At 40.9% G+C, this 105581-nt stretch overlaps 2 protein-coding genes across 2 annotated transcripts; one reads left to right on the top strand and one right to left on the bottom strand.

Annotated features, from left to right (window-relative positions):
* Window positions 1–30690: 30690 nt before the first annotated feature.
* On the top strand, window positions 30691–37261 carry MIEN1 (migration and invasion enhancer 1). Its single transcript, XM_063300648.1, has 4 exons — window positions 30691–30890; window positions 32989–33086; window positions 34627–34703; window positions 35870–37261. The coding sequence occupies exons 1-4, from the start codon at window positions 30811–30813 to the stop codon at window positions 35951–35953; spliced, it is 339 nt and encodes a 112-aa protein (XP_063156718.1). The 5' UTR covers window positions 30691–30810; the 3' UTR covers window positions 35954–37261.
* A 3309-nt stretch (window positions 37262–40570) lies between these two features.
* ERBB2 (erb-b2 receptor tyrosine kinase 2) lies at window positions 40571–104886 on the bottom strand. The gene is made up of 27 exons (XM_063300647.1): window positions 104594–104886; window positions 78490–78641; window positions 77170–77356; window positions 73873–74007; window positions 72328–72399; window positions 71244–71359; window positions 70263–70404; window positions 69883–69999; window positions 69248–69374; window positions 64005–64078; window positions 63700–63790; window positions 62992–63191; window positions 60422–60554; window positions 59379–59469; window positions 58540–58700; window positions 56136–56183; window positions 54628–54766; window positions 54107–54229; window positions 52264–52362; window positions 51901–52086; window positions 50332–50487; window positions 48728–48803; window positions 48488–48634; window positions 47263–47360; window positions 45443–45616; window positions 43150–43426; window positions 40571–42698 (listed from the first exon to the last, which is right to left on the bottom strand). Exons 1-27 carry the CDS (start codon window positions 104673–104675, stop codon window positions 42310–42312), a joined length of 3792 nt encoding a protein of 1263 aa, XP_063156717.1. The 5' UTR covers window positions 104676–104886; the 3' UTR covers window positions 40571–42309.
* Window positions 104887–105581: the final 695 nt, after the last annotated feature.

Genomic DNA, 105581 nt, shown 5'->3' with positions numbered 1-105581 from the left:
ATTAGCCTACAGTATCCCAAATTCCCAGCCAGCTGAAAGAAAATTTTTGCAAAGAGTGATATCATCTGCACCTAAGCCCAGTCTTTGGAAAACATATCACTGCACATCACCCACCTTCTGAGGTGAGAGAAACATACAGCTATCCAGCTGTTCATTTGTTAGGTCTTAGCCTCACTGCCTGAGGTTATACACACTAAAAGCTGTACTCACAAAGAATTTCTTTCTCAAGAATTACTAAGCAGGGAATGATTCTGTGGGGTCATCTTGACCATCTCTCAAACCTATTACAATAATATTCTTGCATAGTCAGACAAAATGTTCTAAATAGCACTTTTACATGGCCATTTGCACAAAGCACCAATTTTATAGTTATATTATTGAATTCTGTACCACAAAGTGGACTGATGGCCATTACCTTGTTTTGTTGTTGTTTATTCATTCAGTCACTTCCGACTCTTCGTGACTTCATCGACCAGCCCACGCCAGAGCTTCCTGTTGGTCGTCAACACCCCCAGCTCCCCCAGGGACGAGTCCATCACCTCTAGAATATCATCCATCCATCTTGGCCTTGGTTGGCCCCTCTTCCTTTTGCCCTCCACTCTCCCTAGCATCAGCATCTTCTCCAGGGTGTCCTGTTTTCTCATTATGTGGCCAAAGTATTTCAGTTTTGCCTTTAATATCATTCCCTCAAGCGAGCAGTCTGGCTTTATTTCCTGGAGGATGGACTGGTTTGATCTTCTTGCAGTCCAAGGCACTCTCAGAATTTTCCTCCAACACCACATCTCAAAAGCATTGATCTTCCTTCTCTCAGCCTTCCTTATGGTCCAGCTCCCGCAGCCATATGTTACTACTGGGAACACCATTGCTTTAACTATGCGGGCCTTTGTTGTCAGCGTGATGTCTCTGCTCTTAACTATTTTATCAAGATTGGTCATTGCTCTTCTCCCAAGGATTAAACGTCTTCTGATTTCCTGACTGCAGTCAGCATCTGCAGTAATCTTCGCACCTAGAAATACAAAGTCTTTCACTGCTTCTACATTTTCTCCCTCTATTTGCCAGTTATCAATCAAGCTGGTTGCCATAATCTTGGTTTTTTTGAGGTTTAGCTGCAAGCCAGCTTTTGCACTTTCTTCTTTCACCTTCATCACAAGGCTCCTCAGTTCCTCTTCGCTTTCAGCCATCAAAGTGGTACCATCTGCATATCTGAGATTGTTAATGTTTCTTCCAGTGATTTTAACTCCAGCCTTGGATTCCTCAAGCCCAGCATGTTGCATGAGGTGTTCTGCGTAGAAGTTGAATAGGTAGGGTGAGAGTATACAGCCCTGCCGTACTCCTTTCCCAATCTTAAACCAGTCTGTTGTTCCGTGGTCTGTTCTTACTGTTGCTATTTGGTCGTTATACAGATTCTTCAGGAGGCAGACAAGATGACTTGGTATCCCCATACTGCTAAGAACCTACCACAATTTGTTATGGTCCACACAGTCAAAGGGTTTAGAATAGTCAATAAAACAGAAATAGATGTTTTTCTGAAACTCCCTGGCTTTTTCCATTATCCAGCGGATATTGGCAATTTGGTCCCTAGTTCCTCTGCCTTTTCTAAACCCAGCTTGTACATCTGGCAATTCTCACTCCATGAATTGCTGAAGTCTACCTTGCAGGATCTTGAGCATTACCTTACTGGCATGTGAAATGAGTGCCACTGTTCGATAGTTTGAACATTCTTTAGTGTTTCCCTTTTTTGGTATGGGGATATAAGTTGATTTTTTCCAATCTGATGGCCATTCTTGTGTTTTCCAAATTTGCTGGCATATAGCATGCATTACCTTGACAGCATCATCTTGCAAGATCTTGAACAGTTCAACTGGGATGCCGTCATCTCCTGCTGCCTTGTTATTAGCAATGCTTCTCAAGGCCCATTCAACCTCACTCTTTAGGATGTCTGGCTCTAGCTCACTGACCACACCGTCAAGCTATCCCCGATATTGTTATCCTTCCTATACAGGTCTTCCGTATATTCTTGCCACCTTTTCTTGACCTCTTCTTCTTCTGTTAGGTCCTTGCCATCTTTGTTTTTGATCATGTCCATTTTGGCCTGGAATTTACCTCCAATGTTTCTAATTTTCTGGAAGAGGTCTCTTGTCCTTCCTATTCTATTGTCTTCTTCCACTTCCGCGCATTGCTTGTTTAAAAATAATTCCTTATCTCTTCTGGCTAACCTCTGGAATTTTGCATTTAATTGGGCATATCTCCCCCTATCACCATTGCCTTTGGCTTTCCTTCTTTCTTGGGCTACTTCTAGTGTCTCAGCAGACAGCCACTTTGCCTTCTTGGTTTTCTCTTTCTTTGGGATGTATTTTGTTGCCGCCTCCTGAACAATGTTGCGAACTTCTGTCCAGAGTTCTTCCGGGACCCTATCTACTAAGTCCAGTCCCTTAAATCTATTCTTCACCTCCACTGCATATTCCTTAGGAATATTAGTGAGCTCATATCTAGCTGATCTGTGGGTCTTCCCTAATCTCTTTAGTCTGATCCTAAATTGTGCAAGAAGAAGTTCGTGATCAGAACTACAGCCAGCTCCAGGTCTTGTTTTTACCGACTGTACAGATGTCCGCCACCTTTGGCTGCAAAGGATGTAGTCAATCTGATTTCGGTGTTGTCCATCTGGTGAAGTCCATATATAAAGCTGTCTCTTAGGTTGTTGGAAGAGAGTGTTTGTTATGCAGAGCGAGTTGTCTTGGCAAAATTCTATCAGCCTATGTCCTGCTTCGTTTTGTTCTCTCAGGCCATGCTTACCTGTAATTCCAGGTGTCATTTGACTGCCCACCTTAGCATTCCAGTCTCCTGTGATGAAAATAACATCTCTTTTAGGCGTGTTGTCCAGTAGGTGCTGCAGATCCTCATAGAACTGCTCTACTTCAGCTTCTTCAGCATCTGTGGTTGGGGCGTATATTTGGATCACTGTGATGTTAGATGGCTTGCCCTGAATTCGAATTGAGTTCATTCTATTGTTTTTTGGATTGTATCCAAGCACTGCTTTAGCCACTTTACTATTAATTATGAAGGCTACTCCATTTCTTCTGTGGTCCTCTTGTCCACAGTAGTAGATCTGGTGGTCATTTGATGTGAAGTGGCCCATTCCAGTCCATTTCAGTTCACTGACGCCCAAAATGTCTATCTTTAATCTTGACATCTCCCCAATAACCACATCCAATTTGCCCTGGCTCATAGATCTTACATTCCAGGTTCCAATGGTGTGTTGGCCATTATCTTACATGGCTTTTAAAAGAGGTTTGCAGAAGGGACTGTTTTGGGACTATTCTACATTGGGACCATTTTGATTTAATATTCATAAAGCTGTAAATAAGGTGTTTGGAATAGAAATAAGAGTCAAAGATGTGTGATGTTAAATTACATTCCAAAAATTTAGAACATATCAAAGCATGAAGAACTATGGATTTATCGGCATTGACAACAGCCAAGAAGATTGTTTTATTTAGTGGAAAGGTTCTAGTGTACCTGACCTAAAACCCTGGAGGAAACACAAGTCTACACTTTCTATATACAAATTGAATTCCTACTGACATTATGTAATTGCCTATATAATTGCTATATATAATTGCTCTATATAATTGCCCTAATAAGTTTTAGTTTTTTCAGGGTTTTTTGTTTATTTTTCTTTGCTTGTATTATCATTTACTATTCTGTTTGGATATTATTTTTTTTTTGTTACAGATTAAAAAGTAATTAAAAAATAGAAGTGATTTGAAATGAAACATACTGTACACTGAGGATAAGCCTATCAATGACTACTAACCATTGAAATTATAAACTATGTCCAGACAATATGGTTCTGAATGCAGTTGCTGGAGACAGTAACAAGAGAATTCTAAAAATTTGATAAGGAACTTGAATTTATTGAGAGTGTTAATGTTGTGAATCTCTCATCTTATGCTCAGCTATGTGTAAGTATAAATAAAGATTGTATCACAGAATTTCCAGAAGCCTCCTGAGATCTACCTAACCTTTTCCAAGGAAACTCATCCCTTGGTATATAGTAGCACCCATGAAGCTTCTCACAGTGCAGAAACGTTGTCCATGCATCCATCACTGTTGAATAAAAGTTTTCCAGAAAGGAATCTCTCCCTTTGTTACTGCAGCTCTTGTCAAATCACTGTAGAGTGTGTGGCCCAACATTACAGCCACTCCTTACAATGCCCAAACAAGTAACCTCTCATTAGTCCATAATAGGAAATGGCACACTTTTCAAAATCAGGGCACCATTTTGCAATTTCATACAATAGCCTGGGCCTCCCTATTAATAATATGAAATTTCATGAGATTTCAGCAAGATCTCATAAAAGAATACTGAGATTTTATGATATATCATGAGTTTTGACATATTTGCCTTCTTAAAAAAAAGGTAAATTTCAGGAAATAATAACCACTGTTAAGTTTAATTAAATAATTATTTACAAACATCCAATAACGTTACTTTCCCTCCTGCTACTGGATTTCATGGAATACAGAAGGACTCAGTTCATGCACTAGCAATGCTTTTGAAACTATTATTACAAAACTATTCATTTATTACAGGATCCAGTTCTCCATTTCTACACTACACAAACTGAAACAAGTTAGCCCTTGAAATGACTACTTCTTAGAATTTTGCAACGCATTTTTCTCTCTCTCTCTCTGTGTATGTGTGTGTGTGTGTGTGTGTGTGTGTGTGTGTATATGCATACATACATACTGCATATGGTTTATTAGGGGAAAGTTTGCATAAAAATAATTGTTGTTTATTCATTCAGTTGCTTCTGATCAGACTGTCTCCATACGGGATTTGCCCTGCTCCTGTTAGCTACTTGAGGCTGCTGTAGGCAGGCCCCCAACCTTTGAGTCCCTGGCCATTGTTCGAAACTGGTTCCCTGTTGAACTGGGCCATTTGACTTTTGACAGCGGGAAAGTCAGGGCTCTCCTACTTCCTTAAAGAACCATCACTCCTCCTTTTGCTGTCAGTTCTGCCAGTCTTTGCCTGGAGGGATGGCAAGAGAAGTGAGGGGGTGGGAAACAGCTTTTTAGCTTCCAGCCACTCCCATGGTAAAGCCGGGCACCCACCCTGTGTAGATTATACAAATTGCAGGCAAAAATGTACATGTTCGGAGAAACGTGTACAAAAATGCATATGAATCTTAATACAATCTTTAAAATATATTCTCAAATGCATATGGAAATAGGATGGACTGTACTTAAGTCTAAAAAAAGTTAGAAACACAGAGAAACTCTAACCCCCTTGTTTACAGATGAGATTACAGTATTTCTATTCCCAATACTCTTGTTTCTAATCCTTTCAAGATACAATCTTACGTAAATTTTGAAAATAAAAACTACTAAAATTGATGAGATCTATGTGTGATGCAGACATATGGTGGATGGCTGCTAGTCTTTGTATTCCTTCCTCCTCCTCCTAATCCCAACCTTGTTTTTTTTCCCATTCTTTTCAACCCAAAGGAATGTTGGAAAGAAGTTATGTCAAGGGAGTCAGGTCTTTGTCTGTCTGCTGTCTCTACTTCCAACAGCAGGATAACTCTGAAAATCAAAATGAATGGGACCAAATTTGATATGAAGGAAGAAGCCAGCAAAGCAAAGGTCAGGTTTCAAAATGGGCCAGATCAGGCTGAGGATTGTGGAGAAAATCATTTTGGGAAAAAAATATCCCTATTCCTATTCCTATAGCAGTAGGGCCCATGGCTTGGAAGGTTGCTGGTTGTTCCATTCTAAGCCCCCATTCCTTCTTTTCCCAGTCAGGTGACCCAGAACAGAGCATATGCAGCCTGTGCTATTCTTCCTAACACATACATATGAACAAAAATACAAGTAGTCCTTGCTTACTGACCATTCAAAGTCATGATGGTGCTGAACAAGGAGACTTACAACTGGTCCTTGAAGCTGCAGCCATTGCAGCATCTCCACAGTCTCATGAACGTGATTCGGGCACTTGGCAACCAGCACACATTTAAGATGGTTGCAGCATCCCACAGTCACGGGATCGCCCTTTGCGACCTTCGCAGCTGGCTTCCAACGAGCAAAGTCAATGGGGAAACTGGCAAGAAGTCACAATTTGCGGTCACATGACATTGCACTTAACGACCTGCAGTGATTCACTTAACAACCACAGACAGAACTGACAAGCTGCTGTTGTAAGTCGGGTGTGGTCACGTGATTTTTCACTTTACAACTGTGTCGCTTAGTGACGGAGTTGCCAGTCCCAATTGCAGTCAGTAAGTGCGGACTACCTGTACACAGAAGCAATATGAGGGAACAGCAGAAACCTACATGCAGAGACATGCAATTATGTTATTTCATTACTTAGAAGAAAATTTAGATGCCTCTGATGTCCATTGCTTATAAAGGTCTGGAAAGAATTCCTGAAGCGACACTTTTCCTGCTTTCTCTATCTCGTTATTATTCTTTCCAACACAAGAGAATTTGGGGGAAAAACATGTACTGCAGGTGCCTGGACTCAGTGTGTTTCTCAGCAGGATAACTTTCCAAAATTGAACAGGACCAAATTTGGTATGGCAGGAGAAGAAATAAAAAGAAAGGTCAAGTTAAAAAAAAATGAACTAGATCTGGCCCAGGGCAGTACAGGAAACGTTTTCCCCAAAGTCCTCTCGTGTGACCCTAGGGGAGAGGTGGTAAGCCAGTGGCTTGGAATGTTGGTGACTATTCCATTCCAAGTTCCCTCCCTCTGCTATCCCAGCCATGTGACCCAGAGTGGAGAATATGCAGCGCATCCATCCTTCCCGGTGCGCACACAGACACAAACCTATGGCTGCTGCTGGTAAAGGGACTGGAGAGAATTCTAGAAGTCATGTTCCCTATGCATTCCCTACATTTTTTTTAACTACATGTGATCACAAGAATCTATCTGTCATACCCACAATGGAGGATTGGACTGTGAAGATGACAGAATTAGCAGAAATAGCAAAACTGACATGCTTGATCAGGGATAAAACAATACATACTTTTATAAAAGACTGGAAATCCTTTATGGACTTTTTGCTGAAAATGGATAAAAATGATGATGATTTCCAGATTTGTTGATTGAAAAGGGTTGAACGCGGGAAGAACTGAACTCTACAATGTGATGTAGCCTTGATGGGGGAGGAGTGGGAATAAGTTTGTTTGTAACTGCTGTAATGAAGATTGGAAGTAGTTTCTTTAAATATTACTTTTCTTTTTCTTTTCTTATTTACTGCACTTTATCTTTTCTCTCCTTCTTCACTTTCTATATTTTTCATGTTTATCTTTTATCTGTTTAAAACACTTCTAATAAAAATTATATTAAAAGCAAAGAATGTTTCAGTTATGTCTAAATAAGGCCTGAAGGCTTTCCAATCTCTTTTGTTGTAATGAAGTAAACAGTCTCACAATGAAGTGAACAATACCCTTCTAGCTCACAGAAGTTACTTTAAAGTGCAACACGTCAGAATCCCAGTTGCTTCAGGTGATATATCATTTGAGAGAAAACCTCTCAGAAGTGCCATTTTCCCTATTTGATTTGTTTCCTCAAGAAACTTGGGCATCAGTGCCTGATCCTTTTCATCTTTCAGTTAGTTCCACTCTGAGTTCAGTGAACCTTACACTCCCAAGTGACTTTTTGTGAGATGTAGCCTGAACTCTGTCTTTGGCTTGCAGTCCTGACTGCATGGTCAAAAGCTGTGGAGCAAGGGGCAGAATAGCAGCCACACCTAAGAGAAAAAGGCTTTTGGTGACCTGATGAAGTAAGTTCATTGAATTTCTTCCTTGAACAGATTATATAGTCACTACTCCTCTTTGGTATCCATAAAACATATGGGGTTATCTATGACAACGGTCCACAACCAGGTGCCCTCCAGCTGTGTGGGACTGGAACACCTGGGATTTTCATGCAGCATGCTCAAATGAAGGGATAGCTCTGGATGGAGAAAAAGCATGCTCTGGAAGACTGAACTATGCTTCTGGATCAGAGTTTCCCAAACTTGCCAATATTCAGGTGCGTGGCCTTCAATTCCCAAAATTCCCTATCCACCATGCCCTTTGTTGATAATTCTGGGTGCTGAACTCCACAAATCTAAAGCTTACCAAAGGCTGGGAAACATTGTTTTAGAATATTGTTTGATGCCATGTAAAAGAAGACCCATAGGGGCAAACTGTGGCTATATTCACAAGAAATGGTGAACAAGAGACTAGCAGTCTAGGATGCAGTGCAAATCCAGTCTGTGTTGTTACTTTGTGGTTCACTGTGTGGTGCAAACCCAGAAATTAGTTTAATTTAGTGAACCATGGTTTAGTTATTTATGGGTAAGCATGTCATGCAAACACAGCTTATGATTTTTCAGCTGTAGTTCATGAGAAAATATCTCTTATTTCATATATTTTAATTTCAAAAGCATTTTGGAAGGAGTAGAAAAGCCATACACATCACAAGAAGCTAAGTAAGGAATCAAGGCATCTTTCCCTACTGTCACTATCATTTCTGGTTTATCAAATTGACCATTCATTGTGGAAATCATATATCTTTACCCTATCCTTTCAAAAAAGGGCTCTGAATCTGCTCATTTCAGATCTATATTCCATTGGAAGGCCAGGAGTGCACACTGAAGAGGTACTAACCTGACAAAGATGAAGAGAGAGAACACAAGCTGTTGTACTACAGGGCAACATCTCATTTGGCCTCTAGTATAGATTAAGTGGAAATGATAATGGCAGTTGTGAAGAACGTCCTAGGCAAGAACCACTCTACACTGTTTTCATCATGGTTGCCCTCTATTGGTATTGTAAACAATCACAACAAAGGATTGATCCATCCATCCATCCACCCATCCACCCCTCCATCCATCCATCCATCCATCCATCTTACTACATATTCTTTCATACATCACTGTAGAAATCTCCCCAACTCTTTAATGGATTGAAACAGTGCTATCTTTCTTTGCAGTTCTGCACTCCTTTATGGAGACCCACTTCTAATTTCAGCCTTTCTTTCCTTGTAGGTTCAGTTTCAATACAGATAAAAATGGTAACAGCAGTGATTCAACAATAGGTCTTCTGAGAAGCAGGAAGTTCATCCTACTTTTGGATTGTACCATTTCTGACTAACCTGATTGAATGGTCATATACACAAACAAAAATTAAGTACCAGGAAAACCAAGCGGAGACCCTATTAAAACTGAATGGTACAATCTGGACCCAGACCAATTACTTCATTAAGAATGCAGCCTCAGGCAGATCTGACAAGTCCTTCTTCCACTGCAACTTGTAAGGCAGCTTAAGGAATATTCCTCCATGTACTTTAACTTGACAACATAAGCTTAAATAGTTGACCAAACCGGAGCCAAGGAGGATTAATTTTTCCACTGAATCCAAATAAGCTTTTGCTTGCTTTGTGCTGCCTTTCCCTGAGGCTTTGGCACCTTGGCATGTTACTCAAGAAAAATGAAGATACTGAGCCCATGGGAATACCTTTTTTATATATAATAAAACATAAAATCCACCAACTTGAGCTTGGAACAAAAGATGCATGCTTTAGGCCTATGCAAGTATTCATTCTGCATATGTGAAGCCTTAATGATTGGTGGGGTACCCTAGATTCATTACCTCTCCCAACAAGTGTCACCTGCCAGTGGGAAAACATCCACCAATTGCTGACCCTAACATGGGGTGAAGCTGGAGTGGAGACCTGTTCTGACATCTGTCAAAACTCATTCTGATTTTGCACAAATGTTTTGAGTGGACAAGAAGCTTCTTTTGGACATTCTTTAGCATTCTAAGTAGCACAATACTGAAAGAGCTCTATTCTGGAAGAGCAATAAGCCCATGTTCAGATGCCTGAAAAACAACTGAACAGCCCTGAGGGGTTACCCAGTGAAGTGGGAAAGAGCTCTCCACTGCACCAAGCAATGCCCCAGCTCACATGGTAAATCAAAGGTAAAAATGACATTTTGAAAAGGGGAGCTTTTTTTGCTACAGAAAGGGTGGCTTCAGAAGAGAATTTTGTTGGGTAGAACAGGGTAAAATGTCAGTCACTACTGAGCCCCTTTGATTAAACAATGTCACCTATTGGGAGCCCAGAAGCACATCTTCTCTGTAGCAGTGCCTGCTCTCTAGAACGAAGTTCTCCCTAAGATCAGATGGGCCCCATGAAGACCTGGCTCTTCACCCAGGCCTTTGGCGAGGGACAGTGAGATGCCTCACTAGATCACACTTGCCATCTTTTATCTTTATCTTTTATGTTTAATTGATTTTTATTGTAACTTCTGTTTGATTGTTGTGAGCCACCCAGAGTCGTTGAGAGTTGGGTGGCATACAAATTTTAATAACAACAACAACAACAACAATAAGTGTGTATGCCTGTGCCTGCACCTCTTTCCACTTGTTTATTACAGCTGTCCTGATGCCATATAGGTAGTCCTCGAGTTACAACGGCAATTGAGATCGGAATTTTCATCGCTAAGCAATGCAGTCATAAAGCGTGATGTCACATGACCACATTGCTTAGCTACAGCAATCCCTACAGGCTGTGTTGCCATCTTAAGTGAGGATTGTGGGTTGTTAAGTGAGCACCTCCTGCAACTTCCTTCCAGCTTCCAACAACCAAAATCAGTGGGGAAGCTGGCAGGGAGTTTCAAGTCCCAGGTGGCTTGCAAGCAGGCAGGTAAGTGGCTGCTGCCAGTTGGGAGAGGGAGCAAGGGTGCGCAAGTGGCGGGGGAGGCATGGTGCAAGTGTCGTGGGGCTTGGGGTGGCTGCTGCCAGGTGGGAGGAGGGTGTGCAAATGGCTGGGGAGGGTGTTTGAGTGGCCAGGGAGGTGCGGTGCGAGTGCAGCAAGGCTCAGGGAGGGTGCGCAGGTGGGGGAGACTTACCTGAACAACTTGTGACCTTCCCTGCCAGCTTCCCCTTTGACTTTGCTTGTGGGAAGCCAGCAGGGAAGGTCACAAATCACGATCATGTGACCATGGGATGCTGCAACAGTCATAAGTGCAAGCCAGTTGCCAAGCACCCGGATCACGATCACATGACTGCAGGGGTGCTGGGATGGCCAGAACTTCGAGGACCGGTCGTAACCACCACTTGTTCAGCACTGTTGTAACTTCAAACAGTCGTTGAACAAGTGGTCATTAACCAAGGACTACCTGTACTGGAAATTTAAAATAGAGCTATCCTTAAACCTAACAACACTGCTGCATTTAAAGGCATCGCCTGTAATTCTAAAATAAATTTCAAAATAATGTTGGGGGAGAGAGGCTGTATGAGTGTTGTGAATAGCAATATGCAGCATCCCTGCCAGTCTAAATCTGAGATTTTCAATCATTATTCACAGAGATAATATTACACCAAAGGCAGATTCTGCCACCCCTCCCTCTTTGCTGGATTTAAGAGATTTGAATTCTTTGAAGAAAAAAGCAGAACTCTGGAGACATAGAGCAAGAAGTTGCTATTCCTCAGCTAGGTTGTACAATTTTCCCAACAGCTCTGATAAATGGCTAAAAGCAACCCCAGAGACCTGGGGAGGTTCAATATAAAAAAGCAGAGGACTTTGCTTTGAGAGTCATGTTATCTCTAAGGAATATATAACTACTCTAGTTAGACTTTTGTTTTATTACGTTTTTCTGTGTTAAAAACTTATTTTCCCTTATTTCTTTTTCTCTGCATATGGAGGACATTCTGTGTAATTCTGGAGTCACACAGTAAAGCTGAGTTAAAGATTTACTTTTTTCTGTATTAATTTCTTGACAACTTGAAACCTGACTCTCTCCAGAGATTACTAATTATAATGGACGAGCACCACCTTGTGGTTTGCCAAAAGCAGTGCATGTGTTTTTGTAAACCAGGCATCATAAATCATATTTTCAATTAAAATTTTTGATTTTGTTTATCTCCTGTGAGATTGATTTATACCAACCACCACCACCCAAAAAAGAGGTGAGGGACATGCTTCTATACTTCAAGGCCAGGAGAGTCCATTGTAGAATTTCTTTTTCTTTCTTTCTTTCTTTCTTTCTTTCTTTCTTTCTTTCTTTGTTACCTTTTTCAGCCTTTTTTTAAACCTTTACCTTTTACTTTTTGTTTGCCAGAAGGGCAATATCAACTGTGAAAGCCCTATCTCTTTCACAGACCAGAATTAGGGAGAGGATGCCAGATGAAACACCTGCTGAAAATTAGGTATTGGAAGCTGTAACAACCAAAGAGCTACGTACACCAGGTGAAAGAGTAGTGGGAGGGTGTGTAGACCCAGTGGACTTCTTGGGTAAGAGTTCTGAAACCTCCAGTCTTTCAGCCCATGGGCTCAACTGTGCTGCTATGAAGATTTATAAGCCTTAAGGAAATTGAATGTATTCTGTGGTTCAAACAGCTTTGAAACCAGCTTCCTGTTCAACGGTTATTAATTGGCTTACAACAAGAAGGCAGCCCCCCCGCCCCCCAATAATATTATTATTAATTCAACATGGAACTAATCAGTTTTTCTCTCTCTGGTCACTTTCACCCTTTCACCAGGGCTATTTCCAATCCTGGATGAAGTGCTTGGGGGAGAGGCAACTCTTGAAAAAATATAAAATGTTATCTACAGCCCTTCCCAGCCAGCCTGCAAATAGAGAGGGAGAAGGAGTCAACAGCACCCACATATGCAAGTTTACACAAGCATAATTGTTTTTTTAAAGACAGATTTAACACCCTTTCAAAAGAGTAGTAAATCTTTATAAGGAGCACATATAACACCCAGATGGTACTTTGGAAAGCTGCAAAAGCTGGGCTTCCGGCTCTCCAGCAGCCCAAGCCAAAATGGCCATGAAGGGAATTGATTGGAGGGAAGGAGACATGCCTGTAGCTTCTGAAGTAACTAATGGGAGCTAGGCAGATCCTAGCTCATGACTGCATCAGCTACGTCATCACCAGTGAAGCATCGCAGATGGTTTGTAAAGCAAGACTTCTGTCAGGAAAAGAGAAAGAAACACTACTGTAAAACTGGACTTGCTAAGAATGAATCAAGCTACCTCTGCAGCAGGCTTGGGATGAGATGAAGGTAACCTCATAAGGATACGTCCTGTTAAAATGTTTAGCAAGGCATCTTCATGCCATAGCTGGTGGAACATGAGGATGTGTTCTCTGATAACAAACAAAGCACATGCTTAGGCATATTTGTAAGTCCCACTGACTTCAGTTGGATTTATCCCTTTATAAAAATATATGGGATTATAGTTTAAGAGAATCTCCTCAAAACACTGGTAGTGGTATTTAGCAACTCTAACAATATCATCCTAGGACATGGAAATACCTACTGAACTTACTGGGATTTACTGTAAGTTTGAGTGAGCTTGGTGACTAAGTTTGAGTTAAGTTTGTGGATGTAGTGTCAAACGAAGAATTAATTGCCAATATCTTTCAACAATATTTTGTTTAAAATAAGGCACTGGGAGTATTTTTCTTCTTGAAAAGCAAGGTAGATTTCCTGGTGTCTTCTAGATATTTTGAATTTCAACTTCTATGCCCCTGCCCTTGTTAGTTCTGGCTGCTGGGAGCTGAAATCCAAAAGACTAGTTCTGCTTCAGGTTCTTCCACAGGGCTCTCTAACTCTACAAGATGCCTTGTTAGCCTTTTCAGGAAGATATAAACGGATAGCTTTCTCTTCCACTTATCCCAACAAACTGTGAAGGCATCCTGGACTCATCTTTTTGTGTTCCAGTTTTAAAGTGTTGTTTTCCACCTACTGCTGTTGTTAACTCTTGCCGATCAGACTGTCTCCATACGGAGGTAAGATGAGAGGTAGGGATTTGCCCTGCTCCTGTTAGCTACTTGAGGCTGCTGTAGGCAGGCCCCCAACCTTTGGGTCCCTGGCCATTGTTCGAAACTGGTTCCCTATTGAACTGGGCCATTTGACTTTTGACAGCGGGAAAGTCAGGGCTCTCCTACTTCCTTAAAGAACCATCACTCCCCCTTTTGCTGTCAATTCTGCCAGTCTTTACCTGGAGGGATGGCAAGAGAAGTGAGGGGGTGGGAAACAGCTTTTTAGCTTCCAGCCACTCCCATGGTAAAGCCGGGCACCCAGCCCCAGCAGAGCAGGCACAGCAGTACCTAGTCTGTGGGGCTGGGTGGGTGCTCTTGTTGACATGTGTTAAAAACAACCCACACTCATAGATCATGTCCTGCAGCACTTAATCTATGAGACAGGTTGCAACTTTAGTAGGTGAAGAAAGGGGGAAGTATCCTCCATAGGATTAGAGAACTGGCACCAAAGGAGCCATTCCTACCACATCACTCCACCCCTTCTCTTGCTAAAAGAAGAGGGGTCTAAAGAAGGGGGAACAGGTATTTTTATGCCAGCTGTCCCAAAGAATTGTCATCAAATGCTACTTCTTCCCTTGTTTTGCCACAGGAAGGTTGGAATGAAAGTGTCCCTTCAGCCCCACCCCTCCTTCAGTAAACCTCTGCCCCCGCAGATCAGCTATTGCAATTAATCTGGGGAGGCAGTTTTTACATGTGTGGACACGTTTCAATACATGTCCAGCAGCCTTCTGTAGACATTGTTTATGATTAATCTATGTGTGTGGGAATGAGCAACTGTAAGTGCCCTTTTCCCGTGAGACCAAACGTGGGAAGAAGGGACTCTTCAGCTGCCCTCTGCTGCAATAAAGAGTGGGAGGGAACTGCATCCAAAAGATCCAGTCCCACTTTTCTCTACCTCCAGAGAAGAGGCAAAGGGGGGAGAAGCCGGAGGAATGGTTCATTTGTTGACAGTCCTTTGATTCCCTCAGAGCGATTGCTCTCTTGGTCTGGAAGAGTGACACACGGGTCTTCTTCTCCCAGGAGCTGACACCAAGGGAGGCATTTCCCATCCTGTCTCTGTCCTACCTTACCCCTGCTTCTATTGCAGAGAGAATCCTTATTCTATCTTGCTGCTGAGGCAAAATAGGAGTGGGAATGCAGCTAGGCATTTAAGCCAGCACATTTTCCAGCTGGTTCACCAGCTGCAGAAAAGCATTTAATACTGCATTCTCAATGTGCTCTCTTACTTTCCTTGCAGGTTCAACTTCAAGACCACTAAAGGGGACACATTTATTATATAACCTACTAATATTGTATTTCCTATTAAATATAATTATACTTAAGCAATACTATTATTTTGGGAAAGGAACTAATTATTCAGTTTAAATGAATGAGATTATGTAATTAAATACTAATACAGTACAGACAGATTTTGGGTTTTGCTTACAATTTCTATCATGCATTTCATTAATTTCAGACAGATCACATGGTTTAATTTTTTCCCTCATACAATCATGTTTGAAATAATACTTATTACTGAAATGGGGAAATTGTTTAAGAAAAACTATTTAATGATTAGCACAATCATGGACATGAAGTTTTAGTTTCCAATCTGGTTTCCATCATTCATTTCAGATTATTCAGTAAAGTAATGCATAGATATATGTACAGCAGGAAAGACCTCCAACTTTTTTTAAAATCCCAGAACACTGCAGGCTCAAAAGAGTTTTGCTACTCAAATTGTCACACTGAATCCGAAGTGTGTTGACCTTGGCCATCAGGTTTTCCCTGCCAAGCTCCTGAGCCTTTTTAAGGCTGCCTAACTATAATCTCTTATACCGCCTGGGTTATTTCATGAAAATCTAAATAGTGACAGGATTACAATCGAAATGTATTCCTCCCCAAACCCAGGTTCTAAATGCATCCCCTCCAACCCAAATTAAAAAACAGTAAGCCATTTGTGCCTAAAGCCTATTGGGATGAATTAGGATGTGTAGGTCAGAAACCGATCCTGTTGAGTTTGTGGAGATGTACTAAGAACATCTGTAGTAAATTGATTTTAGTTATCCTAATCAACCCAGAGCTCTCACTTGAGGTACAACTGACCAAACTCAAATTATCCTACTTCAGACACATTATGCAAAGACCCAGCTCTCTGGAGAAGGCTCTAATGCTGGGAAAGGTGAAAGGACAGAGAAGAGGATAACCAGCAGCAAGGTGCATGGACCCAGTTGCAGTAGTGATGGGTGCATGTTGGAAGACCTGATTGTCATGGAGAAAATCTATGTGGTTGCTAAGAGATGGCACCAACTTGATGACATAATCAATTTTTTAAAATCCTCCTACCAATTTCAGTGAAAGATTTATTTGTTGGAAGTTTTGGCAAATCCAGCATGCCTCATTAACATGTAAATTAAGTTGCCCAAAATGCAACTCTGAGGAAGCTGTTTGTTGCCACTCCCCTTCCCCCCTTCTCCACCCAGGGAGAGGCAGCATCATGCTGCTCTCTTCATTAGGGTCATGTGCTCAGGCCTTGATGAGGGATTCTGCCCCTTTCTTTCACACACCTCTTGGCAGCTGTAGGGGTGAGAGTTTAGGGCAAACTATGTAATTAGAAAGAAAAGAAGAACAAAGGAACTTCATCTTTTTCCACCAAGATGGATGTAGCAGAAGCAACAACAAATAAAATCAGTAAGCTTCTTTTTACTTCTTAACCTAATGCGTCTAAGTGTGTGATTCTTTATGCTTGGGAGGGCTGAATGTGTAAGAGCAATAACCTGTGTTTCTCTGGCATGCTCACTGAAGCTATCTAAGATAATTTTCTTTTTCTGTGCCAGCTTCTAAGCGGTGTTACAAGCTCTGCTCCATTTCAGTGGTTCTAGCAGGCCGCTGAATTGGCTTCATTATTATGTGCAGTTTTTCTAGAAATCCAGTTTAAAGTTTTGTGGCACCTTAAAAAACCAAACAGATTCAGTACACTGTATGGTATTTATGGTGCCACAAGACTCTTCATTGTTTTGCTTCAACATACACAGTTGCCTCTCTGGAAACTATCTTATTTTTCTGATTTACTGAATGTAAGGTGTCAGTAATGTTTTATTTAAATCTGCATTAGTGTTACACAACCATTTTCTGGGCCAAAAAAGGAGTAAATGAGGTCAGGACTAAATTTAATTTACATTGATGTTTAACTAATTAAATATATTTAATATGGTTACTCTGCACACATATTATTCAATATTTAATAACTTCCCATCTTATTTAATTAAAAATTAAAATTATATGGAAACTTTCTGTTTGGGTGGCTTTTTGTAACAAGGTTTTTAGGAGACCACATCCTGCCCTAGAACCCCAGGTTTTGCTGCTCTTATCTAAACCATAAAGTCTAAACCATAAAGAACTATACAGTTCTTAAGTAAATATCTTGAGGACAATGACCAGCGCCTCTGGGAGTGGCTATTATCATTACTGATTTATGATGAAATACGGTCATTTTGAGAGCCAGTTTGGTGTAGCGGTTGAGGCATCGGGCTAGAAACTGGGAGATGGTGAGTTTTAGTCCTGCCTTAGGCAGGAAACCAGCTGGGTGACCCTGGGCCAGTCACTCTCTCTCAGCCCTAGGACGGAGGCAATGGCAAATCACTTCTGAAAAACCTTACCAAGAAAACTGCAGGGACTAGTCCAGGCAGTAGCCAGGAGTCAAAAACTGATTTGAAAGCACACATCCCCCCCAGCAAAAAGTGGTCATGCATCCCCACAAAAGCTTTATCTCATCAAATCCATAAAGTTTAGATACCATTGTAAAGCAGCCCATGAAGATGAGATACATCCAAGAATCATAGTACATTTATGTTGACTTGATTGGAAAATTTCCATCTATATACAGGTAAAGAAAGAAAGAAAGCAATGGTGCATGACTGCTTCTTGCTACTGGGAACATAAAGATTATGGATACAATCTGGGGCTTTTTTTTCAAAGGGCCCTCCAACCTCTTTTGTACTGTAGAATCACTGGGTTAAAGTGGCATATTTGTTCTCCTGCTCATATTTCTAAATTTATAGGGAAAAGGAAGTGAGGTAGTTGGCTATAAATTCTTTGGGGTAAATTCAATCCTGACCCAAGCTCTCACACTCAGAGATTTTCCCTTCTTGCACCTAGCCAAAGCTGAAACATGCCACAACCCTTTCAGAATGAGGATTCATTTATCAGATGCCTGATTGGGCATTATGTATGGTAGCGTAGCATAACTAGGGGGTTGTTAGAGTTGTCCACTCATTAGTCTACAGTTCTTAAACTCTGGATTGGGACACATCCTTGGAGGTGGTTGGGTCATGAGCAACATGGAGGGACATGGGACTACAGCTTGGATTTTGGAGTACTGCTAAGTTTGAAAATTGGTTTTCCACCTACACTATTTCCTTTTCTTAACAGAGGCACAAGGATTCTATGAACCACTGTACTGAATTATTTGAATTATTATTTATGCTGTAGAATGTTTTTGAAATCATTTTTATACATGCATATCTATTGATATTACAAAATGTTTAAACATATCCATTGAAATCTGTGGTTATGTCAAAGATGGATAAAGTTTTGTAAGTCTTTTTATTCAAACAATATATTTCATGGATTTGGATTTTAACACAAGTGAAAAACTTAAAACTTCATTTCTGCAGAGTGTACCAAGTGACATTATTAATAATGTAGCAAACTATTATCATATATTGATGATCCATCAACAATGACCACAGATTGTTGGACTCAGCTTCTTTCAGAAACATTAGGCTTTCCAGTATCTCCGCTGTTCACTGTTTGATAGTATCTCCATAGTCTGTAGAAGTGTACATGTTAGCAAAACTCAGTATTTTTATCCATCATTTTAAAGTTCTAGCTTTTCAGAATGGAAAAGTTGGTATTGAATGATAAGTGAAAATCTTTGATCATTCTACAAACAGAGCCTATGTCTATATCTAAGCCTATGTCAAGAAAATATGATGAAATTTATGTATCTTTTGGTTTAAAGCATTTTGTTATTGGGGAAGAACAGCCTCATTTGTTATTTGTCAGAAGAATCCTGTCCACTGGAAGTATGAAGCCAAGGAATCTAGAACAACATCCAGAAACAAGATCTGCAAACAGAGTACTAACATTTTTTTACCTGCTATATAGATTAAAATTTAGTTATTCAAAGTATGTGATCTATTTATTTCTTGCCTAGTCCTAACCTCAATTAAATCATTAGTCTCATTTATGGGGGTCAGTCACACATTTATCATTTGGGGGTGATGGTATCATAGAGTTTGGGAACCTCTGCCCTGGTTATTTCCCAACCTCTTCCTAATCCTTCTAGGCAGATTTAATCCCTTCTAATCAATTTCACAGTGCTTACAGTATAGAAAACTTGCTTCCTCTTGATTTACAAGCAATGCACACCTTCCCAAGCAATGTCCTACAACTAAAACTAACAGCACTGCATTTTTGAAATCCACTGTATTTGGCAACACATGGAAACCATAACTGGCTGAAAACCCCCCACAAAAGTAGATAGAGGAAAAAAATTCTGGGGGAAAATATTGTCAGGAGAATAGAATAAGAATAATATATTCCAAGGCTGAGGAAGGATATAACACTTTTCTACATTTGATGTTTCTGTGGAAGAATATTCAAAAGGAAAATAAAAATAATGCATTGAGGAATTCTTTAAATTGACATCCAAATGGGATATATCCTCAGACAGTTAAGGATCTTGAACTGAAACACCAAGTGTCGTACCCCGCTAATTAATTCAATCCTAGAATTTTGTACTGGAGAGAAACTAGTAGTGAAAGGGGAGGATACTGGTGGGGGAGTGGAAGGAAAGAAATTAAATGGCAGACAAAAACCATTTAGGGGAGTTCTCAATTAAGCATCAGCTAGTAGTTTATATTTGTGCTGTGTTAGAATTTGAGAACAGAACTTCCTAATTAAGCAGAATTGGATTAATATGTATTGAAGAAAATGAAACAATACCACTTTAATAAGTCAGTCAAATCTGGAATCTAAAGTTACCCAAACCACATAAATACTAAAGGAAACCAAAGATAATAAAAAGCAACAAAATTTTACATAGTTAAACCGACTAAGGATTTCTCTTTATCCATATAAGTAACCTGCTGCTTTCTAGGGTTGCAGGTATAAACTCCTACTAGCTTCCTAATTTATGCCAGAGATTAAGACACATCTTCCTTTATTTCACTGAGTCTAGTTTCCATAATTCATTATTACTATATATCTCAAATATCACTCCCTTTATTTTTCCCTGTCTTCAAAAGAATCTTTCCTTCTCTGGAAACAAGGGAATGTATATTTTTGCAATTCCCTTTTGATCATACAGATCAGAGATTTTATTCAAGCAGAAGCAAAGTCTCTGATCTCATTAAATAGTATAGTACTGACGTATTTACATACTTCTTTTAGGCCAAAGCATATCTACTCTTAGAATGTTAATACTTAAAACCACAAATATTTCAACTTCCCATTGAATTGCTTACAAATTTTCTTGGGTTTAAAACTCTTAAAAATCTACTAATCATATTTTACCACTTTAGCATTCGCTTGGAGCCTGACTTATCTCACAATGTTGTGTTTTGGAGAGCTGCGCATTTAATTCTGACTCTGGTTTATTAAAAATTGCAATAAAGCTTTTTTTAACTGATGCAGTTCTGTCAAACTTGTGGGCAGTCCATTTCCCCACTGACAATAATCTTTACTTCACCCTCCAAAAATTACTTTTATGTACAAGATTGTTTCTAGAGTCCCCTTAGATCTCACAGGGATTCTTAGAAAATAGGAATGGTGAGTGACTGCAGTCCAGTGTTTTCTTTGAAAATGTACCCACCTGACAGAAATAAAACTCAAATGTTAAACAGGTATGGTATTAAGCATCAGGATGGGGGAGAGGTAAAATGGGCAGTAAAAGGCAATCCTAGTAGTTTGCTTCTTAAAATGGATGCTTTATGACTGGCCACGCTTTCCATTGCTACCATTTTGTAAAGAGACAAGCTTTTCATAGCAATCATTTTCTGAGAGTGCCCACAACATGCTTCTAAAATTCCAAAAGTGCCCATTGGTCCAGAACAGACTGTCTAGCCCTGATCTAATCCTCAGCTATGTACCAAATCTGAGAAATATTACATAATTACATGTCAGCTTAAAGGAACAGGATAGTGTGATCTTGGTTTTGGGTCTGGGAAAAGAATTGTAAGTGTCTCTTACTTTTCACTGGCCTCTGGGCATCAAAGCAACTTGATCCCTTGTGGATCCATCCCATAAACAGGAGTCCTGATGCCGCTTGCTCCATATTCTCCTGAAGAAGGAACAAGCAGGGACAATGAGGTTTAAGACAACCGCTGAACCTTTAGAGGCCAATCTTCTCAAAATAAAACTGGTAGACCAATGTTTCAACAATTAATTTTTTTTTTACGAAGAATAGAAAACATAGGGCCATATTTTCACACTGACATTTGCTTCACAAGACATATCTAGAGATGGAACATTAGCTCAGACAGCAAAAACATACATAGAACACTTCCCAAAGCAGCTGTTCCTCTCTGAAGATCCCTGAAGAAAGACATGTTGTGCCAGCCAAAATTTCTTGGCAATTTCTGCCAGCTAGCTTTAGGCTCAGATGATTTCTTTCTTTTGTCCATATTCTTACTGGAGAGAGAGAAATTTCATTGCATTCAGGCACATGGAGTATGACATGAATCGTAGGGTCTCTGAGTAATCACTGATCTCAAAGTCTATTAATCAGGACTGTAATGCCATCTATGAAGCACTGAGCCATATAAAAACAGAAAAATAAAGGAGAGGGATGGATCTAATCCTAGAACACAATTATAAATATGTTACAATATTCGGAAAATAAAATGCTTGAGGGGTAGCTAAAGAACTTTGAACATTTTCTGAAATTAAATAAATACATTCTGGTCATTTATAACAGTCTGAAATGAAAAATCTCTTCATCTGCACAATATGGAGCAAGTAATAAATGGGACACGGGAAAAGCAAATGTATGACATTTTGCCAAATACCTCCTTCCCATCAACTAATTAACCTGAGCAGTGACCCCGGAGACAGCTTCATAGTGCCTTGCACCATATGGGCCTGATCTGTCTTTCTTCCTTTCCACTTTCCTTAATAACATCCAAAATCAACCTTTTGGACTGTGAATTTCCTTATAATAAGGCCTTCTTTGTAAGACTGTTGCAATTGTATGACTTAATTAGAGCTGGAGGTTAAAAATGTTTTTGATCCAGACTTTGTTCTTTATTACAGGGATAACCAAAGGGTCCTTCTTTCACTCCAGTGCAGCCAGGCTTTTTTCATGCACCGGGCTTCTTTCAGAAAGAAGGTCCTGGACAGGGCACGGAGACCCTGGCTGGAGTTCGAGCAGAGGCCCTGGGCAGGACACAAGAGAAGCCCCAGCTGTGTTGGCACGAAAGAATGTGCAGCAAAAGAAGGTCCCAGCCAGTACAGTAGTGGCATGCAGTGCAGCAGGCACGGTGGCAGTGGGCAGGGCCAGGCACTGGGGACAGCTGGTAGGCAGGCAGCCAAAAGGCGGTTGTAAATGCAGGTGGGCCGAGTGGGCCCGAATTTTGTTCACGTGGCCACAGGGGTGCTGCAATGGCTGGAACTTCGAGGACTGGTCGTAAGTCCATTCAGTGCCATCATAACTTCAAACAGTTGCTGAACAAATGGATGTTAAGCAAGGACTAACTGTATAGACCTCTTTTTTTTAAAAAAAAACACCATTATCCACTCTTTGAAATTTCATCAACAATTAACTTATGATGTGTTAAATATTTATCCCTTGGTCATGATGAAGTTGTGCACAGATGCCACAAGTTTACTACAACCAAACCAGAAGTCCTGAATCGGAGGAGGGAGCTTATGGCCCTTCATACAATGCCAAAATACAACAGCCTCAGCAACCTCAGCTGCAGCTAACATGACCATTGATCAAGGATACAAGAAGTTGTAACAATACTTGGACAGCTGTAAGTTCTCAGTCCTGCATTCTCCTTCAGTTGACTCCACTTTTTCACAGTGGAGGTGGCCCATTCAATTTTCTTCCTCCCCATTCCCATGCAATTTTTATTTCTCTGATACAAATGGTGATACATTCGTACAGAACGGTATCTAAAACTGAACACACAAACCATAGGGAGCATCTCCTCCCCTCTGTGACATCAGTGAACAGCTGGTCTTCCACAGGTCCAGCACAATTGTTTGTAGTGGGAGATTTTATACACACATGAAGCCTTCCATATGAACCAGAATATGCTGTACCCATCTGTGACGGGTGGTTCATTAACATACCCAGCAGGCCTTGAAGAGGGCAAGAAATGGCTTACCGCCCCTGGCGTACTGAGCCTACAGATGAACTTATCGCCTGAACAGGGATAACTAGTAGAAAAACTAGTAGCAAACTATTCCAGATGGGGATGGGTGGGGAGACGTTTGACAGGTATTTACTAATAAATAAAACATCACCATAGCAAAAATCAGTTCATATAAAACAGTGTTTTTCAGCCTTGGCAATTTTAAAATGTGGACCTCAACTCCCAAAATTCCCCAGCTAGCATGCTGGCTGGAGAATTCTGGGAGTTGAGGTCCACACTTCTTAAAGTTGCCAAGGTTGAAAATACTGATACAAAACTACCTTTTAAAGAGCCAAACCTTTAGTCCTTCCAACCCAGAGCTACTGCTAGGTAGCTTGCTAGGTAGCCCATCTCCAGAATCTCTGGCAGTAGCCAATCCCTGCCTTATTTCCTGAGATTCTTTTAACCAGAGAGGCTAAGGACTGAACAGTCTCCTGCCTCAAAGATTTGCTCAGCTTCTAATCCAATACTCTATCTATTGCCAGAAGCGTGCACTTTTAATGTTATAATAGTACTTTCTGCCATTAGCTTTTAGAGCAAAAACCTCCCTAGATATACAGGAAGGGAATAATACTTTTACATCTTTAATACTAGACCTGGAAACATCCATAGCTAGCTGGCAGGCTGGTATGGATTTGTGAATGCTGAGCTGATTCTTCAGACCGTCTACGCTGGACTGAGGTTGCTTCAGCCAGCTTTCCCCAGCCTGGGTCCTCCAGATGTGTTAGGAATATAGTTCCCAAAATGCCCAGCAATGAAGGAGTAAAGTGATGAGTTATCCCTTTGCTTGATGCTGTCTTGCGTGGTCCCTGTTTCCTTGATCAACAGCTTGCTTTAAAATTGTATCACAGCTTGTTCTCCTAAATCCTTGTTCTCCCAAATTCCAATCTAAGAGAAGCAGAATTGATTTTTTTAAAATGCTTTTCAAAGCTCTTTGGAAACAGGAATCAAGCAAGACAGCATCAAGCAAAGGGATAATTCATCACTTTACTCCTTTTGCGCTCGCTCTCTCACAGAAATTAACCATTTTAAACTCTGCTTTGGCTATTATGTTACAAAGAGTGGGGGGTTGAGGTTACATGACATTTCCAGGAATAGGGAACCTCTCTTCCAGGAACTCTGTCCAAGCAGCAGAAGCAAAGGCCAGGAGAATATGCAATGTTCCCAAAATGGCTTAAGGGGGGGAACAATGCACTGCTGGGATGAGTGACGGGGAGTGTGATTTTGCCTAGAATGTGGTTTTTATCCTCACTTTCCTGAGAGTAAACACTTCAAAATCAGTGAGTAGAGAGAGGCACTTAGTAGTATGACAGATGACCCATAAAATCTGATTATAGTTACAAGGCCCAAACAGCTGAAAAGACCTCTGGCATGCTGAATTGCTGCGTCATTGCAATTCCCATGTCTGACATCGAAATTTTCAATTAGTAGTAATCTGGGAACCTCAATCAGAAAACCTGCTGAGGAATAGCCTACCTCCTTCTGCACTGCCAGAGCCAAGGCTTAATTTTTCTGTAATACACAAAAGAACCCAGAGGTCCACCGTGTATTATTTAATATCATTACAACTTCAACTTTTAAGGCACAGCACTAGAAGTACTTAGAGGAAAAGTGGTAAAGAACAATAACAAATAAAAAAATAATTAAAATATATCACTAAACTCTATCCTAGTAGAGTGTTCTGGTTCTTTCTTTCTGAAGCCACTTTTGCTCACCGATCCTTTCTGGTCAGGCAAAGAGCCTCTTTTCTCTCCCCCTCCTCCATCTGTATGTGTGTGTGTGTATGTGTGTGTGTGTCCCACCTGCTTCCCCTACTTTAAAATTTCCCAGCATGCCCCCAGACATGTGTATAACATCCCCGCATACCAACAGCAAGATTCCTGGTGGCCAGTTCTATTGATCTCCCAAGAGTTCACTGTTCCAGGGCAAAGACAGAGCAAGTGTCTCAGCCAAAATGGCCATGGAGGCACTGTGCCCGGAGGCTGGAGTGGGAGGGTTGTTTCTGCAGCAGACATGCCAGGCCAGTCAGAGCTGAGTAGGTCACTGTCCTGGTACCATCCCCACAGGTTCACCCCCAAGGCACCCTAGATTGTCTGCCTGGGAAGGGTTATGCCTGCCGGCCCTTCGAGGTAGACTGGATCATGAAACACTCTCCACAGGAAAACCAGAACTAAGCTTTATTGAGATAGACCATAGTTGAAGTATGGACTTCAACTCCCAGAATTCTGGGAGCTGAAGTCCACACATCTTAAAGTTGCCAAGGTTGAGAAACACTGATATAGACCATACAGTAATAACAGAATAATTACAAGCTTGACTGTGCTTCTCCTCCCCTCCCTCTTATACCCCTGTGGGTATTATACCCTGGGAGGAGTCAGCCTGAGTCTCTTCTTAATACTACAGTATCTCCTTTCCCAGGACTTAAGAAATGCTTCTCTCCTCTTTGCGTACAAGACTTAAAAGAGACTTTAGCTTTATCATTATTAGAACATTAATTGAGTCTGGAAATAAAAATCTACATAGCTGATCTAAAACTGCTAGTGATATTATCAAACCCCCTAAAACCCCCATGCATTTGGGGAGTAGAATTTCCCACCAGCTGATTTTTCTGGATTGTCTTTAAAGGTAGTCACCTACCTAGGGAAGAATATGTATTAAAGTAGCTAGCATAGGCATAGTGGAGAGCAAACCTTCCTATTGTTGTTGTTATTATCTTTTTGGTTGTATGTGGTGCTGCTTTATCTACTTATGCTAGATCCGCTTAGTTTTTTTCTGATAGAATGCTCCTACAGTATACTACTCCAAGCCAGGCAGAAATTAAAAATGAAAAAGAGGAAAATTCTGCCTGTTGCTGTTTTGCAACATTTTCATTTTGCAATCCTCATAGCTTTTACTGAAACAGAAATGGCAACCAACCTGGTTCTCCTGGCACAGATGCTGATCAGATGTTATATCAGCCAGCTTCAAAAATACACAGTTGAAATGTTCAGGTAAGGTGGCTTTAATACAGGAATGGGTAATTTTTGGTGTGTCCAGAGGCTACATTTAACATTTTTCGAGAAGCCAACGGCTGTTGTAGTCAGGGAGATGACACTGTGAATGGGACTGTGTTATATCAGAAAAAGAGGTTCTCTTTTCTTGTTTTGTTTGGGAGGGTATATTGGTATTGTTTTAAAATCCAAACTTATTTTATGGCATTCATAAGTTTTCCTCTCAAAATAGTAAAACTGTTCTGCTAATTTTCAACTGTTGCAATAGGAGTTGACTTTAGCAGCCATTGAAAAGAGCCTTGGGGTCGTGTGTAGTCCAGCGTCCTCAACTTCCCCATATAAGCTTTAACAAGTACACACACACATCCACATATCATAACTGAGCAGGTATTTATGTTATTTTTCCTATCACTAAATAGACATCTTGGAAGCATAATAAATGATGACTAATAAATTCAGGAGCCTACATTTTGATGGATTTGGAGAAAGGGACATGGAAGAAAGCCAAACTCTTCTTAAATGACTCTCATGTATATTATACCTATTACTTCTCTCCAGCTAGGAAATAGTGAAGTTATAGCGATGTGCACAAATATGAAGAAACAGGTTCAGTCAGCATCACCTTAATCATTTACACATGCATTCATTTGCACAAATACATCTAGCCATTCTCCAACCTGCACTACAATCGCTAAATACTTATATAAGCAGGTGTTTGTTCATACACTTTAATAAATACACCTGAATAGGCACATAAATATCAGGCCAGTATAACTTACCCTGTCAGTGTCTCTGCATGGTCTCAGGAAGAGATCTTTCCTTACTTTACTTAACAGCTGAGTGCAAGATTTCTCAATGTTAAAATAGAAACTAATGCCTATAGAGAACATTATAGCTGGGGGCGGGGGAGGAAGTATAAACGTTAGTAATCACAGACAACAACGTTTTATTACTATCACCACACACACAGAGACAGTACAGACCAGAAGATAAGGCATCTGGGTGGGAAGGCATAAACTTCCAGGCCTAGTTCTGTATGGTACTGTATGCTTTAAGACATTAGCCAGTAGCCCCCAGAGAGTACCTTGTAGCAGGGTGCAAAGCTTCGGCTTTTCTTTTGCTCAGGGCACAGGGATGTCTTGCCTGGAGAGGCACGCTTTTGCAGACATGTGCAGAAGACCACTCCCATAACTCTTCTCCGATGCAAACTGTGGGTTTCTTGCATGCTGTAGTCCAAAACCAAAAGCCCCCAGATTGCCTTCTTTTACTAACTGTACCCATTGGCCGGATCAAAATCACCATCGCCGGTTTTCACCTTATTCAGTGACTCAGCCCACTGCTGCATAGAAAGCTATTTCCAGGCCTCCCCTTCACCTTTTCACCTCCCCCTTTTCCTGGTCTGCTTATATCCCATATGCTGCACACTCAGCTAAGATGACAGAACTAGATGTTTGAAATGGTGACAACTAGAGGATTCATCCATCACAATCACTCTGTACCACTCATCTTTCGACTTGCATGTGTCCTCCAGATCTGCTCCTTGTTACGCAAACTTGACCTGAAGGACCATCAAGAAGAGATTGATGGTTGCAGTACTTTGTGCAGTGGAAACTGTCTGGATCTCCTTATGGAGCTGCAGAAGTCATCTGGAGATACTGAGTGACTCAAATGCCACATAGTGTCAAGCTATTTCTGGCTTTCTGGAAACAAAGGCAGGCCAGGCCAAGTCTAGCTGATAACAGATTAAAGGGGGGGGGGCAGGGAAGGAAGAAAGGACTTCCTTGCAAACTCAGACTTTAAGCTGTTCAAAAATTTAATTTACATGTTAATGAGGCATGCTGCATTTGCCAGGACTTCCAACAGAAATAAAATTCAGACACAGAAACCACATTTACGCAATGTATTCGCTTTGTTAATTTTAACCTTGGTTAGTTTTTGGCAGTTTAGCATGTTGTCCAAACCCAACATTTGGTTAGTTGTATTGTACAAATGAAGAAAATGGTACAGAAAACAATAGTAATGTATTTAATTGTGTTGTGGAAACTAAGAGATTTATTTAGAAATGAACCATACTGCATTCAGTGAAGATTATGCTTAAGTAATTACATGAACACTAAAAGAAAAATCCTATGTGCAGTATATGCTACTCAAAGTAAGTCAATTGGACTTACTCCAATCAAATTTGTGTATTGGCTTTCCCCAATCTGGTAATCTAAAAATACCTTTAATTTCAGCATAACAGGGGGATAACAGGAGCTGAAAATCCAAAATACTTTGAGAATTGTAAAAGGCCTCTGCATAGTAGGTGCCTCAAGATTGCATAGATGAATGGATGCAGGTTATGGATTTGGCACTTGGTTTTTCTTGATTTTTTAATTTTTTTATTGTTTGCATTTTTATCCCTTTTGTTAGCTACCCAGAATTGTGTGCCACAAGATGGGTGGCCATATAAAACTTAAATAAAATAATGAAATAAAAAGTATTGAAAGCTTAGCAGCACAACAGCAGATACTGTCTAAGCATTACAGTAGAGGAAAGAAGTCTTGGTGTCTGCCTGTGGTAGTAAAACTGAAATGAAATGAAAGTGTGCATATTTCCAGAACAGAAAGAATATTCAGTTGAGATCCAAGCAGAGAGGAGGTGGCAAGAATTAGGACTTCATAGAAAGTTTCTGATGTATTCCACTGTCCTGAGAAATGGCCAAGTGGGGTTGGTTCTGGTGACGAAGTAAAAGAAACTAAAGTTGATGTGGGGAAGAGACCTTGGAGAGGAAGATGGGGTATTTGGGCTTTTGGTGGAAAAAGCCATTATCTGGCCTTACCCAATCTGGCATCCTCCAGTTAAACTGGATTAGTGTAGCTAGGGGCACATGGCAGGAATCTGCTACTTCATATTTGTCTCCATAGGTCTTCTGTGAGTAAGTCTATGCAGTTACTGGGCATTGCTACCTGTAACCATTTTGTCTTTGGCTGCAAGAAAAACTGGAAACCTGGCCTGGATAGCCTTTATGTTTCTTTTTGACAGGGGAACACTGATGTCCTTGAATATCAATGCTTTCAAAATTAGGGACAATTGTTCAAGGATGGGAAGAGTACATGTTAACATGGCTATGGGGAAGTGTGCTACAAAAGTTGACATTTGTAGGTTGGTGATAATTGCATTATATGCTCCAATGGATAGTAATGAAAGAACAAGAAATGTATTTTGTTTGTGCAATCTTCTAAATGAATGGGACTGGAGCGAAAAACTTGGATGAAATGGAAAGATGGGAGGGAACAAGATGAGAATACAAAAAATGTGACTGGGCTATTCAGAGACCCAGGAATGAATGGGAATGATTTTCAAAGTATATAGATTTTATGGAAGAGTTAGGAGCACGGATACAACCTTAGTTAATTTATTTTGTCCATTGCCCCTCACTCTTCTGCTGAACTTTGCCTATCATTGTTTACCCCAAAAGGGATAGCATAATGGCTATGTAAATGTCTATACTAACTAGCAGTGTTTCTTAAAATGTGGTCCTAGGACCCCTGAGGCTCCCTCAGGGATCCACGAAATCAACATTTGCCAGCCTATGTTGAAAAATAATACAATATTAAAATCCCATCAAACAATTGTGAGAAGCGGTCACAGCAGCAAATGTGTCCATTTTAATTTTTAATATGGTAAAAAAAATAAATATAACCCATACAAACAAAAGCTTTTTTGTGGTCCTCCATAATTTCTAAAATGGGAAGGGGCCTTGAGAGAAAAAAGTTTCAGAAACACTGGTCTAACATAACTGGAGGGCACTATGTCTGAAAAAGCTGCTTGGGGGAGGGGTCTCCTGAAAGTCAGTTTCTGCAGTACAAACTGAAATGTTTATCATTTTGTGGACACACCCACGTAATGGTCTGCTATTGCCTCCTTCCTGGGTACTTTTCCTTCCTCCCAATCCAACTGCTACGTCTGGGATTCTCTAGAGGTCTCCCATCCAAGTAGAAACAGATCCGACCCTTGTCGAGAATAGCCACGTCATTAAAGATGCCTTCTTGGCTTATGCATTTTCCCACGGCAAGGCACGTTAGCTTGTGGGCAGACAGTGCCTGAGGGGTATTTGAGAGGAAGGGCTCTTTGGCAGCAAACATTCAGCACGTCCACAATAGAGAGAATGGCCGGCTTGCCACAAGACTCTAAGCCTGAATCGAAGCAACCGCACGAGGGAAACCATCAGAAAGGAAGCGAACTGCTCCCTTCCGGCATTTTCATGGTAGCGACCTGGAGAATTGGAGGGCGGGACTACAGCTGACTACAGGGTCTGCACTTGATGCTAACGATCAGCAGAGGTCGCCCAAACCCTCGGCGGTGAGGTCGAAATACTGGAATCCGAGATTGGAGGAAACGAAAGAACGGTTAGCGGCCTGCTTCACGTGACCCGACAAGGTCGCTAAAAGCCAGCATAGTTCTCTGTTCCCGCCAAGGGCTGAAGCCGGAAGTAACTTTTCTCGCCTGTGATGAGGTAGCAACCACAGGAAGTCAGCTCTGGTTTTTGAAGCTGCGGCCCGGCTGAGACAAGAAGGCTCAAGGAGGGGTCCGCGAACTCACTGGGAGTTGGTACGATGAGCGACGGGTCAGGGGAGCCGGCTGCGGAGGCCCCGCCCGCTACCGGAAGAGGGGTCCACATCGTCGTGGAATACTGGTGAGGGAAAGAGGCTGGAGGGAGGTGCCTGTGCGGGGTGGCCACGCCTCCGCAGAAGGTAGTCCCGCCCATCCATAGAGGCCGAGATTGAGCGCTGTTTTTCTCATCCTTTTTCTTAGCCCGTCCGATTCCGTTTTAGCTACTTGATGCAGCCAATTGTGTTTTCTTTCCCCCGTGTCTGTATTTTCATTTTCTGAGTTTGCTCTTGGACCAGCACTGTTAGTTTATGGCAGCATTTATCAACCTCAGCAACTTTAAGACGTGTGGACTTCAACTCCCAGAATTCCAAGTCCGCGCATCTTAAAGTTATTAAGGTTGAGAAACACTGGTTTATGGTACCATATGTTGTATTTTACAGAGTATCACGAACAGAATACCATCCCTCCCCATGCAGCTCACAAACCAAATCTCACTTTAAGGGCAAATAACAGATTTACTTTGCCCCCCTCCCCGGGACCTTGAAGTTGAGAAAATATTTGCTCACGCCGGATTTACTTGGTCTAAATTTTATCAAGCTCAGAAGCTAGAGCTGCAAGTAGCTTGAGGAGTCTGGCATGGGTCAGAGTTTAATGACAGAAGCTCACACAGCCCTGTGAGGTGCCGCAGGACTCTGTATTCTATCTGCTCCTTTTTAACATCTACATGAAACCACAGGGTGAGATCATCCATCACCAAGGGATGAGGTATCATCAGAATGCTGATGATACTCAAGTATACATCTCCATCCTGGGTGAAGTAAGTGATGCCATGACCACCCTCTCCAGGTGCCTGGGGGCTGTGGGGGCCTGGATGGGGAACAACAGGCTTCAGCTGAACCCTGGTAAGACAGAGTGGCTGTGGGTTAATGGCTCCTCGGTATCTGGGAAATTGTCATCTTTGGTCTTGGATGGGGTTACACTGCCCCAGACAGACCCGGTGCGTAATCTGGGGGTGGTCTTGGACTCACGATTCCTGCGCAAAGAGCAGGTGGCAGTCGTGGCCAGGAGGGCCTTTGCTCAACTTCTGGTTGTGCGCCAGTTACACCCTTTCCTGGACTGAGAGGCTCTTCGGTCACTCATGCCCTGGTCATCTCTCATATAGACTACTGTAATGTGCTCTACATGGGGCTACCCTTGAAGAATATACGGAAGCTACAACTGGTCCAGAACGCAGCCGCGCAGGCAGTTTTAGGTACCCCAAGGTCGGCACATGTAACACCTTTGCTATGTGAGCTGCACTGGCTCCCAGTTTGCTTCCAGGTCCAATTTAAGGTGTTGGCCATCACCTTTAAAGCCCTACATGGCATGGGGCCAGGTTACTTGAGGGACTGTCTCATCCCCATCACATTGGCCCGTCCCGCCCAGTCATGCAGAGAGGGCATGTTATGGACCCCATCTGTAAAAGAGTTCCATCTGGTGGGGTCTAGGAAGCGAGCCTTCTCTACAGTAGCTCCCGCCCTTTGGAACATCCTTCCCCCAGAGGTGAGACAAGCCCCCTCGCTCCTGAACTTTCGTAAGGAACTAAAAACCTGGTTTTCTCATCAGGCATGGAGCGGGAAGGGGAACAGACATTCATGGGGATGGTTAGCGCCCTAGAAGGGCCTTTTACACTCACGGACTGAGATACAATCTTAGCCATCAGGATTCTATTACATATTATATTTTATTGTCTATTTATATTTATATATTTATATTCATTGTATTTATATGGACATTGAATTTTAAATTTTGTTTTGTTGTAAACTGCCCAGAGTCCCTCCTTGTGGGGGGAGATGGGCGGTGATAAAAATTTGATAGATAAATAAATAAATAAAACAAAACAATAGCTTGACCTTATATTTTATGTAGTGATTTTTTTAAATATTTGCTGTTTGAATGCAGTCCCTCATTCCATAGAAAGGTGATGCACAAATGATACACATAAACTTTGTGAATTATTTAGAGGTCAATCTCATGTGAACCACGGCATTCTTTTAGTGCTGTCTTCAAAGTAATAAGCAGATGGTCACATATAAAAATTAAATGTTTTATTGCCTCCATCCAGCAGTCACTTTACTCAGTTCTTAGATTATTCTATCTTCAACTTAACTTTGACACTGTCACCGAATTTTACTTCTCAGCAAGCCCTGTGGCTTTGAATCTGCCTACCTGGAGCTGGCAAGTGCTGTGAAAGAAGAATACCCTGATGTGGAGATTGAATCCCGTCTTGGGGGCACAGGTATAATTTAACTTTCATGCCAATATGCAGCAGCAACTAGCAAGATCTCATTTGTGGTATGATGGAATGAACATACTTACTACATCTATGAAGTTAACATTTACATTATAAACATGCACATTAGAGAACCACCAGTCTATGGGCTGGCTGCACCCCTTGGAATTTTGGAGTTAGTCTATGATTATCCCTAGGAGTTTAGGGGGAAAAAGTTCATGTAAATTAAAGTAGGAAGAGGAAGAAAGAATTGAAGGTAGCAGGGAAAGGAAGAATAACTGTCTTGTCCCTGTGTGCTAGGTCACCCATGAAATCTCTAATGTACTGTATATACTCATGGATAAGCTGAGAATTTTAGGTGCCAAAATACATCCCCAAAATTGGGTTCAGCTCATCCATGGGTGGGCTTATCCACAAGTATATATGGTAGGTTTTCCCCCCATCTTTTTTTCAAGTACCCATATATATTTACCTCTTGTGAATAAGCCAATTGTGAAAATTAAAATATACCAAAATTTCGAGGGTTGGCTTATCCATGGCCGGTGCATTTTTCATGGTATTTTGCTTAAAAAATTGAGGGTCTGCTTATCTGTGGATGGGCTTATATGCAAGTATATGCAATAATAATTAAGGATAAGGAAAAATTCCAGTTTGCAGAAGGGGATGAGAAAAAGAAACTGGGAGGTCCCCTACAGCTTTGGCCAACCACCCATTAGTGTATTCCTGTTGTCCCCAAATGATCTCTCTTAAGGAAATGTGGCCCTTGGCATTAAAAGAAAAAAAACTACATTGATGGCAAAAGTATCAAACATGCTAATGCCATAGAAACATTTTTTTCTATTAGTACTGTTGGGATTCTATTATTGGAAGCAATAGGTTGCATTTTGATTAAATTTGTCATTTGTCTATAACGGTCAAAATTTCTATTTTGAGGAAGACTTTTCTACCCAGGCTTGCCTATCCCAGAGCCCTTGTGTATCTCTGGATCCTCTGTTCGTTATAGATGATTAGGAGGTATGGAAGAAGTGTTCTTGGATGTAATTAAGTTCATATAAAATTTTGGCAAGATGTTATTCAGTTTCACTAATCAACCTGTATCTGGACATGTCCCTCTCATTTAGCACTTGTCTGAGTGCTCAGTGGTAGTGACCAATCTGCTGTTCAAATAACTTTCCGCTCTTCCTGTCATTGCTAATCTTACTAAGAAATACCTGGTGAATGACTAAAGAACTCCATATTCTAAGAAACCACCTCCAGCTTTCTCTCCAGCTGCTGATGGAATGTTGAGCTTTATTCTCAACATTCCCTCCAGCAAAGAATCATGCTGCAAGGAAGTGAGTTGTCTTCTCATGTGTGGACTTTCACATGGACTGCCCACATCTGAGTAGGGATGTGCACATAGTTTGAAGGTTGAAACAGCTGCTTTGTGAAATCTTGCTGTCCCTGCTGGTGTTGATGTTGAGAAAGGTGACACAAAGAGTGGTAGTGAGTCTGTGTGGGAATAATATGAACAGAACTCATCATGATGCATCATCTTTTTTTATAGGTGCCTTTGAAATAGAAATAAATGGACAACTGATCTTCTCCAAACTTGAGAATGGAGGATTCCCTTATGAGAAAGACGTGAGTTCTTATTTTTCCCTGCTGTTCCTTGAATCAGTTGTTTTGGAAGAAAGCTTAAATGTCTAAGGTAACAGTTGGATTTTGATGTTCACATGCAAGGTTTCAGACCTACTATATTGCAGGTATTTAACTAGTTTTAGTTAAAAAAAATAGGCGAATGCTTCGATGCTGAAAATGGTGCTGACCTTTGCTTTAGAAGCTACAGGTAGTCCTCAGCTTATGAGCACAATTGGGACCTGAATTTCTGTCGTAAATTGGTGAGGTCGTAAGTTGACTCACCGCATGACCAGACCCAATTTTACGACCATTTTTATGATGGCTGTTAAGCAAATCACTGCAGTCATTAAGCAAATCCAGGTTCTCCAATGGACTTTTTTTGCTGGAAACCAGCAAAAAAGGTCACAAATCGCAGTCATGTGATTGGACACTGCAACCAGTCATAAATGTGAGCTGGTGGCCAAGCACCCAAATTGCAATCATGTGACCGCAGGGGGATGGTACGATAGTCATAAGTGCAAATACTGTCGTTAAACGAATGGTTGTAAGTTGAGGACTACCTATACAGTCATCCTTGATATTATCTTAAAAATATTGTGCAGGCATGCCAGGAGTAAAATTGTATTTTAAAAATGTGTTCTTAATTCATGGTCTCACCCAGGTAAAGTGGGACCACCATTTTAATAGTGTAGCTCACCTCCTCCTAAAGCATACTGTTGTAGGGTTAGATCTAGTTATCCTCTCCCATGGATGGAATAGCTGTTGTGGATGTGATAGAAAAAATTATGCCCTCTCTCCTCCATTTCCTTCAAACCTGTTCCAAAGAGATGGGAATCCTGTAGAGCAGATGGGAGGGGGGCACTTCAGGGAGGAGGGAAGTCCCATTATAAGAGTGAAAATGTATTCAGACATTTTCAGACGTGCTTCATTTTCAAGGTCCATGGAGAAAGAAACTGTACAGGAGAATTTTTTTCCCTCCTTGATTTTGCTATTTATATAGTAAAACACTTTGATATACTCCTGGCATTTCTTGAAGAAAAGATTATTTTGCCCAATATCTTCAGAGAGTGTTTTGATAGTTAAGCCTCATTCACTCAGGAACAAAGATAAGTCTTCCAGAATTGGGAAAAAAAATAACAGAGCTTGTTTTTTCCTTTTTGTCCCTCTAGCTCATTGAAGCCATTCGGAGGGCAAGCAATGGAGAGCCACTTGAGAAAATCACCAAGAGCCGGCCACCTTGTGTCATTCTTTAGTGTGCCTTTCTCCATTTATTCTGTATTCTCTACTTGCCCAACCTCCCTGAATCCTTGCCACCTTTGCTTCCAACTTGTGATTCTGATTTTAATTCCATTGCTAGGTAAATGTCAGGACAGGACAGACATTAAAGTAATTTGGGTTGTTTGCAAACTAGTAAAATAAGCAAGAACTTAAGCCATATTGGGGAGGTTGGGTTAACAGGGCTTGTTAAATAAAGCAACCTTTCTCTTGAGGAGAATTTACCTTGGAATTCCTTTTTCTTATTTTGAGACACCAGTGTGGATTTTGTCTTAACCTGTTGTATTTCTTTTGACTTCATCTGAATGGGCAGGAGTGAAATGTCATATTTCACCCGTGCTCTTTTCAGAGTTAAGATCTTTTGGCTTCTCTGCCTTCAGAGCCTCAGCTTTGAATTTTAGCCATTCCCCTGCTCCTTTTCCCACATACTTCTTCACCAGCAGTCAGAATGAGCTGGTGTCACAACCTGACTTCACTATGAGGTCTGCAGGACTAGAGTAAAGCTTAACAAGAACTCTACCCAGCGCTCCTGTCTAGATCCAATTGATGCTGCAGAGCAAGTTTTCAAGGACCAGTTATTTCAAGAAACATCCTGGGGATCAGTGTTCCTAAAGGAAGGCTTCAGAATGAAAAACCTCTTGCAGGTCACACTACAGGAATGAGAATTAATCACAACAGTGCTGCTGCCGTTCCACTCCATTGCCAGAAGCAGAGATTTGCCTTAGTTTAAGTGTTCCCTAATTTTATTGTTAAATTCTGTCTAGATAACCAGGACAGTGTTACTACACGCAGGAGGGGAACACTTGGAGGCTCATCTGTTTTCTATCCTACTATGGACTTTTGCAATGTAGGGCTTGAGCCAAATAGTGGCTGGACCTTTCAAATGATCATCCTACTAAGGTATCCCCAAACTAGACATGATTTGCTGGCAAAGAAAATAATTCTTCCATACTTCCATACTGGACTAGTTTTACTTTTTCTGAGACCAAGTATGAAATCTAAAGTGACTCAGAGTAGGCCACTTCAAAGTTATTTTATGGGTGACTTATATTTGCAGCTCAATTGCATTTTTAATAACTAAACTTTCTGAATTTTTCAGCCCCAAAATAAGCATTTTCATGGTCCAGTTATTTCAAGAGTAAGCTACAAGTGTAATTCTCCCATTGCAATCAGTGAGACTTTAAGGATACTATTTGGATCAGAGTGTGTATATGTCCAATTTGAAGTTTTCTTGCAAATTACCTTCTGTTGATTAAATAGCAGATCTACATCTGTCATACTAGTAATACAGATTTCATGACTTGGCCTTATTGTGGTACTAAGTATTCTCATCAGTACATGTGGCAAACATTGAAATTAGGAGTGAGAAAAGCTATCAACTCAGTAACTGCATGTTGTACCACTTATTTTGTAGAAATGGAGTAACATACAGTTGCATTTAGTTTTAACTTTCCTGACATCTTCACTCTATTATGATGTATCTGTTTTGTCTCAAGACTTCTGATTTTTATCATCCAGTTTTTATCTTGGATCTGTCAGTAATTCTAAGAAGTAATTGAGAGGGCTGCTGCTTATTGGTATCTTTTGCTGGGGCAGGAGGGTGAAAAGACCAGGAACATTCATGCAATTTATGTGCTGAAATTGTTGATAAGCCTCTGTTTAATGCAATTTATAATAAAGGGGAACTTGCTAAAAAGCTTGCAATAAGTTGTCTGTGTGGTGCTGATGATGATCAATCAACTAGGGAAGCTCTTCACATTTGGGAAACAGTATGAAACAAGGTGAGTAAGACTGCTGTTTCCAAAGCATGACATGGGGCAAGATTCTCAGCTACATTTACAATTTTGAAGCTTAGAATGCAGAAAATGTGAATATTAAGATGGTTTGGTTTTCTTCAGTTTTTTCCTATCAAAGGTGGCCAGTCTCAATTGCAGGGGTTTAGTTGCAGCATGCAACTTAAATCACACAATTACCTGTATTTGCTTCTCTTTGAGGACCTCACTGGGTCAGCCCAGTTGAGAGTTTCCTCCACTGATACTGTGAAGATGGATGGAGAGGGGAAGCCAGTGAGTTGCTCCAAAGAAAGGGGCTTGGTGCTGCATCGAAGCCAGACAGATGCGCCACAATTGATCAAGGAAGAGAAGTGAACACAAGTTCATTGTGCTCACAATCTCACCCTAAAAAAAGTACTTTGCTTATGTTCAAAAGTCCTGCTGCCATTTTGCACATGCATGAAGTGAAAAAACCAAGGCCAAAACACTTTTAATGTCTGGCCTCTAATGATCAATACATTGGATTGATTTATGCCTGTAGCATCCATGCCTTGTTCCTATAGGCCATTTTTAATTACTAAAATGCTGAACCAGTGCACTAGAACCAGTGCACTGGTTAAATGAAGAGAGGTCAATTGCCCCATAACCTCATTTTTCCTGAAAGATACAAAATCTCATTTTTGCTGTTTCTCGCTGTCACTGTCCCTTCGTCATTTATTCGTGTTTTTCCCTTCCCTTTCTTTAGAAACCTGCTGCCACTTTACAATATCTGTGCCTGGGGAAAAGGTGTAAGATCTTGGGAAAACCATTCAGAATATATAGTAGGGAAAAACAATTAGGTTACCTACTGACCTGCCATTTTCACTAAGGTCTAGTTACTAATTCAAGAGTATGCCACAACCCCCACTGTTATATTAGTTCAACCAATTGTCTTGCTCTTTTCATCCTAAAATGGCAAATTTGTATATTCTAGGTCGAGGAAGCTGTTTCTTAAAACAAAGCATACAAATCTCAATGAAATGGGTAAAAGGAATCATCCTCCCATCTTGCTGCCCTCAAAAGTATCTGAATTCTGGCCAAAAGGGCAACCATCTGATATAGACTTAGTGAAGGAGTTTCTTCATAGATTTTTTTTTCCCTATATGTGGGATTTAGCTATTACAGAAATTTTAGTTTAAGGGACAATAACAATAAAAAAGCTTCAAGACAAATAGTACAGAAAATGAAAACTATATTACACATTTCTCAGATATACAAATACTTATAACACATTTTTTTAAAAAGCCACTGACAGCTGATACCTTTCACTGATCTAAAGTAGCACCAGCTGGAAAACACAGGTTTCAATGGAAAACAGGATAGTATGCAAATGGAGTGAACTTCAGAAATAGTAAACAGATCATTCCTTACAACAACTACATACACATTCTATTGTATTCATTGTTTGTTGTTGCTTTCCATAAATTTTGTAAACACTATTTACAATTCCAAGACATTTTGTATATACAGGGAACAAGCCACACCAATCACACTATATATCCCTCTGCTCTTCTAATGCCCGTCTGCAACTTTTAGAATTCCTGACATACACAGCCATTTTGGATACTCAAACATTAGAACAAAAGGCATTTCTCCAGATCAGTATTTCGCAACCTTAGCAACTTTAAGATGTGTAGACTTCAACTCCCAGAATTCACCAGCATGGCTGGCTGGGCAATTCTGGGAGTTGAAGTCCACACATCTTAAAGTTGCTAAGGTTGAGAAACGCTGCTCCAGATCCTCAGACTTGTCCTCTGTATGTACATATTGGAAGTGGTTACTTTTTTTATCAGTGTTGGGAAGACCTGGTAAACCCTTAATCTCTCTTGTTCTATTTCCTATAAAGAAATTAGAAAGCAGTGCACTAATGTTAGCATCTCCATTTCATTACCCCAGTTTCCTTTCAGATTTGATTCAGTGAGGAAGAAATGGGATTAGTTATAGTCACAGTACTTATTCAGAATGATTTTAGATAAAATAGACCTACAATCATGACAAATGGAATGGAAGACATTGACTTACAGCAACTTTCCCCCATCTACTGCTTTTCAGACATTGCTCCTCCATTCCAGCAAACCACAGAAATACAGCCTAGGGACTTTGAGAGTTCCAACTTAGAGACAAACCAGTATTTAATATACAGCATTTTAGACATAACACTAACAGTTAAAAGTTAATTCAGTGGGAAACACTTCAATTAGAACAGAGCATGTACAATTTGGAAGGTAACAAACCAGCTTCAAGAGGACCACTGCTGGCATAAATGTACACTGATTAATTCTTTGAGGGAAAAAATTTAAGCACTTTTAACCAGTGCTTAATGAAAAGTTCCTTTATGTAACTTCATAAATTACACCGGGTAATTCTATACTCTATTTTGCACATTTTTGCTGCAGCCTTGACTGCATGAGAAAGAATAAGAGGCTATGAAGAATACCAAAACTTCACCCACAATTTCTGACAATCATGTTCAGCTACCTCTCTGACTCCTGAGATTTTAGAAGGCATGCCCATGCACTTCAAGCATACATGTGCCTCCATCAATGCTGCAGCAAGGTTCTTAGAAAGCTACATTTGGCACCCACTATCAGTCTATGGTTTGCTGCCCTCTCGTACATTGGAGGCATACATGTAGCTTTCTGTTTCTTAAAAACAACAAATATTTCAAAAAACACTGTTAAAGAAGGCATATTGCTTCTCTGAAGAAACTTAGCTTCTACTATTCTCTCTAGCTGAAGCAATATGTTAGCTGCTTTTCATCTGGAAGCCAAGTGGCACTTCAAAGATACTATTTTTAAAAAATTCCCTTCTCACCCATATGGGTGGTATGTATCTTCCTCAACCTCCGGTCCTCTACCAGAGGCCTGGGAGTTTGAGGGTTCTGCGCAGTATCTTAGCTGTTCCTAGCACTGCACTCTTCTGGTCAGAGAGTTCTGATATTCCTGGGATCTGTTGGAGCCACTCTCCCAGCTTGGGGGTCACGGCCCTAAGTGCCCCTACCACCACTGGGACCACTTTGGCCTTCACTTTCCACATCCTCTCTAGTTCCTCCTTCAGGCCCAGGTACTTCCCCAGCTTCTCATACTCCTTCTTCCTGATGTTGCTGTCACTTGGCAACAGTACATCTATCACCACTGCTGTCTTCTGGTCCTTGTCTATTACCACAGTGTCCAGTTGATTGGCCAGTACCTGCCTGTCTCTCTGGATCTGGAAGTCCCACAGGATCTTAACCCTATCATTCTCCACAACCTTCTGTGGAATCTCCCATCTGGATTTGAGAGGGTCTAGCCCATACACTGTGCAGAAGTTCCTGTACACAATGCCAGCTGCTTGGTTGTGCCATTCAGTGTATGCTGTTCCTGTCTGCATCTTACACTCTGCCACTATGTTTTGGGGAGATATATATATATATATATATATATATTCATTCATTCATTCATTCATTCATTCATTCATTCATTGGATATCTAGATCTAGATCTATCCAACTACGTCCCAGTCCAAACTTATTCTCTGTTTGAATTAGGATGTATAATCACTCAACTACCACGAATAAACTTGTTTTGGTTCCTCAACTGCTTCTTCGAGAAACTTCTTGCGATTTCAAAGACCACAGCAGAATTAGTTTGTCACTAAGCAAAACTGTTCCTTTTTCTAAGATACTTTGTTGAAACATAATAAAGTATTTTGTTCTACTCTGCTGTAAGGACATACTATTCCCATCCTAAGGTTGAAGAATATTCTGTTTAAGCAATAACACCAGTTTCCAAAAACCATCACATGTTTTGCCCTTATTTTAACACAATCTCTTTTCCAAACTCCAGTAAGAATGTTCACATTTTTCTTAATGTATTGTAATTCCAATTTTTAATTTTGCAGTCCCTTCTAATGGTCTAACCCTCTTATTTTGAAGCCAAAGGAATTAAAATGCAGGGACAAGAGGTGTGGTGAGAAGTAAAAGAGCACTCCATTCTGCTCAAGTTCCCAAATGACAGCCAGGCTGCTTGAATCGAGGAATGTCACAGATGTAGTGCCGTAGAGCCCAGAAATGGGCAGACTTCAAGTTTGCAGGATTTTAAACTTTTTTCTTATTTAAAACCAAAGTCCATGATCTGATGCTTGGGTTTATGGATATATACTTAATGTTGCAGAATTTTGAGCCGAGTAATATGTTTGAGTACCAGTACTGAACAAAGCTTGCAATCCTTCCAAACAGAAATCCATACTTGGACCCCAAAAATTTCAATAGCACAACTTAAGGTAGTGGCAGAGGGAAAATCTTGTTACTGCTAATATTAAATAAGAGGGAGTAAAAAAGTCATTCTGCTCTATGGCAGAAAATCCAAATCTGCCCACCATCTCCTTTCCTCAAGAGGTAGGAGGTGAGAGAGAAACAACCCCACTGGGCCTCAAAAGGACCATTAAGGCCTTAATCATGTTCATCATGCATGGGTAGTTCACTGGTTTGTATCCTGAGTTGCTTTGATTGCAAAAGTCAATTTGACTGGTGATGAGGAATAATTTTTATGCAAAGTCCTTGGAACAAGTGACTGATTCTGACAGCCCTAGGTACTCCAGGTTCTCTGCTGTTGGAGTTGGAGGGAAGCCATTGGTAGCAGGAGGAGGAACAATGGACGTGGCAAAGAATTCTGCAGGATTGCACTTGGGATTCTCTTGGTTCCAATAATAAAGGTTGTCAAAGGCTTGTGGTAAAGGGCTGGACACAGGGACACTGCATGGAGTCAGGTACTCTGGATTTTCCACTGCATTGGTGAAGCTAATGTAGAATGCATTCTTTGGTTCCTTAATAAGCCCATTCTTGCCCATATGCCTTTTCTGCTTTTCCAGTGTAGAACCTGGTAGTCGTAGGTTTTTGTTGGGTGGAAGGCTGTTTTCTGGCTGATTTACATACTCTACAGGAAAAGAAGAGAATATGAATGGCAAAATTCAGGTTGTAGAAACTTGCATGCCTATCAGCAAACACTACTGACTGCACTCATGGCTCATTTTTAAAATCCAAAATTATTAAAGGCTAGAAACATATTTCAAGAACAGCCAAATCCACAACAAAAGCTCCCAAATATTCAAATGTGCCATCATATAGAGTAGGGCTATGCAGTGCTTTAGATTTGCAAGCAAAAAAAAAAAAAAAAGCTTCAGAATACCTTGGATGCACCTATCTGTGGCTGCTTAAACTAAATGTATTTTTCTGAGATCATGCTGCAGCTGCAGAGGGCAACTGCTTGTTCCCAAGAAAAGATGTGTTAGTTTAAGGAGCTGCAGACTGCATGAACATCCCCAGCACTGTTCTGCCTTCAAACCCAAATTGCTGTGCAGTCTTACAGCGTAGAGAATAGCACATACCTGGTATGATAGCCAAGGGTGATGGTGTAGTGTAGCTCTTAGTATCTAGATTCTCCTTTTCATTAACTGAAGCACTTGTGGGATCTTCACTGTAGCGCTGAAGAGAATCAGGTGCCTGCAATGGTGCTGGATTCTGCCCTGCTTTGCTTGCTGTATAATCCTCCTCACGCAGGTCAGAGGTGATACTTTCAGACTCTTCTGAGAGGGATGGCCCCAAATATGGATACTGAGGAGATTCCTCAGTCTCTTCTGCATCTATTTGAGTCTCTATAGCATTCTAGAAGAAAACAGTTCACAAGATCTAAACAATGAATGCTATAATAAGTTCAAGCTGAGGATCTAGAGCTGGATTCTTATAGGACATTTTGCAATCTGGAATGAATTTTATATATTTCCCCCATCTAGCATGTAAATGCATTTAATCAATAGTGCAGGCGGTTTACAAATTTAGGTTTAAAAAATGTACAGTTCTTTAACTAACATGTTCAAGTCTTCTATCATAGAACAGAAAATTAGCAAAATAGAGTAACTTGCAAGAATTTTGCCAAAGGTATGTTCATCCCTCCCACCCTTGCAAATATCTGTTATCTGCTTGGTTTTTCAGTTCATATGCATAACCTTTACAAGAAGATCTCCAGCCTCTTTGGACCGGTGGGCACACTTGTCCCAGATCTCTTCAGATTAACTGTTGAGGGAACAGGGCCAATCCTCCTCCTACTCACTGTGTGTAGGTTTGGTGTATATGCTTCTCCTACTACCTCTAGCTCCTCCTTCTCATCTAAATCCTAGTCTAGCTCTCTCTGGAAAGGTTTTATTCCCCTTTCTTGCTGATTTTTTTTCCTCCTCTTGCCTCAAAGGGCAATTCTGCACCACAGCCTTCAACTGCTTGCTGACACTGGCCCTTGATTGGCAGATTCCCATTTCCCCTTCCCACCCATGCTCAGAAAGCAAGTGCCAGTCTTCTCCATCATGCAGGCAGGTCTTTGAAGGTATGCGGTTTTGTTGGAAGGACAATAGAGATCACCTAAGTCCAGTTTTTCAAACTTGGCAACTTTAAGATGTGTGGACCAACTCCCAGAATTCCCCCAGCTTCTTGGAGTTGAATTCCACATACCTTAAAGTTGCCAAGTTTGAAAAACACTGATCTCGTCCAATCCCCCAGAGTTGGAGTTGCTTGTTCATGATGAGCATTTCACCATTTCACCAGTCCATTCAGGGAAGAAAACCACACACACTATCATTTTTGCTTAAATCAGAGGTAGAAATTGACACACTGTTGTTAATTTCACCCCAACTTGTGTTCCCTCCAAGGAAATGCCTTCTCTGGCACTTGGCTCTGCAAGGCCACTTGGGAGAGCTTCAACATATCCAAAATATTCCTGGATTCACATCCAGAACTGAGAGGTGCATCCATGCTGAGAGAGAAGAGGGTTGTGGGTTTTTTCTCCTCTTCTTTATGATTGTCAGGAAGGAGTTTGGGATTTGCTTCCTTCCTTCTACTCACCTACAGATCCCCCCCCCCCAGGATCCCTTCCTCCCCTTCCTCTTTCTGGCAACCGCCCCCCCCAATCCCCAGTTTCATGTCCATTTGCTATTTCCATGCTTTTAGATAATTTCCATGAGACCAATCTTAAAGAAGAGAAAGATCCTGCAGTTCACCAATGGACTGGCTAAAAAAAAAAAACACCTACAAAACTCACAAAAGCTTCACAATTTCAGCAAGCCAGGATTAAATGGTTGTGGAGGGCACTGTGCAGAGGCGAGGGGCAAGCCTTTCCCACCACACACTAGCCAGTTGGAGCAGAGGCTTGACATGGAGCCAGAGAAGGCAGGGAAGCTTGATTTTGTGGCAGGCTGGGTAAATGGAGGGTGCTGTCTGTCCATATCTTCCAGAATCAGTAAGTGGCCCATCCTCTCATCAGGGCAGCAAGATGTCCTCCTTCCCTTTCCCCTTCCAGTCCCCTAAGCAGCAGCTTTTCTTTATGTTCTTATAGTGCTGGCTGGGCAGCATGTAGGAGTACTCCAGCCAACAGCTTTTTAAAATCTCAATTCTTTCCTTTCCCCATTTGGGCAAGGGAAAAGAAAACGGCAGGTAGCTGGAAACTAGGACTCTTATTATTGAGCCCTTCAAAGAAGGCTTTTAATATTTTGCTTGCCTAAAGTAAGGCCGTTCTTGAACTGAAAAATATTCCCTATTTCTACTCTGTAGGAGAAACATAGTGTAGCATGACCGAGATGCAAACTGGTTTTGTCTACTTTGGCTACAGTATTATAAACTGAACCATACGCTTACTCTTGCCGAGGCAATTCTAGATCGATAGTCAGCTGATGTTTCACCACTGAAAAAGCCCTGATGGGGGACGAGGTATTCTTCTGCATCCACCAAGTCTTGCATGTCTTCCTCCTCCAGCAAAGTGCGATAGAATGTGCTGTCGATGGGGCTGGCGAGGCCCATCTTTTCATCATTCTATCAAGGAAAACGAACAGTAAGTACTACTTGCAGCTCCCAAAATTCTCGTGCTTTTACTGAAAGTATGGGGTAGCCTTATAACACCCTGGATGGTCAGAATTAATATCCTCGTAATGCAGTTGTGTCAGCTAAGGCTGCGAGGGTGACTTATCTAAGGTCATCTAAAGATTTCATGGCAAAAGTGGGAGCTGAAGTGGGGATTTCATGGTTCACAACTTATGGCTTTACAACTATAGGGCACTAAGCCAATTTCCATATATTTGGCATAGTATCTTCTGCAATCTTATCCAAGATTAAAAATAAAAGGCCACTCTGGCAATAGAGGAGCACAAACAGGAAGCAATGCAGCAAAAGATTGCTGTTGCTAATTACTACCGTATTTTATTCAGTGCCACCCCAGAACATAAATCAGAGTTAAAAATCTAGAGATCTTAAGTCTCTCACTGGCCCCTGAAAGCATCGGACGTGGCCCCTAGAGTGTCCACCATTATTATTTTTTAATGTGATAAGGAAAGGAAATCATGAAGTACGTGAAGAGTATTCCTATTCATTATATGTAACTAATTTCATTACAATTAAATGCCAAAAAAAAAAAAAGCAAATTTATTTTCTATCTTGAATGTTCTTTACCTTGGCCTCATGTACTTTATGAAATGTCACCCCCAGCAAGTCACTTAAAAGAAAAGTGGGACTTTCACTTGTCTGCCCAATACAGGTTCTCATGTGTTGGCTTAATAGTGAGTTTCTGATGCAGATAAAAGTAACGGGAAGACATAATTGATGGGAATACTGTAAACTCAGATGAAACATAAAACACACACCAGCTTGTAACACTGTCATATGATATTTACTTACCTAATCCCTGCACTTCATTGCATGAAAATATCCATATACTCTGCTCCTTCAGAGTCAATTAGAAATAGGACCTTCTATAAATTTGGAAGCAAGTTAGGTGACAATCCTTGGTGAAATGGTTGCTTATATTATAAAAGCTACAATGCTCTTCCAATTTCATTGCCTATTTGCTTTGAAGGCCACAGTGTTAAGGGCAGACACATACTGTTGCCTGGAAAGCCAATGGATCCAGAGGATCCAAGCGTGCAACCATACACTACTGAGGAATAGATGGATACTTGGTCATTATTAATTAACTTGCCTTTGGCGTAAAATATTTCCCTACGACCAAAGCACAGAGAGAAATCTAGACCACTGAGGTCCAGATTAAAGAGCAGGCTATGAATTTGGCCTGCAAACATTCAGAAGACTTCATATAATTACAGAAGCAGCTATAATAATTCCAGACACTTTCATGCATTGTCACTAGTAGTGATATCCATTTTTTTTCTAGCAGTAAATTAACCTGGATGCCAGTTTTAGAAGGCTATAGTAGGCTTAGTTAACAAAGAATATCAACAACAGGGGAGAGTTATCTCTATTGTGACCTGAGAGGACACCTCTGGATATATCTAGTTGGCCACATTTTGAGAAGCAATGCTACTCTAGCTTGGCTTGGTCTGGTGCAGCAGGAAGCTCTTCTAATTTTTCTTCCCCTTTTTCCCCCACCATCCAAACTGTTATACAATAAAAGACTAATTTTCTTAGGAGGCAGCACAAGCCCCTTGACAGTAAAGCATCTTCCTTACCTGAATAACCACAAACCTCTGAGGATCTCTGGCCATGCGTGTGAACTCAGTGACCAATTCTCGGAACTTGGGCCGGCATTCTGAGTCAATCATCCAGCCTATGGAGCAAAGAGAGCATACGTGCACCTGACCAAATTAAATCCTCCTTATGACAAGAACAACTAGTTTCGCTGGTTGTGGGAAGATGAAGAATGGACAGCAAAAAATGACCCTTGCAAAGATCAGCTAGCTAGCGTGAACAAGAAAAAAATGCTGGAAATATCATCATGACTTCTGGAAATTCAAAGTATTTATTTATCTTAGAACCCACATACTACTTCTAATCTCCTGCAGTATTTTTCATATTGTAAAGCTCTCTGTATGCGTGTGTGTAAAAGGCAGTTCATATTTGGGGTCCAGAAAATCTAAATTTGCGAACTTTATACAAAATGAGAAAAACTGCCTAATTTCTGCATAATTTATTCTGCAAATTTTACCTTTGTTTCTCACCGGAAGGACTAAAAATCTGCAGAGACACTAAAAATGCCTATCCCCAGTTTGGCTGAAAACCCAGTTAGAAGACAGGAGCAGGTAGACATTGCTCACTTTTAACTATCTCTATTTAGAATATATGTTGCTTTTGATTTTAGAATGGAAACAGGCTTTCCAAAAACTGAATGCTATGCCAAACATCATAATCTATGCTTTTAAAAATAATTATGTAGAATATAGTATATAGTATATCTGAATAAATAACAGCAAAGTTAGTAGTTGACAAAAATTTAAGGAATTTACAAAAATTAAACCAATGATTTATTACAATGCTTATAACTACCAGAAGTTGAAAGACTTATTGCCAAAAGGAAGACAGCCACCTCACCAGCCAAAACGTCAATTTCAACTATGCTGTTCAAAGGGACAGCCAAAATACTGTCATGTCTCAGAATCATAGACTTGGAAGTGACCTATGAGGTCATCAAATCCAAACATACAGTTCAACTTGCTCTCATTCTCTTCCTGCTTCCTTTTACAGAACAGCTGAAGGCCAAACCTAGGCAGATTACAGCAATCAACCGAACAACATCCTTTATACTTCATTGCGTTCTTGGCCACAGACTTGCTCAATCTGATGCTCCTCAGATGTACTGGAGCTACAACTTCCATTCTGGGGTTAGTAGCCACAACATATCAGAAAATTGGCTTTCACCTTCCACGCAAGACCTATTAACCATCCCTGATCTCTTACATTTAACCATAATCATATAGACATCAATGGTGCAAATAGGAGGTTGGGGCAATCTCTCTCCTTTTTCCAGCAGGTCAGGAATCTCCCTGGCTGGGATACCATCATAAGGCTTTGCACCAAAAGTCATCAGCTCCCAAACAGTAACACCTGGAGAAAGGGGGAGAGAGAGAGAAAAGGAAGTATGAAGCAACAGTCAAGTTTTCACAATGGGAGTTAACTGGAAGAATAGACTCCACGTACCATAGCTCCACACATCACTTTGGTGGGTAAATCGTCTACGCAAGATGGACTCCAAGGCCATCCACTTGATAGGCACCTGGACAAAGGAACCAGTAATGTACAGATGACCACAAGCCTCGTCTCTGCTGGTTGGTTTCAAGCAGTACATGAATGCGTGGATGTTTTTAGCTGGTGCTAAGAAATGGTTGTGTGTGTGATCAAAGCTTAGTTCTTAGTGCAGAGGTAAAGCAGTGCTGGAACTGTACCATTTCAGACTCAAAGCAGGTGGGGAGAAGATCCAACAATGCCAGAAAATTTTGCTTGGAGAAATACTTCATCACATGTGCCAATTCCTTATATGCAATGAACTATGGAAGAGTCTAAACACAGCTTACCAATCCTGCTTCCAAACTATGAAAAATGCCACCAAATCATTTTTTTCAGCTCTATTTCAGTCATTTTGAGATTTGGGTTTTTAAAAAAGGTTTGCTATGGGAGTGGTTTGCTTTCCAGAGACCTCCTGCTAAAGGTCTTCCTTAATTTTGGAAAAAACTAATGGTACTGCTGACATTTTCCTCAGTGAATTTCAGCAGTGGGATCTTGATGTACTAGGGGGATGCAATCCGCATACCTCAAGTTGGTCATCCCTACTTCAAAAAAAAAAGTGTAAAGTAGGATGGGGTTTAGACAGCTCATTCCTAATGTTAGCTCCACTCCTCGCAGAGCTTCAATACCTGTGGTCTCACGCTGCTCTATACTGTATACACCCTATGTGCAGCTCTATCCCTCTTGCCCTTCCTTTTTTTTAAAACTAGCTTGATTTTAGCATATTTACAATTTCAGTTTGTTAAGTTGCTTTGCACAGAAGGAGAAAGTGGGGGAAACCAGGATAATATGCTTTCAGAGCCTTTAATTTAAGCAACAAAGGAATCGGTTCATGAGCTAGAAAAAGAAGCAGACCAAGTAGAAAGGATGACATCAGCGGGAAGTAGAAGAGGGACTGAGCATGAATGTCTTCCAGAGTTATTCACAAATCTTCCTTAAGCATAAATATTAATTGTGAAATGTAATCTGAAATGTATAGAAGTTGTCATTCTTGCTGTGTGTGTGGGTGTGTGTTTTAATACCACATAAGAACTGTACAAGACAAAAATTATTGTCAAAACACCAGCAAGCCTTTGATCAAAAGAGGTTGCGCTCTTAACTCACAAAATTAGAGCATCAGCCAAATATTACTTGCAAATGCTTTGGGTTACAGCAAGAGAAACTTTTCTGCTCAACTAAGACGTCTTAAATCTGGCATTTCTCCAGATATGATGGATTACAACTTCCATAATCTCTAAACCTGTGTTTTTCAACCTTGGCAACTTTAAGGTGTGCGGACTTCAACTCCCAGAATTTCCCCAGCCGGCCATGCTGCTCTAGACCATACAGCCTTGCTAACTAAAGATGGGAATTCTAATCCAATGTAGCTGGTGGATATCAAGCTGGGGGAGGCAGGTTATTATGTGCTAGGAGGGAGCAAAGTGCACCTACTGTTATGTACTGTACTGTTAATTGTAGCATTTCCCAACAGAACTTATCTGCATTTGACTCATTAATTATCTAACATTCCCATGTCCCACCTTCCCTCCATCAGCATGATATTCTGTTTCATCAATGTCCAGTAGTCGGGCCAACCCAAAATCTGTAATCTTCACATGATTTGGGCTCTTCACCAGGACATTCCGGGCAGCCAAGTCCCGGTGAACCAAACGGACATCCTCCAGATAGCTCATGCCCTGAAAGAGAAGCAAATGCCTGTTGGTTTCCCTGGCCAAGGAGAAGTACTGATGGATCTCCTTAAGAGAATGCATTCTCACCTACATGAAGGTTTTAACGTTGTAACTAATGTTATAATTAAAATCAACTTTTTTTATGTCACCAGGAAGTTGCTCAAGTTTAATTTGTAAGCAAAAGAGAAGTAAAAAGAGTTGGGGGTTTCCTAGGATGCCTTTGATTGTCAATGGGTTAGTCCCTTTCACACAAATGTTTCAATATATGAAACTAATATCTACTGAACTAGGCAATTATTCTTTTTCATCTAATATTACCTACTCTGGGAACGGATCTACAATATACTGGGCGTAACTTTCTAAGCCCTCCTATTGTCACTCCTCTGACTGGTGATAGAAAAGATGGAAAGTTAAGTTTTGTTTTGTTTTTGCAAAGAAAGCACGACTCACACATCACATTTGTTCAAATTCCAATGCTTGAGAAAGAGAGGTCTACAGGTAAGAAGGCTGTAGAAAAATGTTCTAGTAAGAATAGAAACAGAGAACTGTCTATGTTCATAAGGAGTAGTAAAGATAAAGGTTTCCCTTGACATTAAGTCCAGTCATGTCCGACTCTAGGGGGCAGTGCTCATCTCCGTTTCAAAGCTGAAGAGCCGGCGTTTGTCCGTAGACACTTCTGCAGTCGTGTGGCCAGCATGACTACACGGAACGCCGTTACCTGCCCGCCGAAGCGGTACCTATTAATCTACTCACATGTGCATGTTTTCGAACTGCTAGGTTGGCAGAAGCTGGGACTAGCAACGGGAGCTCACCCCGTCACGCGGATTCGAACCGCCGACCTTCTGATCGGCAAGCTCAACATCTCAGCGGTTTAACCCGCAGCGCCACCGCATCATAAAGACTAGCAACTGGCTATAAGAGAGATGTGGGGGGAAAAGAACATTGAAATTAAAATTGAGCAATTCCTTCAAAGTCTCTTTTGTGGAATCCCAGCAGTTACTTTGAATATACTCCTGCCTTTCTTCATAAAAGGAATTTTGGCAAATATCTTCTCCAATTACAGAAGAGTAAAATATAGATGCTAGATAGTTCCGATCCAGGCATCATATTAAAAAATTCAAGAACCCTATTCTATAATGAATCCATCAGTGTAACTTGCCCTTCTTAACATTTTCTTCAGACCTGTCCAACTGGTGGCCTGTAAATAGGTTGTGTTGACATAAGAGGGTATCTCAGGAACATTTCTTGCTTTTGGTCAGAGCAGATGAAAAATGGAAGAGCAGAAACCAAATCTGACAGGAGAATGGTTATATACGGGAAAGGGGGCTTCAAGACCTAAAAAAGACTGGGTAGTGCTGCCCTGTGAATGAGAAGACTCAGCACCACAAAAACCTCTCTCTGTCTTAAAGTTCCACCTACCTTGGCTATCTGCACACACCAGTTGAGGAGGTCCTGGGATCCAATGCGGTCCTTATTCTCCCGCACGTAGTCCAGAAGGCAGCCATACGGCATGAGCTGAGTCACAAGCTGCACTGTAGAGGTGAGGCAGATTCCCAGCAGCCGAGAGACATAAGGGCTGCCTACACCTGCCATAACATATGCCTCCTGTGGGGATGAAAGTTAGGGATACTTTGTAGGAACAGACCTATCTGAGAGACCAACAGGCACAAACAACAGGAGCCAAGCAATTAATTGGGTGGGGGTGGGGAGGTACAATATACATCTGCCGCCCTTTGCTGGAAGGAACACACCTGGCTGGGAGGGTCATCAGGGTTTACTTACATCCAAAATCTCCTTGTTGGCTTTAGGTGAAGTGTTTTCCCGCAAGACTTTGATGGCTACTGGGATCTTCACACTCTCTCCATCTGGAATCCATACGCCCTGCATTGATAATTAAAAAATGATAATATGATGATGGATACAATCAGGTTATTCTTTAATCAAGAAAGTGTGTGTGTGTGTATGTATGCACAAAATGCATGGGGAATTCTGCACCAAAATTCCCCAAGGAGTCACTGAGATCCCACCCACACACCCAGTCTACATAGCAAATTAACCTTGGTAATTTTTAAGTGGCATTATTTAGCTGTAATCACAATTAGCAGTGCCTAATTATTATCTGCTAAATAATCAGAAACTTAGTCAAACAAAATGAACACACAGATTTTCAGCTATATGAGTAAGAAACGCAGCAGCAGCAGCAGAAATATATTTAAAAAGTACACATTTTTCAGTATTTTGCAACAAAGGCTTCAATTTAAGGATATATATTTAGGGAATCCTAAAGCACAAACATGCATTTTACTATGGCTACATTGCTTGCAAAACTACACTACATCCTGTACCTTAGAAATGCAGATAAAGATGTGTAGAAAAATAAATAACATGACTTCTTTGGGTTAAATATGCAAAATGTCGAGAAAACCAAGGAAATAAGAGTTGGAATGGATCACAGGGGTCCTCTAACCCAACCCTCTGCTCTGTGCAGGATCCACTAAGGCATCTCTGAGGGATAACCATCCAGTCTGTCTGAAGACCTCTAGTGAATAAGAACGTCTGACTGATAAAATGATAAATCTGGCAAAAAAAAAAAAAAGCCCCAAAAGAGTAGAACAGGAATCATGTTTGGTAGCATGGTGTAGAAATACACTGATGAACAGAACTAAACATGTTCAAACCATGCTGGCTGGAAAGGATGGGAATTATACTTCAATTTGCCTGATCAGTTCCAGGTTGGAAAAGGCCAGCCAAGAACATGGTTTCTGCAGTTCTACACAGTGAAGACTGATCCCAGGGCAAGTGGAACAGCCACAGAGAGTGAACATGCACTGTCACATGGATGGCAAAGCAGCACTGATTGGCAAGAATAACTCCATACTTGGTCCCTAACTAATCCATTTCTGCTCTGGTTCAATCCCCTTCTTTTTTGCAAATTGAATAAAGTCAAGAAGGCACTATAGCGTATTCTTTAACAGCATTCAAGATGGTTCTTCAAATTGCAAAGACCTTGCACATTTCTTGCTGATTCCAAGGATGCTCCGTATATAGTTACAGTGAGGATCCAAAATCAGTACTACATCTCTATGATCTCACAATATTTTATCTGTTCAGCAGCTGAGCCAATTTCCAGCTCAGATATGGTACATCCATAATCACAGTGAACCCAGTTTTTCATCAGAGACATTGAAGCCTAAAAAATGTGGAGGGTGGGTCGTTTTTCTCATTGGTAGGAACTCTGGGTTCTGTAATCTTTGAAACTGAGCAGAAGGATGGAGCCCTTCCCTATCTTAGACAACTACTCATTTTTCTTTTGATTTTAGAAAGCATCAGACACAGCAGAAATAAATTTCTAGAGTGAGTGGGCTATTAATTGTGTGCTGTGTTTTGTGCTCTCCCCTTGGTCAGCTGGGAAGAACGCTGGTTGATTCATGTTGTGTTTTCAGTGTTTCAAGGCTGGTGCCAGAGAAGACCACAGGTTGCCTTCAGAGGGCTTGGGGAGCGAAAACAGAGTATCAAAGAGATACTCTGAATCTCTCAAGGTGATCTTCAAATTGTTTCCAGCAAAAGCCTCCCCTGCCATTTGCCCAGATTTAACTAAGTAATTCTCAATCTCTGTTCTCCTCACCTTGTACACAGTTCCAAAAGCACCTGACCCCAAAACCTTGACTTTTTTCAGTTCTGTCTCCTTGAGAATACGCATCTGAGCCTGGTTTGGAAGAGCTCCACTGGGGGTCAAAGGCTCCACTAACTAGCAGAGTCACAGAAAGAAAGGAAGACATAAGAATGAGGGGATAAAAAGAAGAGATAAATATATCTCCATCAGTAAATCTCCAATGCAAGAATATACTAACATTTTCTAAATGACACATAGGTAAATGAAAACGAAAACAGTGCTTGGTATCCTTCAGAATTGTTGAACGTCTCTGTTGTAGAAGCTTTATGAATTTGGGAAATACAGAGTCAGCTTCTTGGTTTTAACAGTGACCAACCACATCCTTCTAATGTGTCTGGAAACAGAATATAAAAATAAAATCCCTCCTCTATTTGTTCCCAGCATTTCATACTGTACGGAAATCTGAATTTGAGCTCTATTTAACCTTGCTCCACTTCATTACTGAGGGAAGGGGTCACAACTGCTGACTGTACCTCAGTCTCCTGCAGAAGACGCCTCATTGTATGTTTCCTCTCTTGCTGCTTCCGTCGACTGATGCAGATAACAGTGAGAAGCAACAGAACCAGGGCGAGTGCAGCACCCACCACGCCAGCAATGATTGAAGTAGCCTGGCTGGAGGAGGAAGGGAAAGAGAGAGGGAAACACTGTAATCTAAAACAGGGAATGCCGAGCTGTCATCGGTGCTTCCCTGCTTGGAACCTTCTTGGGATGGTTGACTTGCTCAAAGGATTAGGAGCAAACCAGCAAGCAGAGAAACTTCCCCCTAACTATCATTGACAATAGCTGGGAAATCAGAGAGTCACTATTCCTTCCTCTGACAGTGACCTTGTTGTCTACGTGAGGGCAACAGGGCTAACTTATTGGTTTCTCTGTCAGGCTCTACAACAGTCAGGAAGATTAAACCCTTCCCAGATACAAGACACCATCTCTTCTCTCCTGCAACACAGATGCTTTTCTATTCCTGATTTCTGTCTGTCCGTAGTATGCCTCCTTTGGGTGGGAGCAAACTGCCTGTAGACATACTGAAATTATAAAGAGACTGCACAAAAATCAATGTGTGGGTCAGAGGTCTATCCCCTGCTGTGCCTCTTCTTGAACATTATCAGACAAGAAAAAAATCTCACCACTCTCTTGCCCCTCTCTAGCAACGTGGCCCATTAATTAACTCTAAGTAGAACGTTTTCTTAATGTTCACCTTAAATACATGTTGAACCTATAAAGCTGATGTCTGCCAAATCAAACCCATTAATTCCTCTAGCTTGGAGGACAGAGGACAAACTTTGAAGGTCATCTGGGCACATTTTCTTTAGAAGTTCCTGAGGTTGCTTCCTACTGTCCAATTTGAAGCCATTTATTATTTCTAAGCCTTAACAAGTGGCAGCACTTGGCTGATCTTGGCTAGAGTTAGCAGTTAAACCAACAGGACCTGATTAGAACCTGGATGAATGCCTACCACAGAACTCCAACACTGGGAAATCAAAAAACATCTCCAAAAGTGGCACTTCCATGCTGTCCCCAAGAAAACTGCCTGGATATGTCCCTAAATTGAGCTGAACTCAAAATAATTTTTCCTTTTTGTAATTTCTGAAGCACTTCCAATACACAAGTACACTGTAGCCTCGAAACAGCCATGAAATATTTCTGTGTAACCAAAAGGGTTAGTAAAATATTTTCCTTCTCTTAAAAGAGAGATAATCATGCAGTGGCATTGGTATGGGGTGTCAAGATGGCAGGTACAGTGTCATAATCCAACTCCTGCACACCTGCACAAAAGGAGACGGGCTTGCATTGCAATGTTATGGCTACCAACTTGCCTATTTTGACTGCTGTAGTCCTGGCTATTACCATGGCTTTTATTCACACAAAATCCAATAACCTTTAGACATCTCCCCCTTTGCAAACAGTAGGCTCTAAGTATGTTATTTTGAATTCATGATAGAAAAATGAGAGGAGAAAGAAGTAAACAAAATAAATAAAATACCTGGGTTTCTGATCCACAGGGCAGCCAAATTCATCCCGTAATGCACATCTGGAAAAAGAAAACTGGTGTCATGTAATTGTTCACTGGGCAAGTTTTGCTTTAATGCAGTCTTTCTCAACCTTTTACCCTGGAAGTCCCCTTGAAATAAGTCTCAGGTCTCAGAGAATCCCTGCATAAAAATTGCAAAAACCCAAAAACTTCACAATACAATTCACTTCTAACCTACACAATCCATGTTTTACAATGTTTGCAATAACAGCAAAGCAGCAGGCAAGCTACTGCCTGTAAACAGAGAGCAAACCCCACTCCCTTCTAGCACTGAAGATGTTGCCTAGTCGGGCAACGAAACATCTGCAAGCTCAGAAAGCACCAAGGACTCCACAGAATGAGGCAGCAAGAGACAAAATGTGATGAGATGGACTACACCAGATCAGACTGTAATTTGAAGAGGAAGGGAATACTATTTTCAAAGTTCACCTATTAAAAAAGCAAGAAAACATGGAACAGGCTAAGCTATAATCCTTTCCCCTGATCAGTTCAAGTTTAATATTTTTTTTTAATTTTAAAAGATTTGTAGGACAGCCTGTCTTCAAACAACTCTGGGCTGCTCACAAAAATAAAAGTGTAAAAATCATAAAAGCTTTAAAAAAAAACTAAAAACCTGGTGCCTCAGTCAACCTACTAGGCTGCCTCAACAGCCCTCCAGAGGCTCTACCACTCTACCCCAGTACCTGAGGAAAGAGGCAGGTTTGGCCTTCCAGAAGGCTAAGAGGGTGGAGGCCTGCTGGGTTGCTGTGGGGAGTGTGTTCCATAAGACAGTGGCAGCCATGGAAAATGTATGCTTCCTAGGTCCCACTAGATGGCAATATTTCAGGGGAGGGACCTGTAGCGTGTCCATTCTATCCAATCTAGTGGGATACACAAATACCCTCAGGGAGTGTGATCCCACAAATAGCCTGGTCCTGTGCCATGTAGGGCTTTAAAGGTAATGACCAGCGCCTTGAATTGCACTTGGGAGGAAACTGGAAGCCAGTGCAGCTCGTGCAACAGGGGTGTAACATGGGCAAACCTAAAGATGCCCAACACTGAGCATGCTGCTGCATTCTGAACCAGTTGTAGCTTCTGGGCAGTCTTCAAGGGCAGCCCCGTGTAAACATGTTGCAATAATCCAAGCTGGAACTGACCAAGGCCTGAGTGACCATGAGCAAGGCCTCCTGGTCCAGGAAAGGGCACAACTGGCACACAAGATGAATCTGTGCAAAGGCACCCACTAGCCACAGCTGACACCTGCTCTTTGAGCAGGAGCCTGAGTGCAGAAGGACCCCCAAAGTGTGCACCAACTCCGTCTAGGGAACAGCAACCCCACCCAGGGTCAAAGATGACATATCACCAGTCCCTGGGGGGCCAAAAACTCAAAGCCCCTCTGTCTTGCCAGGGTTGAATTGAAGTCGGTTCCTCCCCCTCCAGACCCTCACAGCCTCCAGGAACTTGGTCAGCACCACAACCGCATCATCTGTCAGGGCAGGGTAGAGATGTATAACTGGGTATCATCAGCATACTGATGATACCGCGCCCCATGCTAGCAAACGACCTCACCCAGCAGCTTCATGTAAATGAGAGAGACCTGAGCCCTGAGTAACCCCACATTGCAGGGGCCTAGGGCTTGACTTCTCACCCCCCACCAACACCAACTGAAACCAGCCATGGAGACAGGAGGAGAACCATCACAAAACAGTGCCTCCCAATCCCATGGGATACCCAATCTCATGGTATCAGAAGGATGCCATGGTCAATGGTATTGAACTCTGCTGAGATCCAGGAGGGCCAGGATGGTCGCACCACCGCCATCCCAAGCCCTACAGAGGTCATCCACAAGAGCAAGCAATGCTGTCTCGGTACTGTACCCTGGCCTGAATCCAGACTGAAAAGCATCCAGATCTCTCCTTTCCCCACCCCTCCACATTAAATCGAAAGTAAGGCAACCCAATAAATAATTCAGGACTCTCCTATCCCATTCTTAGTTTACGCATTTGTGTAAGCTAAAGCTTAGAAGGCTCAGTATCATAAAAACAAAAAACCTCTTCCCGTTCCACTTAAGCTTTAATAGCTTGACCCAAAATCAAAAAACAAAAGAGGCAGGAGTAGGTCCCTTAAAAGATTAACTGTAATAGTGATTACAGCAACAGAGGGAAATGCCAATCAGTGAGAGAAGAGTCTCATTCTAAAACTCTGCTTTAAACTGTAATTTGTTCTTGTACACAACTGAAGCGTCTTCAGTTCGAAAGCTGTTACAGTTTTTGCATTACATTTTCCTCACTTTTCATCAGAAAATGGTCAGAATCCTGTTGTGTCTCCTTATGGACTATCTTCCCACCCCTGGACTTCAACCCTGTTGCAAACTCACGAGTGGGTACAGTTGATTGGGCAGAACTGACAGACGTTGTCTTCATCAGGGTACTTCCAAACAGGTATGAAAGAGCCATCGAGCTTCACGCCACTGGGACACCGCTCTACGCAGGAGAGTCCATCTCTGTAATGGGCACAAGCTACACACTGGTCTGCCTCCTAAAGGGGGAAAAAGGGTGGTGGGAAAGATTCTCTATTATGCAGAGCAGAAAAAAAAACTCTCACCCATTTCAGCAGTTTTGTGTTGGATACTGAATATGTATCATATGGAATGATGTTCCTGTTATTTTATCGTACAAGCTGACTGGTTGCTGACCTGACCTTAGATGGACATAACCTACAGAGCAGCAAAAACCAGGCATCTAGGAATTTGGAGTCATGGGGTATGTTGCAAAGCTGCCTCAGGAAAATAGCAGCGGTTACACATTTTATTACGTATGAAGGACACAGTTGTATAACTCAGATTTTGTAATACTGCAGACGCTTACTAGAAAGCAAGTTAATCTCAAGGGTAACATTCTCCCACAATGAAGTTACTCAAATCAAATTCACTCAAGTTAGCTTGTATCACATGATTTTGCTCACATACTACTGAATGTCTGCCTTATTTCTTAAAGTGCTATGACTGCCTCAGTGGCCCTGAACATTGTAGGCCAACTGTACTGTAGGTCACCAATTTTAGGATTCCAGTCCCTAGAAGGGAGGGACTGGATAGCTGCACTCCTTTCACTGTGAACCAATGGCAAAAGGACACACAAAGCTAATGGATGGGGAAAAAAACACAAGAATATAACATCAGAACATAATCAGGGCTTCAAGATACTTCAGTGTTCTTACCGATCCATAGCAAGATTCAGTCCCATTTTGGGGCATGCACTCTGGATGGCATGAAATGCACCGTGTTCCATTGACATATTCCCGACTATCTCTGCAAATTCAAATCAAGCCAAAGTTTAGACAGTCTGATTTCTTGACTTCCTAGTTTTCTCAAACACCTTGGATTTTTCCAATTCAGAATCTGCTGAATTAGAATAAAAACAACTTCATAATCAGGGTTGGGTGATTTAAAAACATTTATTTATTTGACTGGTAATGGGTATTTTAGAAAAAGAGGAAGAATGATGTTACTTCCATATATCTTCAGTGGACATGGAAAGCTGAGAATTTGGTAAATGGCACAGGATCCAGCATCCCAACAGTGATAGAAGTAAAATTGCTATCAAGTCAATCTTAACTCCTCTTTTTTAATTTATTTATATTTGTTAAGAATTTTACATGAAGTAAAATGCAGATCTAAAGAAAAAGAAAGGAGAAAAAGGTGCAAGCAAAGAAAAGAAAAGAAACTAAAGTTATGAAATATGATTTCTGACCTTCTCTTCAACAGATAATTACAATCTTATAATCTTCCCTCCCTTTTAGATGTTATACAAATCTCTTCAGCCCCTCACTTAGTCCACATCTTTTTTAATCCTCAAACCCATAAATCATCATATCACTTTTTCTTCTTTCACCAACGAGTCCATACTGTGTAAGGTTTCAAGTCAATCTTGACTCCTGATGATCTATAATGGCACATCCAGGCAGTTTTCTGGGCATGACAATGAAGCAGTTTGCTATTGCTTTCTTCCAGAATACTGTAGGTTTCTTCTTCTTCTTGAAATTCCTAGTCTAATCTACAGTCCTGGATTTTCCAGTCAATCTCCCAAGTACTAAATCAGGATCAATTCTATTTGGCTTTCCAGATCATCCAAGGTAAGCTATGCAGTGCCATTTTCTTCTCTTAGCACTTTCCAAACTCCTTCCTCCCTGCACAATATTTTCTTCATCAGGACCCCACACAGAAAAGCCCCATCCAATCACACCTCCCCACTGTCACATACCCATCCAGAACACTGCAATTCTCAATGCATTCCTTCCCACGGAGAAAGCCGTTGCAGGACACACACTGACTTTTCCCTGGTCCCCAGCAATGTCCTTGGGAGCACAGAGAGAAGCAAACTTGGCCTTGGAGATCTACAGAGAAGAGATACAGGGGAAGGCTTGTGAGCACATAACCTTGCTAACAGTAAAGGCAGGGGGGGCTAGAGGTCAGCAATGGGTGCCACCTTGAAAAGGGAAGAATATTCAGGGAACCAATCAAAATAATTAACAACTGAACACAAGACTAGGGAATAAACTAGAAATGACAAAGGTAGTCACCTTTGCTAATTTATTATGCATACAGGTAGTCCTTGGTTAGCAACCACTCATTCAGTGACCGTTCAAAGTTATGAAAGCACTGAATGAGTGATGGTTACAACTGGTCCTCGATGTTCCGACCATCCCAGTTGCAGCATCCCACGGTCACGTGATTGTGATTTGCGACCTCCCCTGCCGGTTTCCCACAAGCAAAGTCAGTGGGGAAGCTGGCAGGGAAGGTCACAAGTTGCATAGGATAAGTCTCCCCCACCTGTGAAACGGCCACTGAATTTTAGGGGAGAAAAAAACTTTGCATTATTACCACTGGAAGTCATATCGCCATAGTTAAGCACGGAGATCTTTCAGTAATTAGTCTCTCTCTTCCGTCTCACCCTATCTGACTTATTACCATTCTGAATACTAAGTTTCATTACATTTGCTCTATTTCTTCATGCTGTGGTAACTATACTTGGTAGTACTCTTACCAGGCTCCTTCTCCCTGTGTTATCTTCCAGGTGCCTTTGTCTCCAAAGAGGAGCAGTTGTTGGACATTCTGCCCTGACAGTAACACTCAATATTGCTCTCAGTCACTACATCTGGTGTTAATATCAGCCATGCTAACGTCTGCCTCCAGGGATGTATAGGTTCAGGAGGGAAGGTTTAAATAAATAAAACTATCCCATGATCCCATATACCTATTAGATAAATATACTTTATTATACTCATTGACTATTATGGAAAAGAGGGGAAAAAAGGTAAAAAAACCAATAAAATGTAATAAACATCCATAACTAAAGAACTCTAACCCTAACTTGTGATATCCTGGCCATTCATACTATCACCATTTCCTCTTTATGGACTCTAAGTATTGGCAATTCCTACACAGAATCAGTACTACAAGTCTCCATCCTCTATAATGAATCTGCTTCCTAGTCTTTTCTACAGTCTGCTGAGCTTCTCAGCACCTGAAGATAAGAGATTCACATGACCCTGATTCTTGCATCAGGTACTAAACTGTGAGAGCTAGTGTGGTGTATGATTAAGGTACTGGACTAAGAGTAGGAAGACCCAGGTTCTAGTCCACCCTCAGCCATGGAAACTCACTGGGTGACTTTGGGCCAGTTGCTCTCTCAGCTCAACCTACTGTATCTCACAGGCCTGCACTTGTGAGGACAAATAGGAAGAATGAGCACTATGTATGCACCTTGTGCCCCTGTACAAAAGTCAGGATATTAGTTGAATAAATAAATGAACCCATGTGTAAACCAAGCTTATGCTTGATTTTCTTCCTCCAGCACATTTTTGAGTAATCACTCTGTACTACCATTGATCAGAGAAATGATTGCACTAAAGCAGAATATGAAGCCCCACATAACTCCCCTGTCATATCCCCTGGGATGAGTTGTCCTTCTCAGGAGAAGCAGGAGCTGAATGAGAATAAAAAGCCAGGGGGAGTGTTCCTCAAGAGCCAGGGCCAACTCTGAGGTCTTGACAGAATCACTATCCCGACCTTGGATGCAGCATCTGAAGGATCCTGCCAACCAAGTCTATGAAAATGCTACCACCACCAAGCTGAGTGCCAGATGACCAAGAAAGGCCAGATGTTGTGGGAGCTTGAAGAACAGTGGTCTACTCATAAATAGGCTATTGTTTCCAACTAGCCTAGCAACCACAATTTAATCTCAGCACTACCAGCTGTGCTGGAATAGAAATCAGAAGCTTCTGGAATAAAAGACTTTTCCTGAGTTCATATCAACTTTGAAACAATATCTGAGATAACTTATCCTTAACTGCTGTGTGCCTTGCAAACAGCCCTTGCTATGACTACCCAGCTAAGTTCACCTCTGCCAGAATTTTGAAAATGTTTCTCGCCTCTCTCTCTCTGAACTTTGCTACAGATACTGACACTTTTTGCTTCCAACTCTGGACCAGACTTTGATTCTGTTGTTGTCTAAAGACCATTATAAGTGCTTAGTGCTATATTTTGACCAGAATTGTCTGACAAATCCTTTTTCATCTCTGCATGAGACCTTGCACAAAACATCTCCATTTACTTTTCCCTTGTTTCATCCTGCTGGTCACACTATTAGAACCTGCCCAAACCAAAGGTATGCTAAGCAACCTTTCAACTTCTTAGACTGAGCTTACAATATTGCAAAAAGGTCTCATGTGAGCTCCCGTTTAAGTCCTTTCAGCTGTCCACCAGAACATCAGATTTAAAGGAAATGAGGGGGAAAAGTCATTAATGGGAATGGGCTTCACACATGCTTACCACACTGCTCAGGCAGGGTGTTGTCATTGTGGAATAGTTTCTGCCGAGGGTTTCTGAAGATGTCTCCCCAAGGAACATTTTGGATGAAGCAAAGGTTGGGATTGTGGTGGATAAGGACCATGCCACTACTGACCTCTTGCAGTGAACGCAGGCCCAGCGAGGAGATGTTGAGGTTTTGTAGTGTTAGGGAATAGACTCCACTGCCACATGAAATAGATTTCCCAGTTAAAATGAGCAAAATACCAACACAAAAATAGCCACCTCTTCTGTTAAATATACACCACTAAGCTAGAGAGATAATATGGCCACGAAGAGAGACTATCCTCTTGATTCTCTGTTTCATTGCTGTGGTATAACAGACTGCCTGAGAGATTAAAAGTGTAGATAAAGGGCTTAGAGAAAATAGTTAAAATAGAAAACAGCTTTATTATTAATTTCTACAATATAGTAGGCATTTATAATGTAAATGTCCTTTTCTTTTATTTGAAAGCTTTCCTTTTTTTAAAATAAAATTCTCCCCCCCCCCCGCTAGCCATTGAAGGGAGACACAAAAACCCAATCAATTGTCCAAATTTCCAGTCTAGGTCAATCTGGTAATCGGTGATTCAAAAAAAAAAAAAGAACCCACAACAATTGCTCAGATATGGACTTTCCCACTGACAGCTAAACACAGAGGTCACCCCTGCTAAAACACTTGAGAGAACTTACTTGTAAAGTGCCCGCCCTCGGATCACCTGAAGGTTCTGGAAAGGGCTCAGGTCCAAGAGAGTCTCTGGCCAGGATTCAATGTACAGGAAGCCTGGGAAAACACCAAGTGAGGTCCATTCAATGGAGCATTGTGATTCCTGATTTTTTTTAGGGATTGATGTTAGCCCCATAATACAGGAGCAACCCTTTGGTCAGAGGCAGGGACCAAGTGGGAGTGCTGTTTATTTATTACAAGCACTGGTACCCTGCCCTTATCACAAGTCCTCCAGGACCTCAAAACTATCCTGAAAACTTTTTGTACATACCTGTTAAATCTTTCAGGTGCACAAAGACTTCAAGTTGTTCAGGTTGTAGTGGTGGGGTATTGGTGGCAGGATCTCTAAATAGAAAAGGATGGAACGGCTTTGGGTGAAACTAAGTGCTTACATGAGCACATCTAAGATGTCCCCTCCCCACCACTTATCCCTGTTTACTCTAGTGGTCAAAGTTGCCTTTATGGCATTGGTTGAAATGATGCCAAAATATTGCACACTTTCACATGCCACATTTAGGAAAATTACAGAAGCATCATTTTCAGGACAATTTCACAGTAAAGGTGTAGAAGTGAAGAAATATAAACACACACATCCTCAAGACCAACTTTTTGTTCCCAAGGGTCTCGCTTTCAAAAGAATGTTTTGGGTGGCTAAGGGCCATGGCAGGTGTCATGAATGAGAAGTGTATTCTGCCCTGTCAAACAGCTTCCCCCTAAGACTCAGATGACCCCAAGCCTACTGGCCTTCTGTAAAGATCTGGCTATTTCCTTGGGTATCGGGTCAGAGTGATGAGACAGCCCCTTTCTAGGAAGCAGAGTGATATGCTGGTTAATGTCTTCGGTTATTTTGATACATATTTTGTGATTGTTTTAAATGTTTCTGTATGCCTCCCAGAGTCCCTATGAGTTGGGCAACCATACAACTTAAATGAGTGAATGAATAACACAACACTGTCACTTTCGGATGCAGGACTATAATTTTTGTCACCTTATATTGGGAGTTGGGGCTCTTGTTGTTGTGTTGTGTTAAGCCTATTAGAGGTTTAATACCTCATCTTTTTAGAAGCCTGTAAGAAAACTATGCTGCCAGTTGGCAGTTTCGCTAAATTGCAACTGACTGCAAAAAAAGGGGGCTTGAATATGAGGCTTGCAAGTCATCCACTCCTGCTATAATACTTCCAAGATGACTTAATTTTTCTGATATCATAGGGGACACCAACTTTCCATTAAAAAACAATACATCATGCCATCATGAGATATGTTTCCAAGGGAAAATCATTAAAGGGGTATTACAAGGCGTTCGTAGTTCATGCTCAGATTTCCCTATAAAACTGTGACACTTTCTAGTCAACAATATGGAAAAGTATGCAGATTGCTCCAAGCCTGGAACGAAATCCCATCCACCACTTCTTAACTATAGACACTACTCTCTTAAGCCTTTTCACCTTGTGCTGGCAAATGGGAGCCAGGATGTATTCGGATGACCCACCCAGGTTACCCATAAGGCAAATGGGAGCCTTATGATTCAGATTACCCAGCACCAAACATCACTCCTACTGCTGGGGATGTTTATTCTAAAAAAACCCAGGTTTCTCAATTTAGAAGTGTCCCCATCAAAATTGTTGTTGTTGTTTATTCGTTTAGTCGCTTCCGACTCTTCGTGACTTCATGGACCAGCCCACGCCAGAGCTTCCTGTCGGTCGTCAACACCCCCAGCTCCCCCAGGGACGAGTCCGTCACCTCTAGAATATCATCCATCCATCTTGCCCTTGGTCGGCCCCTCTTCCTTTTGCCTTCCACTCTCCCTAGCATCAGCATCTTCTCCAGGGTGTCCTGTCTTCTCATGATGTGGCCAAAGTATTTCAGTTTTGCCTTTAATATCATTCCCTCAAGTGAGCAGTCTGGCTTTATTTCTTGGAGGATGGACTGGTTGGATCTTCTTGCAGTCCAAGGCACTCTCAGAATTTTCCTCCAACACCACAGTTCAAAAGCATCGATCTTCCTTCGCTCAGCCTTCCTTATGGTCCAGCTCTCGCAGCCATATGTTACTACAGGGAACACCATTGCTTTAACTATGCGGGCCTTTGTTGTCAGTGTGATGTCTCTGCTCTTAACTATTTTATCGAGATTTGTCATTGCTCTTCTTCCAAGGATTAAGCGTCTTCTGATTTCCTGACTGCAGTCAGCATCTGCAGTAATCTTTGCACCTAGGAATACAAAGTCTTTCACTGCTTCTACATTTTCTCCCTCTATTTGCCAGTTATCAATCAAGCTGGTTGCCATAATCTTGGTTTTTTTGAGGTTTAGCTGCAAACCAGCTTTTGCACTTTCTTCTTTCACCTTCATCATAAGGCTCCTCAGTTCCTCTTCACTTTCAGCCATCAAAGTGGTATCATCTGCATATCTGAGATTGTTAATGTTTCTTCCAGAGATTTTAACTCCAGCCTTGGATTCCTCAAGGCCAGCTTGTCGCATGATGTGTTCTGCATACAAGTTGAATAGGTAGGGTGAGAGTATACAGCCCTGCTGTACTCCTTTCCCAATCTTAAACCAGTCCGTTGTTCCATGGTCGGTTCTTACTGTTGCTACTTGGTCGTTATACAGATTCTTCAGGAGGCATACAAGATGACTTGGTATCCCCATACCACTAAGAACTTGCCACAATTTGTTATGGTCCACACAGTCAAAGGCTTTAGAATAGTCAATAAAACAGAAATAGATGTTTTTCTGAAACTCCCTGGCTTTTTCCATTATCCAGCGGATATTGGCAATTTGGTCTCTTGTTCCTCTGCCTTTTCTAAACCCAGCTTGTACGTCTGGCAATTCTCGCTCCATGAACTGCTGAAGTCTACCTTGCAGGATCTTGAGCATTACCTTACTGGCATGTGAAATGAGTGCCACTGTTCAATAGTTTGAACATTCTTTAGTGTTTCCCTTTTTTGGTATGGGGATATAAGTTGATTTTTTCCAGTCTGATGGCCATTCTTGTGTTTTCCAAATTTGCTGGCATATAGCATGCATTACCTTGACAGCATCATCTTGCAAGATTTTGAACAGTTCAGCTGGGATGCCGTCGTCTCCTGTTGCCTTGTTATTAGCAATGCTTCTTAAGGCCCACTCAACCTCACTCTTCAGGATGTCTGGCTCTAGCTCACCGACCACACTGTCAAAGCTATCCCCGATATTGTTATCCTTCCTATACAGGTTTTCTGTATATTCTTGCCACCTTTTCTTGATCTCTTCTTCTTCTGTTAGGTCCTTGCCATCTTTGTTTTTGATCATACCCATTTTTGCCTGGAATTTACCTCCAATGTTTCTAATTTTCTGGAAGAGGTCTCTTGTCCTTCCTATTCTATTGTCTTCTTCCACTTCCGCGCATTGCTTGTTTAAAAATAATTCCTTATCTCTTCTGGCTAACCTCTGGAATTTTGCATTTAATTGGGCATATCTCCCCCTATCACTGTTGCCTTTTGCTTTCCTTCTTTCTTGGGCTACTTCTAGTGTCTCAGCAGACAGCCATTTTGCCTTCTTGGTTTTCTCTTTCTTTGGGATGTATTTTGTTGCCGCCTCCTGAACAATGCTGCCAACTTCTGTCCAGAGTTCTTCCGGGACCCTATCTACTAAGTCCAGTCCCTTAAATCTATTCTTCACCTCCACTGCATATTCCTTAGGAATATTAGTGAGCTCATATCTAGCTGATCTGTGGGTCTTCCCTAATCTCTTTAGTCTGATCCTAAATTGTGCAAGAAGAAGTTCGTGATCTGAACTACAGTCAGCTCCAGGCCTTGTTTTTACCGACTGTACAGATGTCCGCCACCTTTGGCTGCAAAGGATGTAATCAATCTGATTTCGGTGTTGTCCATCTGGTGAAGTCCATGTATAAAGCCGTCTCTTAGGTTGTTGGAAGAGAGTGTTTGTTATGCAGAGTGAATTGTTTTGGCAAAATTCTATCAGCCTGTGTCCTGCTTCGTTTTGTTCTCCCAGGCCATGCTTACCTGTAATTCCAGGTGTCATTTGACTGCCCACCTTAGCATTCCAGTCTCCTGTGATGAAAATAACATCTCTTTTAGGCGTGTTGTCCAGTAGGTACTGCAGATCCTCATAGAACTGCTCTACTTCAGCTTCTTCAGCATTTGTGGTTGGGGCGTATATTTGGATCACTGTGATGTTAGATGGCTTGCCCTGAATTCGAATTGAGATCATTCTATCATTTTTTGGGTTGTATCCAAGCACTGCTTTAGCCACTTTACTATTAATTATGAAGGCTACTCCATTTCTTCTGTGGTCCTCTTGTCCGCAGTAGTAGATCTGGTGGTCATTTGATGTGAAGTGGCCCATTCCAGTCCATTTCAGTTCACTGACGCCCAGAATGTCTATCTTTAATCTTGACATCTCACCAACAACCACATCCAATTTGCCCTGGCTCATAGATCTTACATTCCAGGTTCCGATGGTGTGTTGATCCTTAGAACATCGGATTCGCCGTTCACCACCAGCACCGTCGGCCGCTAGCCGTCCTTTCGGCTTTGAACTAGCTGCGTCATCACGTCTGGGGCTAGTTGAGCTCATCCTCTGTTCCTCCCCAGTAGCAAAATTGTTAACATGGATAAAAACTTCTATCTTTAGGCCAGCCTTTTTCAACCTTTTGACCCTGGAGGAACCCTTGAAATATTTTTCAGACCTCAGGAAACCCCTGCACATTCGGGCTCAAATATAGGCCAGGCATCACAAAAGTATTATATTCATTTCATGCATAGGCCTGTATGTATGCATTAACAGTGTTCTTAAACTAAAAATAAAGAATGAAACTTACCTCTTTAATGTGAAATTGCCCGAATTCGAAATAATTTTTTAAATAAATTGTGATCTCCCAGGGAACCCCTAGTGACCTCTCATGGAACCCTAGGGTCCCACAGAACCCTGGTTGAGAAACCCTGCTTTAGGCTAACTCTTCACACCACAATTTCCACTGGCACCTTTTTTCCTCCTGTCCCACAATAGCCTCACAATCCAGCTTAGTTCTTTTGTTTCAGAATCAAGCCTGAATGTAGTTCCTTTCCTTCTCAACCCTCCACCCAACCTTCTTCTTCTTGCAGACTTCAATTTTGAAGATGATGCAGATTAAACTTTTAGGTTTTGAAAATAAAATTGCTCAGTGATGAATTTAAGTCATGGCATGGGGTGGTATTAGCATGTTGTCAGCCTTTTCTCTCTGGTCATATGTGCTAGTACCATTCAAAAAATAAAAGCTGGGTTCTAAAGATGCTGATTTGTGAAATAAGCTTCTAATTTAAGCTTTGTATGGTTATTTGTGATTTTTAAAATCTTACCTAGAAACACAAGCAGTCTGATTTTAAAAAGCAACAACGTCTAGTTGCAGCTCTTGTGCAATAGTTTACTGAACTTGCCCAGAAGCTTCCAAAGGTACAAGCTGGGATGTATCACCCAGTATAACTACATAGATGCATCACAAGAACTGATATATTCTTCTGACTCTAATACTCAGTTACCTACCCTGCAAAGGTCTCTTTCAGAAAAGCTAAACTGCCAAAGATCTTGGTGCAGCCAGCAAAGTGGTGGATGTTAGAGGCATTGACAGCACGAACGCCTTTCAGGAAATCCATTCCTAAGCCATAGCAGACTAAAATAGAGAGAAGGTGATGTAGAATTAGCTAAAGCAGAGGAAGGATGCATATATGTATCTATACATCTTATTAAACCAACAGTGTAGGCCAGCCTATCACATTACAAGCCCTGAACCTCTGGACTGTATAGCCAGTGAAGAACAGCTAACTTGCCCATTCCTGGAGGCTGAACAGTATGGGAGTTCATCCCTTGCCTTCCACAGACAGCAAGTAAATAGGCCCAAGCCTAATGACTGGGATGAACTCCAATATAAAATAATACAATACAATACAATACAATACAATACAATACAATACAATAAGAGTGAATGCCACAAATGGTGACTTAGCAATTTACAACTAAGCCAAGGTGACTGGAGTTGGACAAGCATAAAACCAGAACCCATACATTCCTTGTCTGTCAAGATAGAGACAAAAAGTCAAGGAGAATTCAGATAGATAATTTTTTTCTGTGTCCAGGGAAATGGAGAATCCTCTTACCCTCCAGCCAATTTCAGTTCTTACCTTCTGGGCAGGCGCTGTCACATTTCTCACATTTCTGCATGGTACCCATGCTCACTTCCTGACTGTTCTGGGGACACACCAAAGTGCAAGAGCCCACCTCTGCAGCCAAGTAATTATCTGATATGAGATACGGGAAAAGCATTTTTAAGAACTCTCTGCACAGAAACCCAGCAGGTCAAGAAAAAGGTGAGGCTGAAACTTATCTTAATGGTATAACTGGATTATTATGTATATGAAACAGTCTGAAGGCATGAGCACTCCAAAAGAAAGGAGGAAGCCCACATCCCAGTCCACCAGAAGGCTGAAAGTGAACAGAGGCATCTATAACCCAATTACCCGCCCCTCATCCCAAACAGGCCCATCCACAAACAGAGCCTTACAAGGGCAATGAGGGACGCAGGTTGCTCCAAAAGTGTAGCGTCCATTTGGGTTGTGCATAATTTCAAAAGTATCTGGATTGTAGTTCATTAAAGGTGGACAGTGCAGTTCACATATCCCACTGTGGTTGAAGTGCAGACAAGCCTGGAGAAACAGCAAGAAGCAGCACTTAAAAGAAAAAAGCACAGCAGGCAAAATTCAAGGAACAATATGGGGGGTGGGGGCTGCCCTATTCATCTCTTGGAGGAAATGCAACAAAAAAATGGTGCCCCAAAAGGTAGTCATTTCTTTGTGTCAGATAAAGACAGTAAGAGCCATTTTAATAGCACAGCCTGTAAAAATTGTGTTTAATATTGGTCCCCTATTTCCAATTAGCTGAAATACTCTAGAGTAGCAGTACACAGGTAAGTTTTGCTTACCAAAGGAAGCACCAAAATATTATTGCATCTTTATAACAGCTGCTTTATTGACAATAAAGAGAAGGACTCATCCCAAAGTCAACCTCCCCAGTGGCTATGGGGGGTTCAACTTAAGCTTCTCCAATCCTAGTTGAACACTTTATGCACTATGTCACACCACAGTTGCATTATGTATGAACCAGGCCATTATGGCTTCTTCAACAAGCCTTGACTTAGTGCAATATAGGAATCCAGCCACAAAGCTGAAGAACAAAGAGAGAACTCAAAATATTTTCTCACAGGATGGGGTTTTAAAAGTCAGTGAACACAACTGCAACATTTTCTGCCTAGAATCTCCATCATTGCTCCATCCTATTTCGGCCTAACCCAATCTAACCCACATCTGGTGCTTTCCAGATGTGTTTAGCCATATGCTAGGGTAGGCTACATTTAGCTCCTCACAGGAATGCTGATGGGTATGAACGAACAAATGTCAACTTTGCTGCAATCAGAAAGTAGCAATCTGTTCAATGAAGTAGACATCTCAATGCTGGGGGAGAAGCCACCAAAACGTCCCCCACTCACCAGGCAATCAGAGTGTTTGGGTCCTGTGCAGCCTGCTGCACACTGCTCATGGCAACAATCCGTTGGGCGTCCCCCTTTGCATCTTGGACAGCTGCTGGCACAGATTGTACTTGTCACTGTCAGGGAGCCACAAATGAAAGAAAGAAACCAGTCATTCCACCTCCATCCCGGACAAGCAGAGGTCCCTGCTCTCCGACACTTTGCAGGAAGGAAGGACCTGAATCCAGTCTCATCCGGAGCCAGGAGTGATGAAGGAACAACGTGATGAAGGAGGCTAGAGAGATCTGCTGCTGAGACCACTGTGAGAAACAACAACCGTTGGCCCTTAGGTTGTTGGGGACAATCCAGGACAACCAGAACAGGCCAGGAAGCTTTGCCCAGAGGGAGAGCAGTTGAGAGAACAGAAAAAGCTGAAATCTCAGGCAGCTAGGGCAACACAAAGCAGCAGCACAGCTCCCAGAAAAAAATAATGGAAGACTTCTGCCCTCTAAAGCAACTTTCTCCCATTGTCTTGGGGCTATAAGTTCCAAATTCCCTTGCTGGCTGGGGAACAGGTTCTGAGAAGGGCAACAAGGACGTTTCAACTTGAAAAGGAAGGATGGTGGGGAAGAGGGGGAATATGATAACACACTTTGCTTATCTGAGGGGATATCACAGAGAAGATGCTCAAGGTTTGTTCTCTGTCATTCCAGAGCAAAGAACACAGAATAAAGGATTTAAGTTACAAGAAGGCAGATTTCAGGTGAATCTTAGAAAAACCTTCCTAATAGTAAAAGTAGCTTGGCAGTTGAGCCAATTACCCAAGGAGATAATGGTCTTCTGCACTGGATTGAATCAACTGCAGGCTAGACTGCCATCAGTCTGGAACGCTTCAGCACTGACAGGCCACTGGACTCATTGGCCTAAATGGCCCCTTACAGCAATAAGATCAGTTCAGTAACAGTTCTCAAGCTCTGTCTTTTTTTGCCCTGGGACCCTGGATTTTTGAAACGGACTCTGTCCAGCCATTTCCTTGCTTGTGTTAGAGATCTTGCGTAATCTTGCATTTTTCCCTCAGATCCCAAGCAGTGATATTCCTTCTTACATATTTGACAGCTCCCTTTCACTTCTCCCCAGCAGTGGTTATTATGCGGGCAGATTTGGCTGCAGTCAGGGCCTAGTGGGAAAGAAAACAGACTTTTAAAATCTTATATCTAGGAGGAAGAAACATGCAAAATTGGAGCAGTAACAATTGTAAGACACTATACTATATATGCTCAGCTGGGGAGACTGCAAGAATGGACTTGGCAAAGACTTGGTGTATGTTGTGATTTTGCTAGAACACAGAATACAGAAGTCCTGGATACAGAATTCAGCTTGCTAAGAATATCTGCTTTCATTTTTTAAACTAAGTTTCTAGCCCTTATGTTTTTAATAGCAAGCATGGAAGTGTGTGTTGAATGACACAGAGACTGCTGAATGTGATTGTTAATGGAGAACAGCAGAGCTTTAGTGTTCCTTGTGAGAAACGAAACTATATCACACAAAACCGAAAATATTGCAAAAGGCATTATACAAAACTAAGAGAAAATATGTAATAGTCTTAAATTTGCTTAAATAGCGCAGAATGCAGAACTTGGCTTTTCATCATGAGAATTCAACAATTTGGGCACAGAATCCAGACAACCCTCTGATAGCTAAAAGCCCAGATAGTGCACACTGGCTTATTAGGACAGAATGACATCAGCCAGGTCAGAAGTGAGGAATTCCTAGCATGCTGCTGCTGGAGTTGGTTTTCATTCAGACATTCTGAATAGCTGAGCAGTGGACATGTAGGAATGGGGTGGAAATACAGTAAGTTGGTAATAAATGGGTATGGCTTACTCATCCAACCCCACAGGTTGTAGAAGGACCTACAGGGAAGCATAACACGAGAAAAGAATAATCCAGTGGAGGGATAAAACACGGGATCTATGAACCTTAGTTTGGTTTGTTGTTCTAGTCATTATGGGTATGCTACATGCAGAAATCACAAAAACTAAAAGTAGAGATATGATATCCAGGAACTTTAGAAGTAGCAAGGTAAAGGTAAAGGTTTCCCTTGACATAAAGTCCAGTCGAATCCGACTCTAGGGGGCGGTGCTCATCTCCGTTTCTAAGCCTTGGAGCCGGCGTTGTCATAGACACTTCCGGGTCATGTGGCCAGCATGACGACTCGGAACGCCGTTACCTTCCCGCCGAAGCGGTACCTATTGATCTACTCACATTTGCATGTTTTCGAACTGCTAGGTGAGCAGGAGCTGGGATTAACAACGGGAGCTCACCCCGCCGCGCGGTTTCGAACCACCGACCTTCCGATCGACAGCTCAGCGGTTTAACCCGCAGCGCCACCGCGTCCCCATAGAAGTAGCAAACATAAGCCAATTTGTATTAGTAATGTAAGCTGTGGAATTCATTTTATCTTAGGGCAAGTCTTCTTATGTTTACCAGAGAGTAGGACAGCACTAATGAAAAACCAGAATTTTGAACTTTACTCAGAAGAAACAGGTAGAAATGAAATAATCCTATAATATGTTTCCGGCACCCTGGCATCATTTAAAACAAGGATTTACTTCCCTGTGAAGCCCAGGACCTAACCAATTATGCTTACAGTTCCTACGGCGATGGCTGCTGATCTCCGAATAGTTTTGCCAGTTATATTTATGGAAGATAGCTTCCCAGTGGATGGTCTCCTGAAAGCACAGCTGCGGGTTCCTGTCTATAATCACACTACCTTTTAAGATCTCTGAAAGCAAACAGGGGGAAAGGAAGGGACAGTAAACAGAAATGAGTTAACAGTCTGCTTTTGTTCATTTTTTAAAAAGCGCATGTTCAGTCTACTGAAAAGTTCAACCTATTGCCATGACTGAATTGAAACAAACTGTATATATAACTGTATAGAAAGAGTTTTGAACAGCACTTGTAAAGTTAGTTCTGCAGGTTGGAAAGCGAGGCAGAGGTAACTCTAGCTGGCAGTTTGGTGAGTTTTGGTCCCAATACTTCTATGCTAGTGTTTTTCAACCTTGGCAACTTTAAGCTGTGTAGATTTCAACTCCCAGAATTCCCCAGCCAGCACTGGCTGGGGAATTCTGGGAGTTGAAATCTACACAGCTTAAAGTTGCCAAGGTTGAAAAACACTGATCTGTGCTGAGGAAGGTAGGCCTAAGGCCAACATGTAAGTTCATGGCACAAGCAAGATTCAAGCAAGAATTGTCATACCTTATAGTTCAGGTTGAAATCTGATACCTAATCTTCTGAAATCAAGGGGGCTACGTTTGAGTGTTGGATATAAGATCAGACCATCAATCTGTTAGGTCACTATACTGTCAGCAATTTTTTTTTTGTACCTTGCACACTGGATTGATTGTAAACAGAACCGTGGAACAGTTACTTTGGGGTGGAGGAGCTGCTAAAGCTTGTTGGTATGAGCTTGGGCACCAAGAAGTAGGTGAGGCAAGTTTTCCTACCTAGCAGTGAGCAAGCTTTTTCAAATTCACACTATTTCAAATTCTAAACACACCATCTGGAGCTCAAAACAGCGTTCCAGCAATTCCAGAAGCATTCTGAATTCAAAACAGCCCCCACCCCCACCCCGCGAGTCAGAACAATTGTTCTGAGGTTAGCTTGGGCATTTTGATCTGGGTAGCTTTACCCATCTGAGATGATCTGCACACCTCTTATTTCCATGAATGGGAAAATGACCTCCTCACAGAACTTCAGGGTTTTAAATGGAAATATCACCTTTAGTGTGATTTTTTTTTAGAGCCGACCCAAATATAAATGGTTTCAGCTGCCAAACAGAAACACTAGGGTATTTTTACGGAGCTGGAGCTGGTCCTAAGGCTGTGCAGATACTTCATTCGGGAGTATGCAGGAGATCTGCATTCAGATACAGATGCTTAAATGGACTGTGTCATTTTGCATTTTAAAAATTCCATGCAAATAAATAATAAAAATCTAGCACAGCCAAACAAGTCTCCAGAAATAATATGATTCCTTACCACATGTAGTTTCTGTCCTACCTCCACATTTTATTTGTTAGATTCATATCCCTCCTTTCTTTCAGAAGCTCAAGGTGGCAAAGATAGCACTTTTGCCATTTCACAACAGCCATGTGAGGTAGGATGGACTGAGAGTATATTTAACTCAAGATCACCAGTGACCTTTTATGGCTGAGAACTTGAATCTAAAACTTTCTAGTCCTAGTCCAGTATCTTACCCATTACACCAGGCTGATGTTCCTGTTTCTCTCATCCTACTATTTAAATTCTCACACATCGCCTCAGACCTCCACCACTGTTTTGTCTCCCCAGAGCTACACTGCTTTCAGGTTTTGACTTAGCAGGCCAGAAAGAAAGCCAACCCCAAACAAGTTGAGCTGGACTTCAGGAATGCCTAGTCCAATTAGTATCAGCCTGACCAATCAGATCTACCGGGGAGAAACTGCAGCAAATTCTGCACTTTCGGGAGGTTTGGGGGTGGGGTGGAGCTGAGGCAAGGCGGCGCTGCTTTTCTATAGTTTTGTTTTGGTCGTGGATGGGGTTGCACTGCCCTAGACGGACTGGTGCAATCTTCGGGTTCTCCTGGACTTGCGACTCCTGCTCAAGGAGCAGGTGGCAGTCGTGGCCAGGAGGGCCTTTGCACAACTGTGAGTTGTGCACCAGCTGCACCCATTCCTGGACCAATGTGCCCTTCTTACAGTCATGCCCTAGTCACCTCCTGCTTGGACTATTGTAATGCACTCTACATGGGGCTGCCCTTGAAGAGTATCTGGAAACTTCAGTTGCAGCAGCCCACACAGTTTTGCACAAGTCTACATTTGTGCATGTGTCACCTTTATTGCAGGAGCTGGGTTGGTTGCCGATCTGCTTCTGGGTCCAATTCAAGGTGCTGGTCATCACCTTTAAAGCCTTCCTTGGCTTGGGGCCTGGTTATTTGAAGGACCACCTCTTCCCAGTCACATCTACCTGGCCCACCAGAGCGGGGAGGCAGGGTATGTTACAGGTCCCTTCAATGAGGGTAATTCATCTGGTGGGACCATGAAAAAGGACCTTCTCCGTGGTGGCTCCCTCCCTGTGGAACGTCATTCCCCAGAAATTAAACTGGCCCCCCAGCTTGATGCTTTTCCGAAGGGCCCTGAAGACGTGGTTCTGGCCGTGGGCCTGGGGACCCCAGGCTGAAATGGAGCCGATCGAGTGGCTGATCTGATTGTGTTTGTAGCCGCCACGGGCCGGGTGGGGGGTTGACGGGTTTTTATATTGTGGGTTTTAATTTTGTAAGCTGCCTGGAGTCACTATGTGAGAGTTGGAGGCCATATAAATTTGTTCAATAAATAAATTGGGGAACAGCCTTCTCCATGGAGATCAGAATGGGTCCCTCCTTGCCCCCTCTTGAAGACTTAACTCTTTCAGAGAGTTTTTGCTTGATGCAAATGTTGTCACCACTATTTCTATTTATTTTATTGGTAGTTTATATTGTATGGTTCTTATTTTTCTATTGTTTTATTCTTATCACGAATATTTTAATTTGTAATTGTTCTATGTAATCTGCCAAGATTCTTTTTTAATAGCAGCATCTTTGTAAGTGATTTAGTAAATAAATATTGCAGCGCACCCTAGGGCCGGTTAACAAACCAATAGTAATCACTGCTGGCTTCTCCAAACAATATTTACACAAATTGTGGCTTATTTAGCAATATATGTGAACTGGAATCTTCGGTTTGTTAGATCCCATCAAAGATTCCAGTTCACACATCCTGCTAAGCAATCCACAAACAGTGCTTCCTGTTTTTTTGTTTTAAGTGCAAATAATTTTGTCTGGATCCAACCCAGACTGCGTATTCCAACATTGCCTCCTGCACATCTGCTGCCTTCTTTCTGAGAAAACTATCCGGTCCGTCTTACCATACCTGTTAGTTTCAACAGGCCCAGCTCCTGCAGCCCCACATCGCCACTGGGATCAGCATTGTCTAGGACAGCCAGTGCATACTTCTCCTCATAGAGTTGCGTCCCACGAATGATCAAGAGGCTGTTCAGGTGCAAATGGCGCATGTGATTCTTGGCTATTAAAACATATCCCTGGACTTCTCTGATGTCCTGAGAAGCAGAGAGAAAGAAATGAAACAAGAAATGGCTCATGACTCTTGGATTTGTAAAAGACCATGTAAGCAAGAACATGGTAAATATGTGGTCCTCCAGAGCTGCTGGACTACATCTGCCCTCCTTGAACACTGCTGTATAAGCTGGGTCAGATGAAAACCAAAGTGCAACAGCTGAAAGGCCAGATTCCCTGTCCCAGCAGTCCCAAAACTTCCCTGAGCCAAACCACAGTATGCTGCACACACAGAACAGAGACGCCTGCAGTTATACATTGTACTAAGCCCAAATATATTTTGGGGGAGGGCTCAACATGTTACCCAAACCTAGCCGTTGTGACTTACAAACCATGATTTATGAATCATTCAGACATATTGATAAAACTGTGGCTTATTGATAAAAGCATGATTAAAATAAATAATGATTTAGTATAATATGTGCACTCAGCATTAGAGCATATAGTGGAAAAGTGGTAGATGATCCATATTTACATGTTCTTTCACTGTATATAATTACTTCTACCTACACATGTCTGTATCATTGTTTCTACATACTCTTTCTATTCTAAGCTTTTAGGTGTTGCATGAAGCCAACCTTTCTGGTTTGTAAACTGTGATTTAGAGTTTGATACAAAGACTAGCTTCACATATTATGCTAAGGCATGTTTTGTTTAATAATGATTTGCCTAAACAAAACAAATTTCACTATGGCTTAGCATGTCACAATGACTAGACCAGCCTGTAGAGTACTTCAGTATGAAGTGTGAACCCAGTATAAGCAACCAAATTCAAATTCCTGGGATCCAAAAACAACATCTTGCTCTCCTGCGCACATGCAAATGTATCATGAGACCCACAGCTACTAAAGCCCTTTTGGGGAGAAATAAAAATATGCAAAACTCAATTCATTTTAGCAACACTTTACTAGACACAGTGAAAATTTGGAGCTGCACTAATACAGCTCCTGATGGGCAATGATTTTGCAACCTCTAGCCATCAATGTCACCTTTCTAAATTCTAAGGGCAGGGACAGCCAAGCTGGAAGCTTCCACCCCTGTTTCTTCCTTTCACTATTCCCAAGCCAATAAAACAAAGACATTTTGGAAACACCATCTTTTCTCACACTATACCCACTTTGAGAAAGGATGTATCCACATCTGCTGGTAGGTATGTGATCTCCAGATTGCCCTGCACGACTTGACAGTGCTCATAGAGCCAACGGAGGGTGTCTGGATGGTTTTCTGGACTGGAGGGTAGCTGCAGTTTCATATCTGTCCCTGTGCATACTGAGAAGAGAAAGAAAAACAGGCATTACCATGAATCTCAAGAGAAAAGGGGGACCTGCTCCTCTGAATAGGATTTTCAACTGATTGGCAAGTGAGATATACCTGGTTGCTTTGATCACAGTTGCAACCTCCAAAGACTCTCCAATGCCTCACAATGATCCATGACCCACCAACCTCAGCTCCCTCCAGCCAATTAACAAGCAAACAGAGAAATTGGCCTCTTCAACCTGCCCACCCTCCCCCCATTGCAATGTCCTTGGCTTCCTGCATTGGTTCACATGAGAAAAGAAGAGAAAATGAAGTGTCTAGCTGAAAAAGGGCTGAAGTTCAGTTCCAAGGCACTACAGAATTCCAAAGTCACCATAACTGCAGAAACTGGGCAGAATCTGGAGGTAGATATTGGTGGGCCTTCCTGCCAACAGGAAAGATGCACACTCCAAACCTCACAGATCTCCAGCTTTGTCACACCATATCACAAAACAGAGGTTTTGCAATTTGAGATTTGGGGTGGCAAAGCTGGAAGAAAATCAGCTCAGTTGTCCAAGACAACACCAGCAGAGGAACAAATGGGTATGATGCCAATGTACCATATGGATGTGACCTATGCCTTCTAAAGGGCTACACTTAAGTACCTTGTTATGGGTTCATTTTGGAAAGCTGGGATTAAGTTGACAGGGGGTTTAAAATCTTCATTCCAAAATACAAAGTAAAAAGTTTAAAATGCGTACATGCCTATCATTCCATATACATTATCAGAACTAAACAAACACTGAGCAAAGAACATCTTGAGAATCTCAGCTATTTTTCAAATAAGATCCTAGTTCCTAGGACTGCCAAGATGAACCTAAAGATAATGGGGCAATCCTCAAACTCTTAGAGGTTCAAGAAAAATCTGTAGTGTGTACAATGGGCAGACAAAACTTTTTACTTTGTATTTTGGAATGAAGATTTTAAACCCCGTCAACTTAATCCCAGCTTTCCAAAATGAACCCATAACAAGGTACTTAAGTGTAGCCCTTTAGAAGGCATAGGTCACATCCATATGGTACATTGGCATCATACCCATTTGTTCCTCTGCTGGTGTTGTCTTGGACAACTGAGCTGATTTTCTTCCAGCTTTGCCACCCCAAATCTCAAATTGCAAAACCTCTGTTTTGTGATATGGCATGACAATGGGCAGAACTTTCTACCTTTCCTCCTGATTAGCAGGACTAAATCAGATTGATAATGCAGGTATGTATAAACTTGATTGATGTGCACAATTTCACAGGCTGCAGAATTCCATTTTGAAGGCCTGAGTGTATTAAACTGAATATAAACACGTTTTTTAGCAGAGGATGGAATCTGCTTCCAATTCAAAAACTAACAATACTGACTCTAATTTGCTGAATAAGCCATAGTAGCCTACTTCACGCAACACCAAACCATAATGGCTGGGTTTCTACCTCATGTTTAGGTAAGTCATTATGACTTAGCATTTGTCATAATGACTGAATATGAAATGATTAACTTTATACGCTGCCAACTGCTAAAACACCTGTTTGAAAAGAAAAGGCTACACTGTACACCTTGTTTTCAAAAGGAGGAGAATATGAGATCTGGGTTAGGAAACTAACTTTTGCCCTTCCTTGTAGCATGCAGCTTTTCCAACTATATGTGATTAAAATGTAATTTTCCTGGAAAAATGTACTGTGGCTTTTAGCAGTCAAGACTCAGATAGAAATCCAAGAGGTCATACTCCCTTTCATTGCATGCCAATCTGGAGAGATTAAAAAATGCAGAGCAGGATGGCAATATAATAAACTGCTTTGAAATAAATGTGGGCGGTGAGGGGCTTTTTGGCTTCTGGAATTCAGTGTGCAACTCAATTGTGGAACTCTGGTATCCATCCAAGCCTTTCCAAGCCAAGCAGGAACTTCTCAGATCCTTTCAGAGAAGCCAACACTTCCTGTGTCACTATCCAATTACTGAAAACATAACCAATGAGCATACATGTTCCCAAGTATAATCCATGCCTCAATATAATCCTCCCCCAGATTCATGAAATGCAGTAAAACACAGTTGTAACTGTTTCTTTAGGAAATACAGTGAACTCAATTTAACTTGATGGCTCAATTCAATAACTTCCTATTGATTTCCTGTAATACCCTAATTCATCCCAGCTGCTCTGTCTACATATGAGTCACTCATCCTCATTCCTCAGCATGGGATCTGGAACATACTGGTTTTGAACAACTGAATTTTAAAAGGCATAGACTATTTTTTAAAAAAGATCTGCTTATTCCAAAAGTACATTTCACTGTGATTTTCAATCCAGAATGGACTGATTTGATTCCAAATCTTGTTTTATCAGAAACAGTACACTGGGAAGGCTGGCAAACCACCTCAACTTATTTCTTTCATACTGATCACTAACTTTTGTATTCAGCACCCATTCCTTCTTGACCCTATCTCTTCTTGTTTTACCACCCACGTTAAGTAACTCTTTCCCAGTGGATTCAAGTTAATTTTGTTTCTTTTGACATACCCAATGATCATTTCCATATAATCAAATGGGCAGAAACACACTCTTATACACAGCCATTTTTGCTTCTTTCACAAGCATTAATTCCATGCAGCAGACTTCATTCAACCCACTATCTAGTAGCACATGTAAATCTTAACGTTTCTCCATCCGTTTTCCCATGTTTACTAAATATACTTCCAAGATACAGTGATATCTTGTTTTAAGAGACCATTTATGGGGAGAGGGTGTCCATTATATATTAAATATGAAAGTACACCATTGTATTAATGTAAGCAATTTGTGCAATTGCATTATTTTTTACCATTACACAAATTACATAAATCACTGTGGATGTTGTACAATTAAGCTACGTTTGAATAAATTAAACTGCCCTGTCCAGACTACTTTTGACATCACCTCTGGGGGGGATGTCCTAATGGGAAATTGGTTTGTTGCATTCAAAATCTGTTGAAATGGCTACGTAAACTCAAAATTTAACTGTAGACAAATCATCTACTTGCTGTAATTTTCTGCCATGTACTGTATATTTATTTGCAATAATTTATTTTTTCTGTCAAACACAATTACCTTGGTCTTCAATACATTAATTTTCAGATTCATTCGCCTCGTTGCATCACAAAACCAACTCTGCAGCAAATCACTAGAGTTCTTAGGCAACAACACAGCATCTTCTAGATACAAACATTCACACGCCCGACCAACTCACACAAGCATTCCCTACACCTATATCTATAAATACATTAAGTAACAAGAACAACAAAAATTACATATGCTTGTCTTGGGGCTCATCCATACTTCCTGATTGTTGCAATGTCAATGTGTCCTCATAATGCAGCCTCCATCTCATCAACAGCCCTCTGCTTAAGCAGCCCAAGCCTGGTTTTAGAAGTTTTAGCACCAAAGAAGTTTTTCCTCTTATGCCAGCATAAGGCTGTCCAAGCAGACAATCTATGGCATACAGAGGAGAAGATTTGAGATGATGTGTCTGGAGCAGCAACCTGCTTAGCTATACAGATAGTCCTACTTTAGCAACCACAACTGGGATCGGCAACTTGGTTTTAAGCAAAGCGGTCACTAAGTGAAACTGTAACTGTGCTTATGATCTTATTTCAGCATTCCTTTGCTTTACAGACCTGCAAAGGTTGTGAATGTGAAGACTGGTCACAAAGTTACTTTTTCATACCACTGTAATTGTGAACAGTTGCTGTACAAGACAGTAGCTAAACAAGGACTACCTGTAATTGATCCAGCAAGTCTGCTTTGTGACAGCTCTCTTCCAACTGTTCCTGAGCTTGCACCTACACTGCAGTGCTGTACATGTTGGTCAATCAGCCAACCCAGGAAGTGGTTGACAAGCAACTCTTCCTGATGGCCTGAAATTGACAATCCTATTCCCTTCTTAAAGCATGGACCTGAAAGCATAATTGAAAGGATTTGGATCCACAATACTCCCATTGCCTGTTCAGGGGTGGGGGGTGAAGTGTCCCTTCCCAATGGTCGAGCAGTCTCCAGAAGTCCTGGCTGCTCACTTCCTCTCCTCATGGAATGTTCTTTTCTTTTTTTAAGTTCTAGGTGTGGGTAGATCTTTTTAAAAACTCGTATTATCAGTCCTGACTTGCATGGCAGGTCTTGAAATAACAGTGTGTTTTGAAATGTTTTAAAATGAGAATCTCTTTCTGCTGAAGGTAGGATGAGATGGGACCCTTCTCCTTCCTACAACGAAGTAAAGGGCCTTAAGTCCTGCATCACTATGAACCACATTCTCCCCTAAAATGATAATGTAGAGAAACAACTGGGAAGAGCAAGGCCCTTCTCTGTCCTGCCTCCAGGATGCCTTATCCAGGATTGCACTGACATTTCTCCAGGGCTGGGCAAACATTTGGTTAGTTTGCTCCAATCCATTACTGAAGATCTTCTTCAAAACTGGTAAATCTATTTACACCTTCTTTATACCTCTTTTTCCTCCTCATCTGTCAAGAGGTGAGAGTTTGGACTGCACTGAATTACTCTTCTTTAGAAGGTGTGAGAAGGCCACTTTCTTCCTAGCTTCTCAAAATGGTCTGATATTTCTTTATCCTTATTTTGAGTCCTGTGCCAAACTTGAGTCCATTAACTTCTTTGTGCAAACTCTGGCCTGTTTGTGCTCCATATTATTCAGAGAGGCACTGCTGGCAGATAATGGCAGACATCACATTAGAGAAAGAGCATGTAAAGGCACCTCTATTCTTATGTGTGAAGTTGTTGGGGCCTGTGATGATGCTGTTTCATGTAGTTCTCAAATGCTTATGCCCTTTAATAAAATTTGTTAGTCTGAAAAAGTGCTATCAAAACTGTGCCATTATTTGGCTATGATAGATGAACATGGCTCTCCTCCTGCAACATCTGTAGCACCAATTTCAGCCAGATGGAGTGAAAACCCATAGAACCTACCAGGAAATTGGCACAGATGCAGTCTTTATCTTTCTAACGTATGGCAAACAACATGACATCATTCCTAAGAGACTGAAAGTGAAGAACCCTCTACAGTCTACAGCCAAAGATTATGCAATACTCTCTCTGAGAAACTCATATACCATCTAATCAGCGTCCTTTACAATAAGCAAAAGGTAAAGGTAAAGATACCCATTTAGTCGTGCCTAATGACACACTAGGGGGCGGAGCTCATCTCAGTTTCCATGGCTGAAGAGCCAGTGCTGTCTAAGGACAGTTCCATGTCATGAGGCCAGCATGACAATCACAGAAACGCTGTTACCTTCCCGCCACAGCGGTACCTATTTATCTACTCACATTTGCATGCTTACAAATTGCTAGGCTGGCAAGAGCTGGGGTGAGTGCAGAAGCTCACTCCGCTGTGCAGCACTTGGGTCTTGAACTGCCGAACTTGCAACCTTCCGGTCGACAAGCTTGGCATCTTAACCACTGAGCCACCACACAAAAGTTAATCATAAATGCCATTTATACCCTGGAACTTCAACAGCATCGGGACTTTGTGAAGACAACAAATCTACAGTGATGAACTCACCTCCTTTAAGAAAGAAAAGCAACTGTCCAAACTTCTACAAGCACCGACTCACCATAATGGGAGGGCTCCACAGATCATCCACAATATTGTGAACTTATACAGCACACAGTTGCCAAGGAGAAGAGTCCATTCTTGCCAAGGCTTATTCTTTTGCCCCACACAAAATATACAATTCAATGGGGACTTTGAGATATGTTTTTGCCACTTGAGTCTTAAAGTAAACTTTCAAGACAAGAAACAAGACTCAGTCATATATTGAGCCAACACATCCTGAAACAACACACAACTACAGATCACACCAAACCCTAGATGCATATCAAAAATATCACCTGGATGCCCTCATAGGGGTGTAACATGGGCACAAACATGGTTTCACACTAAGTTAACATATTCATGACTGACTCAGAAGAGACTTTCTCAGCTCTTATCCCCTGAAAACCCCCTTTGACTTGAGATTCATTGATGGCATTTTCATCATATGAAAAAGAATCTCTCACCCAATTCCATCAACAACTCAATAGCTTCCACCCCACTGTCAAAATTAACCTCAGCCTATCTACAGAACAAGTCCATTTCCTTGATGTCATGGTAAAACTACATAACAGATAAGGTAAAGGTAAAGGTTTCCCTTGACATTAAGTCCAGTCGTGTCCGACTCTAGGGGGCGGTGCTCATCTCCGTTTCAAAGCCGAAGAGCCAGCGTTTGTCCATAGACACTTCCGCAGTCATGTGGCTGGCATGACTAAATGGAACGCTGTTACCTGCCCGCCGAAGTGGTACCTATTAATCTACTCACATTTGCATGATTTTGAACTGCTAGGTTGGCAGGAGCTGGGACTAGCAACAGGAGCTCACCCCGTCACGCGGATTCAAACCGCCGACCTTCCGATCGGCAAGCTCAGCGGTTTACCCTGCAGTGTCACTGCGTCCCTACATAACAGATAAAACACCCCTTATAAAGGAAACCTCCAGATTGCCATAAATACCTGCAAGCTTTCACCCTACGCACCACCAAAGCTATTTTCTGTAGCCAGGGTCTACATTACAACCGCATTTGTTCTGATCCACTTGACTGAGATAGCTAACTGACAGAATTAAACCAGGCATTCAGGAGACTGAACTACCCATCCAATTAAATCAATAGAGCCAAATTGATTCCCAGGGAGGACCTATTAAAAGACAGCCCACAAAAACAGAACAACAGCTCACCTACAGCCCACGCTTCCATTATTAATAAGCTACAATCCTTACTAGGCAACGACAATGCACTTTCTCAGGCACTGGGTAGCAGGCCTCTATCTGCTTACAGACAGCTACCCAACATAAAGCAGATCTTCACAAGCAAAACGACAGAACAGTGAACTTACATTGGAACCAGACCCTGCAACAAACCCAGATGTCTACTTTGCCCCTATATTTACACCAACAGACCCCAACACACACAAGATTAGAGGCACTTTGTGTGCTCTTCCTCTAATGTAATATATGCCATCATCTGCCAGTCATGCTCCTCTGGAAACTACATAAGACAAATGAGACAAATTTTGCACAAAAGAATTAATGGACAGAAGTTTGACATCATGACTCAAAATGGGACAAAGTAATATCAAAGCATTTTAATATTCCAGGATATCTCATTACAGATTTCAAAGTAACAAAGAAACTTTACCAATACATTTGATTGAGGGACTGCTGAACTCAAGGACATCAAAAGGATTCAGGCCATCTCAGAAGGTCTCCACAAACATAAAGGGTTTTGAACACAAATGTTAATAAGGTACTTGTAATCTGTTTCACATGTAACCTGCATCTGCATAACCACCCTGTCTTCCCACCCCTTCCCTGCCATCTTACTCCAATTTCAATCCTACATCAATCTAGCCATTCCATGCATCTCATGAATTGTGTTATACTTCATAAAAGCTTTAATAAAATTGGTTAGTCTTCCAATTTTTGAATCACGGAGTAAATCTTCCAGGTAGCTGGGACCAAGGCCAGGTGAATCAAAGAGGTGCACTCTCTACTGAAGTTTGTTCTCTGCCATTATAGATATGACAAGGAGCCGGAAACAACTTGAATACGGGGCCACATAATCATCTGTTAAGACTTAAAGTATGCAGTATCAGGCCACTGAGGTATGTGCCTTGGGCTAGGACACATGTCTATACATGAAATGGCTAGGCGGGAGAGGTCTTATGGCCATGAGCAGGGGGCAAGGATTTATGGCCCACCTGTTGTTCTGATTACACAGTGGGAAGAAAACAACCTTAGTGCTTGTTGATACCACAACCTAAGCTGTGCAGTCAAAAAGGATCTGGAGAAAGTATAAGCTGAGTTTCCAGTATTCATAACTTGTAGTGCAAGATGATAGAGAGGAAGACCTGATGAGGAGCTCTTTTCATTTTAACAATATAATTTAAGAAAAACAGCCTGCTGCTACCATTTTTAAACTGCTGGTCAGTTAAAATCATTCTTCATCAAATACAATTTATCTTGAAATCTCTAGCATGTTCCATTCAGCTTTCTATACACTGTTACTTTAATACAAAAGTGTGTTAACCTGAAGTCCCCTCATGTCCATAACTTAGCCCTACCTATTTTACATAATCATCCCTCCTACGGTAATCCCCCCCATGTTCACTGAGACCCCCAGCCACCAAAAGCTATCCAACCCTGTTTTATATTTGTATCCTTTATTTGGGGTGGGTGGGGGTGGACATGCTTATATATACTAGCTGTGGAACCATCTCATCAAACTCTTTTTCTAACCCCTGACTTTATGGAAAGCATAAACATTTAGACTGCATTGTTCAGTAAACAACTGGTATAATTCAGCCAAGACTGTGTTTGGTGGAAGGGCTGAATTCACATACCATGGACAGAACAATCTAAATCCCTTTTTCATAGCTATACGGGAGAACGAATTGTTGTCAGCGGCAGGGCCCTTGATGAATGTGATTATTGTAAATTTTGGTCTACGAGGCGGGCATTTGCTTACAACAAGACCCATCTCTTTGAATTTGCTGTGCCCTCCCTATTTGTATAATAAACATCTTTAAACTGGTGGCCTTTAGGTATAACGGGCTAAAATTCCCATCTTGGGAATTTATAGGCGCAGTAATATAACCCATTTGGAAGGTACCATGTCAGAAAAGGTTGCTGTATAACTTGTACATAAAAACTTTTTTGCAAGCTCTCTGTTGCCTTTCTGTGTTTTAAAATGGTACCAATTAATTTTAAAACTGATGCAAATATTCTGATTGTTGTGTAATTTTCATAATATGTCACGAGAACGGTGGGAGAAGGAACATCAAATGTTACGAATCTTCAGTAGGCTGAGAGTTAGCAGAAACAAATTATGGATAATTCAGCAGACTTAAGCCAAGAAATTTTAGATACAAATACATAAAATGATACAAAGAATTGTAACGATTAATATCGGAAAGAAACCAGAACTTTTTTTAGTGGGGCTTATGAATACTGAAATTAGAAAATTAGAAGATTAATTCCGTATATGGTAACGGCAGCAAGATTATTATATGCACAAAGATAGAAGAGTACTGAAATTCTGACAAGGTTCATGTGGAACAAAGGTTTGAAATTTACTTTGAATTATAACTTAAAAGAGAATTTTTATAAAATGATGTATCATTGGTATTTAACTCCTGATAAGTTGTCAAGAAATGCACAATGGAGTAATGAATATTTGTTGGAAATGTTCTCTTGGTGAAGGAACTTTTTATTATCTTTGGTGGACTTGTGAGAAGGCCAACAAATTTTGGGATCAAATATGTGTTAATATTCAAAAGATCCTTAAAGAGGACTTACAAAACAAACAAACAAACAGAACTGTTTCTCTTAGGATTGATGGAGAAGCAGCTCAAGAAACAACATGGGACTTCGCTTTTAAACATGATTACAGCAGCAAGGCTTTATACACACAAAGATGGAAAGAACCACAAGTTCCTACAGTGGAGGAATGGATGATTAAATTGATGGAACCGGCCCAAATGGCAAAGTTAACAGTGTTGATAAGAGAAAATACTGTGTCTGGATTTGTTTCTACTTGGCAACCACTTTTAGACTACTTGCTTGTGTCAGAAAAAAATGAAGTTTTGATTTTGGGTTTTAATGATTAAATGGTTGGATTTGATAGAAATAACATTACTAAGGTTTAACTAATGGTAAGAAATTATATTTGTAAATGCATTCCTATCTGTATTGGAGAAGGTTGGAAGTCACTTTCTGTTTTCTTCTGTTTTCCGCTTTTATAGTTTTTCTTTTTTCTTTAGTCCTATACTCTATCTTCTCTATATTCTATATTTTGTATTTTAACTATATTCTGAAAATTAATAAAGTTCTATGAAGTACTGAAATTCCAACAAGGGAGGAATGGATCGTAAAACTGCCAGTATTAGCAGAAATGGCAAAACTGACCTGTTTGGTCAGGGAGAAAACAACATGCTTTTTTAAAAGTCTGGAAACCTTTTATGGACTTTTTGCTAAAAGAAGAAAAAAGTGAAATGATGATCTATGGATTTAATGATTGGAAAAGATGAGAATTTAATATGGGTTGAAGGGATTTCTGGAAGAGATAAGAGAGGGGGGATGATAGGTTTGTCAATATCTGTTGAAGAGAAGGTCAGAAGTCATTATTTTTCATAACTTTGGTTTTTTTTTTCTTTTTTTCCTTTTTTTGCACCGTTTTCTTTTTTCTTTCTTTTCTATCTTTTTCTTTAAATTTGTCTTTTACTTTAGGTAAATTTCTCGATAAATATAAATAAATAAAAGATAATTCGGCAGACTTGAATCTAAAAGTCCATGCATCAGAGAGTATTTGTTTTGCACTTTGTTGAAGAAAAAAAATGTTTAGCTAAGAACTAATAGACCAGTTATACAACTCAGGGCAGTAAGCAATAAGCTTGTTTTTTTGGAATGGCTGTCCTCCCCCTCTCTCCTTTACTCCTTTCCCATGCAAGCCTTTCCAGCATGGACTAGAAACTGAAGAAGAATCAGCTTCAGCTTCTCAAGGATGGGCAACTTAATACTGAGAGCCATTGTCAGCCAAGAAGAAACTGTTCTCACACAAATGCCACAGCTTCTGTTCAAATAAGAGTTAGAAAAGTAGGAAAAAATAGACACATCCCAGTTGGCAAAGAAAACATAGTTTCACTTAGTTCCAATGTTCAGGTAGAATTAAGCAATCAATGAGGTGGAACTAATATACAGGTTAATGGATGGCAAGCAGACTCAGATTTAGAATGCATGCTAGAGAGTGGGAAATTATCTAAAATAACCTTCGAACACAGTCTACAAACTTCAATAGAGTATATCAGACTTGTAAAATTCATGGCACAAAGCTAAACAGTTCAGCAACTGGGGTAGTGAACACAGTTGTGCTACAACATAGAACTGCAACCACAAGGAACTGTCAAACTAAGCAAGCCACATGTGGATCACCAGCTATACAAATCTGTACCATAGTAAACAAGCCGTTTTTTTAAGTTTCCTTAAAAAAAATAATACAGGGACTAGTTACTTCTATTTAAAGAAGAGTGAGAAAGCATTTACTGGAATTTATATTATATCCTTAAATCTTAACTGATCTTAGATTTTGAACAAGAACAACAAAAATGAATGGAACACATTCATTTTTGGGTATGACAAGCATCCTGAGCCATGATTAACAGTGTTAATCAAAACAACTACTTCTACATTAATTCTGGTTGAAGAATTTGTGTTTACTGCTGCCAAAGATTACAGAATATATTCTTAGCTAAGCAAATTTGTATTACTTTGGAATGTAAACCAGAATACCAACAAAAAGGTCTATCTTACAAATGACTTATGGGGGCCAAATAACTATTACATGGCCTATGTACAGTAAGCAACTTTGAGGCTGAGGAAAATTTGAACCAAAACTTTCTCCCACTATGTTGTAAATACATAATATTAGGAATCAAGAGATGAGAAAGTTCATTTCAAAAAGGCCTACCATATCTGGGCTGCAAGAATCTGGACAACTACTACATATAGCAAAAATACATAGAAAACTAATTTTTGTTGTTATCTAGTGATTGTCTGGATTTCTCTGTCACAGATATAGTAAGCCTAATCTTCAATGGGTGGATCACATCTAGATCTAACCATAATTGCCTCAACAACATTTGTTTTGGAGTTTTCAGAAGAAAAGCAAAGGGGACATGTATGATCAAATGACCAAGGATAGATAACAATTGCCCAAAGCATGGAATTATAGCAGATTCAATTCTGCTGCTTGCAAGCCCAGCATATGAAAATTCCTTCTTCTACAAATTATCAAAACGTTATAGGAGACTGCCACCTTTGAACTGAGTCTCCTAAGCAGAAAAGTTGACACGTATTGCAGCCGGAACTCCTTAGAATATCTGCATTTTAAATCAAGAAACAGATATAGGACTTGGCTTTTCTTGGATTCCTTAAGGCAATTTCTCCAACCTGGTGCCTAACACATGTTTAGGGCACCAGGTTGGGGAAGGCTGCTTCAAGGAATGCCTGCTGCTAAACTCTTTTTCTTACCAGATCTATAGTGTCTTTGCATCATCCCTCAGACAGCTGGCAGAGTTTGACAGCAGAACTACTTTTCCTTTCTAAACATGCTCAGCTTGAAAAAGTGGCTCTCTGAAGCAATGTTCATGAAACCACAATGCTCCACCAACAACTAATGTTGGTGCTGCCCACACGGCTTGAACTGGCTAGAATTAGGATCAACAACCTCAATTTATGTAGCCCTGTTGCCACAGGAAAATCTAGATGTACAAGTACAGGCTGTGAAAGAAAGGAGTTGCTAAGCTGTTGAGAGATGCAGGACAAGTGTTCTTTAATGCAAGTGAAGTGCCATTGCCGTAGCTACTTTTCCTAATCAAAACCAACATGAAGAACACAATTTCAAAATAAAGAAATACGTCACTACTCAAGCTTTCCTGGAATACAGAGTTTCTACTCAAAAAGCTCTTATTTCTGTTCCCACAAGAAAGAAGAACTGGCCATGCTTACTCAGTGAGAAGTAAAAAGATATTTTGCATATGCTCAAATTCAATTTATATATTCCATAATTGGATCCCTTGGGCCCAAAACTAACCCCTAAGACTTTAGATAAATACAGTCTGTCATAGAAGGCTTAGGAGATATACAGATCAGGAAGCTAGACAAAGATTTTGTTACTTCTCTTTAACAGAAAACAGCAGACACCCAACTCCACCCAAATATACGTGTGTCCAGTGATGCCCAGTGGTAACTATATAATGACACTATCCACACAGATTTCATTATCTGGCAGGTGTACTGGAGTATATTTTTATTAGTCCTACATAAACATATCATTACATATTTTGGTGTCTGGATTTTACATTGAATATTGTCCCACAGAATGAAATATGAGGTAGTACTGAATTTGCCAGTAGTTTGTGCTCACCACTAGAAACCTAAGGATGGTACCTCCAGTACAAGAATGCTTGGAAAAGCAATCTTTTATCAGTTTGATTATTTTATTAGTTAAATTGACGCCTTTTGGAAAATCTCCAAGTGAAATATGAGTAAGTTTCATTAAAAAAAAACCTTTCTACTGGAATATGAGCAAGTTGAATTGTTTATTTATTGTTTAAGCTGTGAAAAAAATACAAAAAGGGAGAACAAACAAAATTCATATAGCATACATCTCTCAGATACAAAAAGAGTTATACAAATAATAACTGAACTGTATATCAAAATAAACTAACAGCTGTAATTATTATTTATTTAACCTAACAATAGGGAACAAATAACTAGTATCTCCTGTCCAAATTTCTAAACAACTCTCAAATTAGGACTCCTGACAGTTAAATGCGTATTCAAATACATAAAAAGAGCTGAGTTCCTTAGATCACTGTATAACTGACAGAAAATGGATGTACTTCCAGTGTTGCAGTTTCATTTGTTCGTATCATAAAAGCTTATAAAAGTCCTTTCCCATAGTCTCGCATTTACAGTGATTTGAAAATTAATTCAAAAGCCAACAGTCTTCCAAAACAGAATAAATTGTGCTTTTTGTCCAAAAGGAAGCCTGTATAACACAATGAACCACTGTTGCATTTTGAACACACCATTTTTTTCTTGAAAAGACACACAGGTATCCAACATATACAAACCAGTATTTAGTTGAAACCATACTGAATAATTTGACTTCTTAATCCTCATAACAGAAAGTAACTTTCTGAGTTCTCTGGAAATGTACTGCACTTTTACAATTTAAGGTGTAAAATATATGTGCAGAGATAAAGAAGAAATCTAGTTCCATCATTTTGGGCTGGGAAAGTATGAGATACAGCAGAGGCGGCCTTGTATAAATGAAGTAGATAGGAAAAAGCCACCAGCCTGGTCAGTAACAGTTCCAGGAGGGGGGAAAAACCCATAAATTTTGGCATATACCATAGCTACATTTAAGGCAAAAATGAGAGGTTCAGGGATTCCCAGCATGGGAATGGGAATACTGTCACAAACAGTAGCTGCCCACTTCAAAGACAGAGTGCGATGGGGGAGCAATGTATGATTACTGTAATAATAATTTATGATTATTTATAAATTTATAATTTATTATTGTGATTATTAATTTATGATTACCCAGAGATCTTAACAGCAGCCCAATAACTCTGCCCCTTTTTTCATTCTTTAATTAGCAGAGATGGATTTTTGCAGAGTTTGGAAATTGTTTCTTTCTTCCAGGTACTGTTGGCAGGACCACCGCCTGATGAGAGTGCTCTGGCCAAAGGAAGCCAAGTGTTTGGGTGCTGCCCGTGGCAAGGGCATATGGGGGTTGTTCCTGCAGCTAGAGGCCGCTGCCAATCAAGGGAAGTTCTCCAACATCTAGCTCAGCAGGGACCCTCCTACAGGACAATCAACTGAAAGAGCCTGTAATAAAGTCAACTCCCAGCTGCTGGAATTCTCAGCATGTCCGCCAATGGTCTCCCGGCAACAGGCAGCAGGAGGCTGGAGGCCTTGGCCACCCAAATGAACAGGGGCCCTGGCTCTTATCTGGCACTGAGAGCAGCGTGGGAGGAGGTCGTGTTAAAATTAACTTCATTACAGATGGAGAGATTCCCTTCCCTTCCGGAGAGAATCCCCCAGCATCACTTTAATAGCTGCCGATGCCCCTTCAAGCCACCTTTAAGAAGTTTTTAGTGGGAGGAAGGGATTAGGTGTTGGTGAACAAACCAATACCGTAAATAAAATCTGGCTGAGACAAACAAGCAAACTGGTTTTAAATTAATTCAGCAAGAGGTTTGCAACCAGGCAGCCAGCAAACAAATGCAAAGGGAGAAGTATTAGCAGCAGTTAGTCTCACAACTGGTGACTAGAACTTCTTTTACAGAACAGATCCAGGGTTTTGTGAATTCTGCGCCTCCTCCCTCACCTGCATAAAAAGATTCAATACTATCAGTATATGAAATGAGTCTCCATCCTCTGCATTTTCTATTGTTATCTTGTGTTGTTCATCACCCCAAATTCAGGCAGCTTTTATGATCACCGTGGGCAATCTTTATTTTTATGCCCCCCCTCCATTTTTCACTCTTTCTTCTGCCTTAAGCTTTGCTCTGCTATGCACAGGTTTTAGTCAGGGAGACTGGAGTTGGCAGCCCTCTGTGCTGTGCTCAATTTTGTTTGGTTTTGCTGTATTTATATCAGTTTTGAAAAATTTGCAAACATTAATGCACACTTTTTAAAGGAGTTATACTTCTTCTGAGTCACCGTCTTTTTATCCATTTAAACTGTTTTATTGAGCAAGCATCTGGTAAATAGACTACTACCAACATATATTTTTACTAAAAAGGGAATTTTAAAATTTCCTTCCTTCCTTCCTAAGCTATCCAAGTTTCCCAGAGCCAATCCCTCCCTCCCAAGAAACCTATTACTACTGTACACCATCCACAAATTGGCCAATGCAATGCCTGAATGTAAATCACACTCAAGTTTCTTTAGCTTCGTAATCCACCCCAGTTCTGCCAATGGAAACCTACCCTATATATGACAATTAAATGGAATATCCATATTCAAACAGTATATCTTTCAAGGAGTACAAAGATAGCCTTGAAGAAGGTATGCAACAGCCATTAAGAAAACATCAGCTCACCCTAGAAAGATGGGGTGGGGGTGGGGTGAAGGTGAGGAAGAAACTCAAGATTGTCCTGCCTTGATTCTCTCTGACAGAAGAGGGAGGGAGGGAGGGAGGGAGGGAAACACTGTCAGGCTTTCAAGTTTCTGTTATTATACCCTATAACAATAAAGTAGTATTCCAGTAGTTCTTGTGGCATCTGTTCCCTGACCTGGCCTACCTGGAAGAACTGACAATATCTCTGAATATCACCTACTGGAGACAAAGAGCATAGAGATTCTATTTGGCTGTCTAGCCATAGTTAAAAAGATAGCTGGACTAGTTCAAAACTAATATTTACTCAAAATCACAAACTAAATACAAGGCAATGGTGTTTGAGTATTAAACACAAATCAAATTACATCTCATCTTTGCTTCGGGGCCATTGCTTCAATAGCTTAAAAAGAATAAAATTCATGCCAGATAGCTAAAAGGAAGCAGTAACAAAGATGGTCAAGAATTTTATTCTGTCTTAACTTGGAATCAACCTGGCACTTTCCAGAATAATATGTAGATTGAAAGAGTGAAACTTCATTTGCCATTATTTCTCCAAATCCTTAAAAAAAAAGTCTTGGCTCAAAAATTTACTTTACACAAATAAGAAATATAGGATAGAAAATAGGAGTCAAGGGCTCACAAATTAAGACAAGAGAAATTGATACAGGGTGGAAATTAAATGAAGCCAACTGTTGCTTTAGTCAAACGCCAGGAAAGACTATATTCTTCAAAATCTGCCTATGCCTTTCAGCAGCACCAATCCAGTAGTGGTGTGCAAAATATTTCAAATTCAAAACAGACCCGGTCTTACTGGAATACTTCTGTAAGGTCAAAACAACCTGTTTCAAACTCAAAGTAGGGTGTTTCATATTCAAAACATTTCACCAATACCTACTATATTGTTTGAAATAGCATGAGGTACTAAATAAACTAAAAGTCATTGGCCTCACACATGACAAATGTAGCCATAACATTCTGAATATTCTCTTACCAAATTCATTGCCCACAGACATTAGTACTTCTTTGATCATTTCTCTCCCAGACCCCTCCTGAACAGAAGACCTGGCTATGTGCCCAGGCCTGGGGCCGTGAGCGTGTGAATGGTCCCATTTCTTGGTTATATTAACATCCATACATTGCTTACTTAGCAGCCATCTATACTTATTTTGTAATTTAATTCTTGTAATTGTTTTAATTGTTCTATAGTTTTATTGTTGTAAGCTGCCCAAAGTCACTTGCTGAGATGGGCAGCTACAGAAATTGAATGAATGAATGAATGAATGAATGAATGAATGAATGAATGAATGAATGAATAAATAAATAAATAAATAAATAAATAAATAGTTGGTTGCAGGTTTGAGGACACTGGCAAAACAACTTACTGCTGAGATTCCCTCCATTTCAGACTTACTTGAAACAATAGCAAAAGTGCATAAGTCCTAATTTTAAATTTCCCAGTGTGTTCTTAATGATCCTCCTCCTATCCTGTTTGAATTTAAAATTGCAGTGTGTCAGCCCATTCCCAATACAAAGAGCACAAAAAAAAAAAAAGCGAGCTCTATGAGATTGAGGATTAGGCTGTATTTAAAAGAGGTAGAGATTTTTTTTCCTTTCCTCCCTTCCTTTTTATCCCTAGAATTCTTAAGTTGTTAGGAAAGGCAAGGTAACTTATATTGTTCTCATTCCATGTCATTTGCATACCATTAAGAAATAAGCACTCATATTACTTATAATAATACTTATATTTTCAAAGATTTGTTTTAACATTGGTCTCACCTTAATGGAAATAAAATAATGAATAAGTAAACTAAACTAAAGGCTCAAACCTGGTCAATAAGTGGGTGATTAACAAATATTCCTCAAAGTAATCCAAAAAGTAGGAGTCCAAACCCATATTATTCCTAACATAGTTGCCTCTTCTTTGCCCTCTCCCAAAAAAAAGAAGAAGAAGTAGAAGTAGAAAAATCCATCCTATAACCTTTAAATAATTTTATATCCTCAGGAAAGATAACTGAGTACTGCAAGGTTTCCATTAAAGTCATACTTATTGCAAGCAGATGAAAACTCCTTAAGGAGATTGTATTGATATAATACAGAGCTTTTTGCTAGTAACAGGGACGCTAAAATGTGTTTTGGAAGCAAGTGGCTAGATTCATATATATATACTAAAACCACTAAGAAACCAGAGTATGGTTTAACATAATGTGTGAACAATAATATATAATACTGTAGAAATCAAAGCCACTTACTGTTTTGAACAATGCTACTCCTGTGAAACTGATTTATAATGCAGCTGGAAGAAAGAGATATAAAGCACCTGATCATTTATGAAGTGTCCTTCCACTGAATGTCCACCAACTTTTAAATATAATTTTTACTGAAGATTTTTACATGAATAAAAGATAAACATGAGAACACATATAAAGGAAAGAAAAAGTGTGAGAAATAGTACAAATAAAGAAGAAAAAAAGATAAAGAAGCAACTTCCGATCTTCTTTACAGCAGTTACAAACCAACTTATTATCCCTCCTCCCTAAGATTATATCACATAGTTCCCCTCTATCCCATATTCAATCCTTTTTATCAGCAAATCCAGAAATCACCATTTCATTTTTTCTCCATTTTCAGCAAAAAAGATTTCCAGTCTTTTATAAAAGTTTTTTTCATAAAAGGTTTCCAGTCTTTTATAAAAGTACTTGCTTTTTTATCCCTGATCAAAGAGGTCAATTTTGCCACTTCTGCAAATTCTGCCATCTTCACAATCCATTCCTCTATTGTGAGTATTTCAGTATTTCTCCAACATTGTTCATATAACAGTCTTGCTGCAGTTACCATATACAAAACCAATCTTCCATGAGTCTTTTCTAAATGGTTATCCTTAAGTCCCAATTTAAAAAAAAATCTGGTTTAATCTGAATATTTACCTTTAAAATTCTTTGTATCATCATATGTATTTGTATCTAATATTTTTTTGCTTTTTCACAAGTTCACCATGGAGGGTAAAACGTCCTTTCACGTTTTTCACACTTCCAACATTTATTAGAAAGTCTGATGAACTGCAATGGTTTCAGCTATCTGCATAAATTACAAATGGAGAGACTATGTACCCACTCAGGGAACACTTCTCTTTTTGAGAAGAACATGTAGGCATTAACGTTCTGAACTCCATGTTCAACTATGGAGTGCAGGAGTAGTGCAGGAATAAAAAATATCCAACAGCTCCTGATATTATTTTTAAGACACTGAACATATATGACCTTGGCTCTAAAATTCCCATATTGTCCTTAGCTAAGCAAGGGCTCAAAACAAATCATCCTACTTGCTGCTGTCAAACCTATTGAACTACTAGGAATTATTTAATTTATAAGATTTCTAGGCTACTTCAAGGCAACAGATTCAAAGCAATGTGTTCATTTATAATCCTCTCTGGAGTACAAAGCATAGCAATGCTGGAACTTCCAAGCATCCTTCTGAATACTGAATCACTATACTAAACATGCTATCCAAAATCTCTTCTAAACTGAGCCAATCCTGATTCCCATCTAGGAAGTGGCATCCCTACTGATGCACAGGAGCAGCTTCCAAAGGGAACCTGTTTGGATTAATCCCTTTAGAGCGACACAACAGAATGCATGGGGGGGGGGGGGGCAGAAGGTGCATCAATCCATCAACTGGCACGGTGCACAAAAGTGCACTTTTCCAAAGTTCAGACTTGGTAACCTTAAATATGGGTGATGGTAGTAGTTCCAATCCTTGTTTTAGGCTTCCCAAAATATCGTCATGAAGCACTTCAAATATTCAAAAAGTGCTAGATAAAAGTGATCATTATTACCTACCAGCAGCAGCTGTGACTTAATAACAAACTGTTGCTAGGCTTTGAAATAACAATCCTTTGCTCTTTCAGGAACGTTCTTGTGTTTCAAGCTGCTTGCAGGAATCTACAGGTTGTGTAAACATGAGTGCCACTCCAAGGGCCACTTGCATTGCCTGACACTCCCACCCCCAAACATGCTACTGGGAGAAGGTCAAAAGGGAGCCAGCATAGCACTGCATTAACAGCAGCATCTCAGTTTCTCTTCCAGGCGTAATCCTCTAATTTGGGGGGGGGGGGATACATGTTTACAGTATGAGTAAAGACAAGGGAGCTGTGGCAGCTGCACACTTACTACACAATTGCTGCTCTGCCACAGCAGGACTGGCTCAGAGGAAATTTTATTCACCACTGTAACCAGGCAAGCAGTTACTAAGAGGCTGGGGTAAATTTTGATACATTAATCTTCTCCCTCCCACCGTTACAGAAATTCCACTGCATGTTAGTTATGTACAATCAGGGATGTTCAACCTGTTACCTCAGGTTGCATACAGCTCCTAAACTCATTTCTATAGCTGCAAATCTCTTCCAAGCATCCTGCCATTTTGAATCAGGAAATACATGAAAACTGTTGTGTGAGCCTAAAATTGGCTTAAAACAGCTTAAAAACAAGGCAAAACCACACCCATCCCCCCAAATTCTGCAGAAAAAAGGAAATGACAAGACATAGCTCTTTTCCAAGTGCAACATTTTTATGGGAACATGTAGAAGGGCAGGCTATCAATAGAAGCCTGTTCCAGGTTGCCGTATAATACGAGGAGGAATGTATTTCTGGCCTGCTCTCAAGCACATATACCCCCTTGTACTTGAACATCCTCTGCAGTATTACAGATGGTATAATTGCACAAGGATAGAACAGTGTCTTGAGAGAGCTCTCTCCATGTGGACAGAGATGCTAGCTGGCCTCTATTTCTCCCTTTCCACTTTTGGGGACCTTACAGCAGAAAGAGCCCCTGGGCATCCAGAGCCAGCCAATATTCCTTAAAGTAAATTGAGAAATTTCATGGGGGGAGGTGGGACAGAGTTCTACTATTGAGAAAGTAGGCTTTTTCTCCTAGTCTGTAAAACCACTTTGGTTTAATATTTAATAGGAGCTCTGTATAATAGGAGCTCTGTATAACGGAGTGGGGAAGCAAAGGAATCTCAGTTCTGATGGAAGCCTGAAGGTCACCTTGGTCAGAAGTTAGGCCAATGGAGTTTGCATACTATGTAGGAAAGAATGTAGATTAGACATTGAATACCAAGGTAACACATTCCCAAATTATTGTGTCGGATCACTATTCTTCATTTAACCTCTTTTAAGCAAAGATCTATGTATCTTTTTAATGCTCTTTGACTGCAGAACACACGCTCATATTCAGAATTTCATTTGAGTCACAGCAGATAGAATTGATTAATCCAAGAAAGCTATGACAACCTAATGTTTGAAAGAGATTTGACTTGTAGCACAGATGTATTCAGATTGGATCTATTCAAGGAATTCAGAAGTTGCTTATGGACTTGAGAGAGAAGTAGAACAAGTCTGTGTGTTATCTTCAAAAGAAGTAGAGAATTTTAATTTTTGTTACTTCCTCCCAAAGAAATGGTTTGAAATAATTCTTCATATTTAGTCTAGATCTGTTGTTAGTGCACTGAAGAAACCACAGAGCCTTCAAGGAGAGACTGCCACTTAAAACTAGCTTATGTGATGCCATAGGCCAGGGATTTTAAGCAAGGCTTAAGCTTAAGCTTTGCCTGATGCTCTGGAGAATTAAAAACCTTGCATAGTATTTTGTTACCTTGATTTTTACCTTTAAAAAAGGTATTCCACCAATATGGATTCTGAAATGTATCACCTCAGTAGTCTTTACAACAAACTGCTATGTGATTGTAGACATCATACAAGGAGAGCCATGTTAGTCTATGGTGGCAAAAACTTAGGAAGTGCATGCCTTTTAATAAAATTTGTTAGTCAGAAAAATGCTACCAGATTTTTTACCAACAAACTGCAAAGTAATCTAGCCAGAGAATCAGGGCTAGTTGGGCATAAACATGGCATCTGCATTACATTTTCTCATTGAAGGCTCTTGCTCAAGTCTTATTTGAAGCCGATAAATATAAGACCAGGTTACGATATATTCAATTAAACCACAGTTAAATAAATTATAGCTTAATACAATGTGCCAATCCAGCCTGAGGGCTGGGTTGGTTCACCCCAATCTTACAGACATGCACACTCCCAAATTTCCAGATGCTCAAACTTGTAGAAGGGCAAGAACAGCCTGAATATGAAGTAATGTCTTACATTCCTAACTATAAATCACTGTCATATATCTGGAATGAGGAAGAACAGCAATCAGAAGGCCTGAGCCCGAGGACATCTCTCTTTGGATCTCAACCAGTGGATGTCCTTTGTTGCTGATGCTCTCAAAAGTGGGTTCTGCCCAGCTGCTATTGGCCACTCAGGTTGCGACTGCAACCCTTCCCCTCCAGTTGCTAGGATCTGCCCTCAATGGCCATTTTGGCTTGGGCTGCAGGAAGGACCAGACATCTGGCCTCCACAGAGGCATCTATCTACATAATATGTCTTACACAGGCTCCTTAATAAATATAAGTTCAGCATTCTTTTGAAAGAGGGCAATACCTGTATTTGAAAATAGAATGTTCACTTTCTTGGAAGAGTATTCGTCTTGTGTTGCACACCTTGATTTAAAACAGAAGACAGCTGGATTCTACTTGCTTTGTTGCTGCTCTATCACCATCGGATGCACTGCAGGTTTTCTGCTGTGTCTGCCAACAAGTAGCTCTGCATGACTGTATTTGTTACTATTTTTATTACATGGTAGTGGTGGTGCAGAGGAATGGCACCACCTTGCCTTTTCCATTTTAGCTTCATGGCTGTCCATGGGCTACTTCTGGATGCTGCCAGGCATTAAGACAGAAAGCTGCTAGCACTGCCATTCCCTCTGCCCATCTCAAGGATAGAAATTGCTTGTTTTCTATTGTTCACCCCCACTTTATCCTGTGCTTCTGTTCTTCACCTGTAAACTGACAGCTGGGATAGATCTGGACTCAAGTTTAGGGCTCTTTCAGAAGAATGGTACACTGTACCCACGTTCAAAAATAGCCTGCCAGCCCGTTTGACATTTCCTAGCATTTCTCAGGCAACTTGATAGGTGGCTAAACATGACTTTCCAAGCACACATCTACACTTGTCCAATCCTGCCCTACCACACCTTACAGAAGGTGATTGGTGCTTGGTTCCCTGCCAGCCTACAATGCTTGGCGGGAGGAGAAATAAAGCCAAGAGATTCCACCAATCACTTTCTCTATCTCATCCTACTTTAAATCAATAAGAGCAGCATCACTCACCAGCCTTGTTATTTTGACAGTCTAGAACTTGCAATTGAGTCAGCAAACTTTATGCCAGCATTACCACTAACTCAAGGCCTTTAATAAGCCATCTAGCTGTGCCCAAATGTGGGCTGCCAAAAGTTAAAATACTACTACAAACAATGTAGTGTATATTCTGCTTTATTTCACCGTAAAAAAACAAACCAAAATATACAGAACAAGGAAGCACTAGTGACAAAAAAAATAAAACAACCTTCTCTGCATAATTTATAACATGCTATTTGCATTATCTTCCATTGCCACATCAAATGTTTTGCAACACTCCAGAAAACACCATCAAATTTGGTGTCTCTGACTCAAACACCATCATTATCAACTCAAGTTAGCACACACAAAAAAGCCAAGCTTATCTCCATATCTAAAGTTTAGATTGTAAACATTTAAACTTGGGGTGTGGGATAGAAAGAAATAATTAGGTTTAATTTTCTAGAGAGACAAGCAAAAATCAGTACAGTATGATCCACTTGATGCCTAAATTTAAAAGTCAACCATTGTTTTCAAAAACCATTCTCTTCAGTCCAGTCTCACATGTCTACGTATCAGTTTTCCAGAGACAACTGCTAAAACTAACTGAAAATTTATACCTATCAAAACAAGGCAAAAGCTTTTAGACATAATTATATTTATTGAGCCCTTAAATTGAGACTGTGAGATATATCCACCTTATCAATAACTATGGCTGCCACCTTTTTGTTTCTGGCCCCATTTCTGTGATTTAATATCATTCTCTTCCTTTTCTGACTTTCAGAAATTTAGCAGGTAATTTTCCTCCACCATTTAAATTACAATAAAAGTTGAGAAAAGTGTCACTGGCTTAATGCCTTCATTTCAAGTTCAGGACAACTTGTGGTATTTGATGCTCTTCTTCTGAAAATGTTTACAGGAAATAAGCACAGTTGAATTTTATTGTAAAACAAATAATTGTTTTACAACCATACAGAAAACATGAAAGATTCATATACAATGAATCAGTAGGCAACAATAGCTCAAAGTCATCAATAAAAAGCACTAATTCAAAAATATTTTTTTGAAGAACGGGAACAAGTTGGCTGGCCTGACTTCCCTACACAGAAGTCCACAGAAAGGAGATAATCTTTTCATGAAGCCTCTCAGCACACTGAGTAGGGTTGAGAGAGACCCCAGACTGAACACCTGAAGAACACCAGCAGTATAGACTGGTTTTCACCAACCTGGTGCCTTCCAGATATTTTGGTTTACCATTCCTATCAACCGTCTCTGATCATGTAAGCCCATTACACCTTGGGAAGAGGATACCGAAAATACTGAGATAAAAGATGGATAAGGAGTTCCTGGTTCCTCTGCCCCTTCTGGCTTGACAGGCTCTCTCACCCATGAGGCACCACTCACTAATCCCTAGGCTTTATCCCTTTAAATTCAAGGAACCTAATAATATTTTCACAATGTTTCCTTAACAGAATCCATTCAGATAAGATATGCCTGGAAACTGCTTGAGCTGCATATCATGAATTGTCTGTTGTTATTAACCAGACTCAGCTGAACACTTGTTCTCAATATCATCCTTAACTCATTCCATTTCTTTGGAGGAGCAAGATCAAGAAACGCATTGGGAGAATACTGGGTATATGTAAACAACCCTAGGCCAAAACAGTTGGACAAACCGGATTTAAGGATGGGGGTGAAACTTCCATAAGAGGTACACTAACAAGCAACTAAGAAAAAGTAGGGAAAAGTTCAGTGCATAAATCTAGACAATCAAAAGACAGATGGTGAGTCACCTCCATTTCTTGTGGACAATACCTGTTGGGATTCTGACCAGGAACACTGAACTATGCTGAAATCCATACAGCAGTTTTCTTTTCTGTAATCTGGTACCTTCCAAGAATGGATTTCCTATTCCACAATTCTCAATCATCAAGGCCATACTGTCTGGGAATGATGGAAACTGTAGTCCGACATTTCAGGACAGCTGCAGTTTGTGGAAGGCTGGTATACCCCCTCGCTAAGAATTAAATCCACTGAACTGAACTCAATGAGGCTTACTTTTCAGGAGCCTAGGATTTCACTAGAAATAAATCTCGGCTAGATCCAGCCAAACTTCATATTCGATTAGAACTACTGGACACGGATTATTTCTGGACAGCGGAGTGATTTTAGACTAGTGCTTCTACTTTGAAAAATATCAAAGCAAATGGGACTCTGGGGGGATTTAAATAAAAAGGCTAAATATCTATGAATATACGCAAAAGCTTCCGTCACCGTCCATTGAGAGCTTCAGCCCTTTATCTCCCTTCCTTACAAGGCAGAAACATTCTTTTTCACACATACGCTTTGTCTAGCAATCCAGATAACCCCTAATTTAACTCATGAGTGATTCAACCAGAGTCCCCGGCTTTCACGCTCATAACCACTGCTACGGATTGAAACAAAACAACCAGCCACAACAACTCTTCTCTCGAAGGGCGGGGTTGTAAAGACAAGCTCCTTCGCCACCGCCGACTGCGGACCGGGACCCCAAAAGGGGAGAGAAACGGCCTCCAGAAGACCTAGTAGTCCGCGCCTGGCGATACAGTCTCCTGATTTGTTTTGTCAACTGAAATCTGGGCGAACCCATTGAGAAAGGCCACTTTTCCACGAAAACTTCTCAGCCCTGTCTGCAAAACCCGCCTCCCCACACAAGACCCGCAGAGTTTAACAATCCAAGTTGAGTTTTCTCTCTCCCTCTCCCTCTCTCGCCTCGCCCTGCCTTCGCTCAGGGTTGACCCAGAGGCGAGTATTTGAGCAGTTCTACGCAGTTTATCGATACGTTAAGTTGTATATACGCCCTCACACAGAGGGAAGTGTAACCGAGAAACAACAAAAAGCTGGCAAGCAAAATTACTCTCCCTACGTTGGGCAATTCCTCTTTCCCGAAATTCCAGACGGATTTTTCTTCGCTCCCTCTCTCTCCCACGATTCAAATCAAGTCACACAAACATAAACATTCACAGTAACCTACCTTCGGTAGCCCAACCGCTTGGCCAGACAGAAACCAAGAGAAACCCCATGCCGAACCAGCAGGGGCAAAAAATGTGGCCCATTGTTTTATCATTGCAAACTCCGGCGCATAATGTCCTAGAATGAGAAGCGGAGTTATTCCCCTCCGCAATCTTGAAAAATATTCCCACCAGCTTCCCTCCTCACTTCTTCGCTACCTAACTTTTCAACCCCTTTCACTTCCTTTAAAAAAAAAGTCACCACCTCCGTGGTTTTTTTTTTCCGCCAACGCTAAATGTCAGGAACGCGCCGAGCGCGGTCCCGACAAAGATTCCAGCTCCCTCGGGAGCGGCGAATGAGTTCTTCTGAGAGCGTGCTTAAGTTATGCCGGTGGGAAGAACAGCAGGCGAGGAAAGCTTTCTATTTTTTTTTCTTTGACTCCGTGCTGCTAAAGTTGGAGTTTATTTTCTCTTCCGATCCTTTTTTTTAACTTGTGGATCATTGGCTTTGACTGCCGAATGCAAATCTTAAAAGTCACATAAAAAATTGCAGAACAGTTTTGAAAACGAAAAGAAAACAAGAACGGTCAATAATTAGCACAATAAACCCTACAGCAACAAAGATCAAAAACAGCCACAAAGTTTGGATGATACATCTGTAAGAAATAACGCTTCTGAAGGTGGGGGGGGGAGAATGTGTTAATCTTGAATGAGTTGGGGAAAAGGAGGAGCTATTTGAAAGACTGAACAATTAAAGATTAATTGTAAAGTTTTTAACAAGTATCTTTGCATTATGAAGTCTTAAGTATAGGGTTTTTTTCCCTAAAAGACAAATTGATACTATTTTCTCCCCAACCTCCAACAGATGCAAAACAGCTTCAGTCAATAAAGGCTCTTAACACAAAGATCCATGAACTAAAATTCATTTAGTTAAAATTGCCTGGCCCTAATCAAGTTTTTAAATTCACTATGCATTCCTATGTCTACTCAGAGTCAAGTATTATTAAATTA

This window comes from Candoia aspera, chromosome 4 (genome assembly GCF_035149785.1).
Source record: "Candoia aspera isolate rCanAsp1 chromosome 4, rCanAsp1.hap2, whole genome shotgun sequence".
In the NCBI taxonomy this organism is placed as follows: Eukaryota; Metazoa; Chordata; class Lepidosauria; order Squamata; family Boidae; genus Candoia; species Candoia aspera.
This window is presented reverse-complemented; position numbering and strand designations above follow the sequence as displayed.

Excerpts from the sequence above, each read along its gene's own strand:
- MIEN1 (XM_063300648.1), top strand. The coding sequence starts at position 30,811 with ATGAGCGACGGGTCAGGGGAGCCGGCTGCGGAGGCCCCGCCCGCTACC. Across the intron at positions 30,891-32,988 it reads CACATCGTCGTGGAATACTG|CAAGCCCTGTGGCTTTGAAT; the intron begins GTGAGGGAAAGA and ends TTTACTTCTCAG. Across the intron at positions 34,704-35,869 it reads GATTCCCTTATGAGAAAGAC|CTCATTGAAGCCATTCGGAG; the intron begins GTGAGTTCTTAT and ends TTGTCCCTCTAG.
- ERBB2 (XM_063300647.1), bottom strand. The coding sequence starts at position 104,675 with ATGGGCCACATTTTTTGCCCCTGCTGGTTCGGCATGGGGTTTCTCTTG. Across the intron at positions 60,555-62,991 it reads CACCCTGCCTGAGCAGTGTG|ATCTCCAAGGCCAAGTTTGC; the intron begins GTAAGCATGTGT and ends TCTTCTCTGTAG. Across the intron at positions 50,488-51,900 it reads GGTGTGTGCAGATAGCCAAG|GGCATGAGCTATCTGGAGGA; the intron begins GTAGGTGGAACT and ends CTTCTCTTTCAG.